At 41.8% G+C, this 144,179-nt stretch overlaps 2 protein-coding genes across 3 annotated transcripts; both read right to left on the bottom strand.

Moving 5' to 3' along the window:
- Positions 1-32,069: 32,069 nt before the first annotated feature.
- Positions 32,070-34,707, bottom strand: LOC133445814 (ADP-ribosylation factor-like protein 4C). Its single transcript, XM_061723275.1, has 2 exons — positions 33,613-34,707; positions 32,070-32,648 (listed from the first exon to the last, which is right to left on the bottom strand). Exon 1 carries the CDS (start codon positions 34,223-34,225, stop codon positions 33,647-33,649), a length of 579 nt encoding a protein of 192 aa, XP_061579259.1. The 5' UTR covers positions 34,226-34,707; the 3' UTR covers positions 32,070-32,648; positions 33,613-33,646.
- Positions 34,708-66,841: 32,134 nt separating this feature from the next.
- Positions 66,842-140,106, bottom strand: LOC133445812 (SH3 domain-binding protein 4). Of its 2 annotated transcripts, none has more exons than XM_061723274.1 (5): positions 139,992-140,106; positions 105,422-105,641; positions 101,822-104,181; positions 72,231-72,419; positions 66,842-68,749 (listed from the first exon to the last, which is right to left on the bottom strand). In XM_061723274.1, exons 2-5 carry the CDS (start codon positions 105,543-105,545, stop codon positions 68,525-68,527), a joined length of 2,898 nt encoding a protein of 965 aa, XP_061579258.1. In that variant the 5' UTR covers positions 105,546-105,641; positions 139,992-140,106; the 3' UTR covers positions 66,842-68,524. The 2 variants fall into 2 exon arrangements, 1 of the variants encoding a protein (XP_061579258.1); XR_009782788.1 differs by lacking the exon at positions 66,842-68,749 and having other exon boundaries at positions 72,286-72,419; positions 101,822-101,931; positions 102,029-104,181.
- Between the last annotated feature and the right edge of the window lie 4,073 nt (positions 140,107-144,179).

The following is a 144,179-nucleotide window of genomic DNA, read 5'->3' as shown; positions in this document are numbered from 1 at the left end:
GTCGCTGACGCTCACTCGAATCGCATAAAGCCTGAGTTATGGTTCCGCGTTAAATCGACGCAGAGCCTACGGCGTAGGGTACGGCGTAGGGTACGGCGTAGGGTACGGCGTAGGGTACGGCGTAGGGTACGGCGTAGCCTACGGTGCGCGTCGCCGCGTACCTTATGCCGTAGGCCAGGGGTGGGCAATCCTGGTCCTCGAGGGCCAGTGTCCTGCATGTTTTAGATGTTTCCCTGCTTTAAAACACCTGATTCGAATTAATCATCGTCATCAGCTTGTCATCCAGGGCTGCACAATTCTGTTGATGACACAGTCACTTGTATTATGGTGCAATGAAGCAGGGAAACATCTAAAACCTGCAGGCACACCGGCCCTTGAGGACCAGGATTGCCCACCCCTGCCGTAGGCTCTGCGTTGGTGTAACGCGTAACCATAAATAAGCCTTAACTCCGCCGGCTGGAGCTTCTGCCATTTTTTCGTAGCAGTGTATCGTGTCATTCAGGCAGCCAATCAGCACAGAGCCTCATTATCATAGCCCCTCCCACTCAGAATCCTGCAGCCAATCAGCACAGAGCCTCATTATCATAGCCCCGCCCACTCAGAATCCCACATAGAGAATGAGGTTAGAAACGGTAAAGATAAAAACATGGCCCAGAGGCTGAATTTCCAATTTATTTAGAAAAAACAATCAAAAGCTTGTTTTTAAGACATTCAAGGCCGGTTTAAAAAGGACATTTAATGCCATAATAGATCCCCTTTAATATGGGTCACGCCACTGTTGCTGTGCATGAATTAAAATGCTACACACTAATTTGAGAGTGCTGAAATCTTTATTTTCTATTTTATCATTTTTGGATTGACACCCATCATATGGGAAATTTGAGTTGAGCATGCCAATTCTCTTGTTTGATCCTTTTTTATGTCAGAATTGAACCAGCCGGCCCAAAGAAGATATTATTACATAAGCAATGCTGTGGTAGTTTACCAAATGATTAATTTTAGTGGAAGGTTAAGTGTTCACAAGGTGTTGTTTTTAAAAAGTAGTAATTTCTTTATCTTTGTTGTCAAAAAAACAACAAAAAAAACACCAGTGTTCATTTTTATGTCATTACCAAAACATGTTGTCATTACCGGAATACATTGTCATTACCGTCACAATACACTTTTTGACAGAAAAGTTTGCTTTTTTGTTAACTTGGGTTTTACTTCAATCATTGTGGTAATGTTTAATTGTCTAAATTAGCATTTTCTGAAAAAATATGCATTGCAATTCAAATATTCTCATTAGTATGCAATATTTCATTGTTGAGACAAGGCAATATATTAAAAAGTTAGAGAGAACATGGTGTTAAAATGTATTTTAAATGTACTTACAAATATTTAGAACATGATTTTTAAAGAGCATGTTTTGTACTTACTGGAATGATTGTGAAAACTTTGCTTGTCAAATCATTTTGTATTAAAATCAGTGTTTTGTTTTTGTGATGGTAATGACATTTTACTGTGACAACTTTGAAAAAAGCATCATAATATCAAAATGATCATCAAGTACAATCAAAGCTATGCTAAGATCTTTGTTCCAGACCAATTGATAAACCTTTTGATATAGAAAAAACAGAGATTAAAGAACTTTTTTTTTTCAAAATTCCAAAAGTCAAAAGTGCCCCGAATTGAAGAATCACCCATAAACCATTGAGCGTGTGTGTGTTTGGCTGCTGCACGATTGAATTTCTCCTCTGGGAGATCAATAAAGTCTTCTATTCTATTCTATATATTCTTAAGGTGACACTACGCTGACTTTGTTAATGGCTTAATGTTTTTTTTCCAAAATTAGGTCTGAGTGTCAGGGTTTGACTCTTCCTGTTTTATTTTGAAGCCTGTGTCCTTGTGTTTAAGTTCTGGTTTGACCTTCCTGTTTCTCATCAGCCCTGATTGTCTGCACCTGTGTCTCGTTAACCCTTGTGTCTTGTCTTCCCCTTGCTCCCTGCTGGTCCGTACTGTTTCCTCCCTCCGTGTTTTCCCGAGTCTTCCAAGGTTTTGTAGTTTTTGGTTGTTGTTGTTGCAGTTCTGGCTTTTTGTGTTCCTGCTCAGCAGTGCTTCTTTGTTAAATAAATCATTGTTTTTTGAGAACTCCTGTTCTCCTACATCTGGGTCCGAACAACTACCTTTTCCTAACACTGAGTTCATCACTACACCCACATTTCTGGCCTGTTCGGTGGTTTTTAGGTGTATAGATTGAAGCTCTGTGGTGACTTAATCCTTTCAAAGACAATTACTTTAGTTTGTGTTCTTGTTTAGCTGGAGAAAGTTGTGGCTCATCCAGTCATTAATCTCAATGTATTTACCAACAGCCTGTACAGGACTTCGGTCTCCTGGGGACACTGTTATATAATATATATATATATATAATATATATATATATATATATATATATATATATATATGCTTGTCATCTGCATAGCTATGGTAACCTAATTTGATTAAAATAGGATATCTCCTGCTGAAGTAGTTAAGTCAATTTATCAATTAAAATTGTATAAATTGATACATTTATTAAATTTCAATTTAATAAATTAATCAATCAATTTATTTAGCTTCATTTGCCTCCTTTTCTTTCTTAGAGAAAATATATCAAAAAAATGTGTTGATTCTTAGCAATTATTGCCTTACAAGTGTTTAACTTGACCACACAGGGAGTGGCAGGACTGGGACAAGAACACCTCTGTAAAGTGTTTCCCAAGACCTTGGAAAATTTGAGATGTGACCATCAGAGCAGCTAAAAATCACATGTCACCCCAGCAAACAGAAGTTCCTCTGACATAGGAGCACTTCACTTTTTTAGAGGGCTATTTAAAGAAACTCATGCAGAAGTGAAGTCACATGCAGAAAAGGAAGACTCTTCAGAAAAAGCTTGCGTCTACATACTGATGTTAGATTACACAATTTAACTCAGCAGTGACGACTAAAGAAAGGAAAGATCAGAAGAGAAGAACGAGCCTAATGCTTTTAAGAGCTCTTAAAAATAAGTGAATACACTTGTTTTTGAGTAATTGAGCAACATGTGTGTAAATTTAATGGCTAAACATGTAAAACATCAGTCAAGTCGGGCTTTTTGAAGTTCAAAATAAGTCACTCAAGCAAGGTTAATGACCTATTTCACAATTTCAAGGATATTCAGCTCAGCATTAAAATGTGATTTGTTCCTCATTCAATCTTTAAAATCATGTTTTCTGACATTCAGTCTGACTGTTTTTTTAAGCCGTACTGACAAAGACTAGAACGAGGCAACTGATGACGTCCCTCTGCTCACGCCCTCCACCTTGGTAGAGGAACAAAGCGTTCTCAGGCTCTGTCGAGCAAACGGGCAATTAGTAGAAAACACGTCCTGTTGTTAAGCCAACATCTGCAGTCTTTTTGGACAGAAACAAACCAGGTGTGTCGAAAAGCTGGACATGCACATTCAAAAGCCTTTGCTTAAAGCTTTTGTATTGTAATTTAGGCAGCGTCAAAAGGTCTGCATCATGAGCCCCAGTGGCAGCGCCTCTGCAGCACAGCTGGCCAGAATAAAGGTGCTGGGGGAATGGAGGGAGCTCAGCATGTCGTTTTATGGTTTTTAACCCTCTTTCGAGGTAGTAACAGAAGTGTGACAGGGATGAAATTAGTGGTATGTGAATATCACATTACTCCTGTCTTATATCCTCACTGCACTGGCACTGTCTGCCCATTTTAGAGTTCATTTTTAAAAAGCTTTGTTTGTTTTTAAATGTTTAAATGGTCTTGCCCTGCCCTACTTCTCTGAGCAGCTGCACTTGGACCGCTTTTCCTGGTCACTCAGATCAGCTGTTGTTCCTGGATGTACCAAGGACACAGCACAGGCTCAGGGGTGACAGGGCGGACATTTGCTGTTGGGGCTAGCACAATATGGATGTTGTTGCCGTAACATGTTAGACAGGCTTCTTCATTGGCAGTTTTTGGCTGCAAACCTCGCATTGAGGATGAAATCAGTTTGTCTATGGTGATGGTGACAGGTGGCTGTATAGGGTGGTGTTCAGGCCCACTGTCAGAATGTGTATCCAACTGACAAGCAAGTTACAAATGGTATGAAAGGAAAAATAAAACTATTTACCAGGTTGGTTTGAGCGGCAGAGACTAAACCTTAACACTGGACAACTCGACATCCTGGAGGAACCTCCACCAGCTAAAGTTAGGCCTTGGTCATCCTCCTGCTGAAGCCGCCGTACGATTTCAAACACCAGCTGCAACAGGAAGACTGGACCGGAGCCGATCAAAGAGCCAGGACCCAATGTCACTTATTATGTCACCAAAGTGGAAGCAGTAAAACCATAAAAGGAGTGGAAATTTCCTCAGAATAACAACAATAGAAATCCAATTTGAGAACGTGTAGACACTGATCCTGGCCTAAAAATCTTGTTTGGAGGCGGAAATTGACTTAATGCAACTTTGCGACATTAAATCGAATGCGTTTCAGGACAAAACTAAATTATTTTTAGGGTTACATGTTTGCTGTATGATTGTGTGGTTAAATCAGTAAGAATGCATCCGAGTTTCCCAGTATATGCTTTAAACTCATAGAGGCTGTTTAAATATGGTTGTTGCATAGTTGTGGTTGGTTCCAATAATCAATGTTGCTGCTCTGACGTAAAGGTTTTTGCATCTGGCCCACCAAGGTTTTGCTGATAGAAGAGCACCAGCTTTCTTGGAAACAAGTTGAGGCAAAAAAAGTGGAACCACTTTAGTCGAGAACTCCTAATGGTGGGTCTCAGATCAGGGGATGTGCGCTCTTTAAAGCTTACTTGGTGTGGTTTGTCTTCAACATTATGTCTGCATCTTAGCTCAAAGCTGTAGGTCAAATCTCAAATGAGATTCTGGAGATGAGCACAGTCCAGGGGTTCATTCCACCCCTAAAGATTCATCCTCCCTTTTATAACGGTCAGGTGCTCACAAGGGCATTTATTTCCTTTGTGTCATTTTGGAAGACCCATTGATCCATGCCGAAAGTAGGAGGCATCCCAATCAATAATTATTTGGTTTCATGGTTGGTTGTGAAATGTTTTAATGTGACAGCATACTATTATTAAATTAGCCATTGTTCCATGATTTTACTTGATGTTTTGTGAATAGGATGTTTTCTGCCTAGACATTGTTTTCAGTTTTATTGCCCTTTAAGACACTTGTGACAGTGTCTATCTTTTATGTTAATTCACAAATCATAAACATACTTACTGAATGGATTACAACAAGAGCTGTAACATTAATTTGTTTCATACATAAATTATACATCCAGACTCCTAGTGTTTGGCTGCAAACATGCATGAGAGCATCCAGAGGCTTTGTTACCAACTATGGCAAATTCTTATTTTCATATTCTTACTGATAAACATGAATATATTTCCTTTATTGATCGCAATAGGGAAATTCCACTAACTAAATGACACTAACTGCATGTTCAGGTAGCTGGTGTCAGGTTTCATAAACAACAGAACAACTGCAGATTACAGACAGTATGATGTGGAAAGCTGGAGCATTGCAGAAATAACAGTGAGATGGTGAGTGGGAGGAGGCTCAATGAGTGAACAAAAACTGGGGCAACAAAAAGTCTGCTGCATTTCCATCTGAAAGACATTTCCCCTGGAAGAAGGGAAGCCTTTTAGGGGTCTGAGGGGCAGGCAGGGTAGGGAAATCCCTCCCCTCTGCTCCACTTTATCAAACTTTCATTTCCCCTCTCTGACTTCCAGATAACCCCAGCCCCCCTTTGCACACTCCTACATCAAAGACACTGCCTCAAAGGTGAGATATCTAATTCCTAGTCCAACACAAAACTAAAAATTCCATTCATCTTATACTATCCAGTCTCTGGAGGAGGAATGAAAATCATTACTGATGGCAGTGATAAAGCCTTAGATCTCTGGCTCAACAAACATCTGTTATGTGCGATTGTTAAGCAGGTACAAGATGTTCAACCCTGGAAAATTTAACTCAATCCAAACACAATGAAACAGTTTGTAATGCTATCATGATACAGGAAAGCTTGAGCTGGTTTTTACATCCCTGTCCAAATAGCGTTGGTGTGATCTGTGCTTTCGGAAACGTTTTCCATGGTTGTCATAACTACTAGATTTAGACAAATGCCATCGCTTTTGGATCCACATTACATGAATCATGGCCAATTGGAGATAATATGTTTTTTATAAGGTCTTTTTTTTAAGTAGGATCATCTTGTGTGTCGGGAACCCATCTGTGACATCACTGTACAGTGGCTGGTCAAAATATTATATGACTAGTTTAGGCCATGTACATGTATCGCAAGGAGAGCATACAAACTCTGCTTACCACAATTTCTCAACTGGAATTCACCAGTTACAATAAAATGCACTTATTGAATAAATAGATTCTATTTTGCTCATGTGACTGAAGAGTGCTCTTCATACAACAGAGTTGTTCATGGTGTCCCACAGGGTTCTGTACTTGGACCATTACTTTCCACTATATATGCTTCCATTAAGTGCAATTTTCACTTTTATTGCTATGCAGATGATAGTGAGCTATTCTATGAATTGACCTGCAAACCAGCTGGACTGCAAACATCACAAAGACCCGGATGGCTGATAATTTCCTGATACAAAACTTAGATAAGACTGAGGTTTTTGTCTTTGAACCAGAGCACTTCCAAAATACTGTCTACTCATTAAGTAACCGAGTGCAGTGTGGACATATGAACTGTGATTAAACACTTACGATGTATAATATTGGGCTTTTGTGTTTTAAAAGAATAAAGTAATATGCCTCAGCACATAGTGTAGTGGGCAGGTGTCGTTAGAAGTACATATGAGCCAGGTAAATGGAAGGCATGCGTCATCAAGCAGGTATAATTGTTTAAGGGTGTGGATTTTCTATCGACTGTCTTTATCAACATTATTTTACCGCCCTAACTCCATTCACTCATGTTTCCCCTTTAAACAGCTATGGCACATGCCATAGATGCCATAGATAGGTGAGGTCACTGTATCAAGGTTTAAGCATGCTTGTTACTCGGCTCTGATTCCCCGGCACACCAACACAATGAATAGCCCAGATTAAGGTTTCCAAATAAATAGTTTCACTCCTAAAAACAGATTAAAATGTAATACTATTGCTAAAAACTGTTAAAAGAATTTGATGGTTAAAACCCTAGCCCATTCCCAGCAGTCATTTCAGCAGCAAGGTTCTGAATACTGGAACAGTCCGGTCCCATACAGGCGCCGGATTTTCCCTCCCGTCCTTGTCGTCCCACAGAGCTGCAGCTCGATCCGTAATTCCGTGCCAGGACCTCGGCCGGCAGAGGAGAGAAGGGGAATCAGTGTCCAACTTGCTTGTCACCCTCCCAATCTGGTCTCCAAGTTTGGTCACTTCCCTTTAAACGATCAGATGCCGTCAACCGAGCCAGGTTCCTTGATACACAAGGAAGAATACAATCAACACTCACATCTGCACATACAAAGACACATGTACCCACGCTGAGTGAAGAGGAGTGATGGCCTCTCTTCACATCAGGAATAGTGAGCGTTGATATGACAAAAGGTCCGGAACTTAGCACCACCGAGCCAGGGAAAACTAATTTATTTGGGGGCATTTCCTCCAATTTAAAAGAAACATACTAACATGCTGTGGTTGTGTTGACTACATTGCATTATGGGTATTGTTGATCCTTGCTTTGTGTTGCATTCCCTGAAGAGTTGTGGTTTTATTATGTTTGTACGGGTTTGTGACTATTTATGTTCAGCGTTAGTGCATCATTACACTCTTTTTTTTCTTGTTTGTGTTTTAAGAACTGACACCAGAACTTAAGTTGGTGGGAAGAAAAACGGCTTCTGTTTTCTGGTGTATTATATATTAACAGGTTAAGCTCAATATACGTGTGATTTGAGTCTCACAACATGCAGAGGACGTGTCCACGATCACCTCTCACAGTATAACAATGTGAACAGCATGAATTTATATTTAATCATTGAAGCATCACAATCTGATTAGTCCGCTGCAGAAATAAAGACAAGTTGTGCCAATGTGGTTATCAAGGTGCAAATGTGAGAAATAAAGAACAAGGTCAGTGTAACTCAGAGTGTTACATCCGCAGCAGGAGAGACCGGCCTCCATCACTGGAGAAACAGTTTCTGGAGTCCTGCGACACCTTATCTGGTGATGTGGGGACTGTTGTGTCCTTCATGTGTGGTCGTGAACTTATTGTTGACGTCCCGTTTCCTCATATTTTGGATTTCACTGGATCCCCGCTGAGTGTCGCCATCGGACAAAGCCATAAAAAAACAACCGTGAGCGTGGAATGTGGCGTACGCAGGTGTTTTGTGCACCACACGTTTTGTACATGAGGCCCCTGGTGATTGCAATCACTGGTTGATGAGGTTCAGGTGTCCGTCTGCAGCCACCTGTCTTTGTTTAGAGTCGCAGGTCGCAGGTCGACCGTCTAAACTTCCACAGCACACAATAATGAATATTTCTCGTAGTTTTATAGCACACAGCAATGCAACCCCAAAAGACACCCATTAACAAATGTGGTTGCCTGGTCCTGCAACTCAAGGCAGTGTTTTGCATCCTAAGACATAACCACCATTTCATGTCCAATTTAATGCTGTTCTGTATTTTAATACACGCAATCTAAACCTGCAGCTCCCTCACCCCCTTGGTAAACGCTTCTGTACTGTCTCTCCAATGTGGGACCCTTTTTCAATGGTTCGCCAGGGGACGGTGCATGGAGAACATCCCAGGGCGGGGTGGTGGGTCTTGTGTCTTGTGAACTTTCCATATCATTCAATCAAGCTAATTCAGTTGCCCCCATCCCTCGTTGTGCGCAGAGCCAGTCAGCTTTCTCACATTAACTCTAAATGGCATTACTATGGCATCTACTACGACTAACTGATTTTCATTTTTATGTCACATATCATTACATCACTTCTGACTTTCAATCTGTGGCGCAGATAAAACTTGGATCATGGGGAGGAAGACTAAAGAAATAACTGTCTGTATGTAGCTGCAAATAGAAAAATAATAATGGATATAAGTCCAGGATAAAACAAAACTGAAGGCCTAATAGAGTTAACGTAAGAAAATCAAGACTATTCTAGAAAAACCTCTAAGATGAAGCAGATAAACCTCTTTAACTACAGCAGCAGTACAACAAAACACAAAACCAAGTCTATTCAGCAAGGAAAACAGGACCAACCAAATGATGAACCAACCAAAACACTGGACCATGACACTTTCCGAAAGTATGAGGTGCCGTGAGGGACATAATTCTGAATTAGTGTTCATAAACACATATGAAATCCAAAACCTTTTATACACACAGGTGAAATGCTCTTACACATACAACTGGAAATGTTCATAAACACATATGAAATCCAAAACTTTTTATACACACAGGTGAAATGCTCTTACACATACAACTGGAAATGTTCATAAACACATATGAAATTCTCACACTCACTTGTGAAATCTCTCAGACACACAGGTGAAATGATCTTATACATACAACTGGAAATGTTCATAAACACATATGACATTCTCACACTCACTTGTGAAATCTCTCAGACACACAGGTGAAATGCTCTTATACATACAACTGGAAATGTTCATAAACACAACTGAAAATCTTCTCACAAACACAACTGAAAATCTTCTCACACACAGTGGTGAAATCTTCTTACAGACACAACTGAAAATTTCAGTAGAAACGGAAGTCATTTCAGTAGAAACGGAAGTCATTTCAGTAGAAACGGACGTCATTTCAGTAGAAACGGAAGTGAGTTGTTTAGCGCGATTTTTTTTTTTTTCTGGCAGTTATTTTGACTTATTGATATAGCAATATCTTCTCAGCAGCATACAACTCTGACTGAAGCAACAGCTTTACTGAATAATATATTAGCTTCAGCAGAGACTATAAGGACCCTGTTAGGTGTTACAACTGCGGGGCTACAGCCCCGCCCCCCCCGGTGACTGCGAGTGCAGATCGGTGCAGGTGTGCTGGATGAGCCGCACATCACTTTTCCCATCACGGCAGCCGCGTCATAGCATCCCGCAACGGCAACAACTACAGTTTTGAGAGGATGCACACCACGTTATCAAACCCAAAAGTGCTTTCGCACATGGATATATACTGGCAGAAAGCTGCCGCTGCCGCTGCCGCTGTTTTGTCGATTTCTGCTGCTTCGTCGAAAAATGCTACCACCGCATAAACCGATAGCGTCTGTCTATCGATTCTTGCTACCATATCAAAAAATGCTACCTAATGGTTTTCTACCTTTTGTAGAGCTACAATTTTACTATTTTACTCCCTAGCCCACGTCCTTTTTCCCCAAGTGGTCCTTGTCTCTTGCCAGGCCGTCATTGTAAATAAAAATGTGTTCTTAATGACCTGCCTGGTTAAATAAAGGCCAATAACGGAATGAATATCAAATAAAGCAATAACATAGTTTTTTATTTTTCCATTTATCATATAATGTTCACAAAGTGCAATGCAATTCATGTCATGGGTAGTGTATTTTGAAGGATCAAATACTCAACATCCCATATCATCCATGTTAAATCTATTTAATGGTAGCATAATTTGATAGTCCAGTAACATCCTATCAAATAATGCTCCCGTCACTTAATGCATTCAGGTAAGATACTAATCACCTCACTGCCACTGCAGGATGAATGTCAGCATACTTACACCCCCCAATTTATCAATTTTGTGATCACTATTTTTGGATTGATAATAAGTATAAACTAATAAGAAATAAAAGTAAAGGCACACAAACAAACAAATTGTCTCAATTTGTCGTTTCAAAAGAAGAGTGCTAAGTTCAGAAAATTACATTTAATAACATAATAACAATAACAATAATAAATAAAAGTTAACGAACACAAACAACAACAAAATGCCAAACAGAGTAGTTAGCCACTTTTCTGGCACTTATAATGTGGGACTTTGTCATAGTGGATACATTCAAAATGTGCCCACCTACTGCAGGACTCGCACTCGCACAAACAAATTAAAGATATACATTCATTTAAATTAATAATACAATAAAAGCACTATGGCTGGGCAATTAATATAAAAATAATGGAAACCGACATTTAGGAACTTTATTAGACTTAATGTTGCTCATGTGAATCAATCATGGCGCAGAACCACAAAGTAGCATTTCTCGACGGGTAGCATCAAACAGAACACTGTGATGGGAAAAGTGACGTGAGGCTCATCCAGCAGTCTCTGCTGAAGCTAATATTATTGAGTAAAGTTCTTTCTTCAGTCAGAGTTGTTGTATGCTGCTGAGAAGATATTGCTATATCAATAAGTCAAAATAACTGCCAGAAAAAAAAAAAAATCGTGCTAAACAACTCACTTCCGTTTCTACTGAAATTACGTCCGTTTCTACTGAAATTTTCAGTTGTGTCTGTAAGAAGATTTCACCACTGTGTGTGAGAAGATTTTCAGTTGTGTTTGTGAGAAGTTTTCAGTTGTGTTTATGAACATTTCCAGTTGTATGTATAAGAGCATTTCACCTGTGTGTCTGAGAGATTTCACAAGTGAGTGTGAGAATTTCATATGTGTTTATGAACATTTCCAGTTGTATGTATAAGAGCATTTCACCTGTGTGTCTGAGAGATTTCACAAGTGAGTGTGAGAATTTCATATGTGTTTATGAACATTTCCAGTTGTATGTATAAGAGCATTTCACCTGTGTGTCTGAGAGATTTCACAAGTGAGTGTGAGAATTTCATATGTGTTTATGAACATTTCCAGTTGTATGTGTAAGAGCATTTCACCTGTGTGTATAAAAAGTTTTGGATTTCATATGTGTTTATGAACATTTCCAGTTGTATGTGTAAGAGCATTTCACCTGTGTGTATAAAAGGTTTTGGATTTCATATGTGTTTATGAACACTAATTCAGAATTATGTCCCTCACGGCACCTCATACGAAAGCGCCCAAGTTTCCATAACACTTTGAGAAGTGTGAGAACCAACTTTGCCAAAAACAAAAAATCAAATAACCACAAACAACACAACACTGGTTTCAGTTTCTGGGAATAAACAAGTCTAAACCATCCATCCATTATCTATACCTGCTTTATCCTTTTCAGGGTCACGGGGGTCTGCTGGAGCCTGTCCCAGCTCATTTCTAGTCTAAACACTAAAGTAATTCCATTTCAATTATTTGTTACTTCAAAAAGCCCATGTCTGCTGCTGACTGTTTTTATCAGTGTCTTTTTTTCACTTATGTTAATTTTGTTAATTTATTTCTCTATATTTTACTATTTATTTATTGTCATTGGGCTGGCACTGGGACCAGGGAAACACATTTCGTCCCACCTCATGTCCAACGTGTGTTGAAATGAGAAATAAAAACTTAGATTACAAGTGGAGGAAAACATATTTCATCTTTCATAATTTCAGTCTTTTAATTTAACTTTTATTTAGAAAAATAAAAATCTATAAGGGACTGCTTCAATGTTTTAAAATCACATATTATGTAGCTTTGACACACATATTTAGGTGTTCATTAATATCACATTATTGTAGTGAGAGACAAGATAATGCAAGTTTATTTATATCGGACATTTCATGCACAAGGACAACTTGAAATGCTTTACAAAAGACATTACAGTAACTTAAAATAAACCTTAATATGCTAATCAAAATGTCAGAAAAGAACACAAATACATATAAATGGCATCATAGTCATTTGGAATGACATCTTTTGTTTTTCAAATTGTTAATGCTGGAGAAACTTAACTTCAAAAAAACTTCAAATTTTATTTCCCTACCCGACCCCATCCTAGTGAAGGTAACTGGGGTCCTGGAGGCCATGCCAGCGGTCACCGGTCCAACACCAGAGGACACAAGACGAAAAGAGACATTTCTCTGTTTGAGAGCAAACATTTGGGTTGTTTTCTGAGACTTCAACCTCCAAAATTCCAGCATCACTGTGCGACTTTATTTCTTGCTGCCTCAGTCTGAAAGTAGGTTACTGAGTGAGCCGTTGAGATTTGCAGGTTACTGTGAAATCACAGACCCAGATCTGAATGGAATTATCTAGCTTTGCCGTCTCTCTTTTCCCCCAGTTTCAAAGCAACCTGCATTCTCTCTACCTCAGAAGCGGGGAGTTCAAAGCTCCAAACACAGATTTCAAAAGAGGCATTCCCTTCAGAAGAAGGAGAGGGAACGGCGTGAAGATGCTGACTCCACCACATCAAACCAGCTGCTATTAAAAGAGGCGTGAAAGGATGGTTTGAAATCTTTTAGGTTTGTTTTGTACCGCACTCCTATAATATCTGAATCAAACCATGTCACAAACATACACTTAAAATATTGCTGCAATGTTGACACGTAAACAGAATCACAACTCCAATCCACCCATTTCTTTGTGATTTGTGTATGTATTTATTGTCTAATTTGTCAGATCGATATAGTTTAGAAGATGTGATTGAAATAAATGGGTTTCTAAATGGGTTAATTGTTTTCAGGTCTGCTTTCATTCCACCTCTGTTTGGTTCTCAGTTGTCAAATGTGTTCCTCTTTATGCTGCTTTAGCAGTGATGGTAAAACAAAGCCAGATTTAACCTGCAATCTAGTTCTCAAAGTTACAAATGCGTGCATATGTAGATACAACTGAAGTGTCTGGACGCTCTGAGCTGCAGTAGGAACATAAAACGTGACTATCAACAGTTTTTCTCTCTGCTATTCTTAACGATGATGGAGTTCCACTTGCAGCCTCACTGAGCTGCTCTTTGATTATACACTCTGACAGGCCCCTTTTGTCATCCGATAAAATATACGATTCATCTCCACTTTACAAGGCAAGAAGCAAAAAAAGAATAGGTTGCTATTTCCTGTGTGTACGTGTGCTGCTGGAGAGGAGAAGTCTTGGTGCCAAGATTAATAGTCTCCGCTGGTAACGGCAGCGGTGGAGGAGCGCGTGTGTCCCTACAGGCTTTGTCTCCATATTGAGGCATGTTCCTGCTCTCAGACTAAACTGCAGCATCAGGGCGACACATTCATCAGTCTGCTGCAGAGCACATCGCTGCCCCGAGGGGATAAAAGCAGCTCACAATGTTGCATACTGTGTACAAAACCACCAGTGTCTCACTCACCTCCTGTCTCACCTTTCATGTCGGTGATCGAATGCAGTCCCACACACTAACCACAGACTGTTCACATTGTTATTGCATGAATTCAACATCTCATACAGGACGGATTCAGCTGTAGGAAGCAGTGGATTAAAAGTTGGATGCCAGCATGGTCTATTTTTGTACTGGTTTGTCTTGGCTGATCAATATCTGCCGTCACAGATGCACACGGGAGTTGCGATCACGTTTCAAAATTATTGCAATACTGGTTTCGTTTCTGCAAAAGGAATACAAAGTTCTTCCGTGTTTTGGGAAAATGAAAGAAAAAAAACATGCCAACACCTTGTTTTGGAACAGAGAAACTCATATTTTATTAAACACCGACTATGGAAAAAAATCACAAGTTTTTCTTTTGAGCTTGTCAACAAAGTTCCACAAGAAATTCAACTATGAAAACGTTCATCAGATTTTTTAATATACTGGTATATATTTTTTTGGCACAGCATTGCTGGCAATATTGTACAAAAAAAAAGAAAAAGAAAGAAACTCATCCCAAGCACAATTAGTGTCAACCACTACGAGCCAGTGAGGCGAATCGCACAGACGTCCACATGACATTCAAACACCACCGGCAGCTAAAATGTTCTGGGTCATGTACCTGGACTGCAGTTTTCATAAAGAAAGGGGATTTTCCTAGTTTAATATATTGTTCTTCTTAAGACCAGGCTCTTCAGGAACCTCAGCATCTGTATTTGAAGCTGTTGTTGCATCAGAGCCTATTTATGGAGAGCCGTTTCACTTCCTATTAATCCCTGTGGACTGAAAGAAAACCTGCCAGTCACGGAGGCAACACAGATGAGATACTAGTCACTGAATACAAGTGAATGAGACCAAAGGGATAAAATGACTAAATTCAGCTGGATATAACCCAAAAGCCCCAGATTTTATTGACGTTTCAGCAAATACAGACTCTCTTTGCTCATGAATGCTGCGGTTGATATTTGTGGCACTTTGACATGATCTTAGACCTCAGAGCTCAAACATTTTCTGAAGACCAAGACAAACCTGTGGCGATTTCACCATCAGGTCGTACGCAGGAGGGAGCTTTGATTTGTGTTTCTTTACAGACTAGTTGAACTAACCAATGCTGTAAAGTGACTCTTGATTCGAGACAATGTGATGTCAAGGACGTCTGAAAAAGTCTCGCGTGCAGATACAAAAGGAGCCTCAAACAGGCCTTGAAAGCTTAGTTTGGTGTCAGGAGGAAAATGTAGAATTCATGACCATCAGCAAAAATACACTTTTTATGGCTGTTCCATGTTTTATACTGACGCCTGATGAATAAAATAAAAAGCCAGCAGAACAAAAGTAACTTCACCTGAAGCAGGGAGTCGGTGTGAGAGAATCTAGTGTGGAATATGCTGCTTTTCCAACCCCCCCTCCTCACTCAGCTCTGCCTCAGCCCCAGCGGCCCTTGTTGTAAGTGACTGGTAGATAAAACACGGGAACCCGGCCTCACTTTACTGCTCATACACTCGCAGCCCCGCTGGTCTCTAAACAGCTTTGCTGAGAGTGTAAACAGACGGCACGCTGCGCTGAGCTTCTTCAGAACTCGGAACGTCCTGGAGGTAGTTAACCATCTGAGGTCTGAGACTCATTTATCTCAGATATTTTTCCTTTCTTTTTTGGCGTTTAAAATACTAAAAACGCTTGTTAGCGAAAGGGCTAAATGTATTCTTTTAAAGAAATTGCACAGGTAAGAAATATCACTTTTTACTTAAAAAAGCACAAAGGTTTTCCTTTTGAGCAAATGTTCCTTTTAGGAAGTATCATCTAGCTCTTGTTGCTAGAGCTTATTCCTTCTTTTGGCAGAAACCGGGACTCCTGTCCCTGTTGTCTCTAGCGACAGCTGTTTATGGCTATATTGTACTCTGTCACAAATCAAAAACTGTGAAACTAAGGCCTGATTTTATGCTTCTCTGTTGACTCGACAGATGCAAAGCCTCTCGGTCGACGCAACCCCCCACCAACTCTGCAGACACTCTGCGTCGCCTGACAGGTATATTTTCTGACGACACATCAGCATGACAAACACCGCAAGGACTGTGACTGGTCCGATATACTGCATCGTTTCTGGCACTTTTCTTTTCCGCTCTGTCCCTTTTGCTCGGGTTGTTGGAAGGCCGTACAGTCCACCTCATCGCACAACATCTCTCGTTGTGTCAAACCCGGCAGGATCCACTGACCTAGCGCGACAATTCTTCATCGCACTTGGTGGGAGTAATGCACCACTTTTGCTGTTTGCAGTCAATAAGACAAAGAACATCAAACTAAAATGTCATGAAAAAACACGGAAGGTGCTGCGTTTCTGTTTGTGTGATGAACAGGAAGAGATGACTCAAATTCTGAGAGACGGGGAGGAGGCCGAGCGTCATATCCTGCAGTGGTGCGCTTCCCTGATAGCAAAATATGAGTGAATCAGCGTTGAAACATGGTTAGGCAGAAACATTGAATCCATATTGAAGCCATGTTAAAGCCTGGTCCGTGAAAAACAGAATACCTTGATTCAACATTGATTACACGTTGGCATTAGAGCAGGATGAATAATTAACGGTTGATCCACCATCAATCATTGACCGAAAATCAACCTTTTTGACCATAATTCAACATTGATTTATCAGATTTTGCTATCTGGGTACTTGCTGAATACTACGGTGGCCGAGACCCGCCATTGCTGAAAATTAAAGAAACGCTGCAAATAAAATGAACGCTTTGCAAATAAAATAAACGCTGCAAATAAAAACAAACGCCGCTGCAAATAAAACAAACGCTGCAAATATAAAGAAACGCCGCTGCAAATAAAAAAAGAAGAAGACGAAGAGGACGTAAGTGAAAAGGAAGAAATAAGAAGAGCGAGGAATAAGAAGAAAAGCGAACGAGAAAATAAGTGAAAAGGTTCGTGTTCAACGTCGCTACGTGTAATTTTGAATGTGCAACACCGGTGCATCGGCAAAAATAGTCCCCGGTAATTCACTTCCGTTGTGGCTTTTTTATTTGCATGGTTTTTTTATTTTATTTGCAGCGTTTCTTTTATTTGCAGCAGCGTTTCCTTTTTGTTTGCAGCGTTTATTTTATTTGCTAAGCGTTTATTTTATTTGCAGCGGCGTTTGTTTCTGTTTGTAGCGTTACTTTTATTTTCAGCAATGGCGGGTCTCGGCCACCGTAGAATACAGTTCAGACACGGCAACGGAGCTAACGAAGCATATCTTGTGTGAGCTGGAGCTGATCAATGTCAAACCTCCAACTTGTACTGACATTGCAGCGTTCTGTGATTTAAATTTTTTTTTTTTTCTGTAATCCAGCTTGAAAACAATAAAGAAGTAGTACGGGACGGGAGATACGTCAATGACATACACTGAGACCAAACGGACCGGCCCCATTTGTTGCAGTCTGGATCAAAGCACGGCGTAGGCTACTGGGGTCATACAACATGGATTTCACATGGAAGCATAAATCACCAATTAGTGTCGTAAAAGTGACTTAACCTCCACGCCTATGAAGGGACTTTCTGATCTAAAACTTTCAAAAGTTCCTGAGGGCTGCTTTCATCTGACGCGCTGTGTGATTAAAATTCCAGTGTTCCACATCTGGCCTGATGTATAGGCAGAAATGCACTGGCCACTTTGAAATGTGCACTGCATCAGCTCTGCAGGGATGGAGATGCTCATCCCTACAATGCTGTCTTGTCCCAAACAGTAAAAGCTGTGACAGCAGCTTCATCCACTCAGCTGAGGGGATCTCATGCTACTGTTGTATATTGTTTAGAAAACAGTGACACATACCCACGCATGCAACACATACAAAGTGAGCAGGGGGGAGAACAATGAGTTTGTGACCCATATATGCCAGGGACACGCGAACAATGAACGGCTTATCAAGCCTCCGAACGCACAGTAACAGCTGCTGGAGGAAGAAAGAGCCGATCCACCAGGGACAGAAGCTCTCTGAGATAAACCTCCCACACAGTCAAAGTCGCAGCATGTGAGACCAGAAAGGCGAAGAAACAGCGTCTACTCAACTAAGTTCAAGAGTCGCTCGGCTCTGGTTCACCCGGAGACTCGCGCAAAGCTCCCATCTGGTTTCGTGTGGTTTTTTCAGTTAAAGCCTGTCCATTTTGTATGTCCAATTAAAGTTTGCATGCATGGTTTCCAGGCAAATCGGGCACTGACGGAGACAAAACAGAAGAAAAAACAACTTTGAAAAACAGAGCTGGCTGCTGAAGTTGATGGCTTTTACTGTGTCAGCGTATTATCTTTTAATTTCTGCAGTGACTGAAGCAGCACAAAGACTCTCCTCTGTAATAAGCAGTTTGTTTTGCAACAGCAGACAGCTCTGTTCCTGCTTTAAGTAGATAATTGGGAAGCTGAGGGAGACACCAACAAAGACAGGAGCAGGAGGCGGAGGGGAAAAATGAGAGGAATGAATGGTGAGTTCAAACATAAAAAAAAGCTTAAGCTGCTGGCGAATTAATAAAGATTGTATGTTTGAATTTCATGTAAAAGACAGCATGACCTCAACTCGCATAACAATCCAGTTGAATATCAGCTGAAAACAAAATAGTGTCTTTGCTCCTCGCGAAGATAATCATGACAGCAGATTTGGACTTGTTGCAGTTCAATGAAGCCCCACCCAAAGTCTGCCTTTTAAAGGGAACCCTGCATATTAAGACATGTAGTCCCTAATTAGCCACAATTGTTCTCTTATACTAAAATATGTTGTTAGAAACACATAAAATAATCTAATTGCTTTAAAAATCTACAATGTTTATTACATATTTTGACCTGCGGGAGGCGCCATGTTTTACCTGCGCAATGTATTCTGGGGGCGATGACGTACGACGGTGGCTCTGGGAAGATAAGCCGCGTTAGTTTAACTGGGACAGGTATCTAAAACATAGATGAGCAGCATCTCCCGGCCGTGGAGGCTGACGAGGGAGCCCATAAGACGTCTCGGTTGAGGCAAACTGGATCAAAGTTCTGTGATGCACGGGAGATCTGCAAAAATGATCAATGTTGTGCGCATCTTACCAGTGCATTAGGCTCCTGCGTAGACGGCGTAGCCTACGGCGTAGACGGCGTAGGCTACGCCGTAGTCTGCGTAGGCTACGCCGTAGCCTGCGTAGCCGGGGCTCTACAGCCCGCAGCGCTCCGCCACCCGCTCTCCGCTCTCCGCTCTCCGCTCTCCGCTCTCCGCTCTCGCTGCCGCCGCCGGGATGGAGACGCCGGTGGGCAATATGCACGTTTGAGTGGGCATAGCCCCCCCCTCTCCCCCCTAAAACCGGCCTCGGTGCTGGGTGATGACAGACCAGAGGCTGAGGGGACTGGCCCGGGACTTTGACGAAACGGGAGGCGCAGACTTCGCTTCAAATAGGCAAGAACATCTTTATTTAATTTAATGACGCCAGATTTATGGTGTTTTTATAGTTCATGCTGTATGGGGCTGCACTTTTTTTAAATTTTATTTTACTTTTTTGTAGGTGCGCCGTCACCTTAATGTTCAGCTGTGTTTTCATCTGTGTTTCTGGTGCGCCGTCACCTGTTTAGCTGTGTTTTCATCTGTTTCTGGGTGTCAGAACAGTGGACGGGGGTTAGCAGGTGCCACCGTGTGACGTACTACCCAGAATGTAAAAAACAATGGCGACCTACTAGTTAAATTATATTTTCAAATTTTATAAAAACGAAGACATCAACAAGGTTTTTTATATCACATTGTTATAATTGATACCAACATTTATCTTTTAAGACCTACATGTCTTAATATGCAGGGTTCCTTTTAAAGAAGATGTAGTTAAACCGTTGTTGTTTGTTTGTTGTTTTGGGTGTTTTTTTCTGTCAGAATTTCTGTGGACTTAAGGAAATGTGTTTGGGATGTTTTGGTCAAAGTACCAGAGAAATTCATGTCTGCACAGCCCGGTCTGAGTGGATGACTTCAGGGGGCGGAGTCACACACTGAACACCACGTCTAGAGTCTGTGATGTCACAATACCAACAAGCCAGTAGTAGAGTCGCTATGCTGGACTAGCCATCCTGCCTGGGAATCGAATCAAATCAGTTTCACTCGTGTTATTTAGGCCCCGTTTACACGTAGCCGGGTATTTACAAAAACGGATATTTCCCCATCTACGTTTTGAAAAATTCCATCATTTACAAGAGATCGTTTTCAAAATCTCTTTGTTTACATGAATCCGCATAAATACGCTGTTAACGTCATGCCAGCCAATCAGAATCCTGGAAAAAACATCAACAAATGACACGTGTAACTTCCAGGCTGATTTATGGTTCCGCGTTACACCAACGCAGAGCCTACGGCGTAGGGTACGCGGCAACGCACACCGTACGGCGCGCATCGCCGCGTACCCTACGCCGTAGGCTCTGCGTCGATTTAACGTGGGACCATAATTCAGGCTTTACTTCCAAGACGGAACAAGAGTCTTTCGTTTGGAGTGACAGAGAAGTGGAGTTACTTTTAAGTGTGACTTTAGAATATAAAACAGGTAAAATACAAGAAAATATTGACGGTGGCCAAACTAATTGTAAACACAGGTCGCACACATGACGCTGGTGACGTTTCTGTTGCATAATGTGATGTTCTGAAGCCTAAATCTCCGTTTTCCTCTGTTTAGACGCAAACGTGAAAAGGGATTTTTGAAAATCTCCACTTTTTTCAGAAATGATCGTTTTTGGTGACTTTGAGCTCCGTTTTCGTGTAAACGAACGGCCAAAACGCATGAAAACGCCACACTTTTTGCTCCGTGTAAACGGGGCCTTAGACTCATTGTATGCCACAATTTCAAAATTGTATATATGTTAATAAGGCTGTCATTTGTCTATTTACTGTACAGAGAGCGAAAATAACCGAGTCAAATTCCCCGTCTTGTTTGACCTGACTTGGCCAATAAACCTGATTCTGATTCTGATTGTGATAATTCCTTGTGCCATTTTACATCATTGGTTCTTGTCTTCTGGTTGTTCACTTATATCGTATCTTTACTGTGCCAAATTGGTAATGACTTCCTCTCATTCATATATTTTCTTTCTCAAACAGTCTGAAACTGGCTGAAAAATCCAGATTTTATTGCAGTCGTATGAAAAAAGTACCATCCGTATACGTAAAAGGGAACAATTATGCTGTAATTTTGGTTATTTTTACCTGCTCAATGATCATTCATAACGGAAAGAGGATCTGAAAGTAGTTTAATCTACCAACACATTCACTGAGTCAGTAACTGTAACTGAGGGCGTTGTGGCATTAAAAATAAATAAATAAAAGTACACTTGAGGCCAATATGTTCAATAGTTTAGATTTAATGGGACTTATCACATTTTGGGTTGTAAAAAGGTCATATATTTTTGTACATATGTTGTAGTACTTCTGTTTCTCCCTAGAATCACTTTCTCAGAGTACAAAACACATTTCTGCTGTGCATTGCAATGCAGATTGGCACATTCAGGGCACTTTTCTTTTTCTAACTGACAGGGTAGGAGCTTTCTGTGTGTGTGTGTGTGTGTGTGTGTGTGTGAGTGTTTCTTAAAAAAAAAACCTTGGTAGAAAAGCATCTTTCCTGGCTAGGAAGACAGACTGTTTTGAAGTTTGGAGCCAATGGGTTCCTGTTTGTTCTGTCTGAAAGGGCTTAAAGGGCTCAGATAGCGTCCTCTAGCACGGCCCATGGCAGAGTTGTCTCTCAGCAAAACAGAAACTATTCATGACGTCAAAGTCTTTGTTTGTGCTGTTGGACAGCACATTTGTGCAAGTGTTTTTCTGTGTGCGTGTCACCTAGCACAGCTTTTAAGGTATCTATCCTTTGTGGATTGAGATTGTTTCCAGAGACTGAGAATGCTGCCGTTGCTAAACTTGCTCCAAAAATGCACCCATATTAAATTGTTTCTCCCTTGTGCTTATCCTTAGACTCTCAACTAAATTCAATAATGTTTGATTCGGTTTACTTAACATCGACACATTCTCATGATGAACTCATCACATACACGTGTTTGCGACTGAGTTTACATCAGTCTTACACATCAGGGTTTGCTTTACCGTCACTTCTTGACACCCAGGTGATGCCTCTATAGCGCCACATACCAGTGTGTGTATGTGTGTATGTGTCAGCTGCACAAATGAAAAATGCAAAAAAAAAAAAAAAAACATAGCTGTACAGTACTCGATTATACTCAAAGATTATGTAAGGAAGTCAGAGGAGAGGTGGGCGTGGCCTCTCACGTCCCTGGTCTCTTGGGTCCTGCAGGGTCTCTGGTTGGCAGTGGTGTGCCCTGGGGGATTAGGGACTGGTGGTCACGTGTCCCTTCCTGCCCCCTCCCCCTGCTAAGGTCTGTCATGACCGTTGCTCTGGGGGCCTGGGGCAGCCTGATATAACCAAGATGCTGGTGGCAGTAAGCGACAATGATAGGAACCACTATTGTTAGTGAAAGAACATTTAAATTAACATCATCATCATCATCATCATTATAACTCTATTTATGTATATATGTTTTTGTGTATGTATATGCATGTACACGTATATAAATGTGTGTGTATATGTATGGATTTGTGTATGTGCATACACACATACAAACTATATGTCTGTGTGTATGGGTGTGTATCTATGTAGGTGAGGGTATGTATGTATATGTGTGTGTGTGTATGTTTACGTGTACATATGTGTGTATGTATGTATATATGTTTTTTATACATATATATAAATATATATATATATATATATATATATATATATATATATATATATATATATATATATATATATATATATATATATATATATATATATATATATATATATATATTTGTCTTCATATTTGTATTTGTCTTCATTTTATTCCCCATAATATGTTTATTTACTAGCTGACTGCATGTTTTTCACTTCATATTGATATACTTAAAGGGGACCTATTATGAAAAACAGGTTTTTTCTTGCTTTAACATATATAAAGTGGTCTCCCCTCAGCCTGCCAACTCAGAGAAGGAGGAAAGCAACCAAATTCTGCAGTGTCTGTACAGCCGCGCGGATGAGCCGTCTAGTGTGATGTGGATCTACGAGCCGTTCAGATTGTACTCCCTTTCGTAACGACAGAGCGATAGGTTGTCCTCCGATGCGTGGAACCACGCCCACAACTAACACAACGGAGCTTCTGCCATTTTTTCGTAGTGGTGTATCACGTCATTCAGGCAGCCAATCAGCACAGAGCCTCATTATCATAGCCCCACCCACTCAGAATCCCTCATAGATAATGAGGTTAGAGAATGGGAAGATAAAGACATGGCTCAGAGGCTGAATTTCTAATGTATTTAGCAAAAGCAATCAAAAGCTTGTTTTTTAGACATTCAAGGCCTGTTTAAAATAGGTATTAGATGCCATAATAGGTTGCCTTTAAATATGTACAAGCATTCAAATATGTTATGTATATGTCAATTATATACAGTACAGACCAAAAGTTTGGACACACTTCCCCATTTGTTTGAATGAGAAGGTATGTCCAAACTTTTGGTCTGTACTGTATATCAACACAACCCTCCCTCTCCCGACACTTAATTATACTCACAGGCCTCCATGCATCCCCAATACACTGCACCCCACTACACATGCAGCACACACGTCAAATGTATCAATGATAAATGGAATGCCCCTCCTCCTTTTCTCTGTCCTCTTCTGTTTATAAATACCTGGTTGTTTTATGTCTCCTTTTTCTCAAACACAACCCACATTCATTCACACACACTGCAGCACATCACACACTCACCAAACTGCACCCATCACTGTCTTGTCTTTTCTTTCCTACTCCTTCACCTTCCACTTTCGGTGATCTTAGTCCTCTTTGGCAGAATGTTTTTTAATCATTTTTCCCTTTTCTTTTCTTTTCTTGATGGACTAATCAAATATGGTAGACTGTCAAGAGGGCTGGTGAAAGAAACACACTCACACACACCCATGCACACACACAAAAAAAACAACCTTTGTTAGAAGATTAAAAGGCATATATGTGCCTTTTATTAAACTTGGTATGAACCATTAATATATATGCAGACGAGGCAGGGAAAAAAACCCTGCACATCCAAAAATAATGCCTTAGGAAAACCCTTCATGGTGAAAACCGAGGCAGCGGCTTGTGATCAAACGTTCTTATGTGACAAGTCTGGAGTGAGAACGGCTTCTGTGTTATTCTGCAGTCAAACAAATGTCACCAATGACGTTACATCACTGGAGGGGTCGCGAGCTTCGCTGGAGTTTAGAGTTTAATATGACGTCCAACTCTGTGATAAAGTTGTGATGTTAGAGCTTCTGTTTTAACTTGCAGTTGAAGGTTAGCTCCTTCTCAGCCTCCACCTCAGACAACATCAAGAAACGCCTCAAAAGTTTTAGTTTGGGAACTCATTCGTGAACCATGAGGACGGAGTCAGGTGAATTTGACTTCTTCAGAGCACCGCGGCAGCAGACGTGGTCGAGGATAAGCAGAAGTCCCCGTTTGCTGAGTTTTGGTTTTGTGACGTTGTGAGTCTAGCTATACCAGCTGTGAGGCGTTTCTACGTACATTCAATTGATTTTGAAGATTCACCTGCTGGTTAAAAGTGAGCCAAACTAACGCTAATCTCCTGTGGGCAACAATGATCTCAAACGCAGCTTTTCCAGATGTCGGTAAAAATGTCTTGGCGTTGGCTTTTTGCAAATGTAGCATTTTATTTCATGTAATTTCAACGACTCTGGACCAGCAGCTGGACCACTAGATCACACGTGCATTTTATCAGAACTGCAATAAAATCCTATACAGATAAAACTGTGTTGTCAGAGTTTGCATTCACTTTTATACTCACGCCACTCCGTCCACACGCAGTCTGGCATGAGGCTGGATAACAGAGGCTCCACTGGCACAGTGGAGACGGTGGATTTTGCACCCAAGAAACGTTCAGCGTAGCAGGTTTCAGATCAGAAAGCTTGATATTTTTATCCGTCCATTTATTTTGGCTGTGGGAGGCCCAGAATAGACGTCTCCCCACTGAGAGGAGAACCAGGTCAGCAAATATTTGGGTCAGATTGAAAGTCAGGGAGACTCAAAGTGATCCGTCTCTTCTGATCTCCAGCTCGTGTTTACAGTGAACAAAAGTCAGGCCTCATTTCTGAAGATAATAACACCTCAGCACGAACAAGATGTTCTCTGGAGGCCGCGTGCTTGGATACACTCTAGTAGGCCCTTTGTTTCGTTAAATCAGCTGTACACGTGTGATTGTTAGAGAATCTCCAAGCTGTAACTTCAACGTGTTTTAAACTGACAGATAAACTGACAAAGACAAAAAAAAATTCTGCTGCCACTTAACTGACTTTTAGGTTCCGGTTATTAATTATTAGTTAACTTTAATCCAGGACCAATGTAAAAACACGTCCTCTCCAACCTTCTGCTAGTTGTACTAAAATCCTGCTGGTTTTTATCCTCTAATGGCGCTTTTAAACTAGTACATACTCAGCGCGACTCGACTCGCCTCCACTCACCTTGCCCTCGTTTGTTTTCAACACCCAGATCAGAAGTAGGAGGTTGGAGAGAAGCTGCTGTGACGTATTTGATTGTGTATCTAAACGAAGAAGACAATAACACTAAAGATGTAGAACCAGGGGCCTGTACTACGAAGCGGGATTTGGGGTTAGCGAGGTAACTTCAGGTTTAACCCTGGGTTTTCAGGACTACGACGGTGGTTCACTTCTTATCGGGGCACATCGCCATGGTAACTTATGCTGAACAGCTAACCTGCTCCGGAGCAGGTTATGTTCGAGATACAGATCACCGGGTATAAAAGCACCGCCCACTGACCAATCAGCTCTCTTGGAAAATGGCATGCCCTTTCGAAGAGAATCCAGTGGAGCTTGGTGCGCGGATCGTGAGAGGATCCCTCCGAACAGAACGCGTATTCAGGGACCACCAAAACCCCTTTGCTTTCCCTGTATGAACGATCCAAAAAAATCAAAAAAAAAGGAAAAAAAGAAAAAAGAGGTGGAGGAGAAAATAAAAAATAAATCAATCAATGAATAAATAAAACAAATCATCACCCAAAATCCGATGTACAGTCAATCCAAAACTAATACCAATTAAATAAATAAATCAAGAAGAAATCAAAAAGAAGATGCATTTGTAAGGGGATAGCAAAAAAGGGATTTTCAATTTCGTCCCTCGAACATTCTGAAAAGTCACTTTAAAATACTAAACACCCCCCTCCTGAAAAAATAAAAAATAAAATAAAATAAATAAAAAAACCCAATTCTTTGGTACAGCATCAGCACAAGTCATCGGTCAACAACAATAGTTATAGAACCAATATATACAGGACTGTCTCAGAAAATTAGAATATTGTGATTTTCTGTAATGCAAACACAAAAACAAAAAAATGTCATACATTCTGGATTCATTACAAATCAACTGAAATATTGCAAGCCTTTTATTATTTTAATATTGCTGATCATGGTTTACAGTTTAAGATTAAGATTCCCAGAATATTCAAATATATGTTTATATCCCTATGAATTTACACATTTATACAGTCAGCGATCTTTTGCCAGCTGTCTTTCCTGCATTTTGCAGCTGCAACTGTGTTGCTTTTTGCCTGTATTATATGCCTATACTCATCATATTTCCGTAAAATTATTGTTTGCTCTTCGCTACTGAAATAAGCGGCTCTGACAGCGGACTTCTCCATGCTTGCGATTGGTCATGCGCTGAAAACACCGCCCCTTTTATGTGCACGCGCTCATATCCAGATTGGAGAAAGCTGGGTCGATCTACCGAGTTGATAACCCCCGTCGTGTGACCGCTTAGCGTGATTGCAATTGTCCCGCTTAGTGAATCTGGATAAGGAAAAGATATCCTGGATATGTTGAACTTGCTTCGTAGTACAGGCCCCTGGAGGAGATGATAAATGTGCTGCTGGGTCTCGGCTTGTAGTTTAAAAGCGCAAAACGGGGGCGTCAGAGATCAGATTATTGTCGAGTGGAGTTTTACCCTGAACGTCACCTAATATCTTACACGTGTGACACTGTATACTAAAGTTTGTTATATATTGCTGTGGATGCTCTGTTTATATAAGTAAGTTTGATTATGGTACCCTGGCAGTTCTGAACAACTGATTATTTGAAGTGTAAATATAAATCCATCCATAAGGAGGCGAGGCCTCTCAGTACCAAAGCAGTGGACAGAAAAGCAAAGCAGCCTGGTCAGCCATCCTGATTGTTTTTGTCTTCGATTTAGTTCCTTCGGATTGATTTGGATTTCCAGGTTTCAGTACCAGCACACGCAGAACATTCTGCCTCTGGACGCATGCAACCAATCACAGCAGCTTAGCATGTGACGGGGGAAGAGCGGCAACCAGACTGGTGGCAACCAAACACCTCCAAAATGTTGTGGAGTGGATTGCGTAGATGTTTTAAGAAGTTTGGTGATCAGGAGGATGAGTTGCATGGTTTTAATGTTGTGTCCTATCACTGCTTGACAAGGGGATGACTGTTGTGATTGGTTCGGTACATTCTGTACCGCTGGAAATGGCTGTGGAAGGAGAGGGATAACAGAGCTGACTTACGAGAGGCAGTTTTGGTGAAATGATTGGGTGTGACTAGCCCGGTTAGTGGGTGATGTGTCAATCCCCAGCCTCGTCACATGCTCAAGGCCCCGTTTACACGGAGCAAAAACTGAGGCGTTTTCATGCGTTTTGGCCATTCGTTTACACGAAAACGGAGCTCAAAGCCCCCAAAAACGATCATTTCTGAAAACTCCGGCCAAAGTGGAGATTTTCAAAAACTCCGTTTTCACGTTTGCATCTAAACAGAGAAAACGGAGGAAAACTGAGATTTACGTCACATTATGCAACAGAAACGTCACCAGCAGCGTCATGAGTGCGACCTGTGTTTACAATTTGTTTGGCCACCGTCAATACTTTCTTATATATTTATTGTGGGGAAGGTGGCTCAGTTGGTAGAGCGTTTGCCCATGAACCTGAAGGTCAGTGGTTCGAACCCTAGTTCCGCCTGTGTCCACCAAAGTGTCCTTGGGCAAGACACTGAATCCCCCGGTTGCTCCCGGTTGTCAGGCCAGCGCCGTTGTATGGCAGCTCCGCCGACAACCGGTGTGTGAATGTGTGCTTGTGTGGGTGAATGTTTGCAGTGTAAAGCGCTTTGGGGCTGTAGGAGTACAGCTGGAAAGCGCTATATAAGTGTAAGCCATTTACCATTTACCATTTATTTTACCTGTTTTAAATTCTAAAGTCACACTTAAAATTAACTTCTCTGTCACTCCAAACGAAAGACTCTCGTTCCATCTTGGAAGTAAAGCCTGAATTATGGTCCCACGTTAAATCGACGCAGAGCCGGTGCGTCGCCGCGTACCCTACGCCGTAGGCTCTGCGTTGGTGTAACGCGGAACCATAAATCAGCCTTAACTGGAAGTTACACGTGTCATTTGTTGATGTTTTTTCCAGGATTCTGATTGGCTGGCATGACGTTAACAGCGTTTTCATGCGGGTCCGTGTAAACGAGGATATTTTTGAAAACGTAGAGGGGAAAATATCCGTTTTTGTAAATACCCGGCTACGTGTAATCGTGGCCCAAGTGTCCTTGGGCAGGACACCGAACCCCACATTCCCTCCATTGCCCCAACCACAAAAGATTCAGAAGCGAGTGTTTACATGCTGTCAGTCAAAAAGGCCGGATAATTGGGGAGGATAATGTCAGGAAGACTGAACACAATGACCTGCTCCTGTGACTCCTGAAACAAAGAAAAGACAAATGAAGTTGGTTTATTTAAACATTGTTCAATATTCATCTGAAGGTAAGGTAGTAAGGAGGTGAAGTGATAATGTTGTGTTCACAAACTATCAGGTATAAACGAGAAGGGTTACAACAGACTTTAATCTGCAGGTTTTAATGATCTGAACTCGTGCTTGTTAATTTTAAATGAAACCCCCGGCTGTGAGCCGTCTTTGCAGGAAATAATGCATAAGATATAGTATGTGAAATCTGTGGAACGCTGTGGGCAAAATGTGCAGTGTTTCTTAATATTTTACTTGGTGTAAACATTATGTATCTTCAAAGGAGAGCTGCAGAAAGATAATACAGAATATTTAAAGCGTTGGGAAAATCTCAGGGGGGTTTAGATGAATGTAAGGAGCAAATCAGCTGACTTCAATGTTGTGACTTTGTTTTCTTATCAGAATAAGACGTTAACAAGAAGAAAAAAACTGCCTCTTTCTTTCAAGCTTCAACTGCTGAAGATAGATTGGGTTGTGCTATGCTGTTTCCATGGTGACGGGTCGTCCTGAGATGACAGGGTTCTTCTTTGTGGGAAACCACCATCTGATTTTCAGAGCGGCATCCATCACGATATTCCTCAAAGTGAACTTCTCTTCATCATAATCACCCTCTTTTCAGGTTGTCTATTTTAAGCAGGTTTCCTTAAAATAAATGACTATTCTGTCCCCTTCTGTTGAAAGGATGGATGAAAAAATACTACGGGTTCCCCTTTGTTTGTGACTTCTGTGGAATGAGGAGAGTGGGTTTTATTGATTTGTACATAGTTAACTTGATTTTGTTGGTAGGAAGTTGTTCTAATCATTAGCTAAATCATTAAAGTTCTGCATTGATTCAAACATTCAAAGACAGAAGAGTAGTTGGGAAAGTGGAAACATGGGAAAGGGGGGTCTACAACAATCTCCTACAATTTCCTTTTGTTATTGAGCCAAAATGTCAAAATTATTAACCTCAAATCAACAATGACAGCCCACATCATATATATATATATATATATATATATATATATATATATATATATATATATATATATATATATATATATATATATATATATATATATATTTCTTTTTTTTTTTTTTAATCTTGAGTTGTTTTTTTTTATCTATAAAAAAAGGGGAGAGAATTAGAAGCAACAGTAGATAAGGACTCTTCCAAGAAATTGTTTTATCAGATCTGCATTGGAACACAAAATGAAGGCCTGTTTAGCTAAGATAATACATGTGTACTGTTTTCACATGCTCTCAGAGCACATGGTTTATTTTTAGGTTGCCTAAAGCTCCAGATTATTTGATTGCATCTTGTGTTAAAAGTCAATAAAGATCCAGTTTTCTTCTCCAGAAATCTGCCAGACTACATCTGATTATTTTCAATGATGCCTTGTTTTTAACTGTCCTTGTGTATAAAATGGAAGGAAACTACTATTTTATCCCCGAAATGTTTTTTTTTAAAGTGACACAGGGAGAAGTGTTTCATCTTTTCTTTGAAAACACCTTAAATGATCAGTTATTTAACAAATGAACTACTTGGTCGTTTAAATTTAGCTTAACTGCCAGTAAAAAAACAGTAATGTCGTGTCTTTACTCGTAGAAATGTCATAATATATCAGAGCTTTTCTCCTTTTTCCTGTGAATAAAGCAGGAGTTTGTGGTTTGTAGTTTTTATACACGGGTTTGTCCATGTTGTTGTTGTTTTCCTTCTTCTCTGAGCCTGCGTCCCATTAGCCGCCCGGATAACTTCTATCTGAACCATGTGGAGCTCAGAGCAGGTGATGACATTTTTATGATTCAGAGTCAAACGACAGGAATGTCTAACCCTCCACAGTGCAAGATTAAGTCATTTTGTCTCAGTTAGTGTGGACAGCTGCAGAGTAATTCAGATCTTTCATCAGTTAAGAAATACTCCATTAAAATCCACTCAAGTACAGAGTCTTAAACTCATTTTCTACTCCTCTAATCTTGGACCCCCTCAGAGGCTCACTTGTTCAATCTAAGAGATCACAAGATGATTATGCCAAAGGGAAGAAAAGTCGGAGGATGACCATGTAGTTTGATGTGTTTTTATTTGTTTTTTTTGTCTGATTAGATTGGTTTGGTACATTTTGTACCAGTGAAAAAGGCTCTGAATGAAAAGGTTACCAGAATTACTGCGATTGCTATTACAAGCCAGGATGTTCTAGCTGGTGCACATGTTCAAACACAGTTAAGAAATGTTCTTCTTTAAGCAAGAAGAGAGAAAAAGAAAAAAGAAACAACCACTTCATATGTAGAAATGCAAAAACAACAATTTCTTGAAAACCTTAGGAAGGCAGTTTTCTTAATGTGAAGACATTAAACGTATGCATGTATTTCTTGTGCACGGGTCACTCTGAATCTCAGGACATCCTGTTTCAATAAAGAATCAAAGACATTCAAAAGAAGAAATGCATCCCAGATGTTTTGTCCTAAAGCGCTACCAGCAGCTGCGAGTATGCTGTAGAAAAGGTGCAACATTAGTGTGCAATATTTCCCTCTGACATGTCCTGGAAGATAAAAATAAGAAATACAGACTTACAGCAAACAGGACGTGAGTGAAGAAACAACGTGGGTTTCTCAACTTAGCCTTGGTGGCTCTCATCCAGCAGCTGTGTGAATACATTATACCACATAACTTGTAACAAATGCTACATTTAGCCTCATCTGACGAGAAAACCAGCCTGCTATGTCCCAAAATTAAAACAATAATAGGTGCTCACACTAATTACAGAGAGGCAAGTTATAAATATTGTCCCTTTGGAGGGGAATCTATAAGCCTCCGGTCTGATCTGAGCGCCGGCTGCTGCTGTAAACGCAGCACCTGCAATGCAGAGCCATAAATTTCACAGATGGGCTCCAGACTTGCTCTGAACTTTCTGTGTGCAGAGGCCTTTTTCATGCATCGATTATCCATCTGCGTGAAGACGTGACCTCTGACGCTCAACTGCGAGTGCTTCCGCATTGAGAAATCACTTAAATCACTAATGACCTTGTTTTGTCACCAGTCGCGGCTGATCATCACATCAGCGGCACTACTGGGATCCCAGGCAAATGAAGACCAGTCACTCAAAATAATGGGTTTAAAATCTTTTAATATTCAAAAAATACTTCGGTTTTGGCTTCTTGGTACATAAACAACCTGGATCTGCTCCATTCTTTAATACAGTGTAGGTTCCTACTGTTTTGTTTTGTTTTTAAGCGAATGAAAAGTGCAAAGTAGTGTACACTGTCCTCTGTCCACCCTGCAGAGGAAAGGCTACTTCAATGCTCCCAGAAGTCAGTCTGCAGGACACCCATAATATTCAGCAACTGATACTACAGATGTCTGTTTGAAGAAACAAACAGTAAAAAAAAAAAGAAAAAAAAAGAAAGAAAAAGAGCTGAGGGCACAAGTGACCCCCCTGCTACGTGCAAAATTAAACTTGTGATTCCACAAAGACATCCTGTGGATGGAAATAAAACGTATCTGAGTCCATGAGTCACAGCTTGCTCAGGGTCCGCAGCAGCAGATGAACGGGCCAGCCCGTTTATTACTCTGCTCCTGAGCTCTTGCGTTTCTCTGTCTAATTTGCATTTTTTGTTCATATATTTGGTTAACATAATGTTCTTTATTTCATATCCTGCAGGGCGTCGTTCAGCAGAGCTTCACAGGTTGAAGAGCTTTCATCCAAAAAGAAGGGAAAAAAAAGAAAAATCACTGCAAAGTAAACAGTCTTGTGGGGGAAACGCTGGTGGAACAGGATTCCTCACAGTAAACAGAACAATGCGCAAGGAGTTAAAGGCTGATTTATGGTTCCGCGTTACACCGACGCAGAGCCTACGCCGTAACCTACGTAGGCTCTGCGTGGATTTAACGCGGAGCCATAATTCAGGCTTTATTAGTCGTTACCAGGGGCGTCAATTGGGTATGGCAAGGTATGGCAGCCGCCACACCTCGGCTTCAGGGGGAAATGTAAATGTTTGTTTTTTTAAATACATTTATGGAATTACTCTGTGTCTATTTGTATTGATTTTTCTATTACTTAATACATATAGAATAACTACAAATGCAAATCAAGACAACATGGTCGATTTCACTAGTTATTATACACTGCAAAAAACTCAAAATCTTAACAAGAATATTTGTCTTAGGTTTCTAGTTAAAATGTCTCATTTTTAGTAAAAAAAAATCTCATTACATTTAAGACAAGACTCAAAAACAACCATTTTCACCTGTTTCAAGTAGACTTTCACTTAAAATAAGTGGAAAAATCTGCCAATGGAACAAGATTGTTTTGCTTGTAATGAGAAGATAAATCTTGTCCCACTGGCAGATTTTTCTACTTATTTCGAGTGAAAATTTACTTGAAACAGGTGAAAATGGTCAAATAAGTTATTTTTCTGGTAATGACTCTTTTTTTAAGTGTAAAAAGATTTTTTGGCTAAAAATGAGACATTTTAACTAGAAATAAGACAAATATTCCTGGTAAGATTTTGAGTTTTTGCAGTGAGCGGCTCTGCATTTGAAAAAGTTCCAATTTTCTTGACCACACAGATCAGCTACATAAACTTCTGTGATGAGTATTTGCTGGACGTGTTGATTGATACTCTAGTTCAGTTCTGTGACTCAAAACCCTTGCCATACCTTTAGCTTCGACTGAATTGACGCCACTGAGTCGTTACCGCTTCTTCTTCTGCTTTAGGGATTTCCTCCTCTTCACTATCATCTCGTACAGCTTGTCCATGCCCTCGTGCAGCCCCTCGCCGATGATGGCGCAGGCGGGCTGGACGTGGTAGGCGGTGGCCGGCGTCAGCTCGTGCAGCGCCAGCTGCTTCTCGATGTCCGCCACGGGCAGCGAGCGCGGCAGGTCCTGCTTGTTGGCGATGACCAGCAGCGGCGTGCCCTGGTTCTCCGCGAACTTGGTGACTTTGTGCAGCTCGGTCTTGGCCTCCTCCAGCCGGTCCACGTCCACCGAGTCCACCACGTAGATGATGCCGTCCGTGCAGCGGCTGTACGACTTCCAGAGCGGCCGCAGCTTTTCCTGGCCGCCCACGTCCCAGAAGTGGCAGCTGATGCCCTTGGCCGTGCCGTTGCTCAGCCGGATCTTCTCCGTGTTGAAGCCGATGGTGGGCACCGTGTTGACGAACTCGTTGAATTTCAGTCTGTACAGGACCGTGGTCTTGCCGGCGGAGTCCAAGCCCAGCATGACGATGTGCAGCGACTGGAAGGCGGAGATGTTGGAGAAGCTGTTGCCCATTTTTGGTATTTAAAAAAAAAAAAAAAAAAAAAAAGGGGAATCACTTTTCTGCAGCTTTTGGGAGGATTATATCCACCCTTCTCCAGATCTGGGGAACACAAAAGCTCTTTTAGGATCGGGGTTGTTAATTCCAGGATGGATGGAGAGGGGATCTCTCCTCAGGCCCCTCAGGTGACCTCAGCATCAGCACCAGCATCAGCATCAGCATCAGCACCAGCTCGGCAGCAGGACGCAGCGCGCCGGTCATTAGTATGCTCCTCACGCGCAAGCATCCATTTGGTAACGATGGCAGCTCCACCGCGTCAACCCTCCCTGGTGTAAGTGTCAGAGTTGGAAATGACACCCCTCTCTGTAAGTCCCCGGGGTCCGGGATCCCCTCCTGGCTGGCGGTCACCTCTCCGCCCTCGGACTGCAAACCTTAGCGCAGCAGAATACCATCCATCGCGCCTGGAAGTCGGGTTTACCCTCCTCTCTGCTCGGTGTCTGCAGCTGCACTGAGGTGGAGGTTGACAGAACACGAGCAGAGTCAGAGCCAGAGCCAGCCCCGCTACGCTCCTCCCCGCCGGGACATAAAGCTGATTTATGGTCCCGCGTTACACCAACGGCGTAGGGTACGCGGTGACGCGCACCGTACTTGCGCGTCGCCGCGTACCCTACGCCGTTGATTTAACGCGGAACCATAATTCAGGCTATACATGCGCCAATGAGGCTGCGGCGCTGCGCTTCCCAGGACGCGCAACGCAAAACACTTCCAATATAGTCTTGTTCCAGTAAATACATAAATTAAATTTTAACAGTAGCCTACTTATATATGTCATTTATCACTCAAATGAACGCAAAGCAGAACAATTATAAAAGAACTAGTAAGGCACAGGGTCAGACGCCAGAGAGGATCAATGATGGTCAATGGCGCCCCCGTGTGGCTTGGTTGGGAATAAAATGATCAGGATCTATGATCAGGATAAGATAAAATAAGATAATCATTTATTTCTCCCTCAATGGGGAAACTCACTTGTTTAGCAGCAGTACACTAGAAATCTAGAAATCTAGAAGGCAATTTCACTGGCTTCAGTTCCTTTTTAAATGTGTTTATTTTCACTGTCCTCCATATTTAAAAGAACTCATGATTCCATATAACTCCATACTCACTCAGACTTATGAATTTTCCTTTTTTCTTTGTTCCTAGAATTTCAAAAGAGGTCGGTAAAAGATCATTTTATTTTAAAGCTCCATCAGATTGGAATAATCTTCCTCTCTTTTTGCGTTCTATTACCTCTTTGCATTGTTTTAAGTTGTCATTATACTCTCATCTTAAAACAAATTGCCTATGTTTTTTATTTATTTATGTATTTTTTTGTCCTTTTTTCTATTTATTTATTTATTTATTTTTTCTCTCTGTTATGTTATATTTATCTCATTGTTTCGGTTATTCAATTAGTCTATTTTGTAACTAGACTTACTGTATGTGGGTAGGGGTTGTGTGTGGGTGGGGGTGAGCAAGATGTCTGTGTGTGTTTTATGTCATGTATGTCTGTACTGTAATGTGATATATTGTTTTGTTGTATGTTTTCTTGGAATCCCCTTGAAAATGATATGTTACATCTCAAGGGGCTAACCTTCAATAAATTCTAAATTCTATACACTTGACACACACATGCAAGGGGGGTAAAAAAAGTAAAAAAGTAGAAAATATATATAATTACGAGATATAAACAGTATATACAGTACATTGCAATGGAGGTAGAGGTAGTGCGAGAGAAAAAAACAGTGCGAAAAAGCAGGTAAAATGTGTGTGAGGTAGACAGACAGATATTGCACATATGGTTATTGTTCTTATTGCACGTGTTATTGTATGTAAACTCCTGAGAGCAGGCCTGGTTGTAGAGTGTGATGGCAGCGGGGAGGAAGGACCTGCGATGCCTCTCCGTGATGCATCGTGGGTGACGAAGCCGGTCACTGATGGATGCCTTTACAACAGTGGTCTCTAACCCTGGTCGTCGGGGGCCACTGTCCTGGATGTTTTAGATGTCTTGTTGCATTAACACTTGATTCTAATTAATGATCCTCGTCAGTTTGTTTGCCCCCTTATGAGCCTGGTCCTGCTCAAGGTTTCTTTCCTCCTAAAGGGGAGTTTTTCTTGCCACTGTTTGGCTTAAGGCTTTTCTCCCACTAGGGGAGTTTTTACCTGCCATTATTTATGTAGTAATTGCTCGGGGATCATGTTCTGGGTCTCTGGAAAGCGTCTAGAGACAACTTTTGTTGTAATAGACACTATATAGATAAAATTGAATTAAATTGAGTTTGTCATCAAGCTCTGAAAGTGTCTAAAGACTCAGAAGCAGGGAAACCTCTAACCGTGCAGGACAGCGGGCCCCAAGACTTGAAAAGGTCTGAATTTTTTTGTCGATGTTCAAAATAAATGTAGTATCTCTACCTGCAGAAGTATAGAGAGGAGAGGCCGACTGTAAGGATGCAGTTGCTGAGTGTGGTGGACTGATAATGAGCAGACCTCTGGACACAGACACAGAAACACCATTAAGCTTCCATTACTGTTCAGAATAACTCTCATCTGAGGTTCTGGTCCTTCAGGCCCCAGTGGGACTCAGACCCTGCTGAATCTTCCTGATATGGCTCCTAGGTGGTTCCATGTTTGTGGTGTTCAGACTTCTATCTGAAATGAAAAGAATCACATTTCAGTTAATATCATCAAAACACAGACGAGGGGTTTTGTCTTCCAGGTGTAGCTTCTCAACGTCAACAACTGGAGAACAGTTGATAACCCTAAAGAGAAGCTACAGTAGTGTTCCTGCAGGAGGTTCTTTATCCTCGTCTCCTCGTTCTTTATCCTTGTCTCCTAGTTCTTCATCCTCGTCTCCTCGTTCTTCATCCTCGTCTCCTCGTTCTTTATCCTCGTCTCCTCGTTCTTCATCCTCGTCTCCTCGTTCTTTATCCTCGTCTCCTCGTTCTTTATCCTCGTCTCCTCGTTCTTTATCCTCGTCTCCTCGTTCTTCATCCTCGTCTCCTCGTTCTTTATCCTCGTCTCCTCGTTCTTTATCCTCGTCTCCTCGTTCTTTATCCTCGTCTCCTCGTTCTTTATCCTCGTCTCCTCGTTCTTTATCCTCGTCTCCTCGTTCTTCATCCTCGTCTCTTGTTCTTCATCCTCGTCTCCTCGTTCTTCATCCTCGTCTCCTCGTTCTTCATCCTCGTCTCCTCGTTCTTCATCCTCGTCTCCTCGTTCTTTATCCTCGTCTCCTCGTTCTTCATCCTCGTCTCCTCGTTCTTCATCCTCGTCTCCTCATTCTTTATCCTCGTCTCCTCATTCTTTATCCTCGTCTCCTAGTTCTTTATCTTCGTGTCCTCGTTCTTTATCTTCGTCTCCTCGTTCTTCATCCTCGTCTCCTCGTTCTTTATCCTCGTCTCCTCGTTCTTTATCCTCGTGTCCTCGTTCTTTATCCTCGTCTCCTCGTTCTTCATCCTCGTCTCCTCGTTCTTTATCCTCGTCTCCTCGTTCTTTATCCTCGTCTCCTCGTTCTTTATCCTCGTCTCCTAGTTCTTTATCCTCGTGTCCTCGTTCTTTATCCTCGTCTCCTCGTTCTTCATCCTCGTCTCCTCGTTCTTTATCCTCGTCTCCTCGTTCTTTATCCTCGTCTCCTCGTTCTTTATCCTCGTCTCCTCGTTCTTTATCCTTGTCTCCTCGTTCTTTATCCTCGTCTCCTCGTTCTTTATCCTCGTCTCCTCGTTCTTCATCCTCGTCTCCTCGTTCTTTATCCTCGTGTCCTCGTTCTTTATCCTCGTCTCGTCGTTCTTTATCCTCGTCTCCTAGTTCTTTATCCTCGTCTCCTAGTTCTTTATCCTCGTCTCCTAGTTCTTTATCCTCGTCTCCTCGTTCTTTATCCTCGTCTCCTCGTTCTTTATCCTCGTCTCCTAGTTCTTCATCCTCGTCTCCTCGTTCTTTATCCTCGTCTCCTCGTTCTTCATCCTCGTGTCCTCGTTCTTCATCCTCGTCTCCTCATTCTTTATCCTCATCTCCTAGTTCTTTATCCTCGTGTCCTCGTTCTTTATCCTTGTCTCCTCGTTCTTCATCCTCGTCTCCTCGTTCTTTATCCTCGTCTCCTAGTTCTTCATCCTCGTCTCCTCGTTCTTCATCCTCGTCTCCTCATTCTTCATCCTCGTCTCCTCGTTCTTTATCCTCGTCTCCTCGTTCTTTATCCTCATCTCCTCGTTCTTTATCCTTGTCTCCTCGTTCTTCATCCTCGTCTCCTCGTTCTTTATCCTCGTCCCCTCGTTCTTTATCCTCGTCTCCTCGTTCTTCATCCTCGTGTCCTCGTTCTTTATCCTTGTCTCCTCGTTCTTCATCCTCGTCTCCTCGTTCTTTATCCTCGTCTCCTAGTTCTTCATCCTCGTCTCCTCGTTCTTCATCCTCGTGTCCTCGTTCTTCATCCTCGTCTCCTCATTCTTTATCCTCATCTCCTAGTTCTTTATCCTCGTGTCCTCGTTCTTTATCCTCGTCTCCTCGTTCTTCATCCTCGTCTCCTCGTTCTTTATCCTCGTCTCCTCGTTCTTTATCCTCGTCTCCTCGTTCTTTATCCTCGTCTCCTCGTTCTTTATCCTCGTCTCCTCGTTCTTTATCCTCGTGTCCTCGTTCTTTATCCTCGTCTCCGTGTTCTTCATCCTCGTCTCCTCGTTCTTCATCCTCGTCTCCTCGTTCTTTATCCTCGTCTCCTAGTTCTTTATCCTCGTGTCCTCGTTCTTTATCCTCGTCTCCTCGTTCTTTATCCTCGTCTCCTCGTTCTTTATCCTCGTGTCCTCGTTCTTTATCCTCGTGTCCTCGTTCTTTATCCTCGTCTCCTCGTTCTTCATCCTCGTCTCCTCGTTCTTCATCCTCGTCTCCTCGTTCTTTATCCTCGTCTCCTCGTTCTTTATCCTCGTCTCCTCGTTCTTTATCCTCGTCTCCTCGTTCTTTATCCTCGTCTCCTAGTTCTTTATCCTCGTGTCCTCGTTCTTTATCCTCGTCTCCTCGTTCTTTATCCTCGTCTCCTAGTTCTTTATCCTCGTCTCCTCGTTCTTTATCCTCGTCTCCTAGTTCTTTATCCTCGTCTCCTAGTTCTTTATCCTCCTGTCCTCGTTCTTCATCCTTGTCTCCTCGTTCTTTATCCTCGTGTCCTCGTTCTTTATCCTCGTCTCCTCGTTCTTTATCCTCGTCTCCTAGTTCTTTATCCTCGTCTCCTCGTTCTTTATCCTCGTCTCCTCGTTCTTTATCCTCGTCTCCTAGTTCTTTATCCTCGTCTCCTCGTTCTTTATCCTCGTCTCCTCGTTCTTTATACTCGTCTCCTCGTTCTTCATCCTCGTCTCCTCGTTCTTTATCCTCGTCTCCTCGTTCTTTATCCTCGTCTCCTAGTTCTTTATCCTCGTCTCCTCGTTCTTCATCCTCGTCTCCTCGTTCTTTATCCTCGTCTCCTCGTTCTTTATCCTCGTCTCCTCGTTCTTCATCCTCGTCTCCTCGTTCTTTATCCTCGTCTCCTCGTTCTTTATCCTCGTCTCCTAGTTCTTCATCCTCGTCTCCTAGTTCTTTATCCTCGTGTCCTCGTTCTTTATCCTTGTCTCCTAGTTCTTTATCCTCGTCTCCTCATTCTTTATCCTCGTCTCCTAGTTCCTTATCCTCGTATCCTCGTTCTTCATCCTCGTCTCCTCGTTCTTCATCCTCGTCTCCTCGTTCTTTATCCTCGTCTCCTAGTTCTTTATCCTCGTCTCCTCGTTCTTTATCCTCGTCTCCTCGTTCTTTATCCTCGTCTCCTCGTTCTTTATCCTCGTCTCCTCGTTCTTTATCTTTGTCTCCTAGTTCTTTATCCTTGTCTCCTCGTTCTTTATCCTCGTCTCCTAGTTCTTCATCCTCGTCTCCTAGTTCTTTATCCTCGTCTCCTCGTTCTTTATCCTCGTCTCCTCGTTCTTTATCCTCGTCTCCTCGTTCTTTATCCTCGTCTCCTCGTTCTTTATCCTTGTCTCCTCGTTCTTTATCTTTGTCTCCTAGTTCTTTATCCTTGTCTCCTCGTTCTTTATCCTCGTCTCCTCGTTCTTTATCCTCGTCTCCTCGTTCTTTATCCTCGTCTCCTCGTTCTTTATCCTTGTCTCCTCGTTCTTTATCTTTGTCTCCTAGTTCTTTATCCTTGTCTCCTCGTTCTTTATCCTCGTCTCCTAGTTCTTCATCCTTGTCTCCTAGTTCTTTATCCTCGTCTCCTCGTTCTTCATCCTTGTCTCCTAGTTCTTTATCTTTGTCTCCTCGTTCTTCATCCTCTTCTCCTCGTTCTTTATCCTCGTCTCCTAGTTCTTCATCCTCGTCTCCTAGTTCTTCATCCTCGTCTCCTCGTTCTTTATCCTCGTCTCCTAGTTCTTTATCTTTGTCTCCTAGTTCTTTATCCTTGTCTCCTCGTTCTTTATCTTTGTCTCCTAGTTCTTTATCCTTGTCTCCTCGTTCTTTATCTTTGTCTCCTAGTTCTTTATCCTCGTGTCCTCGTGTCCTCGTTCTTCATCCTCGTCTCCTCGTTCTTTATCCATTTTGGGAATGTTTGCAAATGTCACTAATGTTTTTCCCTTTTGAATAATCTTTCTTGTGGTAGAAAGATGGATTCAAAATCGTTTAATATTTTGTAAAGCTAGTAACAGTTCGGTTATAATCTAGTAAAGCTATTAAAACTCAACTTACTAATGCACACAATTAGTGAATGTGACTGCAGCTAGCTAGCACCTGTGTGATGCTAATGTTATCATTTGATGTGTTGTGTCAAGTTTTAACAGCTAATATATTGTAATTGATTTGTTGATCATAAATCTATATTACGCTTTAGTTTTGTTCTTCATTTAGTAAGTTTCTCTTATTCTTTAGTATATTAACGTAAGGTTGAAACGTAGTTAACATTCTGTCAGAAACAAATAAAACAGGCAAAGTCAGAGTGAGAACAAACAACGACTGACGTAGGAATACATGTGGGAACAACAATGAACAAATCAACAGCCCTGAACAGTTCACATGTGCCTCCTGCTTGATATTTACACTATATATTTTCCTGCATCTTCTCATTTTCTCTTTAGGAGTCACCACGGTGAACCATTTGTGTCCATCTCACCTCGTCTTGTGCATCTCCCTCCGTCACACCAACCTCTTCACATGCAGAAATCTTCTCTTTGGTTTCCTCCTGTCTGCCATCGCCATCTCAGAGTCCAAACGGTTCAATATTCACTATTGCTCCTCTTTGTGGCCAAACATCTCAATCTGGCCACGGAGACTCTGAGACTTCACATCTGTCAGGCTGATAGAGAGGTGAGGGAAGCCTGGTACCACAGCCTAGGAAAGCGTCTGCAGAGACAGTACCATGTCTGACCTCTCGGATAAAGACGGTGTGCAGTTTCCATGGTTGTTCATGACTCCAGTGGCGAGGCGGTGAAAGGATCAGGGTTACCTGCTGTCTTTTTAGAGCCCTCACCTGGGTAGGTTTTAATTTGTGCAGAGGGAAGCAGTTTAGCAGGTCAGCGTAAAGCTCCTGATGGGCTTAAGTGCGTCGGGGTAGACTGAGTTTTGTGGCCTAGGCATTTCTTTGAAAGCTGCCTGATGAGAAACAAAGCTCAGACGTGCAGCGGGGGGTTGTACCTGGGAGTACGGCTACGAACAGATACAGAGAAAACCTGGATCCTAAACTGGTAGAGGCATCTTTATTGTTTTTTTTTTTTTTTATTTCATTTTTACATGCTCGTAGGTATTGCACAAAACAAAAGAATAAATACACAACTAGCAACTTTTTGTCTGGTTCTGCTAGACATCCCATCTGGCTGACGGATGGGATGCCGGTCTAAAAGTGAACCACTCATACTGTAAAATGATGGGCAACCTTTGGTGATTATGTTTTTGCATTAATATTACTTTTTTTTATTTATTCTTTATTTAATGAATTGATAAAATAAAACAGCAAACAATTTAATATAAACACAAACGTTCCTAAATTCTGAATGAAAGGGAGCAGAAAGAAGAAGAATCGTATTTAATCTGCCCCTTTATATAGAATATATATTCTATTAATTACATTGTAACTTGTTGTCTTCATTTTTAAATGGTTTTATGATGAATGAATGAAGGAATGAAGGAATGTCTCTTTATTGTCACTGTCTGAAAACAATGCAGCGAACCTGAAACTGCTTCTCCAACATAAAGGACTCATTAAAAGCATCTTTACGACCCATGACATCCTCTGACGTGCTCGTTGTTAATCTTATCCATCCTTGTCACTGCCGTATAAAATCTTAACGTCTTTAATTGTGCCACATCCAGCTCCTGCCCCTTTGTTCTGTGTCATTCTGTATTTTCACCGGTTTCTTCTTCTGGTTCAAATCTGGCTTGAAAAATGAGGTTTGGGTCCAGTTGAAGGTTTATAATTTAGTACAATGCAGCACGTACAGGTGCCATTTGACTCCCAACCACATCATCAAGGTAAATCTGCCTTTGAGAGATTCTGTGTGGCATCTTTACATATATATTTTTTCATTTTATTTTCCTTCGTCATCTAAGCATATTGAATTCAAAGCAGTGATTAATTCAAATCAACAGATGATTTCCAGTCTTCTGCTTCTGTTCTTCTGAGTTATTTTTGGTCCCAAAGAGAAAAAATACTCACAACTCAGAATTTTCTTTTTAATATAAATGAGTAATTTTAGTTTTCGTCAATAACAAAAGGGTTCTTAGAAACGCTTGTCTTGTGCTAACAGGTTAATTTCTTGTGAACTGAAGAAATGAATCACCTGTTGCTACACGCTGGCAATCACATGAAGATCTACAGTGGGTTGTGATGCCCTTAAGCTCAAACAAAAGTGCACATCAGCGTCTCTGCTCGCTCTCAGAGCAAACCTTTTCATATTTTGAGAGGTGGTCTACAGTTTCAGATTATTTGAGTCCACCTTTATGAATAAAAGATGAATCAGTCAAAGACCCCGTCTGTGATTGAAGGGATGAAGACTGTATTTCACCAAAGGTTACTATTTACTACTACTATTTTTTATTACTGTTTCTGGTATTTAGCTCTTTTTCAAACCTTTGTATATAAACCGGCAGGAAAATTGGAGGAATCTCCCAATGATTGTAGTAATAATGACAATAATTATAATTTAAACAGTTTTTTGCCCGAAGACAATGAAGGTAATGTAGATTGTTATTTTTCTTAGCTTTTAATGATTGAATGAATGATGATTTAATGTGACAAATACATTTTTTTTCCTCAATCTCCAGCATAGATCATTTAGTCTCCAAGTGAGCTAACCTTGCTGTTCCTCTGACTGTTTTTCTTCCTCTTCTTCTTCCTATGTGAACATTTTATTTTGTCTTTTCATTTTCACACATAAATGATTTTAATGAAAAAGGACCCCTTAAGTTAAAGTAATACAAGTACATACAAATAATACAATAAAATCAGAAGCAAATACCAATACCAGAAGGGGAATTTGTGACAGTGTCAGTATCGATGAAAGTGAATATATCTCTGGTCTGAACTATTTGCCGCCATCGGTAAGGGAATATCAGTGGGTCTTACAGAAAATTCACTTTTATGTTGTATTATCCTTTCACTCTTTGTCATGGTTTGGTTTTCTAAGGACCCAAGTGCAGGAGAACAGGAGCCAGGAGTTGCAACAAAAAGGGTTTATTCTCAAAAAGGCAAAAACAAGGCGCTGCAGAGCAGGATTAACAAAAAAACCAGGATCAAAAAACTACGAGGAGACATGGAGGTGGAAACAGTACAGTCCGACAGGGGACAAAGGAATGACAAGACAAGATATACTGAGGGGACAACGAGACATGACGAGACACAGGTGCAGACACAATCAGGGCAGATGGGACACAGGCGGGGCAAAACAGAAACTGAAGGCTGGGGGGAATGTCAACCTTGACACTCTTATCCTGATACTTATACTACTGGTCAGACCCAAAAATTCAAAAATGTTTTGTCAAATTCTTCGACCATTAAATACTTTTTGACAACTCTTCCCATAACTTATTTGTCTTTGTTTTTAATCTTTGTTATCCTCGCACACCGTCCATATTCCCAGCCTCATTTAAGTGTTGTTGAGGGACATGAGTTGAAGAATAAAACAGAAAATGCAGTATTGGCTCTTGACTGCACTTCACACTCGTTTAAATTAATTCACCTTTGTAGCCTTTTTTTTCAAACTAAACTGCTTTTAATTTAAAGCCAAAGAGGCTAAGATTATTTTTAGTATCTTTGTTTTCCTCCATATTTGCAAAGCACGGATCGAGGTTGGAAAATATTTTCTGCAGTACTACATTTATCCACCAGATGGCACAGTCTCACAATTAAACACCGGTTTTCTTCCACAAAGGTTGTCAGGGGTTTTTATGACGAACATGAGACAACCTGCTGTTACTACTACTACTACTACTACTACTACTACTACTACTACTACTACTACTATCACTACTACTACTGCTACTACTACTATTTGTATTACTACTACTGCTGCTGTTACTACTACTACTACTAGTAGTAGTAGGCCTAGTACTATTACTACTACTATTATTAGTATGAGCCCAGTATGAGTCCTTCAGTTAACATGGTTCACTGATGAATCATTTAGGCAGAGGCTTCTGTCAAAGTCACAGAGCTCAACAAACACATTCAAAACAACCACAAAGAGGACACACCGCCCCTGGAAAAAAAGGGAAAACAGAAACGGAAGACAGGAGAGCAGAAAACCCTTAACCGTAAAGATCCCAGGGGGCTGTGTCCATACAAGACTGCAGGGAGTTCAACAGCTGAGCTGTGAAGGTGTTGAGATGAAATTAAAGTTAATGAGTCGAGAAACATCTGAATGCCCGGAGCACACATGTGCATGTGTGTGCGGAGTTCAAGAATACACACGTGTATATCCGTTTTCCAATCTCACTAAATTGTCTTTCATCATGATTCCAGAGAGGATACCTGAATGAGCATAATGTCATCCATCTCCTCTGCTGTTTAATGAAATACACACACGCACACACACACACACACACACACACACACACACACACGCACACACACACGCACACGCACACGCACACGCACACGCACACGCACACGCACACACACACACACACACACTGGTTTCCCTGCATGTGTGAGAGCCCTCAGCTCAGCTGAACTGTGTTTGTTCCCTGAAGTCTGATTCATTTCCAGGGATGTCATTACCGGGGCGATGCTGGAGGTAAATAAACTCCATTTACGCTCCGCTCAGAAGCTCAGATGGCATCCAGGATCCATCTTTTTCTTTTATTGTTGGATATTGTTGTCGTGAGAGAGGACAGATGAGCCGCCCACGATCACGGTGGAGGCCTCTGATGTGGACATCAAAACCCAACATCCTCTCCATGTAAAAGCACTGACCTGCAATAGCTCCAAACTGTTACGCTGTATTAATATCAGTTTACACACAACGGTATGTAAGTAACTGGATAACTTTTAAAAATCCCCTCTGCTGTGCTTTAGAGCCTTTATTTTTATGTCCAAAGTGACACTAAATTTAAAAAGTTCAAGCTCCACACTTGCATTCTTTGCAGGATGGTGGCTTGGGGCCTCGCAGCAAAAGGGTTCCTGGTTCGAATCCCAGCGGGCCCCTGTTCTGCAGATCCCCCTGAGCTTTAGTAGCTTTTCTCGGGAAGCTGAGAACCGAGTACCCCTGACTTTCGCCCAGTGAGATCTGGAACAGGCTCCAGCAGATTCCTATGATCCTGAATGAGAATAAGTGTGAATGGATGATGGATGAATTTATTAAGTTAAAGGGGACCTATTATGAAAAACAGGTTTTTTCTTGCTTTAACATATATAAAGTGGTCTCATCTCAGCCTGCCAACTCAGAGAAGGAGGAAAGCAACCAAATTCTGCAGTGTCTGTACAGCCGCCCGGATGAGCCATCCAGTGTGATGTGGATCTACGAGCCAATAAGATTCTGCTCCCTTTCGTTACGTAACGACAGGAGCGATTTACAGAAGTTGGCCTCCCATGCGTGAAACCACGCCCACAACTAACTCTGCTGGCCGGAGCTTCCTCCATTTTTTCGTAGCGGTGTATCGCATCATTCAGGCAGCCAATCAGCACAGAGCCTCATTATCATAGCCCCGCCCACTCAGAATCCCGCATAGATAATGAGGTTAGAGAATGGGAAGAAAAGACATGGCTTAGAGGCTGAATTTCTAATTTATTTAGCAAAAACAATCAAAAGCTTGTTTTTAAGACATTCAAGGACTGTTTAAAATAGGTATTAGATGCCATAATAGGTCCCCTTTAAGTCAAGTTATCCAGTCTTCTTATCTTTATCTCAAATTCAAACATCAAATCATGCTGCAAATTCTCAGCAGGTATATAATACACCTGTTATAAGAACATCCTCCCACTATCAGTGGAGGGGACAGCAGCCTGAGTAGAAGCCAGACCTTCTTCCCAGCCACCTCTTACACACCAAGGCATCCTGTCCCTCAGAGCTATAATCTCTCCACTGAGCCCAGGGCCTGCACGGCCTCCTCCTGGTTGGACATGCCCAAAGAGGTGTCCAAACAGGAAGTGTACACCACAAGTTTAACTCCTATATGATTTGACGTTGATTTAATGGCTGACTATGTGATGTTTGCTGATCGCACCGAATCTACAACAGTCAGATGTTGATTTGATGTACTGTGATTCACCAGGACTTTTCGGCAGGCCAATAGAAAATAATAGGAAAAAAAACATGAACATGTCACAAGTTGAGAGACTTTATTGTGAAACTAATACGTTTCGTACTGAGAACAATCGTTGCTATTTCACTTTTTTTTTTCTTTTTTTTTTTTTAATTCTATTGCTATTTCACATTTTGATGTGAGACTGGGTTGTCATCAGCTGACGATCAATATGAGACAATATGAGGCAATCTTTTCCATTCATATCAAATTGCAGAAATATAAAAAATAAAATATCTTTTCACATTTTTTTTATTTCTGTGTCAATTTGGATTTTTAAAAAGAAAACGATCTGTTCTTCTCATAAAAGTTTTTTTTTATACCTTGTCTGCACACATATTAATGATTGATACCATGCCGGTAAAAACCAAAGGCATATATATGTGCATTATTATTATATTTAACATATATACATATATATACGCATACATACGCATACACATACATAAATATACACATACAAACCCAGTGATTTTTTTTTTCTCTTTTTTTTTCTTTTTTTTTCCAGACAACATTTGTTGATGAGGATTGCAATACATCTGATCGATATTTTCATTTTGTATCAATGCTAGTGGATCATTCATCATTGAATCGATCCATCATTGTTGATCAATAGATCAATATCCCCACCGGATACCGGAAACACCTCAACTGACTCCTCTTGATGTGGAGGAGTAGCGACTCTACCGAGTCTCTCTGGGCTGACTGAACTTCTCACCTGATATAAAGAAGTGAGAGTCCAGTTGCCTTGAACGGGAAGCACATTTTAACCGTTTGTATTCATGGTGTCATTCAGTCAGTCACTAACCAGAGTTCATGACCATAGTTAAGGGCACGGACATGGATCAACCAGTGACATGAGGGCCTTCCTTTTGGCTCAGCCTCCTTTTTATCACAACAGACAGGTACCAAGTCCGCACTGATCCATCTATCCATCCACTGTTTCTCCACTTGGGGAAGCACCTCGCTCCCAACCAAGAGAGACCAACCCACTGAGAACCACAGTCTCAGATTTGGAGGTGCAGAAGTATCACAGATGGAGCTGGAGACCACCAAACCGGAACCACCCTCACGCCTGTTGCAAAAACCAGTGAGATTTCTTCATATGAACAATTGTTCAGAAAATTAGGACGTGTCTGTGTTGGTTTAATAACCTGTTTCTATGCATGACTTACCAAAATATTGTGTCTGAAACTGTTATGAAGGGTATATTTCTGTCAGTTTAGCTGGTAACTAGATATGTGAAAGCCTCCAGCTGAGGGTTCATCACTGTGGGTGGACTTGGGAGTCCTGAATCCCAAACTCAAAGTATCAAATTTAATTCTGCTACTCACATCAGGGCTCTGTGTTGAAATCATTTACATAAGCAGTAGGTTGTTGCTTTATTCACAACTTTCCATGTATCCTGTTGACAAGTTAGGTTTCGCTGAAGTCGACGGATATTTGGCGCAGTGATACACCGATGAACTGTAAAACATGTTTTACAGGCCTCTAATTTTTGGTAACTCTGCTTTTGTGCACTCATTGTATACTTAGATAACTGTCACCTTTCAGCAGCAGCCACTTCAGATGATGGCACATAAGCATTTCTGTGGACGTGCACATCCTGCTGATCCAGAGGTCTTGCAGACACAAGTCCAGGCCAACAAACCACAATATGACCTGCTCACGTAAAAACATGGACTCTGAATAATAGCCTATGCTAAATAACATGTATGATGAAAATGCAGAGTCAGAATCACTGTTCCTGTACTTTGCACACTCCCACTGTGCTGTCATATAATCAGACAAAAGGAAATGACAGAAAAAGGAAACTTTTTTCAGACGTCAGAATTTCTGTTTGAAGGGAAGACTGTTAAAAAAGAAGTGAACTAAACGCTGTGGCATCAGGTTTTCTAAAGAGCACTTTGTAAGCCTCTCTCTCCTCGTAGCTGAAGTACAAGCTCAGTTAGCCAGTTTAGCTTGGCTGACTTAGCTTATGCCAACCCATCATGCTGATTAATATTACTGCACATTCATTCTCATCAAAACTGTCCAAATTTCTTTGTTTCAAATGTGGCTACAGAAACATCCAAAACTGGTGCTGCCAGAGCTGAAACAAGAAGTAGCAGAGCTCTGCTGGGACCTGCAGCTACCAGCGTTAAAAAACAATGGACCGACCATCAGTCTTGTGACCCACTGGTTCTCGAAGGGCCTCATGTCTCATTTTCTTCATACTTTGTGCAGCCATGTTGCCCCGGGAAGTTGATGGGAACATGACCACCATATGTCAGTCAAAGTTAGCTGTGGCTAGCAGCTCCTTCACCACTCCCACCTGAAACAACTCCAGTGCTGCTAGCAGACGTTTAATGTCCCGGTTCACCTGTTCATTCAGTGACTGCGTTTACATGCAGTCAATAACTCATTTAAAACCGGAATATTAGCAATAACCCGGTTTTGCACGGCCATGTAAACACCAATAACCCCTTTGAATAACCGGAATTTGCTCATATTCCGGTTTTTAAAAACCCAAAAATTACCCTTGGGTTACTCGGGAATATCCCGATCAAACGGAAAATGAATTTGTTTTCTGCGCATGCTCTTTTCGCAAGGAATCTTGGTTTTTTGAGTCCAGGAAGTTCTTCTAAACACGGAGAAACACAAGACCACGCCAAACTTTTGGAGTGAGGAGGAGACTAATCACTTCATAAATGTAATGAAGGATATGAACTTTTTGGCATTTGTAGACGGTAGAAAGTACCGGGATAGCCAGATTTACAAGAAGGTGAGCGAAAAGTTGCGCGAAGCAGCATTTGTTTTGAATTTGGATACAGGAAGAAGAAGCAGAAATGACGTTAATTGCGTCATGATGTTCTCCGCGCGTCGCTGTTTTGATTGAGATATCCCAAATGTTAACTTACCATGTACCCTTCCAGTTGTCCTGGATGCGAAATCTCAGAAACCACAGCCACTTTTTTGAAGCAGGTTGTTTATTTTTGTATGTTTAAAAGTTTGACATTTTAACGTGGGGTTCTGTGGAGATTGACAAGTTTGTGGAGTCAGCCCCCAGTAGTCAAAGTAATTAAAAGTTTCAAAAGAAATTAAAAGTTTCCTACTTCCTTGCAGGTGTCAACCTGGAAGTCAGAATGTTGGTGTTTGGTTCAAAGCAACACAAAAGAACTCCTGTAACTGTGAGTTCAGCGGTTTCCCTGAGGTTAAATTCCTCTTACAACATTGTTTGGTCTCTCTCATTTTCTCTTTTATCACTTTCTTGAGTCTCTTCGCTTCCTCTTCCATAAATGACAAATGACTTCATTTGTGCCAATTTAAATAAAATGAATGCATGTTTAGTTTTATTAACCGTTGACAAAACAGGAATCTGTCTTAACCTTTTTATTTGTCAGAGAAAAAGCAAGACTACTTTGATTTTTTTTGATTAAATGAGCTTCTTAAAACAAAAAAGTCACGCTCTCTGTGTCACAGAGTGGTTGATTAGGACCCAAATGCAGGAGAGACACAGGAGTTCCAAAAACTGATTTATTTAGTAAAAACAAACCAAAAACACATGCACATACCACTAGAGAAAAACCTAGGAAAAACACATAGAGGAAAGAAACAGTACGGACCAGCAGGGAGCAAGAGAAAGACAAGACAATTGTTAGGATATTGGGCATTATAAGGCTCATGCATATCTTCACACACCCTGCATACACTGTTTGTTTATTATTTGGCACTGGGTCGATACGTCACAAGGTGGTGCGGCTATATAACGTCATCACCCGGCGACGAAGAGAGAATTGTTTGAACCAGGTGGCGGCTGGCGTGTTTGTGTGGTATGCGGGTCGGGAGTCACTGACGTTACGGTACACACGGAGGCCAATACTCAGCCGGTAGTTGATAGTTGTGAACGCGTTGAGAGGAGCGGAGCTTCGTGTATGGAATGTTATTGACTGAGACGCGCGCGGCATCGGAGACGTGCAGCGACATAGATATGGATATATGAAGAAAAACATAAAAAAAACACCTACGGGAAGAAAAAAAAGGATAAAACTGAAAACGTAATAAAAAAGAATCCGGAGCGGGATTGGATACCCGCACCTGAACCGAACCTAACCAGCACCTCGCTTCGGCTGCGCCGGCCAACGACCGTGCTGGCCGTTGCCAGCAGGTGAGTGGACAGGTTCTGTTATTGTGGAACGGTGCCGGTTTTTGTTGTTTATTTTAGTTTGACACACACACACACACACCCGGGAGGAGCTCAGAGTAGAGCCGCTGCTCCTCCACATCGAGAGGAGCCAGCTGAGGTGGCTCGGGCACCTGTATAGGATGCCCCCTGGACGCCTCCTTCGTGAGGTGTTCCGGGCATGTCCCACCGGGAGGAGGCCCCGAGGAAGACCCAGGACACGCTGGAGTGACTACGTCACTCGGCTGGCCTGGGAACGCCTTGGAGTCCCCCCGGAAGAGCTGGAGGAAGTGTCCGGGGAGAGGGAAGTCTGGGGATCCCGGCTCCGACTGCTGCCCCCGCGACCCGGACTCGGATAATGCGGTGGACAATGGATGGATGGATGGACACACACACACACACACAAATACATACATTTCAGGTCAGGGTTATTTCCTACTTCACGAGGTAGTAGGTTTTAACTTGTGACACAAGATATACACAGAAGGCTTGAGGAGACACAGGTGCAGACGATCAGGGTAGACGAGAACAAGGGAAGTCAAGACAAAACTGAAACACAAGGACACAGGCGGTGCATCCTAAATGCCATACTAAACGGTATATACTAAAAAGTATACTTAAATTTGGCACACTTTTGAGTAAATATCAGTAGTATGCATTAATTTGGATGTACTATTAAGAGCACACACGTTACGTCAGGAAGTGACGTGTCACAGCAGCGGTAGCAGCGGTAGCAGCGGTAGCAGCGGTAGCAGCAGTAGTAGCGGTAGCAGCAGTAGCAGCGGTAGTAGCGGTAGCAGCGGTAGTAGCGGTAGCAGCGGTAGCAGCGGTAGCAGCGCTCCGCTCTTTCCCGTTTATTCTGGCCGAAATAAGATGACATTATATAATATTATTATATACAAATATTATAATATTAATATTATATAATAATATTATTATACTTAATATTATACTTATGACTATACATATCGCTTAGCAACCAAACGCCGCTGCATTGCATTGTGGGAAGTTTCTGCTCGGCTAGTGTCCATCAATCCACACTCATAAAATTATCCGGAATGAGTATGGATAGTACATACTATTGTGTACGTTCTAATGTTTCGGACGCACTAAAAAATTTTGCATACTCATTTTGCATACTCATTAGGGTGGAAGTATGGAATTTTGGACGCAGCCATAGTTTCAAAATAAAACAGGAACGAAATACCAAAACTGAGGTGGTTGTTTACATTTTGGCTTCTGTTTCACTGCCATGTTCTTCACACAGACAGAGTTCAGGGATCTAAAGGACTCACTGTCACAAGTCTTAAGTAGTGACTGATAGTTTAATAGGCAACTATTTGAGTGTAATTTATGTCCAAATTTACATAAAATATTCCGATTAGACCTCAGAAGTGTCTTCCTATAACATTTACTTTTTTTTGTTTCTTCCATTCCTTTTAACCAGAAAAATAAGTTATTTGTACATTTAGCAAGCTGTTACACTACAGAAAAACTGCAGGATTCCTGAAGGGTTGGCTTTGAAAGAAAAGAAAAAAAAACTTTTCAGTTAGCTGTACTCACTTCAGTCAAAGTATCTTGCATGTATATTGATCAAATATTCACATCCTGATTTATTCATGTGATGAGGAATGTTTTCCATCTTTATGTTCCAAGCGGGAGTTTTTAAATCTTGATGGAAGTGGTTTGTATCTTTTGTGGGCGTGTTTATCTGGTGTTCCCAAGGCGAGCCCTCTTCCATCTCTGCGAGGACTTATGTAAATGTGATGCGTCTGATTCTTGTAGTCACAAGTTGGGCTGTTCTGAAGAAATTAGTACGGGAAGCTCAAAGCCGTAGAATCGTCTACGAGGGGATGAAAGTTTTCTAAATGAGGTGCAGCTGCCTTGTAGAAAGTCAAATAAATGTAGAACGTGAAACAGATGTTTGCCATTTTCGTAATTATCAAGAATTTGGAGGTCTTTGAGTGAGGTAGTCGTCAAAATGCGACGTGATGTCGGATCTGACTTCAAAGTCTGATTTGCGGCGTGTCCCATCCAGATACTCTAAATGACCCCAAAGTACAAAGTTTTCTTTCTGCGCGTTCGACGCGCCAGACTGCGGAAGTCCTGAACGACGGCTGATGCAACAGAGTTCCTCGGCGGTGAAACTGTCAGATCTAATTTGAAACTCCATGAGCCCTGATTCCTGAGCATCTGCTGGGAAGCGCGGCACACTTATGAGCAAACCCATGAAAGCATTTTTCAAATCAAAGACACAGCTTGTTAATCCTTTTGTAGGAGAAAGCTTTTCCCTGCAAGCAGGAACATGATGGAGAAGCGCGTATCGCTTTCTGTCCTCAGACGATTGTAAACACCTCGGAACAGCCTGCAGGACGTGGTTGATGGCTGCTGCTGGACGGAGGAGCACAGGAGGTTTTGTGTCATCCTGAGGGCAAGACTAGGGAGCTCCATCATCGTGGCTCCCGTGAAGATAGACGCAGGCTCCGTCAGGTCAGACGGGCCTCCAGCAGTCTGCACCGAGGTGTAATGAATCCCGACAAGACAAAGTGTTTGGACTCCGCTCGGACTAAAAATACAGACCAGTGGGTCTGAGAGTGACAGCAGGAAAACAGTCTGAATTTTACTTCCAGTGTTCAAATAAGAAGCAAGGTGTTTCCTGTGTTTTAGTACCTGCAGCATCAATATTTCTGAGTGTTTCATATAAATGCAGCGTGTCGTACCCACATTTAAAACATACTTGGCCTCAAGCAAAACAAATGGTATGTAAAGTTTTTTGGTTTTTTCCTTGTCTGCATATATATTAATGCTTAAAACCAAGTTTGGTAAAACTTAAAGCATGTACAGGACTGTCTCAGAAAATTAGAATATTGTGATAAAGTTCTTTATTTTCTGTAATGCAATTAAAAAAAAAAAAATGTCATACATTCTGGATTCATTACAAATCAACTGAAATATTGCAAGCCTTTTATTATTTTAATATTGCTGATTATGGTTTACAGTTTAAGATTAAGATTCCCAGAATATTCAAATTTTTTGAGATAGTATATTTGAGTTTTCTTAAGCTGTAAGCCATGATCAGCAATATTAAAATAATAAAAGGCTTGCAATATTTCAGTTGATTTGTAATGAATCCAGAATGTATGACATTTTTGTTTTTGTAAATGCATTACAGAAAATCACAATATTCAAATTTTCTGAGACAGTCCAGTTTTTTTTTCTTGTGACAATTTGAGGGGGTGTAATATTTTATTTATGTATTTATGTATTTATTTTATTATTTAAAAAAAAACCATATATGTAAGGGCGATAGCGGGGTGGGGGGATGTATGTAAAGTTTTTTAGCAGATCGATGTTTAGTTTCAGGATGCATGAAAGTATTAGCGGCCCAAAAGTTTTTCTAGGTACGAACCTCCAACCACACGTAAAGCTCCTGAAACGCACATAAATATCCTCATTATCAGTTTATCTGCGATATGGCCTGTTATTTTCCCAGAATGCAGATACCTTTTTAAAGCGTGCTTTGAAATGATTATGTTTTTAGATTATGTTTCTTAAAATATGTACTGAAAACGTTACATCTGTTGGCTCCCACAATGCACAGGGATTTATAAAAAGGGGCTCCTGTATGATGCTGTCCTCATCAGGTAGGATCCCTGGTTTACTCACGGTCTTAAAATCCAGTTTTACGTGGCATCTGTGAGTCCAGAGTAGGGTTTTAGAAAGGACATGATTTTTATCTGAACATCTGCTCGGTGAGTTACAAAGATTTAACGACTGTGGCCCACTGTCAACATGGAACAGCAGCCGTGCTGCTCAAAACATCTCTTAGTTAAGGACCAGAACTCAGAGCGGTGGCTGGAGCTGAGGGACCAGTGGTCAGCTGCAGTTAATCCACAGCTTTGTCTGCCAACCACCAGCACATCAAGCAGAGGGAATGACTCTTTACCTTTGTAATCCTGTTAACGTGACATGTGAGACCACGATTTGCCCAACTCGATAAAAACATAAAGCTTCACCTGCCACTATCTCCGTCCGCTGCAGCTTCAGGCCTGAAGTCCAGAGGTCGTGCGGTCGAAACGGAGCCCGGGTGTCGTTTGCGATGACACACGGAGGTTCCATCATCAACTTTTTTGATCGTGTCAGGCTTTTCCAGAGGTGTCAAGTAACGAAGTACAAATACTTCGTTACCTTCCTGCAACTAAACTTGGATGTACATTCCAATAAAGGTTAGGATAAATGATAACATGCCTCTGAAGTTTGACTTTTTGCACCATTACAATACTTATAGGCAACTAGTCATCATATCTCCTGCTTTCTGAAACACATGTTAATGCTCAATAGTACACATATATGGTTCTTTAATATATTTGCATTATACTAAGATACATTCATTTTCAATGGCTTTTGTCCTTAATGGCTTTTCCCCCTTACATTACTTTTACTTTTATACTTTAAGTAGTTTTGAAACCAGTACTTTTATACTTTTACTTGAGTAAAAAACTTGAGTTTTACTCAAGTTTACTCTAGTACCTATACTTCTAGTATCTATACTTCTACCTGAGTAATGAATGTGAATACTTTTGACACCTCTGGTCTTTTCTATCATCACTGGCTGTGCTTTCTACAGTTTCTACAACTTTATCCCAGCTCCCATGAAGGAAATGAACGCGTAAGCGTGTCATTTATTACCCTGTAAAGCAGCAGCGGTGAAAGAGAACTGGTGTGTTGCTGTTGTTCCCCTGGTCGGCCTGCAGCGCTCCCAGCATTCATATTCTGGACGCTGCATTCACAGCCTGCCATTTGTCTTGATGTGTCTCAAACATCACATACCCCCCCCCCCCCACATCCACACAGTAAAAAACATGCAGATGAGACGTTGCCATAGAGATTTGCATGCTGTGCCCTGGAGGTTGCCATGGCGCCGGTGTTTACTAAGAGCAGAGTGTTTTGTTGGCCTCCTCCTCCTCCAGCAGCTCCGACGAATAGAGCAGTTTTGTCTGTGGCTGTTGAGCGCAGCGCTGGATGTTTACCGGCTCCTGAAAAGGATCATAATGACTGACACAGGGGAAGAGGAGGATGTGGGCGAGACAAAGCGACACAGGCGGTGCGTTTTTTGAAAAGATCTGTGATTTGCCGACTGTAAACAACCCTGATGTGTTGAGGGCTTAGAGGAAGAGCAGCGGCGATGTGTAAAGCTATAAGAAGGAAAACACGATGCCTTTATTACGTTTTGTTTGAAAGCAAGTCACGTGTTGTAATCAGAATAATCATCAGAATCCATTAATTTGCTCTATTTTATTATGTTTACTATTTAGTTCAGTAAAAGGCCTGATTCCTTAATGTCCATCAGGAGGAATAAGTTTGATGCCAGAGGATCAATGATGGATGGATATTTGCCTCCTCATGATGAAAGGCGGATGAAATGGCCTCATCTCTGGCGAGACCCATCCCTGTTCGAATCTGGTGGCGTTTCCTAGGTGACAAAGGGCAAATGTCACCCAACGAGCAGGTTTTCCATGCTGGAAAGAAAGAAAGGAAACATGCATCTGTCACTGAAGCTGAATAAAACCACCAGCATCTGACACAGAACTGTCCAGAGGATAAAGTGATTTATTTATCCATTGTGGCGACACTTCAACCTCTTTCTCGTTTTACGTTCGCAACATGCTCAACAGCAAGAATTGTAAAATGCTCTTGTTACGGCCCCTAAATCAAACCGCGGCTTAAAGGAACCCAGAACACATGAAGTACCGTTTAACTGCTGTACTTCAAAGGATGTTTCAGTGTCGCTTGTAGACTGAAACTAATTAAGCAGAGCTAAAAGGAGACCTTCAACCAGCCACGTAGGGGCTGGCAAATTCAGACCCACGATCTAAAACCCTGCCGATAAAGCTAATGACACTAAAGTCCAAAAGTGCCAATCAGCACTAAAGAGATTGGAAGGAAAAAGCGTATTACTAAAGGCCAAGTGACATCAAATCCATCTGAAAGAAAGTCCTGGCACAGGGGAAGAGCTTCACACATGAATGAGACACTGGAGCTTGTTCAGGCAGGCATCAGGAGCAGTTTCCTGCTCACTTCTCCCCCTCTGCACTGGTTTATCCGTATTACTTTCATTCAGTCGGGCTATTTAGGGAGAAGTACTCATCTGCCACCGGCCAAGTCCCACCTCCTCCCCAGCGTTCACCTCTCTGCTCTTTGTCGGGGTTTAAGATGGGACGTCCTCAATATCTCCACGTACTGAACAGGGATTGATCAGATCAGAGGTGGTGATTAAGAAACAGTCTTTGTTGTGTGTTTGAATGAATTTGTGGCCATTTCTTAGTGGTACCAGCACAAAACCTCAACACGCTAGTCTTCTAAAACTGGTTAGAATTTGATAAAATAATAGATGACTGCGCTCACGGGAGGACTTCAGAGCCAGTACTGCTGTTTCTGTGTCGATTGATTTGAGTTTTTAGTCGTGAGAAGTTACGGGTTGTGAGCAAAGATGAAATGTGTCGTGTCCTCTGAGAGGGAGACTGGGAGGTCCCGTCCAGTAACAGTTCTCAGAGCTTTGCTCTTTAACTTTGACCTGTAATTGTGGTCATGCATTCACATACACATGAACAGATAAAATATCTCTACTTGACCCCCGTGTGGGTCAGTAGTTCTCGACTGCAGGTCTGATGGACCAATGCTGTTCCTTGGCTGTTCCTTGGCTGTTCCTTAGCTGTTCCTTAGCTGTTCCTTAGATGTTCCTTAGCTGTTCCTTAGCTATTCCTTGGCTCTTCCTTAGCTGTTCCTTAGATGTTCCTTGGCTGTTCCTTAGCTGTTCCTTAGATGTTCCTTAGCTGTTCCTTAGCTGTTCCTTGGCTCTTCCTTAGATGTTCCTTAGATGTTCCTTAGATGTTCCTTATCTGTTCCTTAGCTGTTCCTGGACAGGGGTGTCAGATATTGTCCCCACAAGTTCTGGGGTCCCAGCTCTGAGCACTCTAGTTTGCACTGACAGCCCTGCAGCAATCAGTTTACACATCTTTTTCTATTTTAATTCTGTTGATTCAACCATTGGTATTCTTTGAGTTTTTCGCATTCCTTTTTATTTATTTATCTTTAAAAAAAAGTCACATCAAGGCTCTTCACAAAAAACAAGTTTAGTTCAGTCCAGTTGTGTTTCGGTTCTGTTCATGTTAGTTACAGTCCGATTCGCTCCAGTTGAGTCGAGATTCAAACTCCACATGCTGCCGTTTCCTTTATTTCATTCTTCACATCTTCCAGGTCCAATCCCTCATCCTGATTAAACTCAAAGCAGCGGGAGAGCGGGAAACTCCCGTCATGCAGAACCAGACTCAGGGAGCGCCGCCATCTGCCTCGACGTGGTGGGGTCTCCGAGGACAGGAACCAACCCACACAGAGATCACACTAAGGATATCTGCGAAAGGCACATACAGTAAAAGCCAGCAAAGTTGCCTGCAATAACATGTACATCCAAGAAGAGTAAGGAGAACATGGACAGAGCCCAGAGCATCGTAGACGGTCCCCTAAAAGCCCAGGTCTCGGCATAACTGGTTCAGGGCACCTGAGCCAGCTTATAGCTCCATTCATCACCACTGTCCTTTCCTGGAGTTTGTTAAACACTCCAGTGTCCGGTTGGTCACCAGCCTCTTAGGAGGTTTCTCCTCTTACCAGTAGCGGAACATATCAGAGCCGGGCCGGGGGGCGGGGCATATGACCGGGCCCTTTGCAGCCTGGAGCCTCTCTTCATTCATGCCCGGGGATGAATCGCTGTTTACAATGTCAGCTTCATCTCCCACAGGAGGAGGATTAAGGCAAACAAAATATGCGTCTAGCTTGGCCAATTTGGCTTTTTCTTGCTCCCCTTTTTCTTTTTCTTTGCGTTTTATCGCTCCACTTTTGTGTTTCTAACTAATTTTTAGGCTGTAGGATTACTGCGCTCTGTTGACAAGTGATGGATGATGACGTATGACGTTGATAAACGGCTGTTGATGACCAACGATTTTACCCAAAATACATTTGGAGATTCACTTGCAATTTTTGTTTTAATGTTAACTGTGAGTGTGAAAATCTTGGCACAACATATTATACAATGTTTTATACCTAATATGAACCAAGTGGTGCCACAAAAAAATAAATAAATAAATAAATCTTGCGGGCGGGACCTGCTGCATCAGGGGCGGGCCCCATGGGGCTCCGGGCCGGGGGAGTAGCGGCCCCCAGGCCCCCCTGAAGCCCCGCCCCTGGCTCTTACGGTCAGGACCTCTAATTGCTACTGGGACCGATGGTCCTGCCAGCTGTTCCAGCTGTTTGGCATGCCAAGTGCATCTCACCGGCCAGCGTCTCACAGAGATGTGCAGGACCCTCTGGTGTGGTAGGTCCTGGTCTCCAGGTCTCGTCCTCAGGGCCTGTTCTTGTACTGCCATGTTTCTGCTTATGTGTTTGTGCATCGTTCTGTTTGCTCGGTGTCGTTTTTGTTGGCGCTCCTTATCTGCTCATGAACCCTCATACCTGAGTGTGTGTAGTACAGACACAACACATGCACACAGAGCTACGACGGCGGAGGGAGGAGGTCCTGGTGTGTGGAGGGGGTTGACTGCTGCCGAGTAAACAGAGCGCCTCTGCCTCACTGCCAGGTTTCGATCTTGCTCACCTTTCCCATCACAGAGCCGCTGCGGGAACAAACAGCCTTCTGTTCAGCCCCAAGCAGCAGACACACAAACTCCAGCTGCAGCACGGACACGTGTAGCTCCTATTGTCCATTCATGCCGCAGAAATCCCCCCAAAACCCTCGGCAGACACGACCTGTTCATGAAGACGACTCGGAGTAAGATGCGTGTCCAGAGACGACTGACGAATAGGTTACCAGAGCTTAGTTCATGAGACAAAACAACAAGAAGTATTTGTGCTGGGAATCAAAATAAATAAATGTTTTTCCCCTCTGAGATTGCAAAAAAAAATCACTTTTTCATCATCTTGTTGTCAACATTTTATCTATTCACATTTATTTCACTGTTGGAGGAGAACCTTGTTTTATTTGCTCAAATGTTTGCTTACAAGGGAAAACCTCTAAGGCCCCCCTCCCTCCCTCCTGCACCCGGTGCAAATACTCCAGCTACGTCCACACAGGAGCACATTCTACCCTGAAGCTTTTCCCCAGATTAAAAACTGTCTGCTGATATGTTTTAACAGCACATCACGAGTTAAATAATGTAAATGCTCAAATGAGGTAGATTTGGCCTCTTACTATAAACGATAGCGGATTCATCAAAATGCACTTTAAATAGATTAAAGAGTTAAAATGAGACAAAGTTAAGAACACGCAACAAAAATCTAAAGTTTGTGCAGAGTACCTCACCGGCACCGGAGATTCAGGAGTTTTCAACTGTTCTGGATCTGTTTTATTTCTGTTATCAGGAGGTTTTTAGACGTGTTCTCCATCATCATTGTTTACCTGCAGCTACAGGTGGGAGGGTTCCCCACACCCCACTAATCCCCTCAACATTTGATTACAACTCAGCTACAACCTGTTTATTTATTCAAGACAGGATGCAGCTTAGAAAGGGAAATCATTTGGAAAATAGGAAACCTGATCAATCCATTGGTAGGCTGAAGTCCGAGCCTCGTCAGCCAAACATATAAACTCCATGAAAATTCATGACACCCCTCCCATTCACAGCCCTTTCCACTGATACAACACGTACCGAACCAGTCGCAGCGGGGCGGGTTGGTGTTTAACCCTTGTGCTGTCTTTGGGTCAAGGGAGGGTGGAGGGAGAAAAGAAGGAATGAAGGAAAGAAGGAAGTAAGGAAGAAAGTAGGAAAGAAGGAAGGAAGTAGGGAAGGGAGTAAGGAAGGGAGAAAAGATGGAAGGAAGGAGAGAAGGGAGAAAAGATGGAACGGAAGAAAGAAGGGAGAAAAGATGGAAGGAAGGGAGAAAGAAAGGAAAGAAGGGAGAAAAGGAAAGAAGGGAGGGAGGAAGGAATGGATAAAAAGGAAAGAAAGAAGAGAGGGAAGAAGGAAGGAATGGATAAAATAAGGAAAGAAGTAAAAGCAAAGAAGGTCATAAAGGAACGAATGACGGAAGGGAGGTAGGAAGAAAAAGGAGTAAAGGAGGGTAAAAAAGGGAAGGGAAGAAGGAAGGAGAGAGCATGGCAGGAGGAAAGAAGGATAGAAGAATTGGGTCATTTTGACCCAAAGACAGCACAAGGGTTAAACTACCAAGATGGCTGCAGCCTTAATGACACCTGGAAACCCCAACAGTCTCTCCCTGATGCTCCTCCTCTGCTCTGCACCGTTCTGATCGTGTTCCTGCTGGGACGGGTCCGGCTGTCACTCCTACGTCTCTGCTCTGCTGCTCTGGCGTGTTGGTGGTCCATCCAGAGCTTGTTTCTTCTGCATCGGCAGGTGCCGTCTCCTGGAACTCAAAGTGAAATCCAGAGGAAGCGGACTAATTCTTTGCATAGGAAACCAAACGAAACACTGAATGGCTGCCTGGGCTATTTAAGCCCCTCTTTGTGACCCCTAGAGCGGGTTTAGGAAAAACAATATACAAGTATTTCTCCTCAACACTCAAAACCTTCTCACATTGCTTTGGTTCACTTCATAACTGGGATGTTAGAAAACAATATTACAATAATTATTTTACTAACAGAAGAATATTGGAGAGAAATACAGAATGTTTTATCTTCAGGGAGACATTGCATGACTTTCTTTGTTTCAGTTGCCATCTCTGTGACATATTTTACTCAAAAACAGCTGGATACCATAGCAAAAAAACCCATCCTTTTCAACGCTGACATTAAAGCTTTATTTGTTGGAGGGGGGTGGAGTCGACATCTTAACTTGACTCCTTCCTCCTCTTCGCAGGCTGAGCACTTCTTCAGAATACTGTAACTCTCCAGAGGTGCAGCAAATGCATCCAGATGTGAAATTAGATAGAGTTATAGCTGGGGAAGCTGGTTATTTCTCCTCTGATCTGCTTTTGCGATGCCACTGTACCCTGACAATCTGATTTGAGTTGTATATTTCCTCTCAAATGCCTTGACAGTGTGTCGCCGCAAAGTTTGTGAGTTGGTAGTCACTAAACACACCTCCGCACGCCTCCGAGCAAATCTATTCCTGCAATATTTCCACTTTAACTTGGTCTAAAGTCTTGTTTGGAATATGTCTCCAAGATATTTCTGCTGGGACTCGCCGCAAACTTCATCAGCAGCGTTCCCACATTCCAGCTCGACATATTTCAGAAACACAGTCATCAGTTCAGTGCCAAAAAAAGAATAAAAGTACACAAACAAAACAAAATGCAAGATCAGAAAATGATCTGCGACTTGAGTGAAGGCAGTTGTCGGCTTCCCTGCATCTGAGGAGAACTTAGATTTTCTGCTTCATGGTCACTGCAAAGAGCCAAATTTAGAAGCAGCATTATGGAAATGGAAACATATCATTCACTGAGCAGACAGAGCCGGAGACATGCACAGCGGCTCCGCCTCGAAAACATATTGTAAGTGCATGACGCAGGGGGATTAATAATTTTAACATTCTTAGTCTGACTTGTATTTATGTGCAGCGTGAAACTTGGAGACATTCATCAGGCCCCAACTCCGGCAACATCACTTACAAGTTAACGCCGGTTAAGGGCATTGATTCAAACTAAAATCCCTGGGAAGGAGCATGCGGGACATGTTTGACAAGGCAATGAGCAGTCCACATGCTGAGCTACCAGCCCCGAGTCCCCTTTTGTTAAAGATTATCCCAGGATTGTGAAGATGACTGCCCCGTTCGGCGGGCCTGACACCCTAGGGGAGCTCATTACCGACACTCCAGGCTGCGATTTGAAGCCTGTCAGCCTGCTCGCTGATGTAATTAATTCCACTCGTTTTTTTTGGCTGCCTTTTTTCTCCCCCATTAATCTGTGTATTTAATTAAAGTCAGGTTGCAAAGTGAGAGCCGAAAAAGGGACAATGATGATTTTGTCCTCTTATATGTCAACCATCTGAGAGGCGGCTCATTTGTATAATCAAGATCGAGGTTCAGATCAACTAAAGCAGGCAAATTAGTGAGTGTTTGCAAAAAGCACAAATAAGAAATTAATTTTTGTTTAATTTTTTTGGCAAAGATCTAAAAACTAAAATGAGAGGATTAGCTAATACAGGCACAACCAGCTCATTTTAATAATGACAAGAGGAGACATCTGAAAGTCGCACAAACTAATGTTTGACCCACGAACGTGCAGACTTGTGGACACGTGTAAACATGCACCTGCTGGTGCATCACTGCATCCTGGCCCTTTAGTAATGTTGTATTCCTCTGCACTCAAACAACACAGGTGAAAAAGGGGGCACAGCCTGGAGTCAGGTCCAGGTTCTTCTTTTTTTTCTCTTTGTCATATGTTGGTCATGTTTACGACAACTATTGCAAAAATGCAGATAGAAAATGTCCTTAAATAACTTGTTTGCAAGTAAAAAGTACAATAATGGATTTTGCTCAATTTATAGCGGTAGTAATAAAAAACAAAACAAAGAAAAACAACCTTTATAAATCTGCTTTATTTGTAGCCCGTGGATGTTATGGTAAGACTAGCTAACATTTGCAGAGGCATTTTTTTGGAGTGTTGCTGAGCTTTCTTTATTGTACTATTGTAAGTTCATATGCATTTTAAAAGAGTAATTGAGGTTGTTAATTAAGTTGTCATGAAATCAGCTGTCACTTTGACTGGACTCAACTCTGACTTTGCTCAGGTTTTTGGTTTTAAACAACACAAACTCCAACACAACACTGCTAGCTACATAAATTAAGCTGTGTTTATCAAGAATGAATTCAAACGTAGAGTTAATGCTGCTTAACTCCTCCCAGGCCTTAGATTCATAAAATCCCTCCAGTCAGTTAGAAATAATGTTAGTTTTCAGTTGCTTTAATAAAACCTTCTGGGACTCCAGATAAATGCACATAAATGCAGCATCTCCTTTCCCACGCTCCCCCCATGCAGGTGATTTGTGCATCTACACAACATCAGCAATGCCACATTCAATATTTAGGACTTTATTTTTCTTTTTAGCTTAGTAGATAAGCAGAAGTGAAATGCAAAGCTTTGTAAATCAGCATGATTCATTTAAACGAAGCCCTTGCCAGATTTACTCCTCACTGCATCCAAACATTTACCCACTCTGCTTGGAACGCAATATTTCACAGCAATCGCTTCAATGCAGAAACGTTCTGCAGAGCACAAAGTGATATTAGGTAGTATTAAGTCCTCTAATATCAACTAATGGATCGTTAGGATAGTTCAGGTTCATGTTGGACTTTGTTGAACCCCACTGACTCTTTAGCTCGTGTTAACAGTCAAACGGATGCTTTTCCAGCATTTGCAACAACAACATCTTGGCCTGAAGCCTCTGGAGCAGCATCTCAGACTAAATATTTACATTTTATTCCAGCTATAACATCCTTTAACCAGCTTCATGGTTTTCCATTTAAAGGAGACTTTCTTTTCTTCTGCTTTGGGAGTGAAAGAGGCAGAAGTGCATACAGCACAAGAAACCTCAAAAACACATTAAGAGGCAGGGCGACCTCTGGACAGGTCACGAGCCCAAGAAGAGGCTCTGTACACTTACTCCTGGAGCGTTTCCACTCCCCATCAGCCTAACATGCATGTTCTAAAACTGGGGGAGAAATGTGGAGAAGATTTACACAAACCAGGAGGAAACTCCTTACAGAAGGAACCAACAGGAAGCCTTGTTGCTGACTGTCGCAGTGAAACCGTTAAACACGCCGATGCCCCTGATGGATACGAGTTAAATCAAATTAACTGACTTTGCAGCAGTTAGTTTATTCTTTTTCAGCAGTTTTCTGAGGCAGTGTATAAAGAATGGTCAAATGTTTGGACCATTTTTAGTTTGTTCAGTTCTTTTTTTTATCAGCCTGGATTGGAAGACTTTAATGGTGACAAATGAGCTTTGTTCATGTAGTTCTTTTTATATTGCTTTGCTTATACCCAAAAATATATAAATCAAACAGCAATAAGAGCCACTAATGGGCTTTAAATGGCCTTATTTGTTTTCTTTTATAGCACTGCTGTTCAGGGTAAATGAAGTTCTAGAGAAACAGAGTCTCCTATCCGCCTGTTTCCTCTGACCTTGCAGAAGCTCACTGGATCCTCCTCCTGCAGCATCCGGTCAGCGTCCGCTGGACACGTTCAGCGGCTGAATCCTCAGAGTGTTTTCTGTAAACAGAGAGCTGATAACACATGGAGCACGGTAGCCTGTCGCTCTCGCTCCAGATAAGAGACCGAGAACCCCCCGTCCCCCCCGCCCTGAACTTTGATGTGGTGTTTGTTATGGGGCTGCAGCCGGCAGCAGGTAGACTCTCATGACTGCTGTGTACAAATATTTACATTTTATTCAAAGTCTTTACAAAAAAAAGAAAAGAAAAGGTATGCAGTCACAAAAAGCTTCTCAGAATCAGACTCTGGCTTTGTTTCTACCACATCATACGGTAGGCGGCATTGAGAGGAAACAGCCAGGCGCTCGGACAGACAGTGATTACAGCAGTGGTCTCAGCGTTGTACATCCGTGTGATGCTCCATTCATTTTTGGCAAGCTTTGGTTAAATAAAACAAAAAAAACATACACTTTATGAGGCAACAGGAACAGAGGCCGCAGATGTCAGACAGTCTGAAGTGATATAAAAGCTGTTATTAACAGAGAATAAATGAATGAAGCCTTGATGGATAATCGCTACCAACCAGCTCATCGGCTGGTTCGGGTCAATCTGATGAAAACCTTGGGATTTAACCAAAAGTACAGTATGATGGTCCTGATCTCAGGGTTAGGGTTAGGGTTCAGGCAGCCGTGAGCCTTCACCCCCCTGCATCATTTATTCTCCTAACTCCACGTCCTTCATATCTAAGAAGCAGGAGCTCCAGCCTCCCCCTGCAGGCTATGGATTAGATGTTCAGTTCTGCTCTTCAACTCCAATTTTTCTATGAATGTTTGATAAGAAAAGATTGATTAGATCGGGGCACAGATGCCTAAAGTTGAGTGTCTTGTGATTGGAAGCATCTGAAGTCCTCGTTGCTGGAGCTGACAGACGTAAATGCAGATATAAGCTGTAAAGGAGTCGACTGGGACACAATTGTTTTTCTTTACTTTTATCTCCGTTACTGCGGTAGATTTCTGATTATTACTGTCACAGGTTTGGGTTGTGCCACGGTTTTGTATTTACATCCTATTTTATTTTGAAATCCTGTGTCCTTGTGTTTATGTTTTGTCTTGACTTCCCTTGTTCCCATCTGCCCTCATCGTGTGCTCGTGTCTCGTCAAGCCCTCGTGTATATCTTGTCTTGTCTTCTCCTTGCTCCCTACAGACCCGTACTGCTCTCCCCTCCATGGGTCACGTTTAGGCTCTTGCTTTTTGTAATTCCTGCTCAGCAGTGCTTTTTGTTTTTTAAAATAAACCACATGTTTTTTGGAAATCTTGCCGTCTCTGTCCTGCTATTCCAAACCCTGACAATCACCAGCCGATTCAAATGATGACTTTCAGTTTACGGTATAAATCCCATGTTTGGTGCATTTGTAGTCAAACTGGTGACGATGTTGTCTGTTTGCACGTGTTTTTATGTTGCAGCTCTAAGCTACCGTAGAAAATATTCCCAACCACATGAGTGAGTGGAGCTTGAATTAAAGGATATATGATCTGTTTTGACAATTGGACTGGTCTTAATGAATATTATGACGTGCTTTGGCCAAAATACCACAGATTGAGTGGTGGAGTGAGCCACTCCACCACTGTCATCTCTTCTGTGATGTGATATTAGTCCTACAGCAACAAGCGATGGTGAAACCTGAACACAAGCTGCACTCAAAAGTAACCAGTGAAGCACATTATTACTACATGAGAGGGTATACAGCCTGGGAGCTCACGCTGTCACGCTAAACTAAAGAAAAACAACCCCACCTGAGTGGCAGTTTGATTCTGCTCTCTTGTTTGGGGTTCAGCCACAGACAGCAGCTACTGATCCCGTGTCTGATCCGTCAGCCCCGTACGTGGAGCTGGCCGGGCCGGTAAAACACCATGCAGGTACGGCACAGAGGGGAAAGCTGAAGTGATGGAACAGCCAGGTGTTACTGCTTCACACATGAACCTGTCGACCCTGGGCTGCACCGCTGCTCGTTTGTTTAGGTGTCTAGATGCAAACGTTAGGGACCGTTCATTACACAGGATGGGCTACTTTTTAGTAATGTTTTTTTGTTATGGTGGAAAATCCTTGTCTTTTATTAGTAGACTAAATTACAAACAAGAAATTGAGTTTACTACTTTATAAAGCATGAAGTGCTATCGGTTTCTTAAGTTAAATTAACCATTCCATTTCTTTAGCTGTTTTTATATCAATTAGAAGGAACTTTTGCGAGTCCCCTACAGGCACAGAGGTTAAGCTGCTTTCTGAGGTTGGCTGAGATTTACTCATTTGATCTCTTGATCAGTCACTTGTCCTATTTCTTCTTCTTCTCCCTCCATCTTTTCCTTCTTTAGTCTCTTGATCACCTGTGCTATGGTGACCTATGTTGTCTGAGCCTCATCCTACAGCTATCACTGATGTGTGACAGGGCCGTAGTTTCCACCTCTGAGGTGAATGCAGCACGACTGGAAGTTGAGTGAATATCACGGATGGAGATAAAGACAGAGAGGCCATTGATACGTAAAACTTTGGAGAAAAAAAAAGTGAAAAATGTTACACAAAACATTTAAATGACATTTCCATACTTTAGTCAGTCCAAAACCAAAAGAATATCAAGGTGATATGATACAAAACTAGGAAAAAAAGTGGCTAGTTAGTTTAACATTTGGGTGACGACAGTTAATAAATCAAAAGGTTTATAAATGTTTGATAATGTAGATCTTTAAAACTCTTTGAACTTTGGATCTCTGGAATGCGAAGGACCGTAACGAAAAACAACCAGAACCAGAGGACAATGTGACATTTCTGTGATGTACAAATAAATAGAGCGGCTTTGACACGTGTGACTCTGGCCAAGGAAATAATACAGGAGCTAAAAAAAATTGTCTTTTTTTTCAAAAAAAGTGTCTGTTAGCATTCAATCCACAGTTTTTAACCAAACTTTACAAAAACACTGTGCCATAATAGGAATACAAAAATACATAACTGTGCAAGCCGGTAATCTACGGAGAGTCTGTGGTTGCTGCAGCTCCAGACCAGGTCTGTGTTCGGGGGGAACGGGGGCCGGTTCCCTGCAGTTCCTCTAAAGGTATAAAACCACATCGTATGAAAGCAGGAGTGGCGTTCCGGCTGATATGTCGCATTTGAAACTGTGTGATGTCGTAAAAAAGTTCTCTGGAGGAGTGAGGTGAGCCTGTGTGGGGAAGCAGCAGCGAGCGGGGGGTCAGATGGCGTAGTCGTCCTGAGTGGCGGGGCTGAAGGCCGAGCTCCGCAGCACGTCCAGGCAGTTGACCAGGATCAGCGTGCCGGTCAGGTGCTTCCAGCGTTTGGTGATGGGGTTCTTCATCTTGTCCAGGCCCATGTGCAGCTCCTGGATCACATCCCTGTAGCTGTCGCCGATCTGAGCGGCCCACGTCACCAGGAAGTCGTACGCAGGCTTCCACATGGCCTGCAAACACACAAACCAAACACTGTTATTTGGAAAGTTTCTGGGTTTGTTACTCTCTCATTGCCACTTGTTTGTTGCTTGCTACTAGGGCTGAAACGATTCCTCGAATAATTTGAGTAATTCGATTACAAAAAATGATAGAGGAATTTTCTCTGCCTCGAGGAATCGTTTTATTTTGCAGCTCAAAGCAGGTATTTCTCTCGGACTACGTTTAATGCGGCACAACGCGCTGACGCCACGCACTTAAAGGAAGAAGAAAGAGGCGGCAGATATGTTTGGTTTTTACTAAAAGAAAAGGCAGAAAATGTCAAAAGTGTGGGAGCATTTCCAGCTGGACACCAAGGCAACACTCTTTACTGCAAGACTGATACCACAACAGTACGTCCTCAATGCTGCAGCATCTCCACCTGTTTACTCCCAGAGGGAGGACCGTCACCCGCGACAAGGTCAAATTAAGTTAACGTAGCACTAATTCATGCGATTAACGTTAACGGTACCTTGCTAATATAATGTAAGGCTGGTGTTAAGTTAAGCCTTACGCTATTAAATTAAACCTTTTTGGGGTCGTGAGTAGGATAAACACGGGGACAACTTCTGCGTGAGTTCCAGTGTACTTTAATGTCCCTCAACAGTGTAGGATTTTAGAACATCAACACAGCACCTAGTGCCGTACTGTGGCGTATCACTCCGCCCAATCTAAAACAGACTAATCACTACAGATAAACCGACTAGTGTCATTATAGTCCCCGATTTACATCAGAATATAAAGAATATATTTATAAAATAATGAACCATGAATTACCAAAATAACCTTCTTAACAAAAATAAATCTCCTCTTACAATAACGTTAGCCCTGTGGAGGGCTAGGTTTCTATTAATTATGATGACTGTCGATCTGTCAATGCGTGGCTAATGCATTTAATCTGTAAAAACACAGAGCTGTAGAGTGATGAGGGTGAAAAATAAAAACGTAATAAAGCTAACTGGGTAGTTTTCAGTTTTAACTCTGTAGTCATTGATGGATAAAACATCAAGTAGCGCTGGTGGCTAATGTGCTCCAATACAGCAGGGCTCAGAACACTTGAACACTGCCAAAACTCAAAATCTTATCAAGACTTTAACTTAAAACTTAACTAGAACATAAAATTTGCTTGACACAAATGAAAGTTCAATTGAATGAAACACGTGGGAAAACACTTAACCTTTTAAGCAATGTGTGTATAAGTGATCAGGTGTAATGGCATTGTTAGGTTAGAAATAAGAACATTTCTTGGTAAGACCTTAGTTTTTTGAGTGAAGGCAGTGAATTTGGTCAACTGGTGTACTGGTGGTTCAGCATTTTTAAATGCACAGCCATGAACCTACTGTATTATTACTGTATATTTAATGGTTTGCATTAATGGGCGTGGCCTAACAGCTCAACAGCGCCCCCTAGAAAACTTTGTGGCTCAAGCCCCACAATACGGTTTGACGTACATGCACGAAAATCGGGTACACATCTGTATCATGTCGCAACTTAAAGAAAAGTAATTTATGCCATTCCTTCGGCAGTTAATTCAGCCCGAACCGTAACATGCACCCAGGTGTGTCATACATCAAAATGTGCGTCTCCATCCTGCAACGACGCGCATTACTTTTCTCATTCAAAAGCGTTACTGTGGCGACGAGAGATGCCAAAAAGCGCACCCCCCCTTCTTCTGATTGGTCGATATCTGATAGTTCCTACTTTCTGCCATAACTTTTGAATGGTTTGATATGGAGATTCGTGGGTGTTTCATCCGCTAAATGTCCAGGCCTGAAGAATCTACATGCAAGTCATACAATCTTCCACTGCAGCACACCTGAACGTGCACAAGGGTGCGAGGGCCCGTTCATCGCTGCTTGCAGCTTTAATTATAATTGCTCTTTAACTAAACAAAAATATGTTTTATCCGATTACTCGATTAATCGATGGAATTTTCAGTAGAATACTCGATTACTAAAATATTCGATAGCTGCAGCCTTACTTGCTACACTTGCTGCCTTGGCATGTATGATCCTTGTGTGCACTGACAAACATTTAGATCCAGTTAGATCCAAGATCCACTCTCAACCCTCTAACCTCCAAACTACACTCTCATGCGTCCATCTTTGAGTAATTCTTCCGGTGTATCGTAACTGTGAGCCCTCTGAGACCCATGTGATTTTACGTCATAAATCATGAGTTGAATTGCCTATAGTCCACAATAATGTCCAACATCAATCAAAGGCCCACGACCTTCTGACCAATCGGTAAGTCCAGCCCCCTCAGTTACTGCTGCTAATTCAGACAAGCTTACAGATTTACAGCAGCAACTGCCTGGCTGAAGACCTTGTCCCAACATGTTTCCGACAAATATTTGGACACAGAAGGACCGCCTTTTGTCAAAGAACCTTCAAATAGGACTAAAATATATGGAGGACATGTACAAAATCTAAAACTGCATACGGTAGATAATGAGGTCAAATCTGGGGTGAAGGTGTGCAGATAGCAGTGCCAGAGAGGAAAGACTCATCTTGTGGTCGTCACGATTGCAGGACGTATTTCAAGTACCCCAGTCACATTGTTTGCATTCTTTTTTTTGGCAACGAGTCTTTGGTGGTTCCTATTTCTGTCATGGCATCTTCTCAAGCTGTCTAAAGTCTTCCCAGCGGTCGGGACCTGTCGCAGGGACGTAGCATTACATCGTGAGTTTGTTTAGTCTCACGTTGCTGCTCCAGGCCTGACACCGCGGCTCTCAGGATCTAATGTTCACAGCTTCAGTCATTCCACTTCAGAACTACAGAGAGAAAACAATTGTCTACCAGTTTACAAAGCAAGAAGTGATGAGGCAAATGTTGGTTTAAGAGCAGCTGCAGCGTCTCGTCGCAGCACTGTGTGTAAGAAGTGAAGAATTTCAATAAAACATAAGACTGTTTTTCTCATTTAGGACCTTTTACCTCCAATTTACTTCTGGCAGGGAAAAAAGATTTGATCTGGGAGGTAGAGGTGTGCTTGTAGTGAATGTCTACAGCCTTAAATAGGAAGTACAGAAGTACTTAAGAGAATTTGGAGTACATTTATAATTAGTTTTCGTCCCTTTTGGGCCCCCACCTACTATAAATAGCACTGGAGCCTCAATGGCAAAGGTTGCATCCTGGCTGGGAGCACTTAATATTTCTGGAGTTTATGAAGGAATGTTCCAGACTAAAAGTAAACATGAAAATGTTTTTTTTTCTTCTTTATTTTTTCCATTCTCTCCATGGGACTGTTACGGTAAGTTAGAAAGTGATTTGTCGGCCCAGGCTGTTTTTCTTTGGTTGTTTTCTTTTAGGTTCAGATTGGTGTTCCTGTGCCTCCAGGGCCGGCTGTGGATTGGCCCAGACGAAAGAGCCCACAGTTTGAACCCGTACCCTCCCTTTTCTTCTAAAGTGCATCAGCAAAGGGCTCAGTGGGTTTTCCACAGCGACCTGCAGTCCCTACCTCGCTGTCCACCACCCCGTTCTTGTCGCGGTGCGGCGCCTCGTAAGCGTCCATCTGCTGGCGCGACACCTTGGCGAGCCTCTCGGCCAGCTCCCTCCAGCGCCCGGCCACTTCCACGGCCGTGGTCAAGAGGACGAAGTCCATGACCAGTCTGGCCACCAGACCCTGGCAGTCCAGCTTCAGGAGAGCCTGCAGATGCACATAAACACAAACACACGATGTTTTAGAGGCACAGCCAGTGATGGAGATGGATACAAAAATACAATCTGGATCCTGGACTCAAACAAAGTCCAGTATGAGCTCTTGCTTGGATCAGCAGATGAGGTCACATCTGAGGGAGGATGGCAGGAAATTGTTCACAAGAGGATGAAGATGGAGCTGGAGCATTTACATTAAAAGGGACCTATTATGAAAAACATGTTTTTTCTTGCTTTAACATATATAAAGTGGTCTCCCCTCAGCCTGCCAACTCAGAGAAGGAGGAAAGCAACCAAATTCTGCAGTGTCTGTACAGCCGCCCGGATGAGCCGTCCAGTGTGATGTGGATCTACGAGCCGTTCAGATTCTGCTCCCGTCGTGACGTCACGACAGGAGCGATGCGTAAAACCACGCCCACAACTAACTCCACCGGCCGGAGCTTCCACCATTTTTTCGTAGCGGTGTATGGCATCATTCGCGTCATTGCGTCAGGCAGCCAATCAGCACAGTGCCTCATTATCATAGCCCCGCCCACTCAGAATCCCACATAGATAATGAGGTTAGAGAATGGGAAGATAAAGACATGGCTCAGAGGCTGAATTTCCGATTTATGTAGCAAAAACAATCAAAAGCTTGTTTTTAAGACATTCAAGGACTGTTTAAAATAGGTATTAGATGCCATAATAGGTCCCCTTTAAGTTTATTCTCCACTTCCTGTTTCCTCAACCCTGAATCTCATCTGTTTGCATTTTTAAATGCTTTCTGGTGGAAATATAATTAAATGCTTGCATTTCCTCAACAGCAGAATTGTGTTGCTTAAAAACACGTAGGAGGAAACTTAATAATGAATCATAGCTGGGGAGAAACAGCAGATTTAGGATCAGACGTGTCCCTCCAATCTAAAAATGTCCTAGTTGTCAAATGTCAACTCATGATTAAGTTCTTTCTACTTCCTCTTGGCAGACATTAAGATATCCGAGCAGCATCTCAGTCCTCCACTGCGAGAGTGGGTCAAACAGCGATAGGAAAAAGTGAAGTCAAAGTGGCTGGTGTTTGTTTGGGTTTGTGCGGCTGGGACAGGAGCCCGGCTCCTCCCATCTGCCCCTGTAACCTCTCCGTGTCTGTCGGCTCTGCCCAGATGACTGCAGACTGTGGGAAAAGAAAAAAACGTGGAAACTCGGGCAGCTCCTTCAGCCAAGAGAACCTGCAGCGCATCACTGGGGATTTGCAGAAAACAAACGTGGCACGAGCAAATATCCGTGATCTTGCACAGATACAGATGCTTTTATTCATGCGACACATTTACAGGTGCACGCACTCATCTGTACGTGTGCTTGTTAAAGCTAACTGCATTCCTCCGCCTCTGCCGGCACGTGACTAGTATTACCTGGGGACCTGCGGTAATTTGCACTAATTGCGGGGAACATCTGTGATCCTATTCCAGTGGGAATTCTCCAACTCTGTAATATGTAAAGTAAAAATTCAACCGTAAATTACCTACAATATTTCAGCAAACACAGAGCTTAAGGGACAATTTCAAGCCTGTGCAAATACTAATCACAGTAATACAGAGATTTTGAGGGCAGAAGCCTTTTCTGTTTGTTTTGTCTGGCTGCTTTTTCTGCCTCCTTCCCGGCGGGATGATGGTGGCTGCGGTGGATATAATGATTGATGATATTTAGAGGGGAAATTCAAGAAATTCATCAACATTTAGCCACAGATGGAGACACATGAAAACACAGAAGTCCAGAGCCATGAGAGGAGCAGTGATGAGATGGTTGACATGCGCAGCAGCACGCGGTAAGAAACATTTTTCTGTCCTTAATCAGGGTCGATTCCAACAGGAGTCTGCCATCCGTGAGCCTTCACCGCAACAAACACTCTGGCTACAATCGCTGTTTCCATTTACTGTTACCACGGCAACGTAAGCACGCAGGTCACGTTCAAGTGATAATTCTTCTTAACTATCATGTTATCATTTTCAGGTTTTCACACATTAAAATTTTGAATGTTGCAAGTGAAGTGCAACTCCAGAGTGTAGGATCGGGGGTTTAACATCGTTAATGTCAGTAAATCATGTTCTGGGTCTCTGGAAAGCGTCTAGTGACTAGGGATGCAAATTATCGATTATTTCATTAATTGATAGTTGATAACCTTATCGATCGATCATCGATTAGTTGATAAGCGGCGTTTTTCCCCCATCTGAGATACAAACATAATTTTTTTTGCTTATATAAAATACAAAGGACATTTTAATGTATTCCTTAATCAAATATTTATTTGATACAAAAGTAACAAAAAGACATTTTTGTACCACAAGGAATATAATATAAAGTGCACTTCAAGGCTATTAGTAGTAGTAGCAGCCATAATAGTGTCATTTGTGTCAAGCAAATTTTAAGTTCTAGTTACGTTTTAAGTTAGAGTTTCTGCAGTGTTCAAAATTAAATTATGAGACCTGCTGTATCTGAGCACATTTTCTTTTAGTTAAAACTGTATTTGCCTGAGCATGATATTACTAAAACCAAACATATCCGCCGTCTCTTTCTTCTGTGCGCGCCGCGGCGGCAGCGTGTGTCGCATTAAATGTGGTCCGGGCGTAATACCAGCTGGTGAAATTAAACGAAAAAAATAAATAAATAAATAAATAGATTAATTGTAATCGTTAATTTTAATCGGGTAATTTCATAACGGCAATTAATCGAAAATCGATTAATTATTAACATCCCTACTAGTGACGACATCTGCTGTATTAGACGCTATACAAATAAAATTGAATTGAATTGAATTAAATATTTGTTCATCCCTTGTGAAGGAAACATGGAAATCCGGGTGTAATTCTTAAAATTACAACAGGTCCCCCGAGTCCCATGGGGACGGGGGAAAAAAGCTACGAATAATTTGTATTTGTAGAGCTTACATACAGCAACAAACAAAAAAGTAAGCGAGAGTCATTAAGTAGCAAACGCTACTGTTTACAGGAGACCAGGCCGGATTCCTGGAGGCGAAGACTGAAGCTCGGCTTCTTAATGTCAGGCTCCCAGTCTCCCTCACAAACACACAGTTTAATATAAATCTAGACCGTCAAAGACCACACAAACCCTCAAACTGTTCCCTCCTTCTCACGATCGAAACTTCCCAAAAATGCACCTTCTTTCTATAAATGTTGTGATTGTCAGCGACACAAACCAGAACTGACAAAGATGGAGTTGCAGACGTGCAACAAAGACTCAACAAAGCAAAGGTGACGGTCCTGCTCCGCTGTGGGCCACAGGCGGCTGTGCAGGAATGTGTGGAACGTCAGGATGCGAGGGGAGGGCCGAGGATTGGGGGAAGGGGTGAGGAATGCCAGACCTCCTGCTCCAGACGAGACCAGAGGATGAGATATCTGAAAGCTGAGCAGAACATCGCTTCAAAGTGAACGATGGAAGCGGAGAGCCGTGGATGCACGGGTGGATGGTGATTGGGACCGAGGGGCGGGCCACGGGGGCGTCACGCAGGATCTGTTTACTTTTGAATGCTGCTGGATGTTGAGCGGAAGAAACCCTTTGTGAGAACTGTTTCCTTGCTGGATAAGTTGACAGGAAGTCCCTGCCAAAATTAAAGACATGACTTCCTGCCTCAACACAAGAAGTCGGACAGAAATACAACTGGAAAACAATAATAGAGTCAAACTGATGCAGTCAAGCAAATATTATGATTCTAATCAAATATCAGCATAACGTCCTCCAGAGATGCAGCTTTAGTTCTTGTTATAATGATATAATAACAGCTCCAACTGCAGCTGCCTTTACATCTCTGCCCTGCTCTATGTCTACTAATGAGCAACAATTCATTCAGCTTAGACATCTTGTTCTTGTATATCATTTTGGTTGTGCTCTGTTTGTTCATGTGCGTTATATTTATTGTTTTATTTCATTTTATTTACTTTAAAATACTGAATGCATACCAGGCTTTTGAAAGAATTGGCACTGAGCAGGGTGACTTATTCTTCTAATGAATTTTGAACACGGAGCAAAAGCAGACGCAGCAAACTAATTCACCTTTGTTTGGAAGCAGATAATCAATAGAGGAGAAACGACAGAAACGGAACAAGCTGAAGCATTTTTTAGCCTTCTGTCTACAAGGAAAACACAACTAGACATGACACGCTTACTCTCGTACTTCTGACACTTTTTAACATCTATTTCGATGACATTATAAATGCTGCTTCCATGTGGATCAGCTGATTTGGCCCATTGAGGCCGAGTGAAACCCAGAATAAGAGAAGAGTTTAAAGAGAAGACGTCACAGATGTGCGCAGGAGAAAAATGAGAGAGCAAGGAGGTAAACGTTTAGTTTCCCTTGATCGTTATAGCTCACTGTTAAATAAAATGGACAAACCGTGGGCTTTGACAAAGACACAGCAGGAGAACTGGGAAGCGGTATAATGTGTTTCAATGAAACATGGCTGTAGTAGGAGCTTATTCTGGACTCCAACACCTCTCCATGTTGATTTGAGACAACGAGCAGGCAGAGTAGTAACAGTAAACGACCACAGCGCTTGTTAATAATAGATGATGGAATCCTGCCGGTGGCGAAGAGCATCTCTGAATGCAAAACACCGGATCCTGCAGTGTGGGAGTGAGGGGGGCAGGGTAACGGCCCCTTTTGGGCGGGGGAGAAGGTTCGTCCCTCAAGACTCCTCTCCCTGGCCCTGTCCCTTTTCAACCTTTCCCCGACCCTGCACCCCAACCTGGGACTTGCTGATTGGGCCGGAGCTTCGGGAGCTGCATGCTGGCCTGCGGTCCCCACCCCTGTTCATCCCGTTGCTGCTTCCACCTGCCTGCTGTGCTGTTGCCGTCCCTGACCCACCAGTCTGGCCCTCGGCAGGAGGGTCCCCCCTTATGAGCCTGGTCCTGCTCAAGGTTTCTTCCCTCCTAAAGGGGAGTTTTTCTTGCCACTGTTTGGCTTAAGGTTTTTCTCCCACTAGGGGAGTTTTTACCTGCCATTGTTTATGTAATATTTGCTCGGGGGTCATGTTCTGGGTATGGATCTCTGGAAAGCGTCTAGAGACAACTTTTGTTGTATTAGACGCTATATAAATAAAATTTAATTGAATTGAATTGAATTGGACATTACTGTGAAGGAGCGTCTGTATCTGGGTACTTCAATCCTATAATTCATCTTCCGTCTGTGTAGCACAGTACACTTTGAGGGACAATGCCCATGCTAAGCAGAGCTAATAGATAGTTGTGATCATAATTGAGTGATCATGATAATCATAATCAATACATGACTGACTTTTATCCTCTAGTACTCAGTAAACTCCCTGACTGAGTGTTGGGTGTACTGCTGCAGTCCATCCCTGCACCAGGTAGTGCTGCCTCGCCAACATAAATCTCTGAGTACGGCAGCTCCGGGGAAAACATTCACCACCACCATTATTTTGGTCAATTGTGAAATCACTTTTGTATAAAACAATTAACCACTGACTGAAATGTCCACTGTACATTTAAACTTTGTACTAGATCAAATTTCCTGCTGAAAAAACACGAGTGAGGGCAACAGAGCAAATCCTGGCAGAGCCGCTCCGATAATCACTTCAATATTTCTGGTCAGAGCCATCAGTGCGGCCATGATGTTGCATGGAAATAACTCATCCAAGGACAAGCCTGGCGTGTGCATGTCATTCAGAGATGCCATGGCAGTTTGTGTGGCAGGATAATTAATTTTCTGGATGACATTATTTCTCTGGTCACTGGGAGCCAAAACTGATCATGATTAAAATTCTATAATTGTTGGGTCTCATTTTTCACAATATTTCTACAAAAGCTACATTTACAAGCCAAAGCATGTAAACAAGAGCAGCTTGGCGTCATTAGGAAGTCTATTTTATCACTTGACCTAGGCGTAGTAAATCCCCTCTCAGCGTTGATGCTCGGCTGGGGGAGCGAGGTCATGGCAGAGCCGGTTATTAGATGCACAGGAGGAGAGACATGCATCCCCTGCTCAGGCTCCGGGGTGGAGAACAAATAAGCCCTGAAATCTTGGTGTAGCCGTTGTTTACAGATGCTTGTCCATTTAAAAAAAAGCATCGGGGAAGAATATTGTCCCAAATCGATTGATCAGCAGCATGTGAACCAGCTGAAAATGACAGCTACGTACTGAAGCGTCTTCAGCTGGGAGGAAATAAGATGTGCAGCAGATGCTGTGTTGTTGAACTGAACATCATGAAGAGAGTGTGGGATAAACCGGGGACGCTGAAGACTGGCACCCACGGGGGTTTCAAGAGCAACATTAAAGACGAGGTTCCAACATACTTCATCTTCAAAAACATCTCCACTTTGCATAAATAATCCAGCTACGTGTGGATGAGCTGCACTTACAGGGGTAATTCTGAGTAACACCGCTGTCACGACTCCACCTAAGAATTAGAGCTGAGATATCAAGCACTGTGAAGACTTGCTTTTCACAAAAATGTTGTTTTTTTTATCTAAAACGTAATCTGAGCACTGCTAAATACCAGCACTGAAATGAAATTAACTCCTTTTTTCCAACTTAATAACACACTTTTCCTCTAAATCAGAGGAATAAAAAGTGAAGCAGCAACTCCCCACCAGATAAGAAACAGCCGTATTGACTGTGATCCCGTCTAATGAGATTTGAGTTAATTGCTGAGCCGTTAACGTACGGTTCATTGAAAGGAACATTTCGGACCGAAGTCTCGACATCCGCTCAGAAGTGTCAGGAACACAGCGTGTGAAGCTCGTCTTTGTTCCTTTCCGGGTTCATTGTGGTGGTTAGAAACATTCTGGCTGCTGTAAATTTTTGATGTCTTGTAAAGTATTTATCGCTGAACGTCGTCCTCAGTGAGAGTCGGAGTCTGATTCCAAACTTCTTTTTGGTTCTGCAGCAAGAAAGACCCGAGCGGAGCGCTCCTGGAATTAAATGCCACGCAGTGTTTTTCCGAAATGTCAGCTGGTTTACATATTAGGAGACCCACTGAGTGTGTGTGAGAGTGTTGGTTAAATGCCACAGAGTTGTTTCAGCAGTGCTCTGAAGCCGAGCAGCTCCTCCCGCTGCACAAATCATCCTGTCTAAACGAGGAGAAAATTCCTGCAGACTCATTTTCTGAGATAACGGTTTGGAAATGGACAACCCTGGCAGCTCAATCATATCTGTTGCAGCCCAGCAAAACATACAAACAGTTCTCTACATTCATGTTGGAAGAGAATAATGAGGCGGAGCCCTTGCTGTGACCCGCACTGAGGCTTTTGATAAATGACTTGTTTTTTCTGCCATCTTGTTTCCGCTTTTTACTCTCAGCAACAAAACTGACATTCAGTCTCCTCTGCTTCAATCTGCTTTTTATTACGTCTCTATCCCATCTTCATTTTCCATCTGACTCCCTCCACCTCTCCCATTTGCAGCCCCTCCACTCCATCTCCGCCGCTCTGTGGCTTTGCAATTTCATCCTCCTCCTCGGCACTAAACGTTCCTTCTGGGTTTGTCTGTTTTGTGAGCGGCGACCTCAAAACTAGAACCACGACGAGATGAAGGAATGCGTCTCCTGCTCCTAGCCCTGCACGTGAACTCTGCTCTTCTTTTATAAACCGAGTCTGGAATGACTCTCAGACCAGCCCCGATCTCCCGCGAGTCAGCAATTTGTTGTAATTATTCCAAAAGTGGCAGATCACCACACCCAACCACCGAAGGACGGAGACAGGGAGCGAAGGATCATGGAGCAGAAGCAAAAAACTCCATCTGTACAAAAATGTTCGGAGCTAATCGCAGATAATGGGCCTCTCCAGTTTTCAGAGTCCCCCCTCCAGAAATAGGATGTTATTATTATTCCCCAGCTCTATCTGAAACACTCATCTCACTGCAAATAATTCACAAGAGTCAGAGCCTCTGCTGCAGAGCTGAGGGAGAGCTTTGAAATGAAAATCTCCTTTCAGCGTAGGCAAACAACAGAGGCTCCCCTCGGTGCTTTCACTGGCTGTCACTACAACCGAGTCGAGCAGACAAGTGCAACAAGCGGGACAACATGAAAGAGGACAATACGGTGAAGTTTACGTCAGACGCTTTTTGTGGGCATTGTGCTTCATAACTGAAAAAGTGGAGATTAATACATTTGGAAAGTCATTAAAAAAATCGGCAAAAAACAAAACTCTGATAGAAAAATATGTTGATGTGAAGTGGGAGTTGAAGTTTTTGGAGTAACAATTGACACGCCTTTCCTGTACAGTTCATCCTTCCATCCATGTTCTATACCCGTTTTATCCTTTGCAGGGTCACGGGGGTCTGCTGGAGCCTATCCCAGCTCATTTCAGGAGAGAGGCAGGGGTTAACCCTGGACAGGTCTCCAGTCTACCGCAGGGCCACACATACAGACAGACCACCGGGCACTACGTACGGTTCACTCCAGTTCAATTCACCAAGGAAACACTCAAAACATTATGCAATTAAATCCAAATTGCATTCAAATTTAGAGCATTCATTATAATTCACGCATACTCCAATTCATTCCAACTGACTTCAAACTTCAGCCTACAGGACTGTCTCAGAAAATTAGAATATTCTGATAAAGTTCTTTATTTTCTGTAATGCAATTAAAAAAACAAAAATGTCATACATTCTGGATTCATTACAAATCAACTGAAATATTGCAAGCCTTTTATTATTTTAATATTGCTGATTATGGTTTACAGTTTAAGATTAAGATTCCCAGAATATTCTAATTTTTTTAGATAGGATATTTGAGTTTTCTTAAGCTGTAAGCCATGATCAGCATTATTAAAATAATAAAAGGCTTGCAATATTTCAGTTGATTTGTAATGAATCCAGAATGTATGACATTTTTGTTTTTGTAATTGCATTACAGAAAATCACAATATTCTAATTTTCTGAGACAGTCCTGTATATTGGAATACTAAATCCTAACAACACTCTCACCAAAGAACACAGCAGATTGTATCTTCACTTGGGTGTGACGCCCCCACCTGAGCAGGTGTGAGGCGACAGTGGAGACGAGTCCTGGTTTACAGGCATAAAAACCTCCGGCAGAGCCGGACTCAGAGGGGACGGCCATTTGTCCAGTGGAGTTTGGGGTCTGAGCTGCAGAAGAACGCCAGGTGCTTGGACAAAGTCCAAACCCAGACATAGGACTGCATTTCTAGATGTGCTGATGTTTGTGTGGAGCCTTGAGAAGTTGAACTTTTCTCAACTTCTGACAGCATCACCACTCCCAACTAAACCCAACTACCCAGTCTGGAAACCGTTTACGTCGACCCATTTGGAGCTGGCGGACAGGAATGTTGTTGATGCTTCCAACAAAAACGCCAGCGGAGATTGAGTCCTGATGCAGGACGTTTTGTTCAAATCAGATGAGCTGTTTAATGAACAAGTTATTCACATGAGAGTTTTTATTTTTATTTTCTACAATTCAGAATCCGGTTTCTTCTTTTCTGAAAGTTGGCATCTGCTTTCTGCGCTCGTTCCAACTAAAATCAGCTCGCAGGGTCACTACTTTCATCAGTATGAAGCAGAATCAAACTCAGCATGAATTGCCTGTTTCATCTCTAAAAACCTAAAACACTTCAGATTTATTCAAATCAAACAGTAAACGTGTCAAGAATTAGGTCATCTTTTTTTTTTTTTTTAACAGAACAATCTATGATTCAACTTTACAACTGCTTCGGTTTTATTATCAGTATTTGCATTCAAATAAGGGAACTTTTTTTTTGTTTTTAATGAAAGAAAATGTATATTAACACTTCATTCTGCTGTCAAGCTCAATTCTGCGTTTCACACAGAAATCAGAGGGTGAAATGAGACTTCCTTTTAACCAAACTAATGATCAATTTGAATCCAATTTTCACGCGAAGAATCAAAACATGATCAAATAGTGTGACGTGTGAGGATCCGCGTCCACCAGTGTGCCGTGCAGGACTCTGTTGGGGCTGCTCTGGTAATGACCGTGGCAGCAGAGCAGCAGACGGATTCATCTTTCACAGCAGCCATTCGCTCTGTCTCCGGCTGTGCAATTAATCCATTTTTAATTGCAATTTCAATTTTGGCTCCCATCAATCACAAAAGCAATGTAATCGACAAAAAGCAATTATTTTGACATATATTTTGTCTTGCACTCTCAGACTGACACGCACACTTCAGGAATAGACTCCACTTGGCCGATGATGGGGGATTCTGTCCTCGTCACATCAGCTAATGCTCATATTTCTGAGCAGAAATGTTTCAAGACTTTTTTTGAGCAGTTCCAGCATTTGGTGGGAAGTCACACTGATACTTTTGATGAGCTTGAACCATCTTCAGTCTAAAATTTTATTCCAAAATTTTAATTTACCATGGAAATTTCTGGATTTTTATGTAAACTAAGGCCCCGTTTACACGTAGCAAAGACGGTGGCGTTTTCATGCGTTTTGGCCGTTCGTTTACACGAAAACGAAGCTCAAAGTCACCAAAAACTATCATTTCTGAAAACTCCGGCCAAAGTGGAGATTTTCAAAAACTCTGTTTTCACGTTTGCTTGTAAACGGAGGGAAACAGAGATTTAGGCTTCAGAACGTCACATTATGCAACAGAAACGTCACCAGCATCATTTGTGCGACCTGTATTTACAATTTGTTTGGCCACCGTCAATATTTTCTTGTATTTTACCTGCTTTATATTCCAAAGTCACACTTAAAAGTAACTCCACTTCTCTGTCACTCCAAACGAAAGACTCTCGTTTTTGTGGGCATTGTGTTTCATAACTGAAAAAGTGGAGATTAATACATTTGGAAAGTCATTAAAAAAATCGGCAAAAAACAAAACTCTGATAGAAAAATATGTTGATGTGAAGTGGGAGTTGAAGTTTTTGGAGTAACAATTGACACGCCTTTCCTGTACAGTTCATCCTTCCATCCATGTTCTATACCAGTTTTATCCTTTGCAGGGTCACGGGGGTCTGCTGGAGCCTATCCCAGCTCATTTCAGGAGAGAGGCAGGGGTTAACCCTGGACAGGTCTCCAGTCTACCGCAGGGCCACACATACAGACAGACCACCGGGCACTACATACGGTTCACTCCAGTTCAATTCACCAAGGAAACACTCAAAACATTATGCAATTAAATCCAAATTGCATTCAAATTTAGAGCATTCATTATAATTCACGCATACTCCAATTCATTCCAACTGACTTCAAACTTCAGCCTACAGGACTGTCTCAGAAAATTAGAATATTGTGATAAAGTTCTTTATTTTCTGTAATGCAATTAAAAAAACAAAAATGTCATACATTCTGGTTTCATTACAAATCAACTGAAATATTGCAAGCCTTTTATTATTTTAATATTGCTGATTATGGTTTACAGTTTAAGATTAAGATTCCCAGAATATTCTAATTTTTTGAGATAGGATATTTGAGTTTTCTTAAGCTGTAAGCCATGATCAGCAATATTAAAATAATAAAAGGCTTGCAATATTTCAGTTGATTTGTAATGAATCCAGAATGTATGACATTTTTGTTTTTGTAATTGCATTACAGAAAATCATAATATTCTAATTTTCTGAGACAGTCCTGTATATTGGAATACTAAATCCTAACAACACTCTCACCAAAGAACACAGCAGATTGTATCTTCACTTGGGTGTGACGCCCCCACCTGAGCAGGTGTGAGGCGACAGTGGAGACGAGTCCTGGTTTACAGGGATAAAAACCTCCGGCAGAGCCGGACTCAGAGGGGACGGCCATTTGTCCAGTCCAGTTTGGGGTCTGAGCTGCAGAAGAACGCCAGGTGCTTGGACAAAGTCCAAACCCAGACATAGGACTGCATTTCTAGATGTGCTGATGTTTGTGTGGAGCCTTGAGAAGTTGAACTTTTCTCAACTTCTGACAGCAGCACCACTCCCAACTAAACCCAACTACCCAGTCTGGAAACCGTTTACGTCGACCCATTTGGAGCTGGCGGACAGGAATGTTGTTGATGCTTCCAACAAAAACGCCAGCGGAGATTGAGTCCTGATGCAGGACGTTTTGTTCAAATCAGATGAGCTGTTTAATGAAAAAGTTATTCACATGTGAGTTTTTATTTTTATTTTATACAATTCAGAATCCGGTTTCTTCTTTTCTGAAAGTTGGCATCTGCTTTCTGCGCTCGTTCCAACTAAAATCAGCTCGCAGGGTCACTACTTTCATCAGTATGAAGCAGAACCAAGCTCAGCATGATTGCCTGTTTCATCTCTAAAAACCTAAAACACTTCAGATTTATTCAAATCAAACATTAAACGTGTCAAGAATTAGGTCATCTTTTTTTTTTTTTTTAAACAGAACAATCTATGATTCAACTTTACAACTGCTTCGGTTTTATTATCAGTATTTGCATTTGAATAAGGGAACTTTTTTTTTGTTTTTAATGAAAGAAAATGTATATTAACACTTCATTCTGCTGTCAAGCTCAATTCTGCGTTTCACACAGAAATCAGAGGGTGAAATGAGACTTCCTTTTAACCAAACTAATGATCAATTTGAATCCAATTTTCACGCAAAGAATCAAAACATGATCAAATAGTGTGACGTGTGAGGATCCGTGTCCACCAGTGTGCCGTGCAGGACTCTGTTGGGGCTGCTCTGGTAATGACCGTGGCAGCAGAGCAGCAGACGGATTCATCTGTCACAGCAGCCATTCGCTCTGTCTCCGGCTGTGCAATTAATCCATTTTTAATTGCAATTTCAATTTTGGCTCCCATCAATCACAAAAGCAATGTAATCGACAAAAAGCAATTATTTTGACATATATTTTGTCTTGCACTCTCAGACTGACACGCACACTTCACGAATAGACTCCACTTGGCCGATGATGGGGGATTCTGTCCTCGTCACATCAGCTACTGCTCATATTTCTGAGCAGAAATGTTTCAAGACTTTTTTGAGCAGTTCCAGCATTTGCTGGGAAGTCACACTGATACTTTTGATGAGCTTGAATCATCTTCAGTCTAAAATTTTATTCCAAAATTTTAATTTACCATGGAAATTTCTGGATTTTTATGTAAACTAAGGCCCCGTTTACACGTAGCAAAAACCGTGGTGTTTTCATGCGTTTTGGCCGTTCGTTTACACGAAAACGAAGCTCAAAGTCACCAAAAACGATCATTTCTGAAAACTCCGGCCAAAGTGGAGATTTTCAAAAACTCTGTTTTCACGTCTGCTTGTAAACAGAGGGAAACAGAGATTTAGGCTTCAGATCGTCACATTATGCAACAGAAACGTCACCAGCATCATTTGTGCGACCTGTATTTACAATTTGTTTGGCCACCGTCAATATTTTCTTGTATTTTACCTGCTTTATATTCTAAAGTCACACTTAAAAGTAACTCCACTTCTCTGTCTCTCCAAACCAAAGACTCTCGTTCTGTCTTGGAAGTAACTGGCAGTCCAGGCTGATTTATGGTTCCGCGTTACACCAACGCAGAGCCTACGGCGTAGGGTACGCGGCCACGCTCACCGTACGTAGGCTACGCCGTCGATTTAACGCGGAACCATATTATTCAGGCTTCACACGTGTCATTTGTTGACGTTTTTTTTCCAGGATTCTGATTGGCTAGCATGACTTTACGCTTTTCGTTACACTGCCCCCTGCAGGTTTGGATGCTCGTAGCACCAGTAACAGCGTATTTATCCGGGTTCATGTAAACGTAGATGGGGAAATATCCGTTTTTGTAAATACCCGGCTATGTGTAAACGTGGCTTTAGATGACTTTTGACGCTCTTTGAAAAACAGAGGACAATGGTTTTAAATAATCAAGATTTCAATGTTGACCATTGTAATCACACACACACAATCAGCAGCCCTATCTCTCTCCACCAGGCCTAAGAGAAATCCCTTGAACCACATCTGCTCATGATCAAGAAAACCTTTCTTTGTGATCTTCAGCAATCTTTTGTTGTTCAGTTCTGTAGCCAAGCAGTTTACTAACAAACGCCATAAAGAAGCAGCAAACAGATGAGGAAAATTCCCACATAAAGACAGAGCATTAGGCAATGGCCATATTTTTGATTCATCACTTCCATTCCTCATATATGACTTCACTTCAGAAGAAAATGTCTCAATAGAAACAAAGATAAAAGAGCTCTGTCAAAGATTTGTTACTACAAGCATTTGCAGGTCTGTTGACATGCTTTAATAAAGTGTCTTTAGTTACTCATTAAAAAGCGGCCTGTCTGTAAACTACAGCAGCAGGGAAGACGAGGGTGTTTGAGTTAGCAGCCAGCTTACAGGTTTACATCATTTTAGGCAAAACCTGACATGCCTGAGCACCATGTAGAGGGAGAACCATGAAGAGATCTGTCTTACAGCAGGATGCATTCTAGTTGACATGTTTAATTTCTCAAAGACAAACCAATCTGAAGGAAGTTCAAAGCCAGAAGCAGAACCTGTAGAGACTTGCCTCCAAATGACTAATGACATGACGGCTCGCAGCTGAAATTAACTCCTGTGGAAACTGTGTTATTCCTTCACATCGGGTACAGCCACACTTCAGAACAAATCTTGTTTTTACTCATTAAAGCAGCACGGAACAGAATCCCTGCACGTGGTGGCTTCCTAGGAACTAACTGTCACGGTCACTTCATCAAATACACTTCATTTCATTGACAGAATCACCAGTCGCCAGTGTCCCTATTTGTCAGGATGTGTTCAGCCTTTCAACAGTCGGGTTCCAATTAGAACATGTGTGAGGAGAGATAATCCATCATGAGAGTGGAGGTGGGAAGCATGGCAACAGAAACATCTTCTTTAATGTGCGTATTTTGTCAATACACACCTGCAGCCTTTTGGTTTAAAGAGCTGTTCAGTGGATTTAAGGAACGGTTCGGTTGATATCCACGTTTAATTTTTTGAGCAGAGCTTTTTTCATACCAATTCAATATTATTCAATTTTATTTATACAGTGTTTATTACAATACAGTCACTAGGCGCTTTCCAGAGACCCAGAACATGATCCCTGAACAACCATTACAATTAAAACCACTAAATAAACACACACTATAGGAAGTCCTAACTTGAGAAACAAGGTTTTATTATTCAAATGTTTTAATTCACCTCCAATCAGGGTCTTTGGAAAGCACATAGAGACAACTTGTATTGTAATTAGGGGTGTAACAATATATCGTGCTACGAAATTTCGCGATACAAAAACGTCACGATACGTGTCGTGGAGGTGGCAAAGTGTATCGCAATCATGGGTTATTAATATTAATCTATTGTGCTGACTAGTAACGCGCATCTGACCACGCCTCGACCCACGGACCAAAATCTTCCTCCGCTCAGAAGAAACTGGTACCGTTTTGTGGTCCCAATCACGGGACTCTTGGGGGGTTTTGAGCTCTGAACTTTTAAGTCTGGTGTAGAGTTAAGCCTTACCTTATTAAATTAAACCTTTTTCAGGTCGTGAGTAGGATAAACACGGGGACAACTTCTGCTGAGTTCCAGTGTACTTTAATGTCCCTCAACAGTGTAGGATTTTAGAACATCAACACAGCACCTAGTGCTGTATCACTCCGCCCAATCTAAAACATATTAACAACTACAGATAAACTGACTAGTGTCATTATAGTCCCTGATTTACATCAGAATATAAAGAATATATATATAAAATAATGAACCCTGAATTACATAAATAAACTTCTTAACAAAAATAAATCTCCTCTTACACCTTGATTCAGATTGATTCATGCTCACCTTATAAGGTGAGCATGAATCAATCTTTTTTACCATGTCAAATTGTATGTATTTATTTACTTTTATTTATTTATTTATTTAATTTTAGTTGTTAAATTTCTGGAAAAGAAAAAAGTCAAGTCATATATGAGAGAAACTATTCAGTTTGTGTCTAAATATTTGTACTTGTATGAAACTGAAGATGCATAACGCAAACCTGACATTTACTTTTAGTTCAGTTTGTGGAAAATGGTTGGCCTGGCTTTCTCTTTAAAACTTAAACAGTTATAAAGCATTACAAACTGTAACAATAGGGCAAACGTACAGTATTGTTTTGTATTTTGTGTCTTTCAAATAAAAGACAATTTTTTCCAGTCATATGTTCCTCACTCAAGGTTGTTAAAAAATACTGCTATAATATCGTATCGTATCGTTATCGTGACCTCAATATCGTGTATCGTACCGTATCGTGAGATTAGTGTATCGTTACACCCCTAATTGTAATAGACAATATATAAATAAAACTGAATTGACAGAGGTTTCTTGCAGTCACCTGCTGCAGAGAATGCGATGGCTGTCTGAGCTGAAGAAGCTGACGGGTTCGGGTCAAGGAGGATTATGGGAAGGACAATGAGGTTGTTCGGACAGCAGGCGCCTGCAGGTCCACGACTGGAGCTTCTGTTTAGCTTGTGAACAATGAGGCAGGAAACATCTGCCGGCCCGATATCCAGCAGACACAACCTGGATGCTCGCCATCTTCCGCTGCACAACAACATCAACAAAAACCTCCCAACAACCCAGCAGGGCTCACATGTGACTCGTCTCTGGTGAGAGCTTCGTTCACACAGGTGAAATGACCTGAACCAAGACACGACAACGTTCCGCACAGAGTGACTATTCAGCTGCAGCTTGTCAAGCATCTGGAAAGCACAAAGGTACTTCAGGAATTGTATCCTTTCCGTCTTTGTGGCGATTTGAACATGACATGGTTGCTGTCACAGCACACACTGCTCCAAAAAAGCTAGATGGTTCTGAATATTTGGAAGAAAGAGTTGTTTGCACATAAAATGGACAGTTATACATTTCTGGGAGTTATTATAATGTCCATATTAAAATGAAAGGACAACACAATTTTAATAAATGATTCTTTTAAGATAGTTGCAGTGTAGTTGTCCAGCCCTGGCAGCTCCATCATGCAGCTGAGAGCATCCTCACTTTCACTACAACCATCTGGTTCATGAACAAGAGTCTGTAGAGACGAGACATCTGAACAAGGTGCTGCGTCAGTCATCTAAAATCACCGCGTTCAGGTTCCATCACTCACTGAAACCTAAGTCAAGTTTAAGAAATATGGCCTTGAGATTTTAAGGACCTTTCCTGCACTTTTTAACTTTCTTCTCTCTCAAAAAAGCCTGGAAAACCACGTTGGAAGAACACAACATCCAGATCCCTGAACACTCGACCCTCGTCCAGCATCATCCCAGCTATCTATTATTTATGATATTGCTACTAATCTTACCACAGCTGCTAAAGTGTTATCATTCTACTCTTTTATATATTATCTTGAATGGTTTGGGATTCCTGCTATTCTTAACAGATTGGATTATACTTTCATGGATTTTATCTGTTTGTACGGACTTTGTTTGACATCTTCGTTTGTGATGTATTACAGTAAGTGTGACATTGACTATGTTGTCATTAAAACTGATACTAATGATTATTTTCTGATAGTTGGTATTGATCTGATTTTGATTAGTTGATTCATCGTGGATTACGACAAGTGTACGGACCGTGGAAACGCCAGGAGGAAGATGGCTGAGGAGCCACAAGTCTCCATCATTACAAGGCCTTCTGACATCCACTATCAAGAGCTTCTTTGCTTCCTCACTCACCGCTTCCCTCTCTGCTGTTCACGTTCTTCCTCCTAGTGGGTTTTGTGCACACCTTTAGCAGACGTACCAGATATAGTACCCTGCTGAAGGTCTACTAGTGCATTACAATAACAAATTCAATTCAATTCAATTTTATTTATATAGCGTCTAATAAAACAGAGTTGTCTCTAGACGCTTTCCAGAGACCCATACCCAGAACATGAACCCCCGAGCAGTTATTACATAAACAATGGCAGGTAAAAACTCCCCTAGTGGGAGAAAAACCTTAAGCCAAACAGTGGCAAGGAAAAACTCCCCTTTAGGAGGGAAGATTCATTCCCAAATGAAGACTCATCTCCGAGTGTTAAAGACCCATATGTGGTTTTTAAAGATGTGTCGACACAATAAATTCTGCATTGACAAATCTTCCTAATCAATTATGTATATTAATGCTGCATCCTTGGTTGACACAGCAAAAAAAGTATTGAATCTTGAATCCCACGTGTGGCTTCAATATAAGACATGTTGACAACCAAAAACTCGATATAGGGAATCTAGATTTCTCTGCTCACATCTCTGACCTGGGCCTTTTAAATCAAGGCTTAAAACCTATTTATTTAGAATAGGCTTTTAATACCCAGTAGTGTGGTGACACTTTTTACTCTTTTTCTTTTATTCTATTTATTTTTTTGCCCTGTCTTATGATTGTATGTTGTATTTCTGTATGTTTTATTCTGTAAAGCACTTTGGCTGTAAAGGGCTATATAAATAAAGTACATTTACATCTAACTTATACAAATGTATCAGTCTGTTTTTAGTGAGTCTTGGAACGTTTTCACACAGACGACACACTAGGTTCTATTACTGAATGTCAACCTTGCCTTCTGAGGTTCCCAGTGAGACGTCACGCCGGGTCCGAGCTGCAGCTGAAGGGACAGGATTTCTGCTGCTGCTGAAAACTCCCTTTAAAGCCTCCCAGTCACACACCACAATACTCAGAGGTTTGATAAAAGACGCTGTCTGACAGTTCAGCAATTACTGTCTTATCAGTGTTGGAGCTAAAAAGGTCACAAGTTCATTAATATCAAGGGGCTCCAGGCGCTCTGGAAAACCAGATTATTCTTTAATAGCTTTGTCAAATGTTGGAGATTAGTTTAAGCTAAGTGCAGCTAATAAACTGCCAACTAAGTGCATATATGTCCAACTGCTCAATCAGGCAACGGTGATCAGCCTGAGGAGCCGCTACACAGAGGAGAGAGGAACTTATGTTTGATATTATGTGCATACACATTACCGATGTTCTTTTAAAACACAAATAATTAAAGCAGACCAGAATGGGTTCAGACAACACAAAGAAAGCCCCGCGGTGCTTTTGATTAGGATCTCTTTCTTCTTCAAATAGATTTCTGTCGGTGTGAAAACACACAGGCAAATTGTTCGAGATGGTCCTCACATATGTTGGGGGGGAAAAGAAAACCCAAAAACCAAGAGCACAACTTGATCTTTCAGTCTTTATAATCACTCTTCTCTATTCTGCAGCCACGCATGCAGTAAAACCCACTTCCCAGGAGACAAAATGAAATATAATCCACATGCACATAGCAGAAATAGCATATTTGTGTCGCTTAAAGCAAAAAGCTTTTAGGGATTTCAGAATAGTGGGATGAAATGATGTGATTGTCTCCACAGTGCCCCAGAGTTTCACTGCAATCAGACAGAAATAACATAAAAACAGGCCTATCCCAACAGGCTATATTTTCATCCACCACCTTTTATTATGTTCTTTTCCGTGCTGCAGTTTCTCTGTCTATAAATGGTTCTAACTAGCGTTTACAACCTTGTGTAAATTATAGTGTTTCTGCTGGTTGTTACTTTAGCTGTAGCGTGAGTGTGACTTCTGACAGACTCTCAGGAGGATTATATACTGACAGACACAATGCGTTTGAAGGCAGAGCAGGATCAACGCTCTCCAAAAGGGTCTTAGCGTTTCAAACAAAGATCTGCCGAGTAAACAACATAAAGACGAAAATAAGTACGTTTTACTGCGCACAGGGCCCGTGAACATTAAGGTTGATACGATGGGAGCGTTCATTTGAGGAAGACACTTGACCTGCCTGAGGCAGTGCTGAAAATCCATATAGCCATGACAGAAGATGCACAGCTAAATACCGGAGAGAGCTGGTTTGCTTTGTGTACAGTGAACCCGGCTTAGCATCTTGGCACCTTGTTAAAAACCAACTGGAATTAAAGCTGCAAGCAGCGATGAACGGGCCCTCGCACTCATGGCCAACGCCCCTCCTTCCAGCCCCCCCCAAAAAGAGAATATTAAAAATACGATAAATGTAAAAAAAAAATAAAATTAAACAAGATTTATCTTCTCATTACAAGCAAAAAAATCTTGTTCCACTGGCAGATTTTTCTACTTATTTTAAGTGAAAACAGGTGAAACAGATGAAAATGGTGTTTTTTTTTTCCAGTTATGAGTCTTGTTTTAAGTGTAATGAGGTTTTTTTTACTAAAATGAGACATTTTCACTAGAAATAAGACAAATATTTTTGTTAAGATTTTGAGTTTTTGCAGTGATCCATTTTACTTATCCTGTGAAAGACAGATTCATATTGATAAGTTCAGAAAAGTGTTTTTTATTGTTGTGTTTTGATGTATTTGATGTAAGCCCAGTGGATATTTAAAGCTTACAGAAGGCTGCATTTAACTGCTGCTATGTCATTCCTGCAGTATTTCTGCAGGTGTTTTGGTCACTGCTATTATTTGTAATATATTATAATATTTGTAATCAGAACAAATTATCTGTCCCCATATGATCAAATCCACCATCCCCCCTGATTTTTTTTTACAACTCGAGTACTGGCTGCGGTTCTGTTTAAAGCCGGGCAGACACTGTGCCATTGCCGGCTCGTTTTGAACCAATTTTCCTCTTGTTTCAATCATTAATATGTGTGCAGACAAGGTAAAAAAAATAAATAAAATAAAACTCAAACTCTTTCAGTTCACTGTGTTTTCTAGTAGTTCTTCTAGTTTTCTATTGTTACTTTTAAGTTTACTGTTCCCTTTGTGGTTTTACTGGTTGTAAAGCATGTAGCTTTAATTATCACCCAATTCTGTGTTTCACCTTGTTAGTCAACTTCACTCCAACTCATTACCACCAATTTTACACTTATTTTTGGAATGAATGGTCAATAGACCTCATTTACATAAAATCATAGCTCATTTTTGAGATAGATAAAGATTTTTTGACTATAGTTAAACTCAGAGGCATATAAATTGATGGATTATCACAGACGGGTATATGTGAAAATGAAATGAAATCATTTAAAATGTTTGGACCACCACCCAGCACCAGCCAGTGGTTGGTGGGTCAAATTGAATATCACAGGAGAGGAGAAATTGAATAAAATATCCATAATTCAATGCAAGTAGTGATCAGAGGTGGGTAGTAACGAGTTACATTTACTCCGTTACATTTAATTGAGTAAGTTTTGGGAAATTTTGTACTTTTAGGAGTAGTTTTGGATAATTGTACTTTTTACTTTTACTTGAGTAGATTTGTGAAGGACAAACTGTTCCTCTTACTCCGCTACATTAGGCTACGTTGAGCTGTTACTTTTCTTTTATCCTTTTTATCCGTGTACGCGTCAATCTCATGACATTACTTTTTTTATTGAGTGATTCTTTGGGAAAAAGGTTTGTTTTTGCATGTTTTGTCACATTTACACAGACTCAAACACACACAGAGTTTCTATGAGTTCATGTTTGTTCTAGTTCTGCCTGGTTGAAAAAGAAAAGTACAAAGGCTTGAAATTTTGTGCTACTGGTGCTTAATTTATTTTTTTATTCTGTTATTTTATTATTTATTAAAGTTCTTGAATTTACTTTACGCTTATTTTAATTTAAGCTATTTTTCATTTTTTTATTAATTTTAATTTATTTTATTATTTTATTGATTTTAATTTGCCTGAAGATGATTATTTTGTACTTTTGTCTGTTTGAATGGGTGTGTTAAAAAAATAAATCAGACGTTACTCAACAGTTACTCAGTACTTGAGTAGTTTTTTCACCAAGTACTTTTTTTACTTTTACTCAAGTAATTATTTGGATGACTACTTTTTACTTCTACTTGAGTCATATTATTCTGAAGTAACAGTACTTTTACTTGAGTACAATTTTTGGCTACTCTACCAGCTCTGGTAGTGATCATCAATTTTATTTGAAATGAGTGTAACGTCTAGCTGACGTGACCCAGGGAGACCAAACGCCCAACATGTTAACAACAGGCTTCAGCTTGAGCGGCCGTTTTCCGCTTGGTCCTAGTGCTGACCTGTCTCCATTTAATATAGCGTAACATTGTTTTTGGACGGTAAAAACTGCAGGGGACCAAAACTGCCTTTTGAAAAAGTGCAGGATACATGTCCCCCCCCCCCCCATATTACGTCCGTGTATGAACGTACAGTCAGTGTGAGCAGAGACCTGTCGCATCAGAGCATCAGGTCCGTCCCAGCCGGTGTTCTGCCAATTTCTGCTCCCTGCCGAAAAAATGCTACGTTTGGGTTCTGCGCATGCGCACAGTCGATTTTCAAAGTTTGCATCATTTCTTGCACGATGTAAAATGGATAATGGGATGTTGATTATTTGATCCTTCAAAATACACGACCCATGACATGAATGCATTACACTTTGTGAACATTATACGATAAAGAGAAAAAAAACAACAATTCTATGGCTTTATTTGATATTCATTCAGTCATTCGCCTTAATTTAACCAGGCAGGTCATTAAGAACATTCTTATTTACAATGACGGCCTGGCAAGAGACAAGGACCACTTGGGGGTGAAAGGAAGTGGTTTAGGGAGTAAAACACAGTAAAGTTGTGGCTCTACAAAAGGTGGAAAACCTTTAGGTAGCATTTTTTGGCAAAGCTGCAGAAATGGGCAGAAACTGGCTCTCGGCTCTGCGCGTGGCCGCGCGCTCCTGATCGGGATCGCGGATGGAAGCTCAATAATAATATAATAATATAATAAAATAAAATAATTGCAACACGCATTAAAAAACCACAATACAACTTACGTGACGTGACGGCGTGATTCCACATGTTGATGCAAGTTGCAACAACCCCCCTCCCCCGCCCCGCCCCCGGCAGCTTCCAGGAGCTGCGGCTGCGCGTTCCCGCGGTCTGCGCGCACGCGGCCCGCAGACAGCTTCATGCTTCTAATCCAACTCAAAACATTCATTATAAATCGCCTCTTGCACATACAATGCTCAAATCATATTATTTTCAACAATATTTTTACGAAGTTAGAAGTTAATTCGACATTGCATGACAAAGTAAATATTTATTTCAAAATGAGTTCATATTTTGAATAAAGTCGGTGACAAACTGTCCCAAATATAGAATGGATATCAGAATGGAAGCCTGATTAAATGTATTGATTTTGGGTCAATTTGGACCAAGTATTTGAAAGTTAAAACAACTTTTATGTTCATGGCGAGACACCGAAATTTGACAACCTCTAACAGCGACGCCCTTTGAGAAAAACTTACAGTTTTCTCTGTCAGCCATCGTCAATGTCTTACCTATTTATCTGACCAACTTTGAGATCCATCCGCTCATCTCCCTTTGAGCACAGATGCATACTAGAAGACATGACAATTCCTGGTGCCAACAGGTGGCGCTACAACCGATCCTGAATATTCCACCATAGATGTCTTCAGGCTCAGCCTACAATCATGCACATACGTTTTCAACCACATCAAATCATGTATTGCTGAATTACAGCCAATTGGTGTTTCATGGCGAGCCTTAAAAATGACCCCAAACTTCGCCGGATCACTACGGTCAAGCCCTCTGCTAAAAACGTAAAAGCTTCGCAATTTAGCGTCGGCCATGTGTCTAGATTGTACAAACCAAGTTGTGAGCCAATTCGATAAAATCTCTAGGAGGAGTTCGTTAAAGTACGAGGCCTAGAAATGATCAGAATTCATAAAAAATGACATTTTCTGTTCAAAATGCCGGACTTCCTGTGTAACTTAGAGCATGGGTCCAAGAGACTTTTTTGTAGGGCTTTGTCTGATATAATAGACACATAAAGGTCATTGCTGTAAGTCAAACCATATTGTGGGGCTCGTCAAAAACATAAAATAGGTGGCGCTATAGAGCCTAATCCTTTTTGACCCATGCCTGTCGCCCATAAAATACGTAATTTTACGCGACTCTGGAAGCGTGTGCAAAATTTGGTGAGTTTTTGAGCATTTTAAGGCCTCCAAAAAGGCAATTTATTTATGGCGAGAATAATAATAATAATAATTAAAGCTGCAAGCAGCGATGAACGGGCCCTCGCACTCACGGCCACCGCCCCCCATAAGCATATCAAAAATGACACCATCCACGACTTCCTATGTCAAACCATTGAAAAGTTATAGCAGAAAAAAGGGACAACCAATCAGAAGAAGGGGCGGGGCTAATTCAGGCCAATGAAGGTCAAGGACTCCATACAGAATGTGATGACACCACCCACGACTCTCTATGTCAAACCATTCAAAAGTTATAGCAGAAAATCGGGACAACCAATCAGAAGAAGGGGCGGGGCTAATTCAGGCCAATGAAAGTCAAGGACTCCATACAGAATCTGATGACACCACCCACGACTCTCTATGTCAAACCATTCAAAAGTTATAGCAGAAAATCGGGACAACCAATCAGAAGAAGGGGCGGGGCTAATTTTCACCAATTATGGTCAAGGACTCAATACCGAGTCCCATGACACCACCCACGACTCTATGTCAAACCTTTCAAAAGTTATGGCAGAGAAAAGTATTCTAGTGGGCGCTGTTGAGCCGTTAGGCCACGCCCATTAATGCAAACCATGAAATATCAAATGTATCGACAGGCCTGGCTTTTCTTTAAGTTGCGACATGATACAGGTGTGTACCGATTTTTGTTCATGTACGTCAAAGCGTATTGTGGGACTTGAGGCACGAAGTTTTATCTGTATGGACCAATCAGATGAAGTGGGGGCGCGCTTTTTGGCGTCTATCATCGCCACGGTAACGCTTTTGACTGAGAAAAGTTATGCACGTTATTGCAGGATGGAGACGCACATTTTGATGTATAACACACCTGGGTGCACGTTACGGTTCGGGCGAAGAAGCGGCTGAAGGGATGGCATAAATTGCGCCAAAATTACATGATTAATTCAAACTGGCCGACTTCCTGTTGGGTTTCGGCCATGGCGCCAGGAGACTTTTCTTTAAGTTGTGCTATGATACAGGTGTGTACCGATAAAGGAAGATAACAAACCTTAACAAACCATGGTTTACTATAGAACTTAGGAAATACGCTTTAAAGAAAAACAAGCTTTATAAAAGGCATTTACAAAGTCCTAGTCCTTTAAATTGTGCTACATACAAAAATTATAGGAATAAATACAACCACCTTATTAGAAATAAATAAATGATCTATGGATAATATTGAAAGAATCACTCAACAAGAAAAAAAATCATCTATTCCAGCCCAGTCTACATTTCAGGATGGTGCATAAGATAACAGAGCATACACAAATTGCTAATAAATTCAATGATTTCTTTATAAATGTGGTTCCACGTCTTGCAAAACATATTGAAAATGTTCATGGTTCTCCTTCTAACTATAAATGAAGGTTATCCCTCTTTAAAGAAGACCTATTATGAAAAACATAGGAACATACAATGACATAGTTATGCTGATTCTTTAATATTTGTCTTTAAATTTGTCTCAAATCTTAACTGTCTGCTGTTTCTCATCATTTGGGCCGACCACCCGTCATGGTAACCAACGAATGGCAATTTTGTAACAAATTCAAAATTTAATGTCTATCAGTTTTGGTTCAAATATAAATCATTGGTATAGTATGCATAAATGGCTTTATGAGGGTGACACTTCCATTATAGATAAAATGTATTTCAAAATGGTTTTCAAAAATGAAAGGACATATGAGTCTTTCTTGAAAAGTTAATTTAATTACTGATACTTATCAAAATATAAATTTTGTTAAGGAAATCTATTAATTTTGAGATAAATAACTCAAAGGCCTTATACATCATTGACCCACAACTGTGATTCAGGCTTAAAGCTCCCCTGCTACACGTCATTCAGGCAGCCAATCAGCACAGAGCCTCATTAACATAGCCCCCCCTCCCCTCAGAATCCCTCATAGAGAAGGTTAGAAACGGTAAAAATAAAGACATGGCCCAGAGGCTGAATTTCTCATTTATGTAGAAAAAACATTCAAAAGCTTTTTTTTAAGACATTCAATGCCTGTTTAAAATATACATTAAATGCCATAATAGGTCACCTTTAAATAATGTTTAAGCAAATGAAGCAATTCTCGCCAAATACAGTAAATTCCAGTTGTCCCTGAACGCACCAGGAGGATAATCAGTCAAATTTAGAATTCCGACCGGTCCCTGAATGCACCTCCTCCGCGGCGCTGCGCGGTCCCGACCAGATCTCGGCTGAAAGCCGATAATAATATAATACAATTGCAAAGCTGCTGTGAAATAAGGTGTAATACATGCACTGTAATTATTTTCTGTATAAAAATTGAATTTAAAAAGACGGGTTTGACTCAAAATCAGTGTGGTTTTATTTAAGTGGTCTCTGTGTCGGTAGAGAAATAAAAAAAAGCGAGCTGCATGTCGGCAGTTTTACTGGGGGGATGATTTGGACCGTTTTTATTTCAGGGGGGGATGCCATCCCCCCCTCATCCCCCCTCAACTCCAGTACTGATTATAATAAAGTGTCTTATAAATCAATAATTTTAAAATCTCAATCCTTATTTTCATTTAAAGGCCAGGGCTTATAGGCTACATATTTGCACTGTGTAGCCTGAAAGTGAACTGCAACTTACGTGCGGACGCATCTTTGCTGACATTTGGCCGTGTCTTCCTCCAGCGCCTTTTTTTTCTCTCTCCCTCTCGGTGCCGCCTTTCCTCTTTTTCTTTTTTACCCGGCTGGGTGTGCATTATTTGCCTCTGGACTCGTCTCCCGGTCCACTCGCGCACACGCACACGCACACGCACGCGCGGCGACGGCGCGCTGTCTGTTCGGTGATACTGTTGGGGCGGGTGTTAATTTGAAACAAACCAACTATCTTGCCCAACTCACAAGCTACTGGCCTGGGTGGCCTCTGATTCGCCTGGCCTGACTCTCTAACTTAGAAAAAAAGTCAAATAGCCGGCGCTGCGGCGCACCAGCCGCCTGTGTAAAAAAAAAAAAAAAAAAAAGAAAAAAAGAGAGAGAGACGCAGGCGGCATCCTAGACCGGCGCATCGGGAATACTCCCGGTTCTCCCTATGGCCAGTCCTGGCCTGGTTAGAGTATTAGTTGCCGCAAAACTAACTGCGTCTCAACACTGATGCACAGGGAGGTGCGCGCGCATAAGCGCCCCGCCCCCCCGTCCTCCTGCGCGAACCGCGCAGGAGCGCGCCCCCTCCCCTTTCTCTTCCCCAACTCAGAGCTGCATTTTGCGCGTTCACGTGTGTGACAGTCTGAGACAGGGTGGCAATGATTCATTCGACATAAATATTCATTTAAAATCACGTATTTGAAGGACTTTATTGAAATTCACACAATATTTTCACATTACAGTAAACAACATATCTATGAAGTCGGATGTCAATTTTGACATTTTGTGACAAAGACATAGCTTTTTATGTTATTAGTTAATGTTTTTAATTTTTAGAGTGACGAAGTTCTCCGAAAATAATATGTTCCAGTGTATGATTTTTTAGTCCTGTTGTAAGCTATCTGAAACTGCCATTTAATTTTCCTTACACAAAATCTCTGATTTTTAATTAATATTTTACCAGAAATACAGAGTGACATAAAAATGCCAATTCCTTTCAAATTACGGCCACGATACGCGACACGGTCAACAAGGGACCTACTGCCAATCAAATGTGTCAATTTGCTTAAGATTGGATAAACCAAACAGCAACTAAAGCACATAATTTGATGAAAAATGTATACCTGACCAAAAGGTGGCGCTATGGAGTTCATCCAAGATTGTCATATCCACTTGTTCAGAATGGAAGCCTGATTACATGTATTGATTTTGGGTTGATTCTGATCAATTATGTTTAAGTTACAACAACTTTTATGTTCATGGCGAGACACCGAAATTTGACAACCTCTGACAGCGACGCCCTTTGATAAGAACTTACAGTTTTCTCTGTCAGTCATCGTCAATGCCTTACCTATTATCTGACCAACTTTGAGATCAATAAACTGATCTTGCTTGGAGCACAGATGCATACTACAAGACATGACAATTCCTGGTGCCAACAGGTGGCGCTACAACCGATCCTGAATATTCCACCATAGATGGGTTCAGGCTCAACCTACAATCATGCACATACGTTTTCGACCACATCAAATCATGTATTGCTGAATTACAGCCAATTGATGATTGATGGCGAAGCTTAAAAATGACCTCAAACTTCGCCGGATCACTACGGTCACGCCCTCTGGCAGAAACTTAAAAGCTTCGCAATTTAGCGTCGGCCATGTGTCTAGATTGTACAAACCAAGTTGTGAGCCAATTCGATAAAATCTCTAGGAGGAGTTCGTTAAAGTACGAGGCCTAGAAATGATCAGAATTCATGAAAAATGACATTTTCTGTTCAAAATGCCGGACTTCCTGTGTAACTTAGACCATGGGTCCAAAAGACTTTTTTGTAGCTCTTTGTCTAATATAATACACACATAAAGGTCATTGCTGTAAGTCAAACCATATTGTGGGGCTCGTCAAAAAACATAAAATAGGTGGCGCTATAGAGCCCATTCTTGTGGACCCATGCCTGTCGCCCATAAAATACGTAATTTTACGCGACTCTGGAAGCGTGTGCAAAATTTGGTGAGTTTTCCAGCATTTTAAGGCCTCCAAAAAGGCAATTTATTTACGGCGAGAATAATAATAATAATAATAAACATCACAGATACAATAGGGTCCTCGCACTTTCAGTGCTCGGGCCCTAATAATAATAATAATAATAATAATAATAAACATCACAGATACAATAGGGTCCTCGCACTTTCAGTGCTCGGGCCCTAAATATCAAAAAGCTAAAAAAGAGAGGGTATAAACAGGCCTTTGTTCTGCCGCATCCATTAGCTTTAGAGAGTTGGGAAGTAATATCCCAACTAATGTCAATGTGACAAAAGAATGACCAGCATTTAAGTACAAAAAGGACATCCAAGGTTCATGTCAATAGAAGCAGTGACTTTGTATTTTTAATTATTCAACAGTAAATAATCTTGCCCATATTTCTATTTCTTGAAGGTGTTTCACTACTTTTATTGTTCGTCTAGGTTGATTTATATCTCCATAAATATCAGCTGGACTTGTCAGCTTTGCATACTGTACTGTCTCTGCATGCTGTAACTTATCAAACAGATGCTGGTTACGAGGACAAAACTGCTCTGCTGTTCTCCCCTGATCCTCCGGTTCCTATTAGAGCCCAATGCCAACACAGCAGTTATCGACTGCACTCCCAGCAGAATTAACAGACTGGTTCACAGCCTGAAGCAGCTGTGGCCAGATAACGTAGCAAACGACCAACTGGGCTCAGAGAGAAATATCTGCTACCAGGAGGATGCGGACAGAAACACATGGCTGTTTAATTGGAGACGTGAAGAACAAAACACATCCAACTGAGAATTAAAACAGGGAAAAGCTATTAACATGTTTTTTTCTCTCTTTTTTTTTCAAATCAGCTCAGAGGAAAATGCTAAGTCACTGCAACGGAGGATGTTGCCAAGACCGTAACTTACTGTCAGGAGTTCTTTCTGGAAGGACTTCCTCTCCTTGCTCTCCGCATTGTTGCAGTCCTCCTTCAGCCTCTCCAGCACCGATGCCACCCTCTCCGGCTCGCTGTCCAGCTCTGCACGGCAGAAATGAGTCAGGGGCAGGTTCACGTATCCCAGGGCATCAGCGAACGCCCGCCAGTTCCCAATGTTCTCCATGAGTATAGTTCTTACGGATGCGTAGATGTACGTGAGGAACTTGCAGGGCTTCAGTATTTGCTCTAATAACAAAGATGTTGTGAGGTCGGGCCCGGTGAAGTATATGGGCTTCACTTTACCGACCACGAGCACATTCTTGGCATGAACAAGGCCCATTTTGCCCTGGTAATAACCAATGTACCATTCTTTTGTCCACAACTGGCCCTTCAGCTTAATCTTCTCCTCGCTCAAAAGACCTACGAAGTCTCCTTTTTTGTACTCAAGCAAGTACTGATTTTTCGTTTGTCGGATGACGGTTTTGATTAATTTCCCAAACTTCAAGTTGTTTATTCTCTTGTCCTGGAAAACAGGGTACTTGGTGGCAACGGCAAAAGGTGACAAAAGTATCTTTCCCACTTGATTCTTCTTAAGGAATCGCCTTTGCACGGATGTCTTTGGGCCTGCTTTGGGTGGAGGAGTCGGTGTCTGGACACAAAACTGAGCCACTATACAATCCAGATCATCTTTGACTTGGATTCTTAAGGTGAAATCAGACACGTCGTCAGCGTTGCGCGAGGACATGATGTAGACCAGCCTGCTCACCTTTCCTAGTTTAACCTGGAACCCTCGGACCACTCGGGCCTGCTCGCTGGCCTTCACCTCATAGTTGGCCATGTTGGAGTAAACGCCAACACGCAGGTCCTGCGGTCTGGACAACACAAACTGGTGCTTGCCCCAGAGCTGCAGTGCAACCGGGGGGGCAGACTGCGCCTGCTTTCCAACCTCACTCACCAAGAGCGTCTTTGGGGCGCAATCGTGGCCAAACATAGCCACAACTGTCTTAAAGGAAGGGTGAATGTGTTTGGGACCGTACACTCCTAATGTGATCTTTTTGACTACGTGCTCCCAAACGGTGGAGTCCAGAGGAACGGACTGGGACTGAGCCACCACACACACATACATGCATGGCTCAAGGTTGTCCAGGCACACCTGAACTGTGTCCCCGTACATGTATGCCTGAGGAATGGGGGAGTAAGGCCCCTCTTTACAATCACTCCTCACACACAAGACCTCCGTTGTCTGCCTGCTCTCCATCTTCACCACCACGGACACTTTCATCTCCAGTGTCATGGTGGTTTTGGTCTCCATGTTGCTGAGTTTGATCTCCACCACAGGGCTTACGGTGGTGCAGCGGTCGTTGTTGAGCTCCAGCGGCGGGTCCAGCAGAGCTTTAATGGAGATCTGTTGGGTGTCCCCCGGCACCACGTGGCCCTCGGGTATGTGTATGCTAATGTTGGTGTCTGGAAGTTGGACGGCACCTCCTGAGCTGTCCAACCGACATACGATGTTGGTCTCGACCGGCTGCGTTTGGCCCCAGCCTGGGTTTTGACCCAGTGAATTCAGATCATGGCAAGACCTGGCCAACTTGCGGTGGGTGAGCCACGCTGTGCGGAAATCCTCTCGACTCTGAAACTGCTCTGGTGCTGGCGCTTTGAGCCCTCGGAAGAAACTGGAGGAGGCCTGTGGGTCGTCCGTCTGAGCCTGCAGGATGGACAGCTCGGACAGACTATAGGAGCGCTTGCTTCTAAAAAATGGGTTGTCCCTGCGCAAAGTTTGTCCCGTGCTCACAGTGGGACTGAGTGGATTCATGTTAAAAACACCACTGCCGAAACCGTTGTCAGCAATGCTGGGGGTGGAGCTGGGCACGGATGGAGAGAGGGTATCAAACAGAAGAAGGTCAACTGATTTCTCATTGCTGTTCTGATCAAGCGAGCTCTGAGGGCCTCCGTTTAAAAAAGGGTTGGTGGTGGTATGGTTTGTTGCAAAAGGATTTCCGTTTTGGAAGGTTGTTGGTTTGAGAATGACTCCCGCCCACTCTCCCAGGAGGTCCATTTCTTTGGCGGCCTCCTCATTGCCGTCTCCCAGAGTGTCAATCATCCCGCTGTCGCTGAAGGAGGAGTCTCTGCAGTTGATGGGCTGCACATAAGCTGCAGGGATGTAACCCATCTCCGTGTTGTTGTGAGCGTACCACCATTCTCCTCCTGACGAATCCAGAACGTAGAGGTGGTCGCCCTTCGAGAACTTGAGGGTGGTGAAGCTGGAGGGGCAGTAGTCTTTAATGGCAACAACTTCCTTGGCAGTGCCAAAGGAGGCAGTGGAGTCCAGTCTTAAGGCACTGGGGGAAAGCACTGCGAAAGGAAAAGAATCATGTCAGATAGAATCAGTTGAGTTTTATTTATTGATTGTAGAATAACTGGATAAAATAAAAAGAAGTATCAAGCATCTTTTTCCCAGGCAGAGCAAGTCACATCCACCAACTACCAAGCATGCTAATTACCTACTTAAGGATGAGATTACTTTGACAGCTGCAGGACACTCACCACAATGAAGGAATCGGGAGAGCCCAACCCTGGATTCACACTGAAAGCGCCATAGGCGTCCGGCTGCCATTCATTTTCTATGAAAGCACGCTACGACAGGCGTCGTAGGCCACGGAGACGTTGGAGGCGTTTGGAGCGTCAATTTGAAGTTGAGAAATCTCAACTTTATGCAAATGAGGAGGGGCGACGCCGAGCCAGCGTCCAATCACAGACCGGGATTCCCAAATCAAGAAGCCTCAATGCAGATTCTACTTTCATGTACACACACATACACTCATTAACATGCACACATGACAATAGCTGTGCACTAGCAAACTTATTTTTTGCTGACTTGACTTGCCGTTTTTACCTGAACTCTGCTCATGTGAAACACGTAACTGATGGTTTAGGAGCTGGATGGTCTGAATTATTTTATTCGCTACATCGATCCAACGCAAAATAATTAAAAACAGTGCTTATTGATCACAAAACACAGTTCAAACATTATGACCAAATCCGCTCTGACCCGGTGTGTCAGTGTTCACCGCAGACAGACTGCAGCTTCACCAGGACCAACGGCTCAGACGGTTGATGTTGATCCGCGGACCAAACTTGTTAAGGAGCATCAAACTCACTCTTATCTACGTGGAAATAATGCTGAAATATAACGAAGGCTTCCCAAAGTGTGATCCATGGTGAAACAGGAAACTGAAGATGTGCACGCTATATATAGATATATGTAGACTATATGCACTTTGTTCTTTCCAGTTCTGCAGCGCAGCTTGAAGCCCCGCCCACTGCAGGCGTCGACAGGCTTTGGCAAGCAGCGCGATGCAGGCGTCCCGAGCCTCCACAGGAATTTTTGACGCTTTCAGTGTGAATCCAGGGTAAGACTTTAACACCCCCCATATGAATGCCAAACATGAATGAGGAAATGTTTAGGAATCATTAACTTATTAATACAGTAATATGAAAACACAAGAAACTATTCCAACTTAAAGATATAAGAGTGTATGACTCTTTGGAGACCACAGAGGTGCTAGTTTTTATTTGTTGGTTGAACTCTGACCTTTGACATCAGTGAGACTGGCTTCTGACACTCCTTCACTCAGATCGATGAGCGTCCCCTCTGACTTGCAGCGAGGCAGAGACGTGTTGTTGTGGGCAGTGGTTCTGATCCGATGGGCTGCCATCTTGGGGCCCGTCACAGTGCACCCCCGCGCTCACTTCTGGCGAACCCAATGGACTTTCCGTTTAGTGTCAGAAATGTCAACAGCTGTCCATGATCTCTGAAAGACACACAAACACCACGTTGCACACTGTTAATGTATGATCTATAAACTACAGGGTTAGGCTTACTTTAAACGCTTATATTTACATTCACAAAAACATTTTATTTACTCAAAAGAATTTTTCCCAACAGACAGATGATTTATCTGATTGTTAACACCAGAACAGAACAGCTCATATGTCAGAAAATTGTTTTCAGAGAATACTGCCAGATGTGATGGAAATAAAAATAGTGTGATATATCAGTCTCAGTAAAGACATGTAGTTAAATGCATTAAACTGCTGAGAGAGTACGGTACCGCTCCAAATAAATATGCTCTGCTTTTTATTGCACGGCAACACTTTTAATGTGACTGACTTCACTTTATGACTCGAACTGACAGAAACAACAAAAAACCACATAACACAAAAAAAAAAAACATAAATGATGCACATTATCAGTTCTCCTGCAGAGAATGCTCTAAAACTGTAAAAGGTTAAGGCTGCTTATCTTCCATATCCTCCCCGTGGTTTATAAATTCTCCAAAAGACCAAAACAGACAGTCTTTAGCGCATCTCGAAACTGTGAAACATTCCTGCTCTCTCTGGAGCTGTCAGCTCCAGTTTCACTGCTTCCTTCACGAGATAAGTCTTCAGTAGAAGCTCTTTGTATAGTTTCCATGTACTTCTTCAAGTTCTTTTAAGGAAAATTACATCGATTTTTAAACATGAGCTCATTGTTTTTATTGCTTAGTGTCTAAATGAATAATGGGGGAGAAAATGTTTGCGATCAAGTTTAAAAATACAGCATTTTTCATTAAACAGCTGCTCACTGCAGGGAGGAACTGGTGTGTTTGTTCTGGGTTTATTTTAAGAGCTGGACTGCTGATCTAACAAGGTTTCGGAAGGGCCTGAAGAGGTTTGAAACAATTCCTTATTTGAAATTCTTCCAAAAGCTACTTACTTTACCTGCTCTAAAAATTAAGAATATTTTCCTAAATACAATTTCAGTGAAAACGATTGCAGAGAACTGTCATGTGCAGTTTCAAAATGCACATCTCCCAGTTCATGTTGAATAGAAAAATGAACCATTGTTAATCGTTTCTGCACAGCAATGGATAACAGATGGTTGTTACTCTTACGAAAAACAGATCATATTGTTGCAATATCTTTTCAAATGATCTGATTGGATCTGTAGTTCCAGACATCTTCCCTGTAGCTGCGTGTGTCCCTGTGGTAAAACATAAGCAACAGCAGATGTTGGTCAGTGGTTCACAGCAGCCTGAGAGATACCAGGGTTCTACCTCAATTCATAATTCATAACAGCATGTCGGCTTGTGAGAGAGACGTGCTGCACAGAGGAGGAGGCTGCAGATTGTTTACTACACAACACACATGACACACTTCTGCAGCAGCTGATCAACACTTCTGCTAACAACTTCCACTCAACTCTGAGAAGTTGTGCATCCAAACTCTCAGGGATGGTTCCGCTCATCAACATCTGGGGACGTACAATGCATGTTTAACATGTTGACTCTTAGGAATCTGAGTCTATTTCCTGCTTTTTATGACAGTTTCTGAATCACTTTGTTCCACTTTAGGAAAACAGAACAATGTGATGCTGCAGTCACATTACAGTAGGTGCTGTTGTTCCAGTCGTAAATATAATCTGCACACACACACACACACACACACATACATGCACAAAGCAGTTGAAACAAACAGAAGCTCAGCTCCGTGTTCTCCTTTTTAAGTGTTTTGTGTCATTTGCAAAACAAGAACTCACCGTGGTATAACTTCCCACTGTCTCTTGTTGACATTTAGCTCTTCATGGGAAATATCCTCTTAGCTTTTAAAACTGTAAACAGCCCATTTGGAGCTGAATTATTATTTTGGCATATAGGACCTGCCGCATCAGCTACTTTACGTACAACATTCTGCGTAAACTTCCATGCTAAGTGCCAGAACCTTATTAGACAATGAAATCAGCACTATTGTCCAAAATCAGTTCTTTGATGAATCTGCATCCACTTAAGAGTTGGCAGAGACATAACCAGAGCCTGAATGTTAACTGAACCTTCATTAATCTTATAAAAGTTTAATGTAGTTTGTTTTATAGCGTTGTGATCCATCTGTGCTCCAAAACAATTCCTCCTCTTTAGTGTTGTGGGGGATGGAAGCTGTCCCTGCTGTCGATGGAGGGGTGGGTTACATCTTGGACCTGGACCGAACACCAGACCATCACAGGGTCCGAGATGTAACCCACCCCTCCACTGATAGCTGAGACACACACACACCTGTCTGTCACACACACACGCCGACGATCAAATGAGAAGCTATTCATAATTCATGTAGCATGTGGTTCTCTGGAGTACCACGATAAAAGCCACACTCCCAGGGAGAAACGGAGAAAACCCAGCAAACCACCAAGTGAAGAAGTGCCAACCACGTCAACAGTGTCAGCAGAGCTGTCATAACAGTTCTACTTGTGTTTTCTGCAGTGTTTTGTGGTAGTAGCGGGCAGCTCCTCGTTCTTTACTAATGTTGGAAAAACATATTTACTAAGTTAATGATTATTTATATTTATAGTACACATTTACTATGTGTTACTGTTGTTTTCTGTCATCTACATATTAAAGGAAATGTGCTGTTTTTTTAAAAGCAAAAATTTATGAGGCCCTGAATGTCGTGTCGGGACATTTTTTTCTTAAGCATTTGTTTGTGCTTTATTGCCTGAAATTTATCTACGCCCCAACAGCAAACCATGAATTACATGCTCTCGAGTCCAAACAAAGATTATTGATCACCTTGGCTGGTCTAGTGCCAGGCACCTGCTTTCACCATCTAATCAACGCGTGTGACCAAAGCAAAGCTGTTGGGCCGTTGGGTCGTATATTAAACTCAGGTCTTAAAAAAGGGGGGGTTGTACTTTTTACATTGTACTTTTTTTTATCTTGCTAACTTACTGGTTTTTTAAACTTTTTCTTACCTTTAATGAAACGTGTATCAGAAATTGGTCAAACTACTGCAGAGATAACGCACCACAACACATTTTCTTTGCATGCCTTTACAGCGGCGATAGTAGCACCTTGATTGATGGGGGGCGGGGTCAGGCCCTCACCTGGCTCCACCCCTCTCAGCAAGGCATGCACCTTTTGAAATTGGAGTGACAGTTTAGTGCAACCTGCCTCTGAGGTACAGTGAATGTAAGATGATGTAAGCTGGAGAGTGAAGGAGAAGACAAGAACCAGGGATGATTCTGTTCAGAGTTGGGTGTGTGATGTCACAGAGCCCAGCAAATCCAAAATACTGTATTTCCAGGCTCAGGCATGGCCTCAGGAAGAACAATTTTCTAAGACGAGCTCTGCAAGTGGGCATCCAAAATCCAATATCTGTCATTCAGAGAGTCTGCAATAAAACTTCTACTGCTATAAACCAGTTTTTATCTGCATCAAGAAAATGTACCAATCAGCTGTTTTTTTTCATGATTTTAAAAACTAAACAGTACAATCCAGTATTTGAAAGTTGTCTGTGTTTCTTGTCTACAACATCAGTGTTCTGGTTCACTTTTGTCACTCTCACAGCTTTTGCTACCCTCCTGCGGACCACACTTACAGAAACTACTGCTGGTAAATCAATTTCGAATGAACATCAGAAATTCTCCAAAAATCGGCTGGACTTTTCTTTTGCCTGCCCCTTCACACCTGTACTTTACAGGGAGATATCCAGTGTTCATCCCTTTCACAACTGGCTACATGCCAGAGTAGTGCCTGAGTAAGATGCATGGGGCTTCCTGTGAGCTAAGTTTCCAATTTTACTTAATTAGCTTTAAATTAAACAGGCCTGGATAAGGAAATTGCAAAATGTATTCCCTCTGGCACACAAAGGTACATTTTTTTTAAAACTAACAAACAAAAAATTGAAAAATGAAACATCCTTCCTATCAGCAGTGCGTGAGCTGTTTGAAAACAAGCAAGAAAAAGTGGTCAAATAGACAATTTTTCCTCTGGGGGCCTGTTTGTTTAATGTCTCAAACTTTATCAGTTTTTCATGCGTGCTGGTCACACAGGCATGAGAAGTGGACACGGAAGAACAGGTGTGGCAGTACCTTTGCCAGACTTGGGGGGGGAAAGGTTTTCACTGCAGTTATTAACACAGTATTAATGTTTGATTAAGTTTACAAGACTGCAAAATTCAATACAAGTATTGTATAATAATAAGCATCGTGGCTGATGCACGCTATTGATTTGTTGATGCTGTCAATGATTAAGTGTACAAATATCTCTTATTACTGAGTGGTTTGGAAGTGTAAATGGTGTGATTTTTGTGCCGTTTATTATTTGGATGTATCTATTTATGTTGGGTTATTGTGACATTCCACCACGGCACCTCATATTCATATGGTCCCCCCACAGTTGTGACTGGTCACTACAATGGACAGCTATTAAAAACCTTATACACTAAGCCTAATAAATAAGCAGCTTTGGATGGTTTATTTGCGGACAGGTATTTGGTATAGCGCTGTCAATAAGATTGTAAAAAAGTAATCTGCAAGCCAGCAGAACACTGCACACCCTCCCTCAATGTAAAAATTAACTGCATTATTCACATATGCACTCAATCAGTCATTTTTCAAACCTACTTGTCAGCTGAATGAACCCACACCACAGTGAATCTGGATGGGCCAGACGTTTCTGCTCCCACATGCAGCCAGAAAAACCCATGAAAATGTCACGGCTGCAGTGCATTCGTGAATGAGGATGCAGAAATATTAATCAGGACCTGGTGGAGGTCCAAAGCATAGATATAGATAAAAGAAATTTAGAGTACTCAAACCCTCCCGGAGACAACAGATGCACTCCAGTGATCATGCTGCTCAATTAACAGAGCTTTTCACAGACCTATCATAAACATTTATGTATTTCCCTGGGGGTATGGCTCTGTGGTTGTTCATCACTGGGACATTAAAGGGGCCTATCTATTGTTAATGTCATTCATTTCAACTTAGTTTTTTATGCAAAATAAATAATCTGAAAAAGGCCTGGGTGTAGAACAGTCAAATAAATGGAAACCATCTCTCAATTTTTAGGACTGACAGAAACGGATACTTCGTGACAGCTGGTGATCCATCACTGGCACCCAGAATGATGATTATCTCTTATTCACAATATACCAAGGTGGCTTTCCAGAGCCTGTCGGCAAATGTGTTGTTTTTATATTACTTCTACCACTCCAGAGAGGGTCCTCTGCAGGAATATCTGGTATTTCTGGAGTGAAAGCCAAAAAACCTCACTGGGGTACATTACCTTTTAAATCCTCTGAGGTCTGAGGAGGGAATAATGTTTACAGTTTTACAGTGAACTGATTTTCAACCAACCAGTTTATTTGAGCTTTTCCTTGTATTAATGTATGGATCTTAAATAGGTCTGATATCAGTGTTTTTTCTTGAACAGTTTATATTCTTGTTGTCTAATTGGTTTATCATCCATTAAACTCCATAATACCTGTACCTTGAACTCAGCTTTGATCCAGATATATCTGTATAACATTTAGCAATCCATGTAAGCCGAACCCTGGAGGCAGCTCTGTCACTGTTGGCTGAAAGCTAATCTTAGTAGTTTGCTCAACAGCATGATGTCTGGATCCCATCTCTTTGAAGCTGGGAGGAGGCCAGCGAGATGCATGGATGAGGATAGGTCAGACATAAACCCTGGGTGGTCTGCAGCAGTGGCAGATATCCAAGCGTCAGCCTGACCACCCTGTACGGTTTAAAAGACGTGAAGAACAATGGTGGGTGGGAAGCTTCGGGCATGTAAATCGGAGAAAGCACAAGAAAACTCTGACGTAAATCGCCACATGTTGCCTGGTACTAAGGCAGTTGGAGAGGCGATAATGAGGCCAGGCCAGCTTCTCTCTTCAAGGAATGTAGAGAACTCCCTCCCGAGTTCCCTCATAAAAGATTTGTTTTTACGAGTTTAATCATTTGACTACAGACTTTCAAGACCTGTTGAATTAGCATAACTGAATACGTCTCACAGAGGGATTGTGAAGTGGATGGGTCTAGATTTACTGAATTGCCGAAAACAGCAACACAGACACAAGACAACTGCACAGGACGGCCTTCCAGACCATCATAGACATAACTACAATTATGTATTCCTTTGTTTTGTAAAATCTTATCTTAAAATGAATGAAATGTGAAGATACAGACATCAAAGAATCAAGACTCAAGATGAATGAGACCAGAAATATGTCTTCACTCATTTATTACCTATTAATTCATGTGGTTCGACTGATTGGATTTTTCAGACTTTCTAGGAATTTTGTTGCCTAAAAATGGGCCTTTTCTGAGTCTGAATTTCACTTTCACAAACTAATTTTTCAGGTGGATTCACAACCACATTATTTGAGCAGCTCATCCTTGTATTTCTTTAATTTAGTTGTTTTTTTAGCTCTTAAACCAGGAAAACAACCACAAGCATCCACAAGAGCAGGCATAGTGAGTATGTTTTAGCTTTTCATAGGGCAATAATACAACTTCTGTACATTTAAGACGATGTTTAAATATAAATCCGGTATCTTGTCCTCTCTGGGGTCCTTCACTAAAGTTAGGGTTATATTGGTGGGTTTTGTAAAGTGTCCTGGTTCAAACATAATTCTCCTGTTTGTCTGGAGATATATTTCTAAATACATTGGCACCTTTGCTTTGGGGCTGCAGCAATGAATTTTTCTAACTGCTCGAGCTCTCCTCTTCTGCCTGTCCCCTCAGTTACCTCAGTGGATCATAGAAATAATTTAGTACTTTTTAAATTCTTTCTGAGGGGTTGCATTCTGCAGCGTGCAGAGAAAAAAGTGTCCAGTCCAGGAAGGTGCCGGATTTTATGTAGCTATTACCTTTTCACATTGTTATGGGATCTTACACCATGGTGGAAACACACAAAACCAAATTTGTGGACAAAGACTTGAAGGCTCAGCTCCATAAAACAGACTTTTGATGCATCATTTCATGCTTCTTTGGAACCAATCAAGCACAGCCAAGTAATTTGAGTCAAATAAGTCACAAAAAGATGTGACACACAAATCCGACAGTTGGCTGTCAGAAACATTGAAGAGTGTCGGTGACCGTCTCTGACTGATCACTCTGATAGGCTGTTTAAATCAGTGAATGAACACGATGCTGATTTTAACAGTGTTGTTTTTGATTGCATCAAGCTTCAATTATTAATAACAGCATAAAATACAAATTAAACCACATAGGCAGCTCCTTTACATTAATATGCAAGTTTAAGAGTGATATAAATCAGAGGTGCAAGATTGCCATTTTCTGGCCAATACCTCTTCCAATTTTCAAAATGTAATCGGGGACACACAATAAAATACAATAATTAGCTAGTGAAAAACAGCAGAGCCTACCGGCACATTTCCATAATGTACTTAATGACCATGAAAATAAATGACTAATTAAATAAATAAAAGGATCTGTCATTACTCAAAGCTTGACGCACTTACTGACATCCCAAAAGACGTAATTTCTCTGAGCTGTTAATATGTATTAATTGATTAAAAAAAAAGTTGGATTTACCGAAGCCAATATCTATAGTTACTGATCACCAGTTCGGACTGATCGACGGAAAATCAGGTGATTCCAACCAATCAATCAGTCGGTCTCTCAGTCAAAACATATTAAAACATGCCGAACAGAGCTGGGTTCACTTTGGGTGCTTAAGTAATGCTGCAGTGTCTTCTTGATTTCCCACATAAGACAATCTGGAGACTGCTATCTTCAACACAGAAGAGCTATAGCCTTTTACAGAGTCATTGTCTGTTTTTTTGCAAATGGATTTCATCTCTGTGAACAATTCAAGTGTTACCTTATTGCCCAGACGCAGACCACTTGATGAGACACAGTGGTAAGGCTTTCATTACCACTAAGTTGTAAAGGCGTGTTGAATATAAAAACTTAATACCGAGGAAACGCATTACTGGTCCTGCAAATAATGCAAAATATAAGAAACACAGCTACAAATAAGTCATTCAGTGTCTTATTTAAGCCACTTGAAGCAACGCTGCCATTGCTCTACTGGTTAGGTCCCATAGTTACACTGCACCTATCATCCAGTCCTAACGTGACAAGGCTGTCCAGAGTTAGTGGCAGAGACCTATTGAGGAAGTTTTGTCATCGGTCCCGCTATCATGTTGTTGAGTGCACACACAGCATCCCGTGTTTTGAGTAAGGAGTATATTTCCCCTTGTCACGGTGGTACAGTTACCCAGGACGGACACTGTTTCTGCATTGTCATCAACAAACACTAGTGTTCCCACTCCACTGGCAGCCATTCATGCTGAGCCATAACACCGTATCCACTGTCTGTTGTACGATGTGGTACGCTATGCTTTCCTCTCCATACTTTTCTCGTTATTCTGATACACGTTTTTTTTGTTTTTGTTTGTTTGTTTTGTCTGTACCAACAATCTGAGTCCAGATTCTCGCCAAGTGGGTTTTCCTGTTCTTGAAGGCTACCATTGGTTTCAGACCTTGCTGTGCACCTTCTGTTTTTGCATCCATGACGGAGTCTGTTGATTGCAATTATATTCAGTTTAGTTGTGTTTACTGGTCTTTGAGGCTTACCCGTACTTTCTAATTTTAAGAATGTATAAAACTGTGGATTTGACTCCACCAAAGTGTTTTACTATCTCTCTTACAGATGAGTTCCTTCACTTACATTGAGATCTCCTTGGATTTCATTTTGACAACTCCAGTCCAACACCTGCTAAATGTCAACTTCAGACGCAATATCAACTCAAGATCATTTATCTGCCTCATTCTTCTTTAAGTAATGAGGAAATGGAGCAAACCTGGCCCAATAACCTACTTTCAGTCAAATGTATTTGTCCAAATACTTCTAAGCCCATGAAAATTGAGTTACTTTGCTTAAAATGGCTGTAATTATTAAATGGTCCATGAAATATTTTTGTGAAACCTTTTATTTAATTTAACTGAAAGTCTATACTTTGATCAATAGCTTAATTGTTCAATATCTAATCTACTGTGTTTTATAAAGGTTAAATCTAAAAAATACTGTGTCATTATCCAAGTACTTCTGGGCCTAACTGGAATGATGCTAAACTGAGCTTTTTTCTTGCTCTTTTGTTTGTGAAGGTCAGAAATAAAACAGACTGGAATTTTGAATTTCTTTAATTCCAATATGTCACAGCCGTTTTAATCCCTGCGTTACCTCTAACATTGCACATTAGAAACCTTTGACGACTGACATTCCTGATCCATTTAACAAGACACTAAAGAATATTGTGGGAATCCCTAATCAAATGGATATTTCAGCAGAAGAATTCACCCCCACCACACTGTAAAAACAGAGCACGAACAACTGAAAAGAGACCAGACAGCCGGCTCTCCAGCTCCCATTCCGATCCCATATCTCTGGGATCTGCTGAAACCAGTCCGATGAAGGCTGATGATGAAGGAAAATAAATGTCATATTTTCATGACAACACCTATGACACAATATATATATATATATATATATAAAATCTCTTCAACAATATCTATTTTCTACTTGGTTTAACACTTTAAGTCACAACTTCATCATAGCACAAGGAAGAAAATAAATGTAATAGGCTCCTAATTGTCTAATAAATCCCGGTTCATTAAACCGCTTTGCAGGCAGCTACAAAATCATTTGTTCATATCTTTTGTTTGCTGCTTCACTACAGAGTTGTTAAATGCTGCAGGACCACCATCAGCCCACTTAACCCATAGAAAGTGGAATTGCCCTCCAGACACGAGCACAGGAACCTTCACATGTTGCATCAAGGCTACCTGGGTTAAAGCCGAGCCAGCCTGCGGAGTTAAATGCTCCTTCAGACGGATAAGACTCTCCCAACATGAACTAAAGCTTTGAATAGAAAATCAAAATGACATCTGTCATTCTTAAATCTCTGTTGTCATTTCCTCTGAGCTGACCCCGTTGAGACGCCATCAACTGATTTCCACACTTCACCGGCTCAACCATAGAGGAACCAGCTATCAGCAGAAAATAAAAAAGAAGAACGATTACATCCCTCACCCTTTCCTTCACAGTCCCCAAAGAGGAAGTCCGCCAAGAGGTTGTCATCCGTGCCACTCCTTTCATTCAGCCATCTACTTCCTGTAGGGTGGATGTCCCCCAGGAGAAGGCTGGTGGCAAATGGTTTTTTATTACAGATTCACAGGGAGAACACAAAGCGCCTTTGAACGGCTGAAGCGGCACGGCGAGCAATAACTTTCATCTAGCGCTTGAAGTTTTTAAACATTGTGTTCTCACGACAGGCTTTGGTTATGAAATGTGTCTTTCATGTTTCTACTTTCTCGGTTTTTTGTGCTCTTTAAGTTTATAACAGCTTTGAGGGTTAAAAAATCCTTAAGAACTAACAAACTTTGTTCCAATTTGTCAAAAAGAACCACGTTTCAAAGAATGGAGCAGATGCAGAGGGAAAAAAACTGAACTGAGTTCAGCTTGAAGTTTGATTTGCTACTAAGTGGAACACAAGTAGACATTCTTCAGATAAAATGTGTGTTTTCTAACCATACCTCATGGTTGGCTGCCATCACCAGAGGATCAAGTTTAATTTCCTGCCAATCACATCTTTAATATCAGTTGTCTGGATGCTCCTGTACCAGACAAGAACAGTGGGTCTGTCTTTATTGGTATGTTTAGATTTATTGTTCATTGTTTATCATGTGGCTCGAACAGAAATTTTACAAATTTTACATCACACGATTTGTGATCGGGAGCTCGTCGTTAGGTGTTAATCTCTTGTCGTTACCCCACGTACACTGCACGAGGCACGACCAACGATTGGGTCGAAATCCGGCCCGATCCAAAAAATAGTTGCACGACTGGAAAATCGGCTCAAAAGGAGTCGATAATCGCACAGCGTATGCCTGGCTTAAAGCACACTTGGCATGACTGACGTGTTGGTGCACTTCACTTGAACATGTGTGAACACGGCCACCTGAACCTTGGTCCGCACAAAAGAAGTGGATCCAGATCCGTCAGAAAACTCTTCACTTTTAAATGGCTCAAACATCTGTGTGACCAGGTTGTGACCTTCCACATTTCTTCCATTGTGTCTTTTAGTCTGTCAGATGCTGCAAGTCCAATGTAAATGCCAAATGAACCAGAACCTTGAAATAGCAACGTGAACAAAATATATCATTTTCTCCTTTGGTCTGGACCAGAGATATTATAATTAACGAAAACTTGAGTAAAACTAAAACTAACAGTGAAGAAAAATCCTGTTAACTGAAATAAAAATAGAAACAAAAGATTTTTGTAAAACTAAAACTAAATTAAGACTAAAATTAGCAATGCAAATTAAATGAAAAATACATTTTCAGGTCAAATGCACTTTTTTTGTGCCTTGTTTTTTTTTTTTTACATCTGCTGCATGGTGTAGGGTTAATATGGTTGGGTTTGAACTTTTTGACTTTTGTCACACATGGTTCTTTAGTTTTGGTGTTTTCTGTTAGGATCTGGGGTCAGTTTGATGTTGGTGGTCTTGGACTTTGTCTTTTTCTATTAACTTAACTTCTGTTAACTGTTAAATACTTTGGGTCCTGCTCCACTCAACACATGACATAAAACTATAAAAAATTTCAAAACTATTATAACTCTGGTCCCGACTAAAAATAATCCAAGCATAACAGACGCCTCATGAAAGAAAATGATAGTCACACACGGACTGGACAGCATTTCGGACATATATTTTACAACGGAGGTTATGCGCTGCCAAAGCTGAACCACTGAGCAGTAAAAACCAACATAACTATGGTTAAAACTTGATACGTTTGGAACCAAACTGAGTACAGTGTGTTTGGACGTCTTAGCCCATCCACTCTCAATTTATTTACACTGGCTTCATACACACATGTAGCCAAGTAAATATAGCAACTTTTAGACTCTTTCAGAAACATTTTTTGAACGCATTAAGCATGGAAATTTACTTTTTTTCATAGAAACTTTTAAAAACAACCTAAAATTACTTTCTGTGCAAGACAGTTCTTCTCTGCTCTTTTCTGGTTTATGGAGAGTAGCTCTCATATTGATGCATCATCCTCATTATTGTAATTCTGGCACACTGCAAATTTTGTTGTAGTTAATTTGACCTTTATAAATGCGCTAACTGACTATTCAACTAACTGACTATTTAGATAACTAATTATGTACTGCTGGCCAGCAACCATCCTCAAACATCTAGACGTCAAGCCAAAGTCAGGTTTTCAGCATAAACCCAGTTTTCAAATCCATCCATCCATCCATTGTCCACCGCATTATCCGAGTCCGGGTCGCGGGGGCAGCAGTCGGAGCAGGGATCCCCAGACTTCCCTCTCCCCGGACACCTCCTCCAGCTCTTCCGGGGGGACTCCAAGGCGTTCCCAGGCCAGCCGAGCGACGTAGTCACTCCAGCGTGTCCTGGGTCTTCCTCGGGGCCTCCTCCCGGTGGGACATGCCCGGAACACCTCACGAGGGAGGCGTCCAGGGGGCATCCTATACAGGTGCCCGAGCCACCTCAGCTGGCTCCTCTCGATGTGGAGGAGCAGCGGCTCTACTCCGAGCTCCTCCCGGGTGACAGAGCTCCTCACCCTATCTCTAAGGGAGCGCCCCGCCACCCTGCGGAGGAAACTCATTTCGGCCGCTTGTATCCGGGATCCCGTTCTTTCGGTCATGACCCAGAGTTCATGACCATAGGTGAGGGTGGGAACGTAGATCGACCGGTAAACTGAGAGCTTTGCCTTTCGGCTCAGCTCCCTCTTCACCACGACGGACCGATACAATGACCGCATTACTGCGGCCGCCGCACCGATCCGCCTGTCGATCTCGCGCTCCGTTCTCCCCTCACTCGTGAACAAGACCCCAAGATACTTGAACTCCTCCACCTGAGGCAGGAACTCTCCCCCGACCTGGAGGGTGCAAGCCACCTTTTTCCGGTCGAGAACCATGGCCTCAGACTTAGAGGTGCTGATTCTCATCCCAGCTGCTTCACACTCGGCTGCAAACCGCCCCAGTGCATGCTGAAGGTCCTGGCTCGAGGGAGCCAACAAGACCACATCATCTGCAAAAAGCAGAGATGAAATCAAGTGGCTCCCGAACCGTACCCCCTCCGGCCCCTGGCTGCGCCTAGAAATTCTGTCCATAAAAATAATGAACAGAACCGGTGACAAAGGGCAGCCCTGCCGGAGTCCAACACGCACCGGGAACAGGTCTGACTTACTGCCGGCAATGCGAACCAAGCTCCTGCTCCGGTCATACAGGGACCGTACAGCCCTCAGCAGAGGGCCTCCGACCCCATACTCTCGGAGCACCCCCCACAGGATGCCACGTGGGACACGGTCGAAAGCCTTCTCCAAGTCCACAAAACACATGTGGACTGGTTGGGCAAACTCCCATGCGCCCTCGAGCACCCTGCGGAGGGTGTAGAGCTGGTCCAGTGTTCCACGACCGGGACGAAAACCGCCCCGGTCGTGGAACACTGGACAGTTTTCAAATCAATATCATAATCCAGTTATAATCAAATGTTATTCCAACCTCACACTAACTTCAGGTGTCTGCTATCGCTGACAACGATGAACCAATCAGAGAACAGAACGTAGTACGACGCTTACCACCTCCAATGTTTACTTGTGGATTTGTCGAGGACGAATGATTTAAAATGTGAATTTATTTTTCTGTTTTAGTTACAGCTGAACTATATTCATAGTTATGTCAATGAGTTGAATAAATTTCGACTCACCAGACTATTTTGTTACGCTTTATATGTTTTATCATGCACCTTATGTATGAAAATAGACTCGTTCATTGATATTGCGCCTATAATGCGGTGCGTCTAATCTAATGGGCCGCAAAATACAGTACTCTGCAGTCGTAGCGACTGGGATTAGGACAGGAACTACTAATGGAAAGTTTTTTGCCCAGTAAAGGTTCCTGAAAGCCCTTTTGTGGGGTCATTCCTGGTAATTGACACATGCGCCAATGATCCGGCCCCCAAAAAATCTATCTGAAACTCCCGCTAGTGACAACACACCTAGAAGGAACAAGGAGCAGCATGACAGCTAACAAGGATGTTATGTCCTATTTAATGTGAATACAAATCAGTGTTACTAAAGCAGCCTTTCAGCAGAAATCTGGCCTCCTAACTATAAGCCGGAATGATATTCACACACAAAATGATTGAACTTTCATTTTTGTCTTCAGGATTTAATTCTGGATCACCTTAATAATGTGGCTGTGGTTGAATGCAACCCACACTAATCCTTCAGAGTACTTTATTCAGGCTGTTTAAAGTAACAAATCAATTTAAATTGAGTGATGAGGACCAAGTAAGTCATCCATACATATCGATGCAATCTAGCCTACCAAAGTGGAATGACAGCAGTAAAAAATCGCTTGGACGAGCAGTTTATTGCACTTAACTGTGATTGTATAAACGATCAGGTCCTCCTGACACGTGTGTCTTGCTGCAGTTGACACCGTGAAGCCTGCAACTTCCATTGCTAATTTTTGCCTGCAGCTCTGGAGCGCTGCAGCTTCTCCGCCATGGCTCAGCTGAAGGAGCTAGGAGCCACACCGGATCATTTCAGGACCCTTCCAGTGAAAATCCTTTGGGACCTGCAATCAATCATCCTGCGACACCGTACTGGAACAGGTCTCACCCAGCCGAGTGGCCGCGGGTCCCAGCGGGGCTCAGCGGAGCCCTGCTAGTCCTCACACAGCAGCAACAGTGAAATGAGAATGTTTGGATAGATTTGACAAATATTAATGTGAAGTAATATCAATAATTACAGGACAGCATAAGCAATACAAAATTGCACCCCACAGTACGAGGGAAAAGAGGCTTCAAAAGCACTCTTGAAAAAAATTGAGTGACATCATGGAGGCTTTTCGGAGTTCTTACTGTCTATGATCCATCCATGCACAAATATAAATACTAAATTAAGCTTTAAATATGTTCTGTCAACAAGCCTTGCATCTTTTATCAATTCAATTATTCTTTTTCATGATGACTAGCATGTTGTGAGACCCTACCACTGTTTTTACCACTGTAAAAACAGTAAGAGGTGGGGTTTTGTCATGCTTTATTGTAATTAGACTCATTTACTTTTTGAAACAGCAAAACTGTGTTCTGACTCCAACATAATTGTGATATTGTCAATCAGACAAGGTTGATAAACAGCAATAATCTATACCCTCCCAAACAACAAAAAGAGCTGACGTACATTACGGATGAGGATTTAGATCTGGGAACTGTGATGCAGGGAAAATGTTACTCACTGACTTATCACATGGAGACTGGCTGTTTCTGTTGATACAGAGTAAACACAGCAGGCGCTCACTGACATGTAAGAGCGATCACAAGCAGCCCAGCATAAAGAAATATAAATATTGGAAAAGCAGCAGGTCTTATGAGCATTCTTGAAATTTAATGTCTGGCTTGTGAAGCATGAGCTTCATTGCGCTCATGCTTCATGTAGCTTATAGAGCCACTATCTAATTCAACAACAAAGCCTCTTTAATTGCTCCTAACCTATCTAATCATGCAAACATGCCTCATAGGTTTCATTGATTGACAAGACGGGAAGTCCTGTAAAAATACAACCCGAAATTCTTTTGTTATTTCAATTTTTCATCAGACCAAAGAACCACATGTAAGCTGATATGCTCACACCCAAAGTTTTGGATGAGACTTATCTATTGTTAGTCATCACAGGACATGAACAAATAAGGTTTAGTTGTTTTCTTTTGTGCCAGTGATTAGTTTTCCATTTATTATATTTGGTCACAGACTGTGGCTTCAGTTAACAGGAGAATATAGAGTATGTAGAGAGAGGACTATTGCATTGTATGATGACAGTGATGAAGCTGGGAATATATAACTGTTCACTGTACAAGGTCAGAGCCACGCCAGCGTTCTCTTCACAGCAATAAAAGCCTCCTGATGACCGAGCGACTGACTTCATATTATCCCCCAGTTCAGGCCAGGCCTCTGCTTTGCGTTTAAGGACAACTGCTCCTTAACAGGAAGTGGCTGAGGAGGAAATGCCTTTGTGATGAGAGGCTGCTAGATTGCTGCTGACTCTCCCAGGCTGCTGCATTTCCTTCAAAGCACCACCTTCAGCATATTGTTCTCATCTGCTTCGTCAAATTCAAGAGGCTTCAAACTAAACAGGATCAAACACCTCAGCAAGATAGCATGTTCTGTTTTTTTTATATAAAGATATTAAGACAATATTTCCCAAAACTTTTCTTATGGACAGAAATCAAGTCACCCTGATCACAAGTGTCACATTAAAGTAAACGAAAAAGGAGCGTTTGCTTTCAGGGAGGCAGGATTCGGCAGCTGTTGGCCTTGAATTCGCACGTCACCTCATGAGTTAATGAGAGAAACGCAGATGCTGTGCTGTCACACCGCAGCCCAGTGAGAGATGTAAAAACACAGACTCACACTGAGTCAACACTGCTGAGGCCATGACTGTTCAGAAATAGCGCTCCAGAATCTCACCTCAACCCAAGAGTCTGAGAGAGAGGGTTCAATGCGTTTTAAGGTTTCAAAAAGCTTCTAACAGTCGGACTGCTGATCAAGAGTCATTTCACAGCAAACGACCAATTATTTGGCAGCATGGTGGCCTGGTGGTTAGTAGTGTTTTTCTGTGTAGAGTTCGCTTGTCCTCCCCATGTTTGTGTGGGTTGTCTGCAGGTACTCTGGCTTCCTCTAGCAGTGCAAAACAATGTATGTCAGTCCATGTGGTATTTCTAAATAGCCCATGTGTGTGTAAGGGTGGTGGTGGTTTATGTATATATGGCCCTTTGATTGACAGGCAACATGTTCAGCTGAAGCCAACTAGGATACGGTCCAGTAGATTATTTCTTGATAATAAAATCAAAGGAAAACCCGAAAATCTTTTTTTTTCTTAACATTTTATCTGTGTGCTTACAACTTAGATTTTCTTTTGGTACATCTTATACAGTTACATTTTCTGCAGTTACCGTACAACTGCTGCAAGACCCCCTAATAACACCTGAAATGTCAATATAAGTATAGATGTCTGACTGAAGCAGCAAAACTTTAGGAGAGTCTGTTATGAAAGCCAAACAAATTTGAAGAGGCATAGGTGTTAATCTAGGTTGAGCTAGAAAGACGTAGGCTCTGAAAACAAAAAACAAAAACAAAAAAAAAGGTCCCTTAGTAATCCCACAATGGGGAAATGTATTCTCTGTATTTTAACTAGGGGTGTAACGATACACTAATCTCACGATACGGTATGATACACGATATTGAGGTCACAATAACGATACGATACGATATTATAGCAGTATTTTTTTGACAATGTTTTTTTATTTGAAAGACACAAAATACAAAACAATGCTGTGCATTTGCCCTATTGTTACAGTTTGTAATGCTTTATAACTGTTTAAGTCTTAAAGAGAAAGCCAGGCCAACCATTTTCCACAAACTGAACTAAAAGTAAATGTCAGGTTTGCATTATGCATCTTCAGTTTCATACAAGTACAAATATTTAGCCACAAACTGAATAGTTTCTATCATGTATGATCTGACCTTTTTCTTTTCCAGAAATTTAACAACTAAAATTAAATAAATAAATAAAAGTAGTAAATAAATACATACAATTTTACATCATAAAACAGATTGATTCATGCTCACCTTATAAGTGTAAGAGGAGATTTATTTTTGTTAAGAAGGTTATTTTGGTAATTCAGGGTTCATTATTTTATAAATATATTCTTTATATTCTGTAAATCAGGGACTATAATTACACTAGTCAGTTTATCTGTAGTGATTAGTCTGTTTTAGATTGGGCGGAGTGATACGCCACAGTACGGCACTAGGTGCTGTGTTGATGTTCTAAAATCCTACACTGTTGAGGGACATTAAAGTACACTTGAACTCGGAAGAAGTTGTCCCGTGTTTATCCTGCTCACGACCCGAAAAAGGTTTAATTTAATAAGGTACGGCTTAACTCTACACCAGACTTAAAAGTTCAGAGCTCAAAACCCCCCAAGAGTCCCGTGATCGGGACCACAAAACGGTACCAGTTTCTTCTGAGCGTAGTAAGATTTTGGTCCGCGGGTCGAGGCGCGGTCGGATGCGCGTTACTAGTCAACACAATAGATTAATATTAATAACCCAATATCGCGATACACTTTGCCACCTCCACGACACGTTTCATGACGTTTTTGTATCGCGAAATTTCGTGGCAAGATATATTGTTACACCCCTAATTTTAAGCCATCTCTAGTGAAACTAGGAGCAGTGGGCTGCCATTTGCACGGTGCCTGGGGAGCAGCGAGGGTTAAGGGCCTTCCTCATGGGCCCAAGGTGGTTGACCTCAGTTGCAGTCCTGGGGCTCCTGAGGCTACCAACCCCCCTAAACCAACCAACAGAGTGTCCCGATCCGAGGACATCTAACTGGTATATTAAACTTTGGCCACAGCCTGTCAGCAAAACAGCGAATACATCTACAGCACCTTGCAAAGAAATCGAGTGCCGTCTTCAGTTCAACCTTCGATGAAAAGAGTCTCTTTTTTAAAGGTTTTTTGGCATTTAGTGGCATTTAGTGTGAAAGCAGGTGGATAGGAAATGGGTTGAGATGGAGGGGGAAGACACACAGCAAAGAGCAACAGGCAGGGACTAGAGCCTATGCTGCCTGCATCAGGGTGACAGCTTCCCTAAGTGGTGCCCGCTCAACCCACTGAGCTATCAGGGCCGAGAGTCTGAATCCTAAACTATAGATGGCAAGGCTGAATAAAAAGGATATTTTTGGACTAAACAACCCAACTTTTCTTGGGTAATTTACTCTGAAAGCGGTGACATGAAAAAAGGAAAAAAGAGCATCAACAATATGGACAGAAAGTGTAGGAAGGGAGGAAAAGTTGCTGCTTTTTATTGCAGTACTAAGGTAAAAAACTCTTGTTTTTGTTTATTCATTACAATTGAACACAAGATGCCAGAGCACTGTGAAGACATGAAGAGTCTGTTTCATCGAGCGTGAATTAATGCTGCTCTGTAATTTACATACTCTTTTTCGGATCTGTGAAAAGGGAGATAGAAATGAGAAACACAGGAAAGCCTAGGAACAGCAAATGTCTCTCTTTGTGTTTGATAAAAGACTCAAGCAGTGGTCAAGGTTGTCGACTCAGTTCCTGTCAAGGACCTGATTCATCCTCTAATCACCATTATTTGATGCATTATATCAGCAAACAAAGTCTACAACATAAAGCAAGGTAGATATCCTGCAGCTCATATTCTAGACACCCGTCTGCTAGCAGAGACGCATTGAGCGTGATGTTGGTCAGTGTTACTGCAGCCATCACTCATCATTTTACTACACAAACACAGTGAGGTAAAATTGGCCTGCAGGGAAAATCAGAGGAAGAATGTGAGGAATGCAGAAACCCAACAGAAATACTGCATTATTCAAACGAGGATGGTGGAAAGTAAAAAAAACTCAATCATCCTTCTGGCGACAAAGAGGAGGTTAGAGATCATGTTCAGCTGCCTCTCCGAGCTTTTATCAAGAAATTCATTGGGTTGCTTGAAGTGTTGCCAGTCTTGTCACGGACATAGACACAATTGCAATACACACTCACACGCAGACACATGCACACACCCCCTGTCTTTCCCCCACCCCCATGCAAACTGACCCACACTTCACTCCTTCTGCTCTCAACAAGAGAATCCAAAATCTTAAGCCATGCTGCCAGCGAGCTGTGAAGCCGCTGTCTTCATTACTCTCCAGCAAAGGCACAAATGGATGGGTGAAACTTTACTTTTGTTTAACGCCAGTGAAAAGGGAACGTGAGCTTTCTGTGGCGCCAGAGTCGCCACTTAAGATAACCTAGAGGTAACATGAATGTGGAATAATGGAGGCAGTGGGCATTCCTGCATGGATTATTGTCACTGCTCACCACTGAAATAACTGTTACATATTATGTGTTCGGTCACTGGGAAACTTGCTGAATGCCCTGCTTCCAAGTAACAGTTGAAACATGTTCTGTGTCCCCAAATGGGACAAATACATGATTATCTGTGCTTTGTTGGCTTTTAACAGCGTGATCCTAAGAGAGTAAATCTTCTGGGTTGTTTTGATTGCTGTCGCAGTTTAAAAACTGCAAAGGTGCTGCTCCGTTTCCATCTCTAGTACCATATTTACTAGCCTGGCTTTTCATAGCCATTCACTTTGCGAATATCATCTTCCATGAAATGGGTCTGGTACCTGTCCCATTCACAGCCATTCCACAGGTGAAAACATTTAAACAAGCTGATATATATCCCTCTGCCACAGTAGCACATTTACCCTCAGTGTTCAGAGGGCTAAATCCACAGACTGTATAAGAAGAACTGGCTGTCGTCCATGGATTTTCTGCTTTTAAAGCCTCTTTTTCTTTGTAACGGGAGGAACAAGCACATCTGGAAAGCCAGCTGGAGAGCACCCACCTTATGTCAGTCACAGTTAGCCATTTCAGCTTGATTGACACAGCTAATAGTAACCTATGGTGTTAATTGATGTAACATGAGATTAATCCTTATTAAATCTGAACAACTGTGCTCAGTTAGATTTCTTCAGAAGATATGTTCAGAAGTCAATACAGTGCTAAGCACTAAATAGCAAAAGCAATGACAGTTGCTATTGGCTGTGGCAGCCGCCAATCAATGGTCCACCATCCCTAAATATACTGTAAATGGGTTTAAAGTATATGGATGTAAAATGTAGCTATGGAGACCAAAACCATCTTTTGAATCAGTCTGTAAATATGTTTCTTTATGCTGCAAAAAAGATATTTTTACAAATGGAGATTGACTCACTTTTGGAGCCAGCCTTCAGATGTCAGTTAAGGAAATTGTCCGCAATTTCTTCAACCAAAAAGTTGAAAAGTTGACATTTGGCTAAAACATGCAGACACCACACTCACACGTTCACATGCACTAAGAGAAAGTCGATGTATTGCCTTAGTCTGACTGATATCAAAGTTTTAAAAGCCATGTGTACTGGAGTTATTGAAATGGAGCTATGGAAGAATGCCAACGCAAAAGGGCATGTAGTCCCACCTAGTGTGGTGGAGTCGAACGCACCTAATTTGATTCTCTCTCCGCACATGTATACTCAGATTTCACGGAAGCTCCAGTTAAATCCTCGGCTTGATTGTTGCTAATAGCTCGATTTAGATGTGCTTGTAACCGTACTGACTGTTACTAAGATATAAGCCTGTAAATATGACATCGTAAAGGGATAATGTCATAATAATGAGTGTTTGAGATGTCTCCATTACACAGTTTGTAATCAAATAAATATGGAAAAAAAAAATATTCCAGTAGCAAAAAAGGACTCACTCAGTAAACAATTTGTTAACAAACCTTAAGTCATCTTAAATGTAAAAAAAATAAAATTATAAAATTCATTTAGTATTTCTTAAAGCAGCACAATGTAACTTTTCCACCTTAATATAATATCTGTGGCTTCTGCGGACTTGCTGATTGGGTAACGTATTGCGTCACGCATCGCGTCACTTCCTGGTGTTTGCGGTCTGTGCTGCTGCCGTCTCACGGCGTTGCAGGCTCAGATCTCTCCCGACTTTTTATCTAAAACTTAGACTGTTTTCTGGTAAAATAGCACTATATCTGGTACATTACTGTCTTTATTTCAACACTCGCTCATTTTCTCTTCCGTAACTTTCACTGTCACCAATCACCGATACATTTTCTGTCCGTTAGCCTCCGTTAGCATCTTAGCATGGCCGCTCCGGCTCCCACCGCTTCACCTCTTTCCTGCTCAGTGTGTGAAATGTTTAGTTATTCCTCTGCCTCCTTTAGTGAAGACGGTAAGTGCTTAAAGTGTAGTTTATTTGCAGGGCTGGAGGCGAGGCTCAGTCAGTTAGAGGTCCGGTTCGGCCAACTAAACCATAGTCCGAGAGCCTCCTCAGCTAACCAGGCTAAGCTAGCGGCGGACCGGCCCGTAGCAGCTGAGCGTAGCCGCTCCCCTGCAGCTCCCGAGCAGCCGGCCAGGCAGGGCAGCTGGGTGACGGTTCGGAGGAAGACTAGTCTTAAAGGGCTCACGGAACACCACCACCCGCTTCATGTGTCTAACAGATTTTCCCCACTTAGCGACACATCTGTTGAGAAACCGACCCTGGTGATTGGAGACTCCATAGTCAGACATGTGAAGCCGACTCCAGAGACCTTAGTTAGGTGCATCCCGGGGGCCAGAGCGGGCGACATAGAAGCAAATTTGAAGCTACTGGCAAAGGGTAATCGTAAATATGGTAAAGTTATCATCAATGTCGGAGCTAATGACTCCCGTCTTCGCCAGTCGGAAGTAACCAGAATGAATATTGTCTCGGTGTGTAACTTCGCCAAGACCATGTCGGACTCTGTAGGTTTTTCTGGCCCCCTCCCCAATCTGGCCAGCGATGACATGTTTAGTCGCATGCTCTCGCTCCGCCGCTGGTTGTCTCAGTGGTGTTCAGAAAACGACGTGGACTTTATTGACAACTGGGAGACATTCTGGGGAAAGCCCGGTCTGATTAGAAGGGACGGCATTCATCCCACCCGGGATGGTGCAGCTCTTATGTCTAGAAATCTGGCCAATGTTATTAGACACTCCCCCTGACAATGCAGGGTCCAGGCCAGGATGCAGAGCTGTAGTTTAACAGGGCTGGAGGCGAGGCTTAGTCAGTTAGAGGTCCGGTTTGGCCAACTAGACCATAGTCCGATAGAATCCTCTGCGGACCGGCCCGTAGCAGCTGAGCGTAACCGCTCCCCTGCAGCTCCCCGGCAGCCGGCCAGGCAGGGCAGCTGGGTGACGGTTCGGAGGAAGGGTAGTCTTAAAGGGCTCAGCGACACATCTGTTACTTCTCAAGGACCAACGCCTGCCAACAAAACTGTAGGATTGCATTATGTAATTAGCGACTCTAAAACTGTAGGATTACATGATATTGGCGACTCTGGCCAGGTGCCTAGCAAAATAGAAGTGGTTGCAGTTCCCCGCCCTCCAAAAGTTCACCAGGTGCAGCGTTATAGAGGCGTTAACCAAGATAACCTTGTAAAAATTAAAACCAATGCACATTTGGTACCAATTACAGACCGAAAAATTACATGCGGACTACTAAATATACGATCATTAAGCTCTAAGTCTCTGTTAGTAAATGATATAATTACAGAGAGCAGGAGTGATATTTTCTGCTTAACAGAAACATGGTTACAGGAGGAAGAGTATGTTAGTTTGAATGAATCAACTCCGCCCGGCTACTTTAATCATCACATTCCTAGAAGCACGGGCCGAGGCGGAGGAGTCGCAGCAATTTATAACTCCGGTCTCCAAACAAAAATTGAACCCAAGTGCAACTATAATACATTTGAAAGCCTCATGCTTGGTCTGAAATTTCCGAGCCGGAAATCAGAGAAGCCAGTTGTGTTAGTGGTAGTGTACCGGCCCCCTGCTGGTGCGTATCTGGAGTTTTTGTCTGAATTTTCAGATTTCCTTTCTGGATTATTGATCAGCACAGATAAATTCATCATAGTGGGTGATTTTAACATTCATATGGATGTTGAAAGCGATAATCTTAAATTAGCCTTCGATTCTCTTCTAGAATCAATGGGTATCTCACAAAAAGTGGATAAACCGACGCACTGTTTTAATCATACTCTCGATCTCGTTCTCACCTACGGTGTTGAAACTGATGGTCTGTTGGTGTCACCTGTAAACTCCCTTTTATCCGACCATTACTTAATAACGTTTGAATTTAATTTTGTTGATGTTGAAGTGCAAAATAGGAGGTATTATTTTAGCAGATGTTTGTCTGATGAAGTTATTGTTAAATTTAGGGAGGCCATTGCTTATCTTACGACAGTGCGAAATAGTGATGTAGTCGAGGCCAGTGACCTGGGTTCTACCTCTGCAGATGTTGATTTCCTTGCTAGTAACACTGCTGATTTGTTGCATTCAGCTTTAGATGAAGTTGCTCCTTTGAAAAGGAGGGTTTCTAGCCACAGGAGCTTAACTCCCTGGTATAATTCAGATATCCGCATGTTGAAACAAAACGTGCGTAAAATGGAAAGGAAGTGGTACTCTTGTAGGTCTGTAGACTCTTATCGTGAATGGAAAGATATTTTAATAGTATATAAAAAAGCCATTCGCAAAGCCAGAACAGCTTATTATTCAACGTTGATAGAGGATAACAAAAGTAACCCACGTTTTCTGTTCAGCACTGTAGCCAGGCTGACAAAGAGTCACAACTCTGTTGAGCCGTGCATTCCTGCAGCTCTCAGTAGTGAGGACTTTATGGGCTTCTTCAACAGTAAAATCGCGAGAATTAGAGAAGAAATCAACCAGCCGGTTGTAGGTGTTTCTTCAGCTTTAGCGACTTCCCTAGGCTCTGACTTGTCTCTAGACTGTTTTGATCCTATAGACCTCCCTGAGCTGACTTCACTCGTTAATAGAGCTAAGTCAACCACATGTATGTTAGACCCCATCCCGACTCGTCTATTCAAACATATTTTTTCTCTTATTGGTACGACAATACTGGACCAAATTAACTTATCCCTAAGTTTAGGATATGTACCACAGGTTTTCAAAGTCGCAGTAATTAAACCTTTACTTAAAAAACCTTCTCTTGACCCAGACACCTTAGCTAATTATAGACCAATTTCCAACCTTCCATTTGTGTCTAAAATTCTGGAAAAGGCAGTTTCAAGCCAGTTATGTGACTATTTGTATAGAAATGATCTGTTTGAAGTCTTTCAGTCAGGGTTCAGAATGCATCATAGCACAGAGACAGCACTTGTTCGAGTCACGAATGACCTCCTTATGGCCTCAGATAAGGGATTAGTGTCCATACTGGTTCTACTGGACCTCAGTGCTGCTTTTGACACTATAGATCATGGCATTTTACTGCACAGGTTAGAGCATGTTGTTGGGATTAAAGGGACAGCTCTATGTTGGTTTAAATCATACCTATCTGACAGGTTCCAGTTTGTTCATGTACATGAGGTTTCTTCAGAACAGTCAAGGGTCTGTTATGGTGTTCCGCAGGGTTCAGTGCTAGGGCCAATCTTGTTCAGTTTATACATGCAGCCGTTGGGAAGTATAATCCAGAATCACGGCATACACTTTCATTGTTATGCTGATGATACGCAGCTCTATTTGTCTATGAAGCCGGATGAAACAGAACCGTTAGTTAAACTTCAGGCATGTCTTAGGGACATCAAGGACTGGATGTCCAGAAATTTCCTGCTTCTAAATTCAGATAAAACAGAGGTTATCATTCTTGGTCCAGAGCATCTTAGGAAGGGATTAGATGGTGTTGCGATGGCTTCCAGTGCAACTGTGAGAAATCTTGGTGTTATTTTCGATCAGGATTTGTCGTTTAAACCATATGTCAATCAGGTTTGTAAAATAGCCTTTTTCCATCTCCGTAATATTGCAAAGATTAGGAAAATCCTCTCACAGAGTGATGCAGAAAAACTAGTTCATGCGTTTGTATCTTCTAGACTAGATTACTGTAATGTGTTGTTAGCAGGATGTCCCAGTAATTTGCTGAATAGGCTCCAGCTGATCCAAAATGCAGCAGCACGAGTACTGACAGGAATTAGCAGGAGAGACCACGTCTCTCCAGTATTAGCGTCGCTCCATTGGTTACCCGTAAAATTCAGAATCCAATTTAAAATTTTATTACTTGCGTATAAAGCCCAAAACGGCTTAGCTCCGCATTATTTGCAAGACCTGATAGTGCCTTATGTTCCTGTCAGAGCTCTCCGTTCTCAGAGTGCAGGTTTACTTGTAGTTCCTAGAGTATCTAAATGTAGATTTGGAGGGCGGGCGTTCTGCTATCAGGCGCCACTACTATGGAACCAACTTCCAATCTGGGTTAAGGGGGCTGACACCACCTCCACCTTTAAAACTAAACTTAAAACATTTCTGTTTAGTAAAGCCTATAGTTAGTGTTTAGTAAACCTCTAGCTGGTGTTGGTAAATCTCTAGGTAGTGTAAACTTTAGTGTGTCAGAGTCGCTCCTGTGGTTTCTTGTGCTGGCCCCCCCCTTCTCCTCCCTTTTCTCTCTTTTGTCCATGTTGCAGCATCCTTTGCCGGACACCGGAACCTGCAGGTGGTCGTGGGTGGCTTGTAGCTTGCATTACGGAGCACAAGTCTTTCCCCGACCCTGCACCCCAACCTGGGACTTGCTGATTGGGCCGGAGCTTCGGGAGCTGCGTGCTGGCCTGCGGTCCCCACCCCTGGTCATCCCGTTGCTGCCCCCCCCTTCTCCTCCCTTTTCTCTCTTTTGTCCTGCAGGTGGCCATGGGTGGCTTGTAGCTTTATTACGGAGCACAAGTCTTTTCCTGACCCTGCACCCCAACCTGGGACTTGCTGATTGGGCCGGAGCTTCGGGAGCTGTGTGCTGGCCTGCGGTCCCCACCCCCGGTCATCCCGTTGCTGCTTCCACCTGCCTGCTGTGCTGTTGCCGTCCCTGACCCACCAGTCTGGCCCTCGGCAGGAGGGTCCCCCCTGATGAGCCTGGTCCTGCTCAAGGTTTCTTCCCTCCTAAAGGGGAGTTTTTCCTTGCCACTGTTTGGCTTAAGGTTTTTCTCCCACTAGGGGAGTTTTTACCTGCCATTGTTTATGTAATAACTGCTCGGGGGTCATGTTCTGGGTATGGGTCTCTGTAAAGCGTCTAGAGACAACTCTGTTGTATTAGACGCTATATAAATAAAATTGAATTGAATTGAATTGAATTGAATAATATTTCCAGACTCATTGTGATGGTACATCAACTTACAACAGGTTTAATGAACCTCTGTCATGGTCTGAGGGGTCTGTATCGCCTTCACTGGCACTATGTAACTTTGAGGAGCATGGTAGGAACCCTGCCACACTACTGGTAAAGCACTACCGCTTTTGTCCAAAGGAGCCGCCAAACTCAACAAAAGCTGAAAGTTACATTGTGCTGCTTTAAGAGAGTTAACCTTTTCTGAATGAGTCCGTCAGAACTAGAGATATTTTGGTATACTTCTTCCATGGTTTCAGATCTCAGATCAGGTGGCAACAGCAATCTTTAATATACAATCTACCTGCATACCAAAGAAACTATGAGTTGTCTCAACCTGTCATGTTCCTGGGCAAAGGCAAATAAAGAATTTGTGACTCTCTGGCTTGTTCATAAACTCCTCGATGCCAAAACTGATATTTAAATCAAAAACCGCATGAAATCCAGTTATTTGCAAACTGGATTTTCTCTCGAGAAAAAAATCTGGAGTTTGCAAATAACTGGATTGAAACAAATATTAGTTGTTTGAACTGCAATTCACAACAGATTTCCGATGCATTGTAAGGCAGACGCTCTGGATGCTAAATTCATTTGATCCACTCACAACTCAACACGCAGCAAGTCAGAGAAGCATTGGGGCTGAGGAAATCTGTACTGCTGTCTGAAAAGGGGTGGACAACAAAGAGAACCACACTCTGTGGACAGATGAAACTGAATGCTGGAGGGGCGCCTGTGGAGGCTTTTCTTTTTTCATGAACTTAACAGTTAGTCGAAAAACATCAGAAACCGAGCGACAAAGCAGCAGACCTTAGAACCACGCAGCCAACAGGCTAAAAATAAAGCTGCCGTCATGACATTCACGCAGGGAAAGTGATGTTCATGGCTCAAGTAGCAGATGCAAATCAAACTGACAAAGAGCATGTTCCTTCCTGATAGCAGGTGGGGGCGAGAGCAGGTGGGGGTGGGCCGGTGACAGTCAGCTGGTACCATGAGCGGGGAGAAAGAGGCTGGGACTGAAAAGACAGAGCTCCAGGATGACTCACTTTCGAATAATGGCTGGCTTTTCTACATGATTAGTAAAGCTGATGAGGGTATCCCAGGGCTTGGCGTGATGGGGGTGGTAGGCTGATGCCAGCAGCAGCCGTACCCTCACTGTCGTATACTTATGCTGTAATCAGCTGGAACCGAGCTTCAGCAACACCATGACACACACGTTCAACCCTGGAGGGGAGGAAGGGGTGTCGGGGGGTTCCTTATCTGTGATCACATGCATGCATTCACACAAAGACGTCCATTCAAGTCCAGCTGGAACACAAGATCGGGCCTTCGATGAGGGAAGAACGATAAGAAGTGGAGATCTCTACCAACAGATTTGTACAACCCTGCAGTCATAGTCCAGTGGTGTCAGCTATGTTAATATAATTTAAATTGTTATCCACCACGAGACTGGTGCTGGAGGGTTTGGTGTGTTTAGGAGAAATGTCTGAGAGACAGGGCTGTTACTAAGATAGGCCTTAATCTGCCCAAATCAGGATGTTTGGACAGGGAAAAATGTAGACTATGACACTTCTTGGAGCCTTAGATGACACTAAGGATCCTTATTTCCATTTCACCACTCAACTTCTGGGTATATTCTTCATCATGGTGATTAACTCACTTCAATAACGTAAATTAAGAGTTTAAATCTTATTCTTCTGTGACGCGGAGATTCAGTATAGTCTAGGTTCTAATGGAACCTCAACACATAAATGACATAAATTGCAGTTTATTCTGAGTCAATCCTGCCATCCCTGTCCCGGATACGTGCAATTTCAGGATCAAATAAATATTATGACAAAACAGAAAAGAGTCCCCTACAAAAGTACCACATTCTACTTTTTGAGAACTGAAAGAATGTTAGAGGTTTTCTCTTTCCATAAGTTAAGTTACGTGTTCGGGAGTTGTACTTGAAGAGTTTATGTAGGACAGAGTGGGCTTGGAGTTGGGAAACAGACGCAAAGCCGACTTGTCTTTGAGTATTATTACGGGTATTAGTAGGAGTATTAGAGTAGTAGATGGAGTAACGACTGGTGCAATTCTAATAAATATCAAAAATACAGAATACTGCTATCTTAGTCTTCAAGTGAAATCTTTCTGTATATTCTTAAAAGAGGGAATTCCAAGAAAATGCAGCTGAGGTCTTGGTACAATTATCTTTCTTTCTTTTTCTTTTTTTCTAAATCGGCTAATAAGATCAGCAAAAAAGCACCCGCAAGAAGAAAAAAAGAGTCTCCAGGGCTGCCTGAGATGAGTTTCTCAGCAAAAAACAGTCAGACTCCTCAGTCCACTGTGTGAAAAAGCAGAAGCCATAATAAAGTAACAGAAATGTATCTAAATTCATGAGGATATTTAAATACAATATAATTGAATTGCTGTTAAATAAATCCCTCAATCTTAGACTAGTAGTTAGTTCCTTTTAATTTTTCAGAAATATTGCCTGTCGATGTACACCCATAGCAAAGATATATTTGTAACATCCCATGTGAAAATAAATCAGAAGAACAGGGCTGAATACCCATTTAAATATGATGCAATCATAGTCATATTTCTGCAAGAAGAGAGCAGTCATGGTTGCCGAGTTTGTTCCCTTGTGTTTATAAGAGCCCAAACTGATCTTTATATGATTATTAAATGTCCTGAGAATAGTTTTACTTAAATACCACCATGTTTGCACCAGGGCACTGCTGTCACTCTTATGAAATTTGACAAACTGCCATCAAAATAAATGTGATTGGATATTTTTTCCTTCCCTGTTAAAATGTATGGCACTATTTCAGAACTGGTTTTATAACAATTTAATAATTCCCTGTATCCTTGTATATAATAACAGTCATTAATGTAAAAGAATAAAGGAGCAAAAATAAAAACGTATATTGCTTTTTGCTGAGAAAAACATATTTATGACTTTTTTCTGTTCCACCAGCTGCTTTTATCTATATGAATAAAAACACTCATTATTCCAATGCAGACATTAATAATTATCAATAATAACACACCGAAAGGCTCATCCACACCAAGGAATAGGGATTTGATTTGATTATATTTTATCAAAACTAATGCCATTATTGATTCTGGTCATTGATCATATTCTTTATCTATTCTGGACCAGGTTTCAATACCAGGACTCACACAGCCGGTTCCTTCTGCACCTGAAGCCTTAATTCCAGTGTGACTGGCACATCAGTTGGGAGGGGGAAACATTTCGTTTCACAGCTGTACTACGTTGAGGGGTAGTAACAGAGTATAATGAGTGCTGCGAATTGCCATTGCAGAAAGGCGTATCAGGCCCACGAGGATGGCTGCAAACTGCATGCAGAGGATGAAATCCATCTGTCTACGGGGACTGAGACACGACCCAGCAGGATGTCTGACAGCAGCGTTGACGGAAAAAAAAAGAAACAACAGTTTTTCCACGGCAGAGAGCCAGACAGTTGGACGGACTGTATTTCGAACTGTGTCACCAAATAAACGCTGCTCCCCTTTCACTCTGGTGGAGAAGAATCCACCAGCTGAAGTCGTCTGGTGCATCCTTCCCACTGAAACCCAATTCTCCATCCACAGTAACTGCAAACTTCATCAGCAACAGGGAAACTGAGGCCAGCACACCCGTGACAACCGGGTAGAAACCTGATCTTTTAACGCCGTTTTTCTCAATGCATATTCAATGAATAAAGCAGTCAGTGACCAGAACCATTAAGGTTTTGTTTCTGACTGTGCACTGCAAAGTAGAGAAAAAAAGATCTTCTTTATGTTGCTGAAAACTAATGCTTCGTGGATGCACACACTAGAGCCTTCCTGGGATCATGTGAATTCAAAGTTAAAGAGGGTATCTCCAGTTAGTCTTTATAACTGATTGCAGTGTGAAAGTACAGAGTATACAGGCTTTTAGCTTCAACATAACAGAACTAGTCGAACTCATGCTGCTAGTTTCAAAGTGTCAAAAAAACAGAACTCCTGGAAGTGACCTCCACGCTGAGTTACCAAAGTCTTAATGAGCTCAGAAACTTGCCAAGTACTTTATTAAAATTGCCATATTAAAATAAAATTTCCAGCCATCTTTCTTTAGTACCAAAAGAGTGGCTCTGCACCCCGTATAACTCCAAAAGGCCGTAATTATTTCAAACCGACAAAAACTGTTACAAGGAGAGTCCCTTCTGGAAAATGAGAGGATTCTGCCAAAGCAGTTAAGCTCACTTGAGCATCTTCAAGTGTTTTCAGAATGGCTGGATGCCTGTAGAAACGTGCGCTTCTCTGAGATCATGACCCCATAAGGAGATTCAACTCTATCTTACATAAGACAGAGCCTGCAATCTTTCAAGGTTCTTGGAATGTAGACTCTATTTCTGAAATCCCTTTTCAAGTGCAGTCCACAGATAGCCTCAGCTATAACACACATACACAGTGTTTTGAGAATCCACTCGTGTGTCAGAAGAAAACACAGTATGCGTGCTGATGGGATCTCTGAAGTTTGTACTTTCCTCTTGTCCATTAGATTTCCGTCAGCATATCATAAAAACCTATGGAAGAGAAGTGTCTTCAAAGGGCTGCTATGGTAACAGAATGGTGATTCTGAAAGCCTCCGGTCTTCAGGTAGAGCGGGAGCGAGAAGCACGTGCTTGCCGTTAGTGTTTAGAGAGCGTTATCACTCAGCTGTGTGGAAGCTGACACTGTTATTGTTGTGGTTGGCCATTAATCTCCAGAGAAGGAAGAGGCGCACTGAACACTTGTGGCACGTCTATGTTTTGGCCTGTTACACCATAGTTCCCTGCGCCTAACACCAACCTCAGCTGATAGAGGAGGTTGCTTTCGATCGGATTGTTTTTGTGTTTGATCTTATGTGAGACACTAAAGCTGGATTCAAAGTAGCACTTACATTAGTGTCTGTGTCACTGACTCTCATCCCACGCAAACTGAAGGATTGTGGAAATTCAAATAGTGCAGTCCTTCAAAAAGCTAGAAACATCTAGCTCTCAAAGATGACACTAAAGATGGCTTAATAGTAGGTTGACAACATATTTTATGACAAAATTCTTCGTCCTGGATGCTTACGATAGCTCTGGGAGCTAAATTCAGCTTACACCCATCATTAACTATTGTTGTTGTGTGACATAGTGATATGTAGCTGTCAGGAGAAATGACCGGGAGAAGGGCCCAAAGTTATTTTGGATGGTTTTTGTCAATGGCAGGAACAGGAGACTATGGGAACAAGACAATGCTTCCCAAAATGAATCACATATACCTTTGAATGAAACTGAAACTGGGAATTTAACATAAAAATACTCACAAAGTGTTGCTGTAATCATTTAAAAACATTAGACCCCAGTTTCCCCAGGCTACTCTTGTTTTGTTTGCAGGGCAAAGCTAAAGAACTAACAAACGCTTCAGATTGCTCTAAACACTGTTGAGATTATTCCCAAAGTGGCAACAAGTAGGAACATGTTTGTGAAGGAGAAACGTGGAGCGGATGCACAATTATACCAGGATGGATCCTAAGTTTCATAACACACACATTCTTCTGCCAAATTATTTTTTAAACAATCTTGAAATGGATTTTGATCCAAACCACTGCATAGATTGTTATTTCTCCAAAGTATAACTGTTCTGACTGTATCACTGCTGTATTGATTTTTTTATTTTATATATTGATATTTTTTACTTTAAAGGAACAGTCTGGAGTTGAAACAGCCCTAGGTTTATTATTGGATGCTAAAGAGTGTGAACATTCATGAGAGACCAAATAAACTGTGATCCCCTTTTTTAGTGAGAACGGAATATGTGTTTACAGCAAAATGATAATTCATTTGAACACAGGAGGCAATGGAGCTTTTTTCCAAATAAATGGTGATTTTAAGCCTCTGACAAGACTCAAAAATGTTATTCACCTGAAGTGATAGTGTTGATAAGGCCCAGGCAGACAAACCAAAGGAATTTTATATGTACAAAAAAAGTGTCTAAAAATAACTGCGAGAATCTCTGTCCAGTTGTTGGCGTTAAGTTAACTAGATATAATACAAACTACCGTACATAGCAGCCAAAGGCTTTTATATAACTGGATCAGTATTTACTGATACTTGGTATTTACACATTTCTGATATTTATTGTGCAGAACTAGGCAATGAACTTCCCCCTCATAAAGTAGTTTTAACTCCAGAATGTCCCATTATGCCAATTCTAAAAAACTAAAGCATTTCTTTGACTAAAAGGCCTGTCGAAACAATAACTATAACGATGGTTTTATAAACACTATTCAAGTGTAATAGAAAATAAATGTTATGGCAGAGTCCACACACCAACTCTACCACTTTCAAATAGCTAATCAGAGGGAGAGACCAAAAAAAGACACTTATAGAGGCAACTGTCAAGTCATCTTCACCGCTGATGTGCTTTAAAGTTTGTCTCTACTGATGTCCTCATCACACACTAAAAAAAGGTTTAAATGTATCCTGAAAAGATGACAGCTGTTGTCACAGTGTGGGAGATTGCCCTTTACTTCATTGTTGAATGTCATGAACTCACACACTAATGACTCTCTTTCTTAGGTCATCAAACTCCAATTTGGAGTTGGGATACAGCTGGAAGACACAGCGAGTGGATGTTGTCAGAGAGAATGATCATTCAGTGTGGAAGTTCTCATCATTACCATTAATTATAGGTTTGGAGGAGAATGGCCGTTTGCACAAAGAAATCCCAGTAAAGTTTTGAAGAAAGGAGGAGGGAGAGAAAAACAGACTTTTGCATCGAATTAGTCCATAATGGATAAGAACCGGACCCGCAGCTGCCCGGAGGAGCTGGAGGATTAATGTGACAGTTGAAATCAAGCAGAGCACAAATGAAGATTTAAGGGACCCTCACCCTGGGGAGGATGGAGACGATGCTCGTGATGTCACATCGTCATTTCAAATCAGGCTTGTGTTTCATTTGCTGTCATGGCAACCCCCCCCCCCCCCCCCCCCCCCCCACCCCCCCCCCCCCCCCCCCCCCCCACACACACACACACACATGGCACCCACTCCAGCAGGGCAGACCATTAACATACAGAGACAGACCGGCAGGTTTTGACGTTTATTACAGCTTTACGACCCCAGCCTCTCTCTCAGGTGGTTTAGAGCCTGGTGTGGATGTAAACAGGGAGTTTGGTGAGAGTAACGGAGCTGCTCGCGTGTTCTCCCCCCGAGAGAGAGCGACATGTTACTGTAGTTTTCCAGCAGGTACGATACAGTTACACCCGCGGACACGCTGCAACTAAATAACCACCATCAAACTAATAAAACCTCTCTGTCCGAGTCGGAACACACTCAGGACTTTACAAGATTATACAAACCCAACAAATAGGTTTTGTCTCGGTTTTCCCCCACAGCTGGAGAAATGTGCTCCACTTGAGCTGCGCTCCCCACAGGGAAAAGTTACTGTCTCCAGGTGCAGCAGCGGTCCCTCTGCTTCCCCCAAATCCCTCAAACTGACTCAAACAGGGTGAGGAGGAGAGGGCAGATGGCAGCTTACCTGCCAGGGAAGAAGTCTCGTTGTGTCCCATGAAGGAAAAAAGAAGCTGTAATGGGCGGCTTCCGTCGAGCTCTCCCGGTGGCTGGATGTGTGTGTGAGCTGGAGCCGCGGAGACTCCTGGAGGAGAGACGTGATGTCACCGGGGGGCGGGGCCTCGAAGGGAGGGGCGGGGCCTCCAGGGCGGGGTATGGGCGGGGAGGGGCGGGGCCTTTTAGGGAGGGGCGGGGCATCGGCGGGGAGGGGCGGGGCTTTACTGGGGAGGGGAGGGGGCTCCAGGGGAGAGGCGGGGCCTCCAGGGGAGGGGAAGGGCATCGGCGGGGATGGGAGGGGCCTCACTGAGATATTTCCTTATGGATGTGATGTCAGTGTCAAGTGACATCTGAAAAAAAAAATGTAAAATATGTATATATATAAATATTTAAAAAATACTTAAAATCAAAAAGGGAGGGGGGTTTCCTTTCACTGCCGTCCTACCTGCCTCTTGCTGGGGCCCCGGTCGGGCAACTGGAGTCTGTTGGGGGCCTCCTGCTCGCTTCCCTGACGCCCCTCACCCCCCATTGCAATACATAAATTGGAAATTCTAACTCTAATAATTATTCCTGGCATTATCATGATATATTGTTTCATAGCGTATTATTATATTAAGTTATGAAATCTCATGGGATGTTAAACTATAGTATTATTATATTGTTATATATTAGAGTATGGTGATTTATAATATTTTATAAAAATTATGTTATATTAGGATATTACTATATTATTAGGCCCTATGCTATATTTATATTATATCGTGCTATACCACTCTATATGATAATTATTTATTTGTTTAACTTATTTACTCTCGAATTAATATTCTCAATTTATGTATCTACTTTCATCATCTCATTTACACACACACACACACACACACACACACACACACAAACTGATGTCGTCTTTTGTCGTTGTTTGCACTGTATGTTAATAAATAAAATAAAAAAATAAAATAAAAATAAAAAAGTGACATCTGAAGGTGTTTAAACCACTTTACATTTTTTTACATTTAAAAATACTACCCGTCTAACACATATATCTCAAAATTCCTTGACATCGATAACAAAAGTACCTTCTGCAAAACTGAACCTGAAACTGTAACTCACTTGTTTTATTGTTGCTCATATAGCAGCATATTTTGGAAAGAACTTGAGAGCTATATACTATGTAAAACAACACATAAGATCAACATTGAAGGGAAGAACATTATCACTTATTTTGATTTCAAAGAAAAGAAGTTATGCACTATTGTCAATCTTTATATTTTATTAGGAAAATTTCACATCCATAAATGTAAATTCCAAAACTCTTCTCCATTATTTAAATAGTTTTTGATTGAAGTTGATTATTATCTCAAGTCTCAATGTATATCAATGATGGATATCCATTCTGAGATTTTCAATCATTAAGCTGTCACAAATATAATTTTCATTTTATGCAAAATATTATAAAATCTGTCACACCAAGGTTTTGTTTCTTTTATGTATTTATTTATTTTTTATTTTTATTTATTAAAAAATATTTAAAAAAATAAATAAAATAAAACTTTCCAAAAAAAAAGTGTTAAAGCCACTTTTAAATCTAATTGTTGACCCAGATTTGTTCCTTACGCCTCCTTAGGCAACTATATTGACTATAAAGAAAAACATATTTTGTGCTTCAACATGATTGTTTGACTCTTCTTTTCACTTTGTTAGGTTTTCCTTAGCTTCATGTCTAAGCTAACTTTATGCATAAATAACTTTAAATGCAACCCTCAAATCCAAAATAATTGGGAGGGGTTTTTTTTGGGGGGGGGCTATTTTTACTTTCACTTTTATTTCTTTGGAAACTATAAACCCAAGATATTTAATCTTTTCTCAACTTAATGCCAGTGTGTTGATATAAATCAATTTTGGTTTTCATTCCAGTAAAACAAAAAAAAACTTGAGAAAATTAAGTTTTACCACTTTTATCTGTATTCCTCCTTGTAACAGCTAAAACTATTTCTATTTTTTCCTTCCTTCTATTTTTTCCTCAAAGTGATGTCAGTTTACTCGAGACTCCTCCACAGAGGGTTACAAACATTCTGTAATAGATGGCTGCTTTCTCTAGATTAGTGCCCCTGATGCAGACACCAGTTCTTTCATTGTTGTCTCGTCTTTCCTTTTTTCACAGGTCCACATAAAAAGTCAGTTAGTAAACTGTAGCTCATTCAGAACTTCGAGTCCTTACTAAGGCCAAAGAAGTGGACCACATTGGTCCAGATCTGAGGTTTTTACACTGGCTGTCTGTCCGTCAGAGGACAGACTTTAAAGTTCTGATGCTGGTCTATAAAGCTCTGAATGGTCCAGGACCAGAATACATCAGTGACTCCTGACCCGGTATGAACCTTCCAGACCCCTCAGGTCATCTGGATCTGGTTTTTATCAGTTCCCAGAGTCAGAACCAGACATGGAGAAGCTGCGTTCAGCTTTTATGCTATACATGTCTGGAACAAACTCCCAGAAAAACTCAGATCAACTGAAACGTTCAGTGTATTTAAGTCCAGGTTGAAGACTCACCTGTTATCAACTGCTTTTGAGTAAAGCTCCAAATCTGCAGTTCCAAAACGTAATCATATTTTACTGATTTTATCTATTTTTGTCATTGTTTATTTTTGGTTTAACATTTAATTCATGCTCTTTATTTATGTAGTAATGTCTTTGTAAAGCACTTTGAATCACCCTGTTGTTAAATTGTACTATAGAAATAAACTTTCTTTCTTTTTCAAATTTGTCACATTCCTGTTAGCGGATTATTGGATTGGTTTCCATCTTTCGTCTGAAAGGGATCCAAATGTGCAGAAGAAACTACATTTGTTTTCATGCGTGCACTTCAGCCCTGCAATGATGTAAATGCTTTAAGAAGGGGCATCATGTGAGAATCCATAAACCTCAAACTAACTCGATTGACATCTGAAAGAGTTTAACCAGCCAGCTGGTTGATGATAAATCCAAAGATAAAAGACAATCAGAAAGTGACACTATGAGTGACTGCAACACCATTCACAGTGTCTGGCTGTTGGTTAAGCCTTCTTATTTGCTCATAATGTTCTGACGCGACTCATCAGCGAATACTGCAGCTGCAAAGACCCAGTATTGCAGTGACATCTTGCTGCACATCTGCAGATTGCAACCAACTAAACTTTAAGCTGTTTACATCTGTTTCTATAGTCATCCCTGTAGTGGACCAGCTAACCATGTATCTGTCATATGTACCTATAAGTTATAACTCTTAGTTCTCCTGTTAATGGATAGTTAATACTGATATATTTTGTCTTTTTTGCCTTTGACAGTGTGTCTGTGTCTCTCCTTTCTCTGTTCTTCACCCTCTCTTTCCTATCTCCCTTTTCCTGCTCTGCACGGTTGGTCTTCGGCAGGAAGATCCCCCTTACAGTGGGGAGAACAAGTATTTGATACACTGCCGATTTTGCAGGTTTTCCCACTTGCAAAGCATGTAGAAGTCTGTAATTTTTATCATAGGTACTCTTCAACTGTGAGTGACGGAATCTAAAAAAAAAATCCAGAAAATCACATTGTATGATTTTTAAGTAATTAATTTGCATTTTATTGCATGACATAAGTATTTGATCACCTGTCAACAAGTAAGACTTCTGGCTCTCACAGACCTGTTAGTTCTTCTTTAAGAAGCCCTCCTGTTCTCCACTCATTACCTGTATTAACTGCACCTGTTTGAACTCGTTACCTGTATAAAAGACACCTGTCCACACACTCAATCAAACAAACTCCAACCTCTCCACAATGGCCAAGACCAGAGAGCTGTGTAAGGACATCAGGGATACAATTGTAGCCACAAGGCTGGGATGGGCTACAAGACAATAGGCAAGCAGCTTGGTGAGAAGGCAACAACTGTTGGCACAATTATTAGAAAATGGAAGAAGTTCAAGATGACGGTCAATCTCCCTCGGTCTGGGGCTCCATGCAAAATCTCACCTGGTGGGGCATCAATGATCATGAGGAAGGTGAGGGATCAGCCCAGAACTACACGGCAGGACCTGGTCAATGACCTGAAGAGAGCTGGGACCACAGTCTCAAAGAAAACCATTAGTAACACACTACGCCGTCATGGATTAAAATCCTGCAGCGCACGCAAGGTCCCCCTGCTCAAGCCAGT

This window comes from Cololabis saira, chromosome 6 (genome assembly GCF_033807715.1).
Source record: "Cololabis saira isolate AMF1-May2022 chromosome 6, fColSai1.1, whole genome shotgun sequence".
In the NCBI taxonomy this organism is placed as follows: Eukaryota; Metazoa; Chordata; class Actinopteri; order Beloniformes; family Belonidae; genus Cololabis; species Cololabis saira.
The sequence above is the reverse complement of the archived record's forward strand: the minus strand, read 5'-3'. Positions and strand labels throughout refer to the sequence as shown.

Coding starts and splice junctions, on each gene's coding strand:
- LOC133445812 (XM_061723274.1), bottom strand. CDS start 105,545: ATGGCAGCCCATCGGATCAGAACCACTGCCCACAACAACACGTCTCTG. Junction 104,182..105,421: donor CAGTCTCACTGATGTCAAAG/GTCAGAGTTCAA, acceptor TTCCTTTCGCAG/TGCTTTCCCCCAGTGCCTTA. Junction 68,750..72,230: donor ACGGGGTGGTGGACAGCGAG/GTAGGGACTGCA, acceptor GTGTGTTTGCAG/GCCATGTGGAAGCCTGCGTA.
- LOC133445814 (XM_061723275.1), bottom strand. CDS start 34,225: ATGGGCAACAGCTTCTCCAACATCTCCGCCTTCCAGTCGCTGCACATC.